This window comes from Oncorhynchus mykiss, chromosome 10, assembly GCF_057628025.1.
Source record: "Oncorhynchus mykiss isolate SJ-2025 chromosome 10, ASM5762802v1, whole genome shotgun sequence".
Classification (NCBI taxonomy): Eukaryota; Metazoa; Chordata; class Actinopteri; order Salmoniformes; family Salmonidae; genus Oncorhynchus; species Oncorhynchus mykiss.
This window is the reverse complement of record NC_143031.1, coordinates 64,512,200-64,656,378: the sequence shown is the minus strand read 5'-3', so window position 1 is coordinate 64,656,378 and position 144,179 is coordinate 64,512,200. Positions and strand designations below refer to the sequence as shown.

The 144,179-nt window shown below is 42.6% G+C and overlaps 7 protein-coding genes and 1 long non-coding RNA gene across 21 annotated transcripts in view; 7 read left to right on the top strand and 1 right to left on the bottom strand.

Annotated features, from left to right (window-relative positions):
* LOC110534669 (uncharacterized) overlaps positions 1–6,687 on the top strand; it is a 7,682-nt gene extending 995 nt beyond the window's left edge. The window contains 5 exon segments of the mRNA XM_090187452.1: positions 13–204; positions 4,664–4,819; positions 5,194–5,305; positions 5,520–6,444; positions 6,446–6,687. Of these exon segments, the coding sequence (XP_090043578.1) occupies positions 13–204; positions 4,664–4,819; positions 5,194–5,305; positions 5,520–6,444; positions 6,446–6,536 (1,476 nt within the window). The 3' untranslated portion in view covers positions 6,537–6,687.
* A 2,264-nt stretch (positions 6,688–8,951) lies between these two features.
* LOC149980160 (uncharacterized) lies at positions 8,952–19,115 on the top strand. Of its 4 annotated transcripts, XM_090187522.1 has the most exons (5): positions 8,952–11,462; positions 17,217–17,347; positions 17,536–17,700; positions 18,232–18,303; positions 18,407–19,115. In XM_090187522.1, the coding sequence occupies exons 1-5, from the start codon at positions 11,180–11,182 to the stop codon at positions 18,458–18,460; spliced, it is 705 nt and encodes a 234-aa protein (XP_090043648.1). In that variant the 5' UTR covers positions 8,952–11,179; the 3' UTR covers positions 18,461–19,115. The 4 variants fall into 4 exon arrangements, with proteins under 4 accessions (XP_090043648.1, XP_090043647.1, XP_090043646.1 ...); XM_090187521.1 differs by having other exon boundaries at positions 18,232–19,115; XM_090187520.1 differs by having other exon boundaries at positions 17,536–18,303; positions 18,407–18,599.
* A 14,121-nt stretch (positions 19,116–33,236) lies between these two features.
* LOC149980159 (uncharacterized) lies at positions 33,237–36,849 on the bottom strand. The gene is made up of 2 exons (XR_016483884.1): positions 36,519–36,849; positions 33,237–34,387 (listed from the first exon to the last, which is right to left on the bottom strand). It is a non-coding gene; the product is annotated as an uncharacterized LOC149980159 (long non-coding RNA).
* LOC110534627 (uncharacterized) lies at positions 36,378–45,226 on the top strand. 2 transcript variants are annotated; one of them, XM_090187423.1, is made up of 7 exons: positions 36,378–36,886; positions 37,392–37,522; positions 37,703–37,864; positions 40,290–40,451; positions 41,690–41,801; positions 42,039–42,166; positions 43,727–45,226. In XM_090187423.1, exons 1-7 carry the CDS (start codon positions 36,604–36,606, stop codon positions 44,741–44,743), a joined length of 1,995 nt encoding a protein of 664 aa, XP_090043549.1. In that variant the 5' UTR covers positions 36,378–36,603; the 3' UTR covers positions 44,744–45,226. The 2 variants fall into 2 exon arrangements, with proteins under 2 accessions (XP_090043549.1, XP_090043550.1); XM_090187424.1 differs by having other exon boundaries at positions 42,039–43,000.
* Positions 45,227–62,677: 17,451 nt separating this feature from the next.
* On the top strand, positions 62,678–100,463 carry LOC110534658 (uncharacterized). Of its 5 annotated transcripts, XM_021619583.3 has the most exons (8): positions 62,678–63,187; positions 64,685–64,809; positions 65,468–66,129; positions 77,532–77,554; positions 84,124–84,173; positions 89,445–89,609; positions 90,128–90,239; positions 98,202–100,463. In XM_021619583.3, the coding sequence occupies exons 1-8, from the start codon at positions 62,908–62,910 to the stop codon at positions 99,161–99,163; spliced, it is 2,379 nt and encodes a 792-aa protein (XP_021475258.3). In that variant the 5' UTR covers positions 62,678–62,907; the 3' UTR covers positions 99,164–100,463. The 5 variants fall into 5 exon arrangements, with proteins under 5 accessions (XP_021475258.3, XP_090043624.1, XP_090043625.1 ...); XM_090187498.1 differs by lacking the exons at positions 64,685–64,809; positions 65,468–66,129; positions 77,532–77,554; positions 84,124–84,173 and adding exons at positions 83,100–83,230; positions 83,379–83,552 and having other exon boundaries at positions 62,758–63,187; positions 89,448–89,609; XM_090187499.1 differs by lacking the exons at positions 64,685–64,809; positions 65,468–66,129; positions 77,532–77,554; positions 84,124–84,173 and adding exons at positions 83,100–83,230; positions 83,379–83,552 and having other exon boundaries at positions 62,758–63,187.
* A 2,161-nt stretch (positions 100,464–102,624) lies between these two features.
* Positions 102,625–123,443, top strand: LOC110534620 (uncharacterized). Of its 5 annotated transcripts, XM_090187475.1 has the most exons (7): positions 102,669–103,148; positions 108,132–108,262; positions 108,469–108,636; positions 115,725–115,889; positions 116,452–116,563; positions 116,696–116,817; positions 122,296–123,443. In XM_090187475.1, exons 1-7 carry the CDS (start codon positions 102,872–102,874, stop codon positions 122,731–122,733), a joined length of 1,413 nt encoding a protein of 470 aa, XP_090043601.1. In that variant the 5' UTR covers positions 102,669–102,871; the 3' UTR covers positions 122,734–123,443. The 5 variants fall into 5 exon arrangements, 4 of the variants coding, with proteins under 4 accessions (XP_090043603.1, XP_090043600.1, XP_090043601.1 ...); XM_090187474.1 differs by lacking the exon at positions 122,296–123,443 and having other exon boundaries at positions 102,652–103,148; positions 116,696–117,895; XR_016483868.1 differs by lacking the exons at positions 115,725–115,889; positions 116,452–116,563; positions 116,696–116,817; positions 122,296–123,443 and adding exons at positions 111,892–112,050; positions 112,253–114,997 and having other exon boundaries at positions 102,643–103,148.
* Positions 123,444–124,923: 1,480 nt separating this feature from the next.
* LOC149980158 (uncharacterized) lies at positions 124,924–139,496 on the top strand. Of its 2 annotated transcripts, XM_090187526.1 has the most exons (4): positions 124,934–125,404; positions 126,206–126,336; positions 127,514–127,671; positions 139,355–139,496. In XM_090187526.1, the coding sequence occupies exons 1-4, from the start codon at positions 125,143–125,145 to the stop codon at positions 139,383–139,385; spliced, it is 582 nt and encodes a 193-aa protein (XP_090043652.1). In that variant the 5' UTR covers positions 124,934–125,142; the 3' UTR covers positions 139,386–139,496. The 2 variants fall into 2 exon arrangements, with proteins under 2 accessions (XP_021475255.3, XP_090043652.1); XM_021619580.3 differs by lacking the exon at positions 139,355–139,496 and having other exon boundaries at positions 124,924–125,404; positions 127,514–129,000.
* On the top strand, positions 133,315–140,134 carry LOC110534666 (uncharacterized). Its single transcript, XM_021619592.3, has 3 exons — positions 133,315–133,807; positions 135,527–135,666; positions 135,872–140,134. Exons 1-3 carry the CDS (start codon positions 133,540–133,542, stop codon positions 136,949–136,951), a joined length of 1,488 nt encoding a protein of 495 aa, XP_021475267.3. The 5' UTR covers positions 133,315–133,539; the 3' UTR covers positions 136,952–140,134.
* The last annotated feature ends 4,045 nt before the right edge of the window (positions 140,135–144,179 follow it).

The window sequence follows — 144,179 nt, the reverse complement described above, 5'->3', positions numbered from 1 at the left end:
TTCTTGTGTCAGGATGCAGATGCAGAGGCTACATGTCCTGGAGGATTGTCTCTGGTCAAGCAGGAGAGGACTGAAGCAGACGACCCACAGCACAGCAGAGACATCCAGACTGGAGCAACGTCTGGAGTGGTGCCCACTGCAGCCACAGAGGACCTATCCACCGCCACTGCGCCTCAACCCAGGACCCGACGCAGCATTACGGAGGTCAGTGGAATGCCAAACGCCATCCTCAAGTCAGAGACTTTAACTGTAACACAAAGGCTTTTACACACAGTACCTGACTACAGGTCAGACCCAGAGAGACTGGGGTTGGGGAGACTGGGCTGCCCTCCTGCTCCCGGCTCAGAGTATTTACTTTACGGTAACCCGAGCCCGACGACTGTTCATTCCCATCAGGACTTAGACAGTAGTAGTGTATACTCTGAAGGGTGCCTAGATAAGAAAGATGAAGGTCTGGTCGTAGATGAAGTGACTGTGAAAGTGGAGGGTGACGTTTCTCCCACATGGAATGCAGATAATCACCTAGGAGACGGACACTCACAGGGCAGAGATTTCTTAGATTACAACGAAAGCTTAGAGGCAAATCCAAACGTTGCGACCCACTCCCCTTTACACATGTGCAGGGATCGCGACCCAGTGTGTACGTTGATGGGGCATTCCGATTCACACGGTCGCATCCTTTTCAATCAGGTATTGAACTCAAACAGCAGGGCTGGAGCCCAGGTTCAGGGAGGGGGGGCAACATCAGGCAATAGTAAAGAGAAACGGTTCCTCTGCATGTTCTGTAACAAAGGCTTCAGCTGCCCCCAGAAGGTGGAGATCCACCAGAGGGTCCACACAGGGGAAAAACCCTTCAGCTGTAACCAGTGTCACATGTGCTTTGCCCAGGCTAGTGACCTGAAGAGACACCAGAAGGTCCACACGGGGGAAAAACCATTTGGCTGCCATCTGTGCCAGGCCAGTTTCTCACACTCGTTCAACCTGAAGAGGCATCAGAGGGTCCACACAGGAGAGAACCCTACTGCTACCCCCAGTGTGAGAAGAGGTTCTCCCACCAGCACCAACTGAAGATGCACCTGAAGATCCACACGAGAGAGAGGCTGTTCGCCTGTATGCACTGGGGGAAGAGGTTCTCAGAGAGGAGCTACCTCAGGACACACCAGCATAATTATTGTTTTTGCCCTCAGAAGAGCCACAATTCTTCAGGGCGTGGACTCTACAATGTGTAAAAATGTTTCTTTGCAGGACAAGGATTGTCCTGACTTTCAGGAATGCCTGAATTGTTTCACCTTGCTTTTCTGGTTGGCTGCAAGTTTCACCATCCAATTATTTCAGGTCTACAGGAGTGCACGTTTCACCATGGCACGGACCGCGACGATACATTGGCACATGAGTGTTATTAGTAAATGGCAAATATGAGGCAATTATTGCATTCTATCCATGTGGGCTTTCGTAGACTACCTGAGACATGAAACAGATGGGTGTCGCCAATTTGTTAATGCACAATTTGCCTAAATGGGTAATGGAAACACTTCAACTAACTACATTTTTATTTGACACTAGGTTTTAGCGATTTAAAAAATAAAAATAAAAGTGACAGGTTTTTATTGACACAAGATAGTTATATGGAAACGCACCCTAGCAGGCAGTTGTCGCATCCATTTTCTATGCTAACATTCTAAGTGTCGACCAAAAAAATGACTGGACAAGTTAATGGAAACACTCTGTCACAGAAAGAACAGGTGTTCCTAATGTTTGTACACTGTGTATAAGCCTAAAAAGTCTGTTACATAGTGTTTGTACTGCATAGGCTATATGATGTTCACAAGTGCCTGTTTCATTACTTCCATTCAACTACTTAATTTTTTCTCAAGACACTTTTAATGAGGAAATTAATGCAGTTTACCAAGTTTATGCAAATCTTTAGTTGAGATGTGCATGTGTGGTTTTCATATGGTTTATTTAAAACTTGTTTGTTTAATAAACACAGTTGTACTTTTAATTTGAACTTTCATTGAGACTCTTTAGTATACATCACATTTGATCTCACCCTGTTCTGCATACACCTGACAGCGCTTTATAACCAATATACACTTACTAAATATACCTACACATACCCACACACTAACAAACACCTACTGTACACGTCAAAATAGTTAGTCAGGTTTGTCTGATGATGACTTTTGACTTATTTGAACCCACAACAACATTTATGTCCACCATGATGGATTTAACAATTAAGTCCTATTGTAACTACAGTATAGGACTCGAGTGTAGTGGGGATGGGTTAACACTCTGGGTCAATACTTGCAAACACAGGGGTTATAAAGTACTTAGGTAGTACTTAATTATTGTTACTTAAGTATTTTTTGGGGGTGTTATCTGTACTTTACTATTTACAGTTGACAACTTTTACTTCACTACATTCCTAAAGAAATTATGTACTTTTTACATTTTCAATGCTTAGCATGAGAAGAAAATTATTGAATTAACACACTTATCAAGAGAACATCCCCGGTCATCCCCACTGCCTCTGACCTGGCGGACTCACTAAACACAAATGCTTCATTTGTAAATTATGTCTGTGTTGGAGTGTTAATCTGTAGATTAAAAACCAATAACATCTAATATGGATTTCTTAATATAAGGAATTTGAAATGATGTATACTTTTATTTTTGGAGTTACATTTACTTTTGATACATAAGTATATTTAAAACCAAATACTTTTATACTTTTACTCAAGTAGACTTTTACTTTAGTCATTTTATATTAATGTATCTTTACTTCTACTCAAGAATGACAGTTGGGCCATTTTTACAACACTGTGCAAACATAACTTGTTTAAATTTACATGGTTGCTTATCTGGCACAAAATGTGTATCAGCCAATTAAAAGCTAAATTTACTTGCACGTGACAGAACGCTAAATTGGTCCCATAACATGGCACACGTTGGCCCTATGCTAACCTCAAGCCTGTCACAAATTCTTCATCAGCATATCAAAGACTTTATATCTACCAGCCAATATTATTTCTTAAAATAGGTCAACCCTGGCAACTAGATGGATCTTTTAAACCTTCAAATTCAAGGTTTACTTTTGTTCGGTTGGTCTGTAACAAAATGTTGTGTGCCAATATTGCATTGACGCATCCTTGACGAGGTTACTGGCTACTACTGATGTTAGACTACATTTTCACGGTTTTGGCATATATGACTAAATTCATGTTTCTGTTTCACACACACCCTTCCGCAAGAGGTCCTTACAACTTAAGTTTATCATACATCGTAAAAAAGACAGTAAAATAGAAGTCATGTAGGCTACCATTATCACCATCACTTCTAGGCAGCACACACTGCTAAAGCGGTCGACTCTAAATCAGTAGTGCACTTTCACCATGAGCCCCCCTCGCATCAAGCTTTTTTGTTAGGAAAAAATGTTCACTGCCGAACCTTGATGCTCGATTCAAGACGCACGTGACGAAGTGGATGATTATTATAATGCATAGCCTATAAAACGTTATAGGCCTGCATGTAAGTGTAACCTACATAAGAATATACTAATGACAGCGTAATGTCATCCTACATTAAGACTGTCGATTAAACATATTTAAAGGAACTGCAATACTGCCTCATCTGTAGGATGATAACGGGGATGCTACCTATAACCCTATTGTACACTAACGCTCATCCTCCTCGAGTCAAGTAATGCATATGTTACCACGTTTCCATCCACAGTTTGTGAGTAAAGTCATACTGTATAGAAAAAATGACAGCTGTGATGGAAACTGGAAGTTTCGGTAAAATGTTTTAATTGCAGACAGATCACGTGTTCTTTCGACATGGTGGGATCTTTTGTGGTGGGTAAAATGTATTATGCGAGAAATGGCGGTGGAAACGCCTTTGTGTAAATATTGATAACCATCATATCGAAGTAAACAACTTGGAGTCACGCAACAATATGGTTTATGGTCCTCCCACTACGACTCGGGAACCATGCAGTTTTAGGCTACATGTTAAATAAGTTATGATGACCATCACAGGGGAGTATAAGTGCACAGTGTTGAGTTTGACGCGCCTTTCCAATAAATATCGAGTCTTATTCTGGTGACTTGATGATCGATGCTTGACCGCTATTTGACAAATACAAATATTCTCGCTCTTATCGATAATAATATCATCATGTAGACTTGCCTACTAGCACAGCCTCCCCGAACTGTATCTGCCAGCTGTTGGCTAGAGCACACGTGCCAAGACCAGTAGGCACGTTTGCTATTTAACGTAACAGTTTGTGACAAAACTATCCGTAGAGTTGGAAACACATTGAACTTTAGATTTTTATTAGGTACATGAAAACTTAAGAGATAAAGTCAGTCAAATACATGTGATAGTTGTTTTGATGAACAGAACTTACGGTTTGGAAGAACTTGTGCCAGGATATAATCAGTGAGGTTATCATAGGGCTAATGTTTGCCATGTTGTCTGACGGGACCAGCTACAATTTAGCATTTGGTTACGAGTTTAATTGGCTAATACACATTTTGTATCAGGGACTTGTTTACATGTAAGTGGGTGCTTATGTTCGCAAGTATGGACCCTCCATGTTGAAAGTGTGTTTATTATCTGTGTGTCTGTACCTGTAATCTGTATCACCTGTCCCTTCCAGGAGGAGGGTCCAGAGGTGCTGCTGGTGAAGGATGAGGGGTGTGAGGAGGGTCTGGGGAACCCTGAGGGGACCATGGTCTTGGAGGACAACCAGACTACACCTCCTCCTGAACCCACAGAGGAGCCAGCTGAGCAGCACAGGACCACACACACTGAGGTGAGCCCACGATTAACTAACGTCTTAAAGGTACTAGGTCAGGGCCTGTCCACCAAGTAGGAGTGTTTGGCCTTTTAGATCATAATGAATACGACTATACAGACAGGTGGGGGACCTGATCCTCAATCAGCACTTCTACTCTGAGACAGTTTGTGGATACATGCCCAGGTCTTGGTTAATTTGGTATTAAGTTTGGGACCATGCCTTTCAATTATCAAACCATTAAATTAAAGAGTGTCAAGTAATCAAATCAACTAACATGTTTGCATAGTACTCATAGTAATCCCTCATTTCCCAATCAGAAGATGCTCCATAGCAGGGTGCTCATATCAGATTTCTTGATCCAACATCCTCTCACACTGTATCTCTTACAGCCAGTAGATATGCAGGATGGGAAGCCTGATCTGCTGCTGGTCAAAGAGGAGACAATAGAAGACGGACCAGAGAGCATTGATCTGCTGAGTGGACTAAAGATGGGGGAGCAAGGTAAGGGAGAAATACATATAGCCTACATACAGTAATAGTTATGCACCCGGCTATTGTTTTTTTCTCCATTCATAAAATGAAATGAATAGAACTTATGTTTACATAGATATACACACATTCTAATGTATGAACTTGACCAGGTAATTGACAAACTCAATATATAGAGTTTTCTCTGCCATGTTTATAAATTATATTTTGTAACCTCTTCCTACAGATGGTTGGCTGGAAGCTAACAGAGGAGACTGGGCGACCATCTTGGATTCCCAGACTGGTATAGCTAAGGGCCCAGGGGATGCCATCACCGAGCATGCCAGGACCAGAGGCGACCAAGTGGATGTCAGTGGATGGGACAGCATCCTCAACTCTGGGCTGGGGAACAACACTTTTAACCACAACCAGAAACAGAGAGTGGAACATAAAACAACATCTGAATTTAGTGACAACAGACTGGCTGAGACCAGGGCGAGGCGTAGATTAGGTCTGCGGGGACGAGGTGGTGTCCATCTGAGAACAGACTCGGCGAGCGATGCTCCGTCCTGCTCCTATAGTTGTGATTCAGAGAGACTGATTGCGCCTCAGGTTAACCCCGTAACAGGTGCTGCCCTCAGCCCTCCTTCTATAGGATCTATCAACTGGAAAATGGACCCTGTGACAACACAGACACTCCCTGACCTTCGTCCTCCTCACACTCTCCTTATGTTTAACCAGACCTCAGACAATGCCAGTGGCTCAACACTAAATGGCTACACAAGCCCATTGACAAATGACAGTAGTAGTAATGCTATCAGTAGATCTGGTAGCAAAGAGAAGCGCTTCCCGTGTTTGTTCTGTGGGAAAGTCTTTCGTTTCTCTAAACAGGTGGAGAGCCACCAGAGGATGCACACAGGAGAGAAACCTTTCGGCTGCCACCTGTGCCGGGCCAGTTTTTCACACTTGTCCAGCCTGAAGAGGCACCAGAGAGTTCACACAGGGGAGAAACTTTTCAGCTGCCTCCTGTGCAGGGCCAGTTTTTCACACTCCTCCAGCCTGAAAAGGCACCAGAGGGTCCACACAGGGGAGAAACCCTACACCTGCTCTCAGTGTGAAAAGAGGTTCTCCCACCAGCACCATCTGAAGATGCACCTGAAGGTCCACACGGGAGAGGCCATTCACCTGTACTCACTGCAGGAAGAGGTTCTTCGAGAGGAGCTACCTGCGAATACACGCACGCCCCATGAATAGTAAAATGTAATGAAGTACTAGTTTGTTTGTAGTTCATTCTTTTGGTTTTGCATATAGTGACAATCTTGTCCTGTTTGATGCTGGTGTTTTATGAGGAAATGATAGTGCCTTAATGAATTTTATCTTGACATTAAGTAGTAAAGATTAACCTTTTTCAAAGCATTCTAAATTTTATTTTAACAAAGCGAGGGTACCAGATGTACAGGAAAGTGTTACCATAGTGAGAAGTTATTCTACAATACATGTCACATGTATAATTTTGTGCAATAAAAGTATTGTACTTAAATACAAAATAGAATCTGTGATGACTGACTTGGTTATTATTTCAGTCGATCCAAAACTTAATTCTTGAATCAACACATTGATTTATAAAAATAATAAACTCCAATGGCTCTATATTGTTGGGTACTTGAATCACATTGTTAGAAATGTGATTGATTGTGGTTAACATTGTCACATGCGCCCAATACAATGCTTACTTACAAGCCCTTAATCATCAATGCAGTTAAAACGCCCCAAAAAAGTTTGTCACGTGCAATGCTTACTTACAGGCCCTAACCAACAGTTTGATTTTTAAGTAAAAAAAATAGGTATTAGGTGAACAATAGGTAAGTAAAGAAATAAAACCAGTGAAAAAAAAGAGTGAAATAACAGTAGCAAAGCAATATACAGACACCGGTTAGTAGGGCTAATTGAGATAGGATGTATATGTAGGTATGGTTAAAATGACTGCATAAAAACTCAGCAAAAAAATAAAAATCCTCTCACTGTCAACTGTTAATTTTCAGCAAACTTAACCTGTGTAAATATTTGTATGAACATAAGATTCAACAACTGAGACAAACTGAACAAGTTCCACAGACCTGTGACTAAGAGAAATGGAATAACATATCGCTGAACAAAGGGGGGGGGGGGGGGGGGTCAGGGGTCTTATGGCTTAGGGGGAAAAAACTGTTGAGAAGCATTTTGGTTCTAGACTTGGCAATCAGGTACAAGAACAACAAATAATAAAAGAGCAGCAGCAAATAACAATAGCGGGGGTACTGGTACAGAGTCAATGTGAGGGGGCACCGGTGTCGAGGTAATTGAGGTAATATGTAGGTAGAGTTATTAAAGTGACTATGCATAGATAAGAAGAGAGTAGAAGCAGTGTGTGTGGGGGGGGGGGGCGTGGCAATGCAAATACCCTGGGTAGCCATTTGATTAGATTTTCAGGAGTCTTACAGCTTGGGGGCAGAAGCTGTTCAGAAGCCTCTTAGACCCAGACATGGCGCCCCGGTACCGCTTGCCATGCGGTAGCAGAGAGAACAGTCTACGACCAGGGCGGCTGGAATCCTCAACAGTTTTCTCAATTTTTTGTTGATTGTCTCTGCAGAGCAGTGTTAGAAGTCCAATCAAAAACATGACTCCCCGGGGCTCCCGCCAGGATGATACTGGTGTCAGTGGTGGAAAAAGTACCCAAAGGTCATACTTGAGTAAAAGTAAAGATACATTAATAGAAAATGACTCAAGTGAAAGTCACCCAGTAAAATACTACTTGAGTAAAAGTATAAAAGTATTTGGTTTTAAATACACTTAAGTATCAAAAGTAAATGTACAATGCCTCCAGAGTGCTGCAGTGGTCTAAGGCACTGCATCGCAGTGTTAGAGGCGTCACTACAAACCCGGATTCAAACCTAGGCTGTATCACAACCGGCCGTGATCGGGAGTCCCATAGGACGGCGCACAATTGGCCCAGCGTTGTCCGGGTTCGAGGAGGGTTTGCCCAACTCCTTGTGGCGGGCCGGGCACCTGCAAGCTGACTCGGTCGCCTCCGACACATTGGTGCGGCTGGCTTCCGGGTTAAGCAGGCGGGTGTCAAGAAGCACAGTTTTGCGGGTCATGTTTCAGAGGACGCATGACTCGACCTTCACCTCCCGAACCCGTTGGGGAGTTGCAGCGATGACACCAGATCCAAATTGTGCATTTATGTTTAGTGTGTCCACCAGATCAGAGGCAGTAGGGATGACCAGGGATCTTCTCTTGATAAGTGCGTGAGGACCATTTTCCTGTCCTGCTAAGCATTTAAAATGTAACAAGTACTTTTGGGTAATAGGGAAAATGTATGGAGTGAAAAGTACATTATTTTCTTTAGGAATGTAGTGAAGTAAAAGTTGTCAAAAATATAAATAGTTATGTATAGATGCCCAAAAAAACTACTTCAAATACTTTAAAGTATTTTTACTTAAGTACTTTACACCACTGACTGGTGATTTATAGTGAGATAAGGATAGTGCTTTAATTAATGTTTACATGAAGTAGTGAGGCTGTGTGTAATGTTGAACCTTTTCCAAAGTATTCTAAAATTCACTGTATCAAAGCGAGGGTACCAGATTTACAGAAAAGTTGTATTATTCTTGTCACCTATAGTTTTTTGGGGGGGCTGTATCATTTGTTTCCCTTCTCTCAGTCAAATTAAAACATTATACCTAATTCTTGAATGAACACCTATGATAAAAATGTATAAATAATAAACTCCAATGGCTCCATATTTTTAAGTAATTGACTGAAAGGGTTAGAGATGTTTTTGACTGTGGTTAACATTTTATAATATCATGTCATGTTTCTGTGTGTACAGCAAAGAGTTTCTTATATAAACCTTTATGCTTTTCTGTTCAGTTTACAGAGGACCAGTTGATATCTGGTGTTGCTGGTAGGAGAGACTGGACCTCTGAAGCGGCTGGTCACAAACCCTGGCCCTTGGTCAGAACCAGTCACTCTTCCTTCCCGGGTCAGAACCAGGACCGCACCACGAGGGACAGTGCAGGGATGGAGCAGGGCCTGGGGCTAATAGAGATCGACAATCCTGTTCTTTTGATACATACACCACAGTATCCATGATCAGGATAGGCGTTCACCACTAGAGTTACCTAGCCTATAACACAGAACACAATCCCAACAACACCCAAACAATGGCTAGACGTCAAGGAGGGAGCTCAAAGACTAACCACCTGAGTGAGGGTGGTGGCTCCTGCTTCTGCCTCTGGTGTCATTGGGTCACAACGTGGGAGGCCGAGCTTTAGAATGGACGCTGACAAGCAGTAAGTACGCATGCCCAACATGTGGAAAGGGCTTCGCTTAGGCAAACTAAACTACATGACCAAAAGTATGTGGACACCTGCCAGTCGAACATCTCATTCCAAAATCATGGTTGCTATAACAGAAATACTCCTCAATTTCATCATTGAGAACAAGGTGCACCTTTAATGATCATGCTGTTTAATCAGCTTCTTGATATGTCACACCTGTCTGGTGGATGGATTATTTTGGGAAAGGATAAATGCTCACTAACAGGGACATAAAATCATTTGTAAACAACATTTGAGAGAAATACTATTTGAGCATATGCAACATTTCTGGAATATTTTATTTCAGCTCATGAAAAATGTGACCAACACTTTACATATTGCGTTTATATTTTTGTTCAGTGTAAATACATATTCCCATTAAACTGAGATTAATTCAATTGTCATGGTGATGCAGTTTGGACGTTTGGTATAACGTGACAAATTATCATACATGATTGACAGTGATGGCCTATTTTGAAATGAGGTAGCCTATTCCTAACTTCGTGTTCAAGGGGATTTAAAACTGCAAACGATAGATTGTGATCGTAAATTCAATCTGGAATGCCAAATTCAAAGGGTTTCGCTCTCGGAGTTTACACTCGACGCCCTGGCCGAGGAGAAGGGTTGATCCGAGCGTTCTGACTTCGACGGCAGTCATGCACCCAAGCTAACTGTCTGAAATTGTCTAGCTTGCTAACTACTTCCCGACACAAATGAGAGAAGACATCACTCTGACCATTTTACTCGCCCTAGCAGAGCTGGTTATGCTGTGTTCTTTTATCCTGAGCGTTGGTGACCAACTCTGCTGCTGGCAACAATTTAATTACGCTTTTTTGCCGACGTTGACTGACACCGGTCATATTCAACAGGTGTTGAGCGTTCGTAAATGCATCAGTTATTCTGCGCTCTGGCACACTCAGAGGAGAGTGCTCAGAAATCGAAGTCGATACCCAGAGTGAATTTACGAACGCATCCATAGTGTGGCCATAGGCAGACGTTGCAATTGAAGGATGCATTTTACGCTATTCAATTGGCTACATTTGTCAGTACAAACGTTGAAGAAAAAAATACACATTGTGTCCCCCACCTAAAAAAAAAAAAAAAGTGCACAACACCACTACTTGTAACCTTAACGTTTGTTCAACTGACTCTCGTATTTGTTGATTTAATCGGACTGTATTCATATAATGAGTAGTCCAGGAATGACACGAGAAAGTAGCAACTCTCCAGATCGCAATCACAAGCAGTACCGTATTTCAAAGAACAGCGCGCATACATTTTAAATTTAACCACGCCATTTGAGCTATAACGCCAACCAATACGATCCTTTCTCTTTAGTGTAAACGGAAGTGACCAAAAAGTATTTCCACGTTAGCATTGTTATTTGGACGTGTATTAACACCATGAAACTCAACATATCAGTACATTAACTGCATAGCGTCCCATACTTACCCAATGTAGTTTTACATTCGCATTGGTGCTAGGACTTCGTTAATATATATTATATAGGCAACGCTAACTAGGTAGCTGATCACGTTAGCTAACAATGGCTAACGGTATGGTTTTTCACACTCAAATTGCCTCCATTATGGAGGTGCTAGCGAATGCAGCTGTGGGAGAGATCTGTAAACTCGTAGACGACGACTATGCAGTGTTTCGTTTGGAAATGTCTCAAAGCCAGAAAGAAAACAGGACATTGCGGAGAAAACTAGAGCAACTGGAACTGAAGGTGGCACGGGAGCGCGCAGAGGGGACAATGCGAGAGCTCGTCGTCGCCAGTCGCCCCAGTAGTGTCAAGATCCTCGACCGGTACAGAGGAATGACAAGAGGTATATTTTTCAGAAGGCTGTCGACGTTCATAAAGTTAATTCCTTATAGCCCCGTTCCCCCCTGAACGTGTTTTCAGATGTTACACAGAATTGGGTCTTGGTCACTTTCTGGATGGTGTGCAATAATTCAAATACCCTGATTACGATATCTAGCGCAAATATTGAATATCATATAATAAACAAATGCGCACGACTTTTGGATGCTGAATAAAAGCAGGTCACCTTGCCAGAAGATACCGACCCTACCGTTACCATTGTTTACAATGAGCAGCACTGGGGCTCCAATCATGGTTAGTAAGTGTAAATAACATTTTATTTAACACGCTGGCCTGTAGAGACTATTGTTTATTTTTGGGGGGGCCACAGCAAAAAAGTATGTGGACACCCCTTCAAATTAGTAGATTTGGCTATTTCAGCCACACAAGCTCACAGAATGGGACCAGCGAGTGCTGAAACGCATTTAAAAAATCTGTACTTGGTAGCAACACTCACTTCCCAGTTCCAAACTGCCACTGGAAGCATTGTCAGCACAATAACTGTTTGTCGGGAGCTTCATGAAATGGGTTTCCATGGCCGAGCAGCCACACTCAAGCCTAAGATCATCATGCGCAATGTCAAGCGTCGGCTGGAGTGGTGTAAAGCTTGCCGATTGTGGAGTCTGGAGCAGTTGAAACCATTCTCTGTGATGAATTACACTTCACAATCTGGCAGTCCAACAGACAAATCTGGGTTTGGCGGGTGCCATGGGAATGCTACCTGCCAACTGCAGAGTGCCAACTGTAAAGTTTGGTGAAGGAGGAATAATGGTCTGGGGCTGTTTTTCATGGTTCGGGCTAGACCCCTTAGTTCCAGTGTAGGGAAATCTTAATGCTTCAGCATACAATGACATTCTAGATGATTCTGTTCTTCTGACTTTGGCAACAGTTTGGGGAAGGCCCTGTTTCAGCATGACAATGCCCCCGTGCACAACTCAAGGTCCATACAGAAATGGTTTGTCGAAATCAGTATAGAAGAACTTGACTGGCCTGCACAAAGCCCTGACCTCAACCCCATCAAACACATTTGGGATGAATTGGAACGCTGACTACGAGCCAGGCCTACTCGCCCAACTTTACTAATGCTCTTGTGGCTGAATGGAAGCAAGTCTCCGCAGCAATGTTCCAACATCTAGTGGAAAGCCTTCCCAGAAGAGTGGAGGCTGTTATAGCGGCAAAGGGGGACCAACTCCATATTAATGGCAATGCTTTTGGAATTAGATGTTCGACGAGCCATGTAGTGTATCACAGCCATTTAGGAATTGCAGGGTCAATCCCATAATGGCTGCTTTGGCTACTGCTAGCTAGCATGAGGATGAAAATGGCCGTTTTCCAGAAAAACTAGCAGTATTTAAATCTTCTCGATTGAGCAGTGTGGTGTCGTGTCTTTACTATCATTAACTGAAGACTGATAGTTTTTATCAAAGATTCTCTGTAATTATTAATCACGTAACTAATTAACTAGGAAGTCGGGGCACCAAGGAAAAATATTCAGATTACAAAGTTATCATTTCCTAAAATAACTTTTCAGATATTTTATCTTATCAATTAGTCTTTGAATTAATGAATTATTTACTTTACCTCACGTTAGTCTCATTCCAAACGTCGTAAATTGTTGGTTATCTGCACGAACCCAGTCTTCACTGAGTCATCCATACATCGTCTTGAATCATTTATTTATTACTAAGTAATTCACAGAAATGCATAAACAAACAAGGTAAATGTGGTTACATGAAATGATAGGAGAATGTGCCCTAGTTGGCTAAACCGGCATGGCGGCTTGTTAGACAAAAGGGGGGTCACTGCAGAGTGATAATTATAACAATTGAAATGCTAATCCTTTGCACATGAACGCTCACTCTTTCGGGAACAATTGCAATCACTATATATATTTACGCTCAGTGTGTCGTCTTGATCGCTGGTGAAAAGTTCATTTCTTTTGTAGAATTGTCCGTCTGTCTCCCTCTCGGTTTGTGGTTAGAGGGGATTGTTCAGAATGACATTCGTTATAGAATGGATGTTTCGGCGGTTGTCGTTCTTCACGTTCAATGATTCCGAATTCCTAGTGGTATGTTTAAAAGATTCAGCAATGGTCTACAACCTTTGTCCTCCTAATGGAGAAAAACATGGTCTGCAACCTTTAGCCATCTCGTAATTGAGGTAAACTCGGTCTCCTGATAATTTCTCAAAGTTGGGGTTTTATTCGGAATGGCAGAAAAGGGGCTGTCCCAGGAGGCTTGTGTAACAGTACTCGTCTTGCGTTGTGTACAATCAGTCATCGACACGGAACTCCAACATGTCGCACCAGTCATGTAGCTTTATTCGCTGGTTTGGTGCTTGTTCACTGGGATAGTTACCAAAATAATACAATTACAATATACAATATAATATCTTTAACAATGTACCTGATAAGAACGACACAAAATTGCACGTCATGCAATGCACGTCTCACCATCCAACTCACGCACTCACGCACTGTACAAAATATATGAACCCCCCCACCAGACACAGTAAGTTGCTAGCTAGTACTGGCGGGAATTCTCTACAACAAAATGCACAACAAATATTCTCCAAAAACCGCTGCATCTTATGTGTGATGTTCGAATAACATTTACAAACAATTTGATATAAATTGTACATTTAAATCATCACTTGAGAGTATAAAAATCACTTTTGATGTACAGTGCTTTGCAACCAACAACTTACCGCTGGTTTGGTGCTTGTTCACTGGGACGATTCTCGTAAGCAAGCTACGCAAACCAGCCAATAAGATGCCATGTTGAGTAGGTGAAGGCAAGACAAACTCACACCAAAAACCCATTGGCTTAACAATAAAGTGACAAGGGGAATCACCAATATAACCCTGTTACACTTGACCCTAACTGGGCTCAGGGGCGGTCCTCTGATTTAGTTCAAATCAAAAGGCATTTGTATTTTTCTTCATTAAACAGTCCAAAATCATATTATACAAACAGTATCATACTCACTCATTCATCTTATGCAATAATTAGATGTAAACCTCATATCTGAGGCTATTATATAAACAGTGTTATGGTAATGTGGCCACACCTTCTCCCATGAGCTTCCCCAAGTTGTGACAAACGGACCAGTTCGTAGCTGGATTCTTCACCGATCTTTTATACTTTCTCCGGAACATGAAATTTGTTCGTACCTCAAGTTCTGTGAGGTGGAAGGATTTCCTTTGTTCTCCATGAAAATCTACTCTCTCTGTACTGTGTGTCCATGAGGAGATTCTCAGGAATTTACGACGTCTCTCTGACCACAGCAACCTAGTTGAAGGAGGAAAGGGGGAGGCAGGGAGGGAGAGGGAGGGAGATGGGCTTTCTATACCCAAAGAGGCCAACGTCATGACAGTGGATAAAGGTCAAATCTGGAGTACAGTGGCGTTGTACCGACCCATATCTCGCGCTGGTTCCATGGTGTCTTAATGTAACCATGAAAAGATGCAGTAGTCTCTACAAGCCAGAATGTTGAATAACATTATATTACACTTGTATTATATTACACACATTACACTTTACCGGTTGTTCATGCTGTTGGTCCTTTTGGAGGTGGAGATCTCTTGACATGTACGTTGACCGAAGCACGTTTCCTTGCAGTCAGCTGGAAGCGTTTGCCGTTCGGTTATCCTCGGCCGTATTGTGCAAGTGTTTGTCAAGTGCGAATTGCATTTCTTTAATACAAACCAATATACAGACCAGCGTACTTAAGGTAGGGTTGATAACGCTTCCCTGTGGATATTTTGTATCAGATTACCTCCGACATAGGAACAAAATCGGTGGACAACAAGTAAAGTAAGTTGAAATGTTTGTTCAACATTCTGACTTGTACATGGGACTGTTCAGGAATGCTGAGCCTACATGATATAGACGAGTGTGTAAGTATTTCACTCTCAGATTCTAAAAGAGGCTATTGTAACTAGAGCCATATACACTGCTCAAAAAAATAAAGGGAACACTAAAATAACACATCCTAGATCTGAATGAATGAAATATTCTTAGTAAATACTTTTTTCTTTACATAGTTGAATGTGCTGACAACAAAATCACACAAAAATGATCAATGGAAATCAAATTTATCAACCCATGGAGGTCTGGATTTGGAGTCACACTCAAAATGAAAGTGGAAAACCACACTACAGGCTGATCCAACTTTGATGTAATGTCCTTAAAACAACTCAATGAGGCTCAGTAGTGTGTGTGGCCTCCACGTGCCTGTATGACCTCCCTACAATGCCTGGGCATGCTCCTGATGAGGTGGCGGATGGTCTCCTGAGAGATCTCCTCCCAGACCTGGACTAAAGCATCCGCCAACTCCTGGACAGTCTGTGGTGCAACGTGGCGTTGGTGGATGGAGCGAGACATGATGTCCCAGATGTGCTCAATTGGATTCAGGTCTGGGGAACGGGCGGGCCAGTCCATAGCATTAATGCCTTCCTCTTGCAGGAACTGCTGACACACTCCAGCCACATGAGGTCTAGCATTGTCTTGCATTAGGAGGAACCCAGGGCCAACCGCACCAGCATATGGTCTCACAAGGGGTCTGAGGATCTCAATTCGGTACCTAATGGCAGTCAGACTACCTCTGGTGAGCACATGGAGGGCTGTGCGGCCCCCCAAAGAAATGCCATCCCACACTATGACTGGCCCACCGCCAAACCGGTCATGCTGGAGGATGTTGCAGGCAGCAGAACGTTCTCCACAGCGTCTCCAGACTCTGTCACGTCTGTCACATGTGTTCAGTGTGAACCTGCTTTCATCTGTGAAGAGCACAGGGCACCAGTGGCGAATTTGCCAATCTTGGTGTTCTCTGGCAAATGCCAAACGTCCTGCACGGTGTTGGGCTGTAAGCACAACCCCCACCTGTGGACGTTGGGCCCTCATATCACCCTCATGGAGTTTCTGACCGTTTGAGCAGACACATGCACATTTGTGGCCTGCTGGAGGTCATTTTGCAGGGCTCTGGCAGTGCTCCTCCTTGCACAAAGGCGGAGATAGCGGCCCTGCTGCTGGGTTGTTGCCCTCCTACGGCCTCCTCCACGTCTCCTATGTACTGGCCTGTCTCCTGGTAGCGCCTCCATGCTCTGGACACTACGCTGACAGACACAGCGAACCTTCTTGCCACAGCTCGCATTGATGGGCCATCCTGAATGAACTGCACTACCTGAGCCACTTGTGTGGGTTGTAGACTCCGTCTCATGCTATCACTAGAGTGAAAGCACCGCCAGCATTCAAAAGTGACCAAAACATCAGCCAGGAAGCATAGGAACTGAGAAGTGGTCTGTGGTCCCCACCTGCAGAACCACTCCGTTATTGGGGGTGTCTTGCTAATTGCCTATAATTTCCACCTGTTGTCTATTCCATTTGCACAACAGCATGTGAAATGTATTGTCAATCAGTGTTGCTTCCTAAGTGGACAGTTTGATTTCACAGAAGTGTGATTGACTTGGAGTTACATTGTGTTGTTTAAGTGTTCCCTTTATTTTTTTGAGCAGTGTATTTGTGGGTTGTCATACACTTACAATGTTATATTGAGCAGGACTTTCATACAAGCCTTAAAATGAGAACTCCCCCATCTTCTGCAACCAAACGGCACTCTTCTCCCTCATGCGGCAGTGTTTGCTAAGACAGAAAAGGGTCTATACCATTGAGCAGACAGTAGCCAACATAACCTCTTTTTCCCCCAATCACTTTCTCAGGTGAAGGACATCTCACTGAAGGCCACAAGAGCTTTGTGAAGCCAATGAAGAACAATTCCTGGAGAGATGACCAATCAATTACTGTTGATGAGGGGAGTGGAACCTCAACCCAGCACGTTATCATGATGGAGGTTAGTGTAATAGTGTTGCATTAAAATGTGTTACTTTGTAAATCAAATGTGGCCCGTTTATTTCAGAAAGGCTCGTCTCAGCCATTCACATGTACATCTGCCATAGGAGAGCTTGTGAGACTTCCCTATGACATTGTAATCCAATTCTACTCATGTACCGGTAATAACCTCCTCTCTTTTTGTGTCAGTCTGCAGAAGCTGAAGCTGCAGGTCCTGGGGTCAAGATGGAGAGGTCTGAAGGAGATGAAGACCCACAGCACAGCAGAGACATCCAGACTGGAGCACCCTCTGTAGCCACAGAGGACCCCATCACCGCCCCAGTGCAGCCCAGGACCCGAAGCAGCATCACGGAGGTCAGTGGAACGACGAACACCGTCCTCAAGTCAAAGACAGACACAGAGACTTTAACACGAAGGCTCTTACACACAGGATCTGACCACCGATCAGACCCAATGAGACTGGGCTGTCCTCCTGCTCCCAGTTCAGAGTACTTACGGGTATTTCACCAGAGCCAAAGAAGGGTTCATTCCCGTGGAGATGGTGATGGTGACACGTTAGGCACTGGTGGTGGTGATGATCCGTCTTGTTCTTACGCTACAGAGATGGACCCTGGCAACATGCCCTTGGGTTTAGAGACACAGACTGATTTGTCTAGAGGGGACTGGAACCAGTACAGTAGTAGTGTATACTCTGAAGGATGCCTAGATAAGAAAGGGGAGGTTATAATCGTAGATGAGGTAACTGTGAAAGTGGAGGGTGACGCTTTTCCCACATTGAATGCAGATCGTCATCTAGGAGACGGACACTCACAGAGCAGAGATTTCTTAGATTACAGGGAAAGCTTGGAGACAAATTCAAACGTTGTGACCCACTCTCCTATACAGTTCAGGGATTGTGACCCAGTGTCCACGTCGATGGAGCCTTCCGATTCACACAGCCATGCCATTTTCGATCAGGTATTGAACTCAAATGACAGGGCTAGAGCCCAGGTTCAGGGAGGGGGAGCAACATCAGGCAATGGTAAAGAGAAACTGTTCCTCTGTATGTTCTGTAACAAAGGCTTCAGCTGCCCCCAGAAGGTGGAGATCCACCAGAGGGTCCACACAGGGGTGAAACCCTTCAGCTGTACCCAGTGTCACATGCGCTTCGCCCAGGCTCGTGACCTGAAGAGGCACCAGAGGGTCCACACAGGTGAGAAACCCTACAGCTGTACCCAGTGTGAGAAGAGGTTCTCCCGCCAGGACCATCTGAAGATGCACCTTAAGGTCCACACGGGAGAGAGGCCGTTCTCCTGTACGCACTGTGGGAAGACGTTTTCAGAGAGGAGCTACCTCAGGATACACCAGCAAAAAAACCATTCCACTCTATAACATAGAAAGTAACCATTCTACTCGACAGCTTAGATCGAACCCTGCATTAAAGACAAAGATTCATTTTCATATTTGTCAGCAGAATAGATCCGTAGATGCGTTTGGAATAACAAGAGGAACCGATATCGGTGTTGAATATTCCTGGGTAGAATATTGCATCCAGACATTGTGTGTTATATAAGCCTACAAAGTCTGATACATATTGTGTTTGTACTGTGTGCCTATTTAATTACTTGCATTCAACTACCTAATTATTTTCCCCAAGACACATTTCATGAGAAAATGAATGGAATTGATCAATTTTATGCAGATTGTTAGTTGATATGTGTATGTGTGGTTTTCATATGGTGTATTTAAAACGTGTTTTATGTTCAATAAACACAAAATGTGACTTTTCATTCTAAGACTCTCTCTTTAGTGTACATAACATCTGATCTCGCCCTATTCTGCATACACACAATATTATAACAAATATACACTTACATAATATACCTACTGTACATGTTAACATAGTTTAATCGGGTTTGTCTGACTTTCCATCATATTTATGTCCTATGATGGGTTTTAAAGCAAGTCATTCTGTAACTACAATATAGATCTCAAATTTAGTAGGAAACATAAGCAACAATTTAACTGTCAAATTTTTCTGCTGCTCAAAATGCTATCAGTCAATAAAAATGTTTGATTTACTTGCAGGTGACAAAACGCTTTTTTGTAGCTGGTCTCTTCAGATTATATCCTGGAACAAGTTCTGCATCAGCCAATTAAAATCGTACCTCAGTCCCAACTGCACGTTCTGATCATAAAAGCAACTATCACGTGTATTTGACTGACTGGTCAAATTGCTCTCTGTGTAAATTGCCTAGTCTGCGTAACAGACGCCGATTGTGGCAAGGCTTCAAATCTCAAATGAGCCCCACCCCTTTTTAAATGTAGATTTACATGTATTGTGTTAGTGTGTTGAAAAGGGACGTTGCCAACAGCTTGAAATGATGCGCTACCTCTTAAACGTCGCACACAAACACACGGCTATTTGTGCGTCTAACTTTCTTACGGTGTGTTTGTAAATTCAATCTGGAGTATGCTCTGAGCGTTCATAAATTCAGAGCGTTGTCGAGTTTCGCTCGCGGAGCGTTCAGAGCGCATACTGGACGCTCTGGCGGAGGAGTAGGGTTGATACAAGCGTTCTGACCTCACAACCGCAGTCAAGCACTAAAGCTAACCTTCATTTAACTAGGCAAATCGGTTAAGAACAAATTCTTATTTTACAATGACGATCTACACCGGCCAAACTTTCCCCTAACCCAGACTACACTGGGCCAATTGTGTGCCGCCCTATGGGACTCCCAATCACGGCCGGTTGTAATAAATACCGGGAGCGGGGTCTGTAGTGACGCCTCTAGCACTGAGATGCAGTGCCTTAAACCGCTGCGCCACTCGGGAGCCCGAAAATAAGAAAACACCTCACTCTGACCATTTTACTCGCCCTAGCATAGCTAGTTAGGCTGTTTTCATGTTATCCAGAGCATTGGTAACTCTAACTGTGCTGCTGGCAACAATTGAATTACGCCTTTTCGCTGAAGTTTACTGACACCGGCCATATTCAAGGGGTGTTGAGCTTTTGTAAATTCATCAGTTATTCAGCGCTCTGGCACACTCAGAGGAGAGTGCCCGGAAATCGGAGTAGATAGCCAGAGCGCACCCTTAGTCCTGAATGAATTGTGAATAATGAGTAAGAAAGTTACAGATGTAGAAATATCATACCCCCCAAGACATGCTAACCTCTTACCATTACAATAACAGGGGAGGTGAGCATATAAGTGAACTTGTCCCAATACTTTTGGCCCCCTAAAATGAAGGGACTATGTACAAAAGGTGCTTTCATTTCTAAACGGTTCACGCTATGGATAACCTTAAATAAAATCTGACAGTCTTCACTTTAACCTCAGTCGTGTGGTCAGGTGCCACAAAGGGAGACCTCGGGAAATTAGAATTGGCTCAGAACAGGGCAACACGGCTGGCCCTTAAATGTACACAGAGAGCTAAAATGAATAATGTGCATGTAAATCACAGGCTCAAAGTGGAGGAGAGATTGACTTCAGTGTTGAAGTGTTGACAGAAGTGTTGACATGCTGAATGCACCAAGGTGTCTGTTTAAACTACTAGCACACAGCTCGGACACCCAGACATGCCACCAGAGGTCTCTTCACAGGCCCCAGGTCCAGAACAGACTATGGGAGGCACAGTACTACATAGAGCCATGGCTACATGGATCTCTATTCCATATCAGGTAAATGATGCAAGCAGTAGAATCAGATTTAGAAAGCAGATAAAAATACACCTTATGGAACAGCGCGACTATGAAGAGACACAGACACACATACATGGATGTTGCACTGTAAATGTAGATCATAATGAATAAGATTATACGGAAAGATCCTAGATCAGCACTCCTACTCTGAGACTCTTTGTAGATAAGGGCCAAGGTCTTGATTCATTTTGTCTTAAGTGTGGGACCATGCCTTTTGAATGATCAAACCATTAAAGAGTGTCAAGTAATCAAATCAACTAACACGTTTGCATAGTATCAAATAAATTGACTTGTTTGCATAGTACTCATAGAAATCCCTCATTGCCCAATCAGATGATACTCCATAGCAGGGTGCTCATATCAGATTTCTTTATCCAACACCCTCTCACTCTATATCTCTTACAGTCAGTAGACATGGAGGATGGAAAGCCTGATCTGCTGCTGGTCAAAGAGGAGACAATAGAAGATGGACCAGATAGCATTGATCTGCTGAGTGGACTAAAGATGGGGAGCAGGGTAAGGGAGAAATACATAAAGCCTACATACAGTAATAGATTTTCAGTGGGAATAGTGACACGTGGGCAGCAGATAGCCTAGTGGTTAGAGCGTTGGGCCGGTAGCCGTTCTGCCCCTGAACAAGGCACTGTTCCTAAGCCGTCATTGTAAATAAGAATATATTCTTAACTGACTTGCCTAGTTAAATAAAGATTAAATAAATAAAAATACTCCTGGTAATTATTTGTCTTCTTACTTCTTAAAATAAAATTAATACAACTTATGTTCAAATACAAAAACACACATTATAATGTATGAACTTGATGGGAAAAAAACTCCATATGTAGAGTTCTCTGACATGTTTTTAGTCTATTTTGTAACCTCTTGCTGCAGGTTTTCAGTGGGAGGCTAACAGAGGAGACTGTGGCCATCTTGGATTCCCAGACCGGTGCAACCAAGAGCCCAGGGGAAACATAATTGATCAGGGCAGGACCAGAGGCAACATAGTGGATGGGACAGCGTCCTCAACTCTGGGCTGGGGAACAACACTGTTAACCACAGCCAGAAACAGACAGTGGAACACAAAACAACATCCACACTTAGTCTCCATGACAACAGACTGGATGAGAGCAGGGCGAGGTGTGGATTTGCTCTGCGGGGATGGGGAGGTGTCCGTATGCGGCTAGAGAGAACAGACACAGACTCGGCTAGCGATGCTCCGTCCTGCTCCTATAGTTATGATTCAGAGAGACTGATGGTGCCTCAGGTTAACCCCCTAACAGGTGTTGCCTTCAGCCTGCCTTCTATAGGATCTATCAACTGGAATATGGACCCTGCAACAACACAGACAGTCCCTGGCCTTCGTTCTCCTCACACTCTCCTTCTGTTAAACCAGACCTCAGACAATGCTGGTGTCTCAACACTAAATGGCAGCACCAGCCCATTGACAAATGACAGTAGTAGTAACGCTCTCAGTAGATCCGGTGGAAAAGAGAAGCGCTTCCCGTGTTCATTCTGTGGGAAAGTCTTCAGTTTCCCCAAACAGGTGGAGCTCCACCAGAGGATGCACATGGGGGAGAAATTGTTCGGCTGCCATCTGTGCCGGACCAGTTTCTCCCACTCATTCAACCTGAAGAGGCACCAGAAGGTAACACAGGTGAGATATCATACTGCTGCCACAAGTGTGAGAAGAGGTACTCCCACCAGCACCAGCTGAAGGTCCAAATGGGAGAGAGGCTGATTGCCTGTAAGCCCTGCGGGAAGAGGTTCTCAGAGGAACTACCTCAGGATACACCAGCAGAAAATGCACCTGGCCCATGTATAGTAATATGTATTGTAGTACTAGTTAGTTTGTACTTAATTCTGTTGGTTTAGGATGTAGTGGGGAACTGGATGAGGTGAACTGAGGAAAGAATGAGTATGATGAGGCAGAGTAGATGATATGGTGATGGTTGTTGTAATGCTGTCTGTAAAAATACTTCACTGATAAAGAGTGACAACTATGTCCGTTTAGGTTGATACTAGTGTGTTATAATGAGTAAATAGTGCCATAGTGTACTTGATATAAAGTAGTGTTGTAATGTAATGTTGAACATTTTCCAAAGTATTCCAAAATGTACTTAATCAAAGCGAGGGTACAAGATGTACAGAAAAGTTCAAGTGTTCCCATAGTGAGAAAAAAACATTCTACTTTTCACATGTATCATTTTGTGCAATAAAAGTAGTGTTTGACCATTCTGCTGAAATGAAATACAGTGCTGACTGACTTGGTTCTTTTTGTATCATTGCAGAGATTGAGTTTCAACACATATGGACATTTTAGTTAAATAATAAACTCTAATGGCTCCATATTGTTAGGTACTTGAATCACTGTGTTAGAGGTGGGCTTGACTGTGTTTAACATTTTATAACATCACGTCATGTTTCTGTGTGTACAGAGAAGAGTGTCTAATATAAACCTTTACGCTTTTCTGTACAATCTTAGTTTGCAGTCCATGAAGACCTGCTGATATCCAGTGTTACTGGTGGGAGAGAGTGGATCTCTGAGGCGGCTGGTCACAAACCATTGCCCAGGATCAGTATCCTGGGTCAGGAGCCGTCGTTCTTCCTTCCCGAGTCAGAACCAGGACACAAACGCAAAGGACAGAGACTCCACCACATGGAACACAACCGATGGACAGGTGGACTGAACAACCTCAGTCCTGGTGGTCATCGGAGAGACAGAGGCTCCAGTCAAGGATCCAGTCTCCAGCCCAGACCCTTCTCTTCACAGTCTCAGTGCAGGGATGAAGCAGGGCCTGGGGTTGATAGAGATAGACCCTCCTGTTCCTATGATACCAACACCACAGTATCCATGATGAACAGAGCAAGACACCCTGGGCTTCAGCCTTCACAGAGAGTGGTGGGAGACCCCCCTGATGGTAGTCTATCAGCAAGTCTGTCTTCTCCTTCAGGATCTTGTCTAATGCCTGGTGAATGGGTTCATAGAAAGCCTGGGCCTTAGCCTTCCTCAATTACCTCAGGGTTACCCCATCAATACAGACAGGGTCAGGATGGGCGTTCACCACGAGAAGTACCTAGCCTGTAACACATCACATAATCCCAACAACACCCAAACAATGGCTAGAGGTCAAGGAGGGAGCTCAAAGACTAACCACCTGAGGGTGGTTCTACCTGCTTCTACCTCTTCTGGTGTCATTGGGTCACAACGAGTATCCCTATCAGACATAGGAGTGTCCACAATGGGGAGAAATCGTAGCAGTGTAGCTTGAGATGTACACAGGGGATATCTGGGAACTATCCTTTAGCTGACATATTATAGTCATCATGTGAAGTGTCTTAGAGAGTTTTTTTGTTGTTGATTTCTAAGTCCCTCAGTTGAGCATCTGGGCATGCTGTCTTTCTCACATGATACAGACTTGTTGTTTGGTGTGCTGGCATAGACATAACTCTGTCATTTAAGTCTGACACTATATTCACCCTTTAAATGTGGTTTTTATTTTGTTCTATTCATAACAAATACAATGTCCCTCTTTTATATAACACCTTTATAACACCCCTTACCCCCAAATTTATTTGGCATAATCAGGTGGCACCTGTTCCTTTATGTACTAAAAATAGGTCATCAAATCTGTTGATGAGACATTGTGTTGTCTTTTAATTTGCTTGTTTATCATTTAGACTAAAATTTGCCTTAGTTTCCTTGACTTCTTTGGCTTCCTTCGAACATATTGTCACAGATCGAACAATGAGCCAGATATTTCACCGGATGTATAAATGTGAAGCATCTGTTTGCTGTAGCCACTCACTACTAAATATGGTGACGAGAGCAAGCCCAGTGGCCAGCAGTAGGAGAAAAAGGAGCAAGATGGACTTTGTCCGACATTCTGTTAATTTTCTCATCAATTAAACATTTGATCTCAATACAGTTTTCTGCTTTCCAACTACAATATGTTAGGAAGAGAGTGGACTAAGTTTGGCAGACTTTACCCTTTGCCAAAGTTGGAAAAAAAAGAGTGCAAGGGTGTTTTGAGTCATTGCACACGCGCACTTCAGAGTAGGCGTTCCCAAAGCAAAAGCTGCAAATAGTGTCTTCGGAACGTATTCAGACCCCTTGACTTTTTCCACATTTTGTTACGTCACAGCCTTGGATAAAACATCCCCCCCCCCATCATCAATCTACACACAATACCCCATAATGACAAAACCAAAAAAGGTTTTTAGAAATGTTTGCGAATTAAATAAAAATAAAAATTCATTCATCACATTTACGTCACTATTCAGACCTTTTACTCAATACATTGTTAAAGCACCTTTGGCAGCGACTACAGCCTCGAGTCTTCTCGGGTATGACGCTACAAGCTTGGCATACCTGTAGTTGGGGAGTTTTTCCCATTCTTCTTTGCAGATCCTCTCAAGCTCTGTCAGGTGGATGGAGTGCGTCGCTGCAGAGCTATTTTCAAGTCTCTCCAGAGATATTAGATTGCTTTCAAGTCCGGGCTCTGGCTGGTCCACTCAAGGACATTCAGACACTTGTCCAGAAGCCACTCCTGCGTTGTCTTGGCTGTGTGCTTAGGGTCGTTGTCTGGTTGGAAGGTGAACCTTCGCCCCAGTCTGAGGTCCTGAGGGCTCTGGAGCAGGTTATCATCAAGGAGCTCTGTACTTTGCTCTGTTCACCTTTCCCTCAGTCCCGATTAGTCTCCTAGTCCCTGCTGCTGAAAAACATCCCCACAGCATGATGCTGCCTCCACCGTGCTTCACCGTAGGGATGGTGACAGGTTTCATCCAGACATGATGCTTGGCATTCAGGTCAAAGAGTTCCATCTTGGATTCATCAGACCAGAGAATCTTGTTTCTCATGATCTGAGAGTCTTTTGGTGCCTTTTGGCAAACTCCAAGCTGGCTGTCATGTGTCATTTACTGAGGAGTCGCTTCCATCTGGTCACTCTACCATAAGGGCCTGATTGGTGGAGAGCTGCAGAGATGGTTGTCCTTCTGGAAGGTTCTCCCGTCTCCACAGAGGAACGCTGGAGTTCTATCAGAGTGACCATCGGGTTCTTGGTCACCTCCCCGGAATGCTCAGTTTGGCCGAGATGGCCAGCTCTAGGAAGAGTCTTGGTGATTCCATACTTCTTCCATTTAAGAATGATGGAGGTCTTGGGGACTTTCAATGCTGCAGAAATGTTATGGTACCCTTCCCTAGATCTGTGCCTCGACACAACCCTGTCTCAGAGCTCTAAGGACAATTCCTTTGACCTCATGGCTTGGTTGTTGCTCTGACATGCACTGTCAACTGTGGGACCTTATATATACTATATAGACAGGTCTGTGCCTTCCGAAATCATGTCCAATCAATTGAATATACCACAGGTGGACTCCAATCAAGTTGTAGAAACATCTCAAGGATGATCAATGGAAACAGGATGCACCTGATCTCAATTTCGAGTCTCATAGCAAAGGGTCTGAATACTTATGTAAATAAGGTATCAGTTGTTGTTTTTTAAATAAATGTGCAAAAAATATTATGGGTACTGTGTGTAGATTGATGAGGATTTTTAAAAAATGTAATCAATTTTAGAATAAGGCTGTAACTTTAACAAAATGTGGAAAAAGTCTAGGGGTCTAAATACTTTCCATAGACACTGCATACACAACAGTATTTGAAACCCCTTCAAATTAGTGGATTCGGCTATTTCAGCCACACCCGTTGCTAACAGGTGTATAGAATTGAGCACACAGCCATGCAATCTCTATAGACAAACATTGGCAGTAGGATGGCCTTACTGAAGAGCTCAATTACTTTCAATGTGGCACCGTCACAGGATACCACCTTTCCAACAAGTCAGTTCGTCAAATTTCTGCCCTGCTAGAGCTGCCCCGGTCAACTGTAAGTGCTGTTATTGTGAAGTGGAAACATCTAGGAGCAAGAACAGCTCAGATGCAAAATGGTAGGCCACACAGGCTCACAGAACGGGACCGCCGAGTGCTGAAGTGCGTAAAAATTGCCTGTCCTTGTTGCAACACTCACTACAGAGTTCCAAACGACCTCTGGAAGCAACGTCAGCACAATAACTGTTCTTTGGGAGCTTCATGAAATGTGTTTCCATGGCCGAGCAGCTGCATTCAAGCCTAAGATCACCATGTGCAAGGCCAGGCGTAGGCTGGAGTGGTGTAAAGCGCGCTGCCTTTGGACTTTGGAACAGTGGAATTGTAAAGTTTGGTGGAGGAGGAATAATGGTCTGGGGCTGTTTTTCATGGTTCTGGCTAGGCCCAGAAAACAATGATATTCTAATTGTATTTTTATCTAACCTTTATTTAACTAGGCAAGTCAGTTAAGAACAAATTCCTATTTACAATGATGGCCTACCCCGGCCAAACCCGGACGATGCTGGACCAATTGTGCACTGCCCTATGGGACTCCCAATCATGACCGGATGTGACACAGCCTGGATTCGAAACAGGGACTGTAGTGACGCCTCTTGCACTGATATGCAGTGCCTTAGACCACTGTGCCACTCAGGAGCCCATTCTAGAAGATTCTGTGCCTCCAACATTGTGGCAACAGTTTGGGGAAGACCCGTTCCTGTTTCATCATGACAATGCCTCCGTGCTCAAAGCGAGGTACAGAAAGCGTTTGTCAAGATCGGTGTGGAAGAACTTGGCTGGCCTGCACAGTACCCTGACCTCAACCCCATCGAACACCTTTGGGATGAATTGGAACGCTGACTGCGAGCCAGGCCTAATCGCCCAACATCAGTGCCCGACCTCACTAATGCTCTTGTGGCTGAATGGAAGGAAGTAAGTTCCCGCAGCAATGTTCCAACATCTAGTGGAAAGCCTTCCCAGAAGAGTGGAGGCTGTTATAGCAGCAAAGGGGGGACCAACTCCATATTAATGCCCATGATTTTGGAATAAAATGTTCCACGAGCATGTGTCCACATACTTTTGGTCATGTAGTGTACATGTGAATCTGAAATGGAATGAGGTTGATCTGAGTGCGATGCAAGTGCTGGCTGAGGCTGCTGAGCACCACACTGAAATTAGTGGGGGAGGGGCACAGTGCGTCCAAAATAAATTATTGAAGAGGACAAATCGACACATTCAGAATATTGTGGGTGACATATCCCCCGTGCCAATTTCTCCTATGTTCTAAACAGTTCTACATTAATGTCGATACTACCATGATGATGGATAATCATGAATGAATCGTGAATAATGATGAGTGAGAAAGTTACAGAGGCAGAAATATCATACACCCCCCCAAAAAATCATAATGCAAGTGCTGTTATTGTTAACAGTGAGAAGTTACCATGTCTCTGGGGTATTTGTTATAATCCCCATGACTCTTCCTGGGGTCCAAACAGGGTTAAAACAGTTACATCACAACAAAACACAACAACAGCCTACATCATAAACAAAACAATACATCATACAAAACATTATTACATTATATTAAAAATGTACAATATAAAATCCACAATACCACAACATTACAATGTGTGTTTGTAGAGTGCTTGTGTTAGTGGGTGTGTATGCGTGGGTCTCTTCACAGTCCACGTTGTGTCGTGAGGTGTTTTGTCGTCTTTTTCAAATCTGATTTTATTGCTCTTCTGGCATGAATTCTACAAGGTGTGGCGTTCAAACGTTGCTCAATTGATGTCAAGGGATCTAACGTGTACCAAGAAAACATTCCCCACACCATAACACCACTGCCACCAGCCTGTACTGTAGACACCAGGCAGGATGGGGCCATGGACTCACGCTGTTTACGCCAAATCCTGACTCTGCCATCAGCATGACACAACAGGAAACCAGGATTCTGCTGCAATAGCCCATCCGTGACAAGGACCGACAAGTAGTACGTTCCGAGATGCTGTTCTGCACATCACTGTTGTACTGCGCCGGTATTTGCCTGTTTGTGACCCACCTGTCCTTCGACCTCTCTCATCAATGAGCTGTTTTCGCCCACAGGACTGCCCCTGAATGGATGTTTTTTGTTTGTCGCACTATTCTCGGAAAACCCTAGACACTGCCATGTATTATAAGCCCAAGAGGCCGGCCATTTCTGAGATACTGGAAGCGGCACGCCTGGCACTGATGATAATGCCACGCTCAAAGTCGTTTTAGTGAATGCCTCAATGCCTGTCTGCCTGCTTTATATAGCAAACCACGGCCACGTTACTCACTGTCTGTAGAAGCAAACCATTTTTGTGAATGGAGTCGAGTACCTAATAAACTGTCCATTGTGTATTTAGGACTAGCTTATTGCTTGCCATCCATTCTAAAACCTACTGCAGCTCTTTGTTAAGTGTAGTAGGGATTTCACTTGCTGTGGTAGGTGCCGTATAGTAATGTTGAATCATTAGCATACATAAACACAGGCTTTACTCAATGCTAGTCGTAGGTCATTTGTAAAAATATAAAAAAGTATGGGGCCAAGACAGCTACCATGAGGAGTGCCAAGCTCTACCTGGTTTAAGTTTAGAGAGGCTTCCATTGTCTGTGTTCTGTTAGATAGGTAACTCTCGATCCACGATATTGCATAGGATGTAAAGCCATAACACATTTTTTCACCAGCACACTATGATCGATAAAGTCAAAGGCAGCACTGAATTCTAACAAAAAAAAGCTCCCACAATCTTTTTCACAATCTTTTTTCAATTTCTTTCAGCCAATCATCAGTAATTTGTATTAGCGCCTTACATGTTGAGAGCCCTTCCCTATAAGCGTGCTGTCAATTTGGTGTCAGGTGTCAATTTGTTTACTTTAACATAGCATTGTATCTGGTGGTCTATAGCAGGTGGCAACGGTGAGAGACTTGTTTTTAGAGAGGTGGATTTTTGAAAGTAGAAGTTAAAATTGTTTGGGTACAGACCTGGATAGTAGGACAGAACTCTGCAGGCTATCTTTGCAGTAGATTGCAACACCGCCCCCTTTGGCCGTTCTATCTTGTCTGAAAATGTTGTAGTTAGGGATGAAGATTTCAGAATTTTTGGTGGTCTTCCTAAGCCAGGATTCAGACACGGCTAGAACATCCGGGTTGGCAGAGTGTGCTAAAGCAGTGAATAAAACGAACTTAGGGAGGAGGCTTCTAATGTTAACATGTATGAAACCAAGGCTATTACGGTTACAGAAGTCATCAAAAGAGAGCGCTTGGGGAATAGGAGTGTAGCTAGTCACTGGAGGGCCTGGATTCACCTCTACATCACCAGAAAAACAGAGGAGGAGTAAGATAAGGGTATGGCTAAAAGTTATGAGAATTGGTCGTCTAGAACGTCCGGAACAGAGAGTAAAAGGAAGTTTCTGGGGGCGATAAAATAGCTTCAAGGTATAATGTACAGACAAAGGTATGGTAGGATGTGAATACAGTGGAGGTAAACCTAGGTATTGAGTGATGATGAGAGAGATATTGTCTCTAGAAACATAATTGAAACCAGGTGATGTCATCGCATGTGTGGGTGGTGGAACTGAAAGGTTGGATAAGGTGTAATGAGCAGGGCTAGAGGCTCTACAGTGAAATAAGCCAATAAACACTAACCAGAACAGCAATGGACAAGGCCTATTGACATTAAGGAGAGGCATGCTTAGTCGAGTGATCATAAGGGTCCAGTGAGTGGTGAGGTTGCTTGGGGTCAAGGCGATTCATACAGTTACCTGGGCCATCGGTAGCAAGCTAGCATAGGATGGAGGTCTGTTTTTAGCCACCTCGTGCGTTTCCGTAGGTAGATTAGTGGGGTTCCGTGTGGTAGAGGGGATCAATCCAATTGGCAAAATAGATATAGTTATAGTGACCCAAGAATAATTGTCCGATAGACCTATTCAGATAGCAGCTGATAAGACAGCTAACGATTAGCGGGCCGCAGATGGGCGTTCAGGTAACGTTGCGATGGAGGGGCCAGTTGGATAACTCCCTCGGGCAGATAACGTCGGTAGTCCAGTCGTGAAGGCCCGGTGGGGCTCCGCATCGGCAGTAAAGCGGGTCCGGATAGGTGATTGTAGCCCAGGAGTGGCTGATGGAACTCTTCAGCTGGCTAGCTCCGGAATAATTGGTATTTGCTCCGGGATCAACGTAAGCCAAAAATCACACGGATAGCAGCTAGTTAGCTGCGAGATCCAGGTGTAAATGCCCAGAGCTTGCGGTTGAAATCCGGGGATATGGAGAGAAAAATAGGTCCGGTATGTTCTGGTCTGAGTCGCGTTGTACAAAACTGGAGATAGCTTTTCCAGCTAAAGGATAGCTGATGACCACAAACCGTGGTTAGCTGAATACTAACGTTAGCCAGTAAACTGGTTAGCTTCTGGTGAGCTAATTCCTCATCAATCCACAGGGAATTAGACATTTTTTACAGTCAGTTTCTTAATAATGGGCGTGTGCTTATTGGTAACTGGAAAAAGCAATTTCATAAATGTGTCAAGTGAGGCATCTGGTTTCTCCTCATTACAGACAACAGACCAGCAAATAGGACTCCCTACACAACCTCTTGTATGATCTCTCATACACAATTTTAACTTTGGAACATTGGTTTCTCTAGATATAGCCACTATATTATGATCACAAAATCTGATAGGTTGGATAGTTATTCAGAGCAGATTTCTGCAGCATTAGTAAAAATGTGATCAATACATGTGGATGATTTATTTCCTGTGCTGTTTGTATGTAGGTTGAATGATTACCTGAACCAGATTGCAAGCACTGGTTACAGTTTGAAGATTTTTTGTGAGTGGACAGCTTGATGAAAACCAGTCAATATTTAGGTCACTCAGAAAACATATCTCTCTGTTAATATTATATACAGCATTGAGCATTTCACACATGATCTAGATACTTACTGTTAGCACTCGGTGGTCTACAGCAACATCTCTTTGTGTCTCTGTAGCTTTCTCCCTCATGATATTCCACAATTCATTCATAATTATCCATAATCATGGAAGCATTTGAAGTCCAAAAGCAATGGGACTCCCTAAATCTTTCTCAGATTATTGCCAATCCCACAAGGAATGACTCCAAACACCCAGAAAAGGCTACTCTCCTTGATGTTATCCTCACAAATAATCCTTATAGGTATCAGTCTGGTGTTTTCTGTAATGACCTTAGTGATCACTGTTTTACAGCCTGTGTTTGTAATGGCTGCTCAGTGAAATGACCTGTCCTGATTTCTCATAGACGCTTGCTAAAAAACTTTCATGAGCAAGCCTTCCTTCATGACCTGGCCTCTGTAAATTGGTTTAGAATCAGCTTGATCCCTTCTGTCGAAGACAATTGGACATTCTTTTTTTATATTTTTAGTGGTATTGATAACAAACACGCCCCCATAAAAAAAGATAATTAAAAACAGGCTCAGCCCCTGGTTTGACCGTTATCTGGCAGAGTTACTCCACCTCAAGAATTCCATTTGGCGAAAGGCTCGGCACACGCATACTCAGGCTGACTGGCTCCCAATCAGGCAAATGAGAAATAAGTGCACCCAGGCTATCCGGAAGGCCAAAGTAAGTTACTTTAAGGAGCAGTTCTCTTTCTGTGGGTCTAACCCCAAGAAGTTTTGGAAAACGATTAATGACCTGGAGAAGAAACTCTCCTCCTCACAGCTGCCCATGTCCCTTGAGGTTGATGATGTGTTTGTTACTGCCAATGAGCGCATGGCTGAGCTCTTTAATCACCACTTCATTACATCAGGATTCCTATTTGACTCAGCCATGCCTCCTTGCCCATCCAACATTTCCTCATCTCCCACCCCTTCTAATGCGACTAGCCTTGATGCTCCTCCCTCTTTATCCCCTGTCTCGCTACAAAGTTTCTCCCTGCAGGCGGTCACTGAGTCTGAGGTGCTAAAGGACCTCCTTAAACTTGACCCACAAAAAACATCTGGGTCAGATGGTTTAGACCCTTTCTTTTTTAATGTTGCAGCCCCTATCATCGCCAAGCCTGTCTCTGACCTTTTTAACCTGTCTGTCCTCTCTGGGGAGGTTCCCATTGCTTGGAAGGCAGCCACTGTGCGTCCTTTATTTAAAGGGGGAGATCAAGCTGATCTTAACTGTTATAGGCCAATTTCTATTTCGCCCTGTTTATCAAGTGTTCAACTATCAACTTGTCAATTATCAACTGACTGGATTTCTTGATGTCTATAGTATTCTCTCTGGTATGCAATCTGGTTTCCACTCGGGTTATGGATGTGTTACTGCAACCTTAAAGGTCCTCAATGATGTCACCATTGCCTTTGATTCTAAGCAATGTTGTGCTGCTAGTTTTATTGACTTGGCCAAAGCTTTTGATACGGTAGACCATTCCATTCTTGTGGGCCGGCTAAGGAGTGTTGGTGTCTCTGAGGGGGTCTTTTACCTGGTTTGCTAACAACCTCTCTCAAAGAGTGCAGTGTACAAAGTCAGAACATCTGCTGTCTCAGCCAACAAGCTTTCTCTGCACTTAACCTTGTTCTGAACACCTCCAAAACAAAGGTAATTTGGTTTGGTAAGAAGAATGCCCCTCTCCCCACAGGTGTGATTACTACCTCTGAGGGTTTAGAGCTTGAGGTAGTCACCTCAAACAAGTACTTGGGAGTATGGCTGGACGGTACACTGTCCTTCTCTCAGCACATATCAAAGCTGCAGGCTAAAATTAAATCTAGACTTGGTTTCCTATATCATAATCGCTTCTCTTTCACACCAGCTGACACACTAACCCTGATTGTCCCTTGTTATCTCTACCTTCTTGCCCTTTGTGTTGTTGTCTGTGCCCAATAATGTTTGTACCATGTTTTGTGCTGCTGCCATGTTTTTGCAAACATGTTGTTGTCATGTTGTGTTGCTACCATGCTGTGTTGTCATGTGTTGCTGCCTTGCTATGTTGTTGTCTTAGGTCTCTCTTTATGTAGTGTTGTGTCCTATATCTTTATGTTTAATCCCCGTCCCCGCAGGAGGCCTTTTGCCTTTTGGTAGGCCGTCATAGTAAATAAGAATTTGTTCTTAACTGACATGCCTAGTTAAATAAAGGTTAAATAAAAAAATAAAGCACCGTTGAATATTTACCTTAATGAGGTGCTGTAGATGGAATAAAATAATTATATTCCATTCTATTCTACTATGTTCTTGCTAACACACTGTTCTTTATAAACAAATATGCTCTGAGCTTGAAAGACACTTGAATTGGAGACTTGACGTGTAACGTAATAATCAGTACCGTATTTAAAAAAACAGAGCGAATACACTTTTCATTTAGCTACACCCTTTGAGCTATGACACCACCATTCATATCCTTTCTCTTCAGTGTAAACGGAAGTGTGCCATTCCATCAAGTGATCTTCCCCTGGTCGAGTATGCGATTGGCTGACGACATGCTGATGTTGGTTAGAGGTGGTGGAAAGGGAGTCCCTAGAGAAAGCAAGAACAAGATGGTTGTCAGGAGTAGTACCGTGTTATCATAAGGAGACGTATACTTGGAAAACGGACGAGGAATGGAGGGGAAAAAGAGAGGGAGAGGAGGTCTAAGAGAGAGAGCGAAGAGGAGGATGAGCTTGAGTCGAATAAAAATGGTGGAAAAAAGGGAGATGGTTTGTTAAAGAATGGTAGAAAGTGTAAGCAGAGTGAGCTGAAGACAGGAGGAGAAATGGAAGTGAATGAGGTCAAAGTATCAGAGGTGGTAGGTGTGAGGAAGTTATCGGAGACCGAGGTATGCACCGAGGGTCAGGAAAAAGATGAGTCTGTGACAGTAGGACTGAAGTTTAAGGAAAAAGTGGACTCTTGCCTTTTGGCTGATCCATTTGTGGTCTCACGGTGGGTGAAAAAAGAGTTGGGTAACATGGAATCGGTGAGGGTAACCAGAAGTGGTCTAGTGATAATTGTTTGTGTTTCTGTTGGTCAGAAGGAGAAGGCGCTCGGAGTAAAACAAATAGGGGAAGGAGAGTAAATTGTTTCGCTCTCAAGAAAAGGCAACCAATGAAATTAGTGATAACTGGGGTAGCAGTAAATATAAAAGTTGACCAGCTGAGGGGAAAGATTCCCCATGTTTGTGATGCTCGTCGTTTGATACGACGCAGGCAGGGTGGTGAGAGTGGGGAAACAGAAGAGTCATTGTCTGTTTTTTTTAGTTTTGAAGTTGAGTCTTTGCCCGACAAAGTGAAGTTTGGATATATAAGTTATCCTGTATGAGTGTATGAGCCGAATACATTACGATGCTACAGGTGCCAAGTTTATGGGCATGTGGCAGCAGTGTGTAGGAGGGAGGTTCCTAGGTGTGAGAAGTGTGCAGAAGGGCATGAGACAAAGGAATGTGTAGCATTGGGGAAAGTAATGGTATGTGTTAATTGTAGGGGTGCCCATGGGACTGGGGATCAGAAATGTCCTGTGTGAGACGCAGGTTAAGGTTTCCAGGGTTAGAGTAGTGCAGAAGTTGTCATATACTGAGGCAGTGAAGAAAGTAGAGGAACATGGGTCAAGGGGGAGGGATCCTGAGAGGAGTGGTGTGAGTAGTAGATCTGTACCAGGGAGGGATAGGCTAAAAAGTGATATAAGTTTCAGTAAGATTGGATTTTTAGCATTTATAGCAATGGTTATAAACTGTACTGCAGGGATGGAACGGAAGTTGCAGAAAATTGAGGTTGTGGTGGCAGCTGCAAAAAGGTATTTTGGTGTGCGAGACTTGACAGAAGAGTTACAGGGTGTGTTAAGTGGTGATGTCCTGCGCCTCCTGGGTGGCTGTACTGCAGCGCCAGCTGTGCCACCAGAAACTCTGGGTTCGCGCCCAGGCTCTGTCGTAACCGGCCGCGACCGGGAGGTCCGTGGGGCGACGCACAATTGGCCTAGCGTCGTCCGGGTTAGGGAGGGTTTGGCCGGTAGGGAAATCCTTGTTCCATCGCTCACCAGCGACTCCTGTGGTGGGCCGGGCGCAGTGCGCGCTAACCAAGGTTGCCAGGTGTACGGTGTTTCCTCTGACAGATTGGTGCGGCTGGCTTCCGGGTTGGATGGCGCTGTGTTAAGACGCAGTGCGGCTTGGTTGGGTTGTGTATCGAAGGACGCATGACTTTCAACCTTCGTCTCTCCCAAGCCCGTACGGGAGTTGTAGCGATGAGACAAGATAGTAGCTACTAAACAATTGGATACCACGAAATTGGGGAGAAAAAGGTGTACAATTCAAAAAAAAAGTGCTGATGTACCATCCTTTCAGGATGATGGCTTGAGGTAGGAATAAATAAGGTTAATTAGTGAAGTAGGGTGGTGCTAATTATATACAATTTTGAAATTATAAAGTTAGATGGTAGGGTATTTATTTCTTACATTTTTATTTTTCAAGCAAAGTAGAAGTACTGCAGTCTAGTAGGTGGCGGTAATGTAACAAATTGGATGTCAACCGCCGTTAAACTTCAGAGAAGAAGAAGTAAACGGAAGTGAACAGTGACCAGGAATAATTTCCACGTTAGCGTTTTTATTGTCGTTAATTATACGTTTATTAACACCATGGAACTCAAAATATGACTAATTGAACTTAACAGCATTACATACTCACCCCATGTAGTCTTTAATTCGCGTTGGAAAAGGGACTTGTTCGATATACGTTATTTGGTAACGCTAGCTGCTAACGTTAGCTAACAATGGCTAACTGTATGGTTTTTCACACTCAAATTGCCTCCATTATGGAGGTGCTAGCGAATGCAGCCGTGGCAGATATATGTAAACTCGTAGACGACGACTATGCAGTGTTTCGTTTGGAAATAACTCAAAGCCAGAAAGAAAACAGGGTATTGCGGAGGAAACTACAGCTACTGGAACTGAAGACGGCACGGGAGCGCGCCGAGAGGACAATGCGAGAGCGCGTCCTCGCCAGTCGTCCCAGTAGTGTCAAGATCCTCGACCGATACAGAGGAATCGCAAGAGGTAAATCAGGGGAGGATGGCTCATTATAATGTCTGGAACGGTGCAAATGAATGACATCAAACACATTGATACCGTTCTGCTAATTCTGCTCCAGCCATTACCACGAGCGCGTCCTCCCCAATTAAGCTGCAACCAACCTCCTGTGATGTTCATATATAGCTCAGTACAGTAGCCCCATTCCCCTCTGTACATGTGTTCAGATGTGTTACCCAGAATTTGGTCTTGGTCAGTTTCTGGACAGTATGCAATAATTCCCCTGATTACTTATCCATCATATTCTAACCAGATTCTTGATTTACTACATTTCCTATTATTTACTCAACAATGTGATACATGGAACATAATACTTACATCAATAAATAGTATATCAATAAGTTATGAGAAGTGTTACCTTACATCCTTGCCAATTCTAGATCTTGTTAAAACTGTCAATAGTCTACAACATAGAGGTAAGCATTGACAGTACCCAATTTAACCACCTCTTTTCCCCCAATCACTCTATCAGGTGAAGGAAATCTCACTGGAGGCCACAGGAGCTTTGTGAAGCCAGCAGGACACAATACATGGAGAGATGACCAACCAATCACTGTTGATGAGGGGAGTGGAACCTCAACCCAGCATGTTATCATGATAGAGGTTAGTGTAATAGTATTACATCAAAATTACAGTACATCAAATGTGGCCAGTTTATTTCAGCAAGGCTCCCCTCAGTTATTCACTTGCTCATATGTTCATCCTCATTTATATGCCATAGAGGAGCTTGTGAGACTTCCATATGACATTGTTATCCAATAGCCTCCTCTCTTCTTGTGTCAGTCTGCAGAGGCTGAAAGTCCTGGGGTCAAGCTGGATAGGTCTGAAGTAGAAGAAGACCCACGGCACAGCAGAGACATCAAGACTGGAGGGACTGGAGCGCTCCCTGTAGCCACGGAGGACCCCGCCCCAGCGCAGCCCAGGACCCGACACAGCATCACGGAGGTCAGTGGAACGCTGAACACCGTCCTCAAGTCAGAGACCAACACAGAGACTTTAACAGTAACACACACAGGATCTGACCACAGGTCAGACTCGGAGAGACTGGGGCTTGGGGGACTGGGGTGTCCTCCTGCTCCAAGCTCAGAATATTTACTTTACAGTAACCCGAGCCCGAGGACGGTTCATTCCAATCCAGATTCAGGTGATGTGTTAAATGCTGGCGATGATCCGTGTTGTTCTTACACTACAGAGATGGACCCTGGCAACATGCCCCTGGGTTTAGAGACACAGACTGATCTATCTAGAGGAGACTGGAATCGGTACAGTAGTAGTGTGTACTCTGAAGGATGCCTAGATAAGAAAAGGAAGGGTCTAGTTGTAGATGAAGTGACAGTGAAAGTGGAGGGCGACACTCCTCCCACATGGAATGCAGATAGTCACCTAGGCGATGGACACTCACAGGGCAGAGATTTCTTAGATTACAGGGAAAGCTTAGTGTCCACGTCGATGGGGCCTTCTGATTCACACGGGCGTATCCTTTTCGATCAGGTATTGAACTCAAACGACAGGACTGGAGCCCAGACTCAGGGAGGGGGAGCCACATCAGGCAATAGTAAAGAGAAACGGTTCCTCTGCATGTTCTGTAACAAAGGCTTCAGCTGCGCCCAGAAGGTGGAGATCCACCAGAGGGTCCACACAGGAGAGAAACCATACAGCTGCCCCCAGTGTCACATGCGCTTCGCCCAGTCTGGCAGCCTGAAGAGGCACCAGAAGGTCCACACAGGGGAGAAACCCTTCAGCTGCCCTCAGTGTGATAAGAGGTTCTCCCGTCAGCACCTGCTGAAGACGCACCTGAAGGTCCACACAGGAGAGAGGCCGTTCGCCTGTACACAATGTGGGAAGAGGTTCTCAGAGAGGAGCTACCTCAAGATACACCAGAAGAAAAACCATTCCACTCTATAGCTTCTGAAGTGTTGATCACCTCCTGCATTAAAAACGACCATTAATTGTCATTGTTGTCTGCAGAAAAGATCCACAGATGCATTTGGATTAACAAGAGTAACAGATTTCAGTGTTGAATATTCCTGGGTTGAATATTCAACACTACGTAAAGGTAGACTCAGCGAGATGATGTAGATCCGGGTTCACCAACTGGCGGCTCGCGCTTCAGTTATCTAAGCAATTTAAAACGAATACATTCGTATTTGTTTTTATTGTTGGAAATAAAACACCAGCAAATCAGTTCCAATTGATTTTAATTTTGGAAATCTGTTCCTGAGTTTTCCCATGTTTAATAGAAAGATATGTGATCGTATTCAAATTTAAGCAAGTTTTGAAATGATTATATTTTTGTCAAATATTATATCTGTTTGGGCTTCTTGCGGTCAATTTTCAGTCTACAAATTATAATTATGTTCCGGCCCCTTGACCATCTGCAAGAAAGATATCGGCCCACAGCTGAATCTAGTTGATGATCTCTGACTTCGATGCACAAAGTAAACAGCAGTAGTGGGTCAATTTCTGCAATAACTAAGTGTTGAAGCATGAGGCTGAACAAGGAATAATGAGAGTAACAGATTTCAGTGTTGAATATTCCTTGGTAGAATATAGTATCCAGACATTGTGTGATATATAAGGCATATATATATAAGCCTAATGAGTCAGTTTCATATTGTGTTTGTACTGTACATTTGATGTTAAATCATTACTTCCTTTCAACTACCCCAAAAATTCCCAAGACACTTTTAATGAGAAAAGAAATGCAGTTTATCGAGTAAATACAGATTTGTTACTGTGACATGTGTATGTGTGGTTTTCATATGGTGTATTTAGAACTCGTTTATGTTTAATAAACACAAAATGTGACTTTTCATTCCAAGACTGTCATTGAGACTCTTTAGTATACATCACTTCTGATCTCAACATATTCTGCATAAACATGACGTTTTACCCAATATACATTTTGCACTTACTAAATATACCTACACATACCTACCACAGCAGACTGCTGAGAGGAGAATGGCAAATGGAATGACGTCAAACACCTGGAAACCATGTGTTTGATGTATTTTATACCATTCCACCTATTCCGCTCCAGTCATTAACACAAGCCCGTTCTCCCCAATTAAGGTGCCACCAAACTTCTGTGATACCCACACACCAACAAACACCTACTGTACACATCAGAATAGTTTTGTCAGGTTTGTCTGATGACTTTTGACTTATCATAGCTGACTTATTTTTACCCACATCATATTTATGTCCACCATGATGGGTTTAAAAACAATGAAGTCATTCTGTAACTACAGTATAGGACTCAAACGTAGTGGGGATGGGTAAACACTCCATGTTGAAAGTGTGTTTATTATCTGTGTGTACATATCTGAGGGAGTGTATGTCTGTGTAATCTGTATCACCTCTCATCCAGGAGGAGGAGGGTCCAGAGGTGCTGCTGGTGAAGGAGGAGGGGTGGGAGGAGGGTCTGGGGAACCCTGAGGGGACCATGGTCGTGGAGGACAACCAGACTACACCTCCTGAACCCACAGAGGAACCAGCTGAGCAGCACAGGACCACACACAGTCTCACTGAGGTGAGCCCACTGAACTACTGTCTGAATGGTTTTAGGTCAGCGGCATAGCCACAAAGCCACTCAGAGTATGAGTGCTGATCTAGGATCAGTTTAGTATTTTAGAGCATAGTGAATAAGATTTATATGGAAGGATCCTAGATCAGCAATCCTACTCTGAGACTTTGTGGATACAGGCCCAGGTTTTAATAATTGTGTCTTACGTGTGGCACCATGCCTTTGAATTGTCAAACCATTAAAGTGTGTGTCATGGAAATTCTACACATGGGACACTCAAAGTCAATCTTAAATGAATCATTGTTTATTACCAGCATGCTGAGAGGTCAGTCAAACTTAGATGCATAAGGTATCAGTCTGAAGTGAGCTCTACCGGGGCAGTCCCGTTAGTTGTCTTAAATATTTACGCAGTCAAGTTATATTAGCATGATTTAGCTTATTCATCATTCATAATTAATTCCTCATTAACGTTTGGTTCATGCATGTGACAGACGAATACCTCACCAGGCTTCTTCTGTACAAGCTGAGACCTTGAAACTGAGATATCCTTTCGTTCTCAAAACAAAGTTCTGAGTGTACTGCCAAATTGCAGATACTGATATTGAGGATTTGTTCAGTCAGTCACTTGTATGAACACAGAAATTAGTTATTGGAAATGCACAAACATCTCTTCCGGGTTAGGGGAGGGTTTGGCCGACAGGGATGTCCTTGTCCTAGCGACTCCTGTGGCGGGCCAGGCAAAGTGCACGCTGACACGGTTGTCAGGTGCACAGTGTTTCCTCCGACACATTGGTGCGGCTGGCTTCCGGGTTAAGTGGGCATTGTGTCAAGAAGCAGTGCAGCTTGGTTGGGTTGTGTTTCGGAGGACACACGGCTCTCGACCTTCACCTCTCCCGTGTCCATAAGGGAGTTGCAGCAATGAGACAAGACTGTAACTACCAATTGGATACCACGAAATTTGGGTAAAAAAAATAAATCCATCACAACTGTCAAGTAATCAAATTAACTAATGAGGTCTTGGTGAATTTTGTCTTAAGTGTGGGACCATGCCTTTTAAATAATCAAACTGTTAAAGAGTGTCAAGTAATCAAATCAACTAACACGTTTGCATAGTATCAAATCAATTGACCTGTTTGCATAGTACTCACAGCAATCCCTAATTGCTCAATCAGAAAATGCTCCATAGCAGGGTGCTCATATCAGATTTCTTGATCCAACATCCTCTCACTCTGTATCTCTTACAGTCAGTAGACATGGATGATTGGAAGCCTGATCTGCTGCTGGTCAAAGAGGAGACAATAGAAGACGGACCAGATAGTATTGACCTGCCGAGTGGACTAAAGATGGGGGAGCAAGGTAAGGGAGAAATACATATAGCCTACATACAGTAATAGATCTACAATGGGAATAGTGATGCACCTGGCTATTCTATTTTTTCTTCATTCATAAATACAATTTATGTTTACATATAAAAACACACATTATAATGTATGATGTATATAATGTATAACCAGGTGATTGACCAGGTAAAAAAACAACATACGTAAAGTTTTCTATGCCATGTAAAGTCTATTTTGTTACCTCTTCCTGCAGGTGGTTGGCTGGAGGCTAACACAGGAGACTGGGCTCCCATCTTGGATTCCCAGACCCAGATCAGTGCAGTCAAGCGCCCAGGGAACAACATCACTGAGCAGGCCAGGACCAGAGGTGACATAGTGGAGGTCAGTGGATGGGACAGCGTCCTCAACTCTGGGCTGGGGAACAACACTGTTAACCAGAAACAGATAGTGGGACACAAAACAACAACCAATCTTAGTCTCCATGACAACAGACTGGCTGTGACCAGGGAGAGGCGTAGATTTGGTCTGCGGGGACGGGGAGGTGTCCATATGAGGCGGGAGAGAACAGACACAGACTCGGGTAGGGATGCTCCGTCCTGCTCCAATAGTTGTGATTCAGAGAGACTGATGCCTCAGGTTAACCCCCTAACAGGTGCTGCCTTCAGCCTGCCTTCTATAGGATCTATCAACTGGAACATGGACCCTGCGACAACACAGACACTCCCTGGCCTTCATCCTTCTCACACTTTCCTAATGTTAAACCAGACCTCAGACAATGCCAGTGACTCAAAACTAAATGGCAGCACCAGCCCATTGACAAATGACAGTAGTAGTGACGTTATCAGTAGATCCGGTGGCAAAGAGAAGCGCTTCCCGTGTTCATTCTGTGGGAAAGCCTTCAGTTTCCCCAAACAGGTGGAGATCCACCAGAGGATGCACACGGGGGAGAAACCATTCGGCTGCCAACTGTGTGAGAAGAGGTTCTCCCATCAGCACCACCTGAAGAGACACCAGAGGGTCCACACAGGGGAGAAACCTTTCAGCTGCCCCCAGTGTGAGAAGAGGTTCTCCCACCAGCACCAACTGAAGATGCACCTGAAGGTCCACACGGGAGAGAGGCCGTTTGCCTGTATGCACTGCGGGAAGAGGTTCTCCGAGAGGAGCTACCTTAGGATACATCAGCAGAAAATGCACATGGCCCATGTATAGAGTATAGTAAGTAACATGTTATGTAGTACTAGCTAGTATGTTTGTAGTTAATTCTGTTGGTTTTGGATGTAGGAGGGAACTGGATGAGGTGAACTGAAGAAAGAATGAGTATGATGAGGCAGAGTAGATGATATGGTGATGGTTGTTGTGATGGTGTCTGTACAAATACTTCACTGATGAAGAGTGACACATTTTCCCCCTTTAGGTTAATACTGGTGTTTTATAGTGAGATAATTATGGTGCCTTAATTAATGTTTACTTTATGTGAAGTTGTGTGTTATGTAATGTTGAGCCTTTTCCAATGTGGAAAAGGGGGTACCAGATTTACAGAAAAGGTCAAGTGTTACCATAGTGAAAAAGTTATTATATTTGTCACGTATCGTTTTGTGCAATAAAAGTACTATACTTCAAGTTGTCTTAGTGTATGATCATTTTGTGAAATTAAATACAAAATTTACTCTGTGCTGACTGACTTGGTTATTTTTGTATCATTGCAGGGACTGAGTTTCCCTTGTCTCAGTCTAACCAGAACATTATATTTCATTCTTGATTCAACACATATGGAATTGTTTTATAATAAACCCCAAAGGTTCCATATTGTTAGGTACTTCAATCACAGTGTTAGAGATGGGCTTGACTGTGGTTAACATTTTATAATATCATGTTTCTGTGTTGTACAGCAGAGTTTCTTATATAAACTTGTATGCTTTTCTGTACAATTTGTGTTTACAGTCTGCTGTCCATGAGGACCTGCTGATATCCGGTGTTGCTGGCTGGAGACACTGGGCCTCTGAGGCGGCTGGGCACACACCCTGGCCCCGGATCAGTACCCTGGATCAGGAGCCGTCGCTCTTCCTTCCCGAGTTGGAACCAAGACCCAACCATGAGGGACAGAAACTCTACCACCACACAGAGCACAACCAGTGGACAGGTGGATTGAATAACCTCAACCCTGGTGGTCATCAGAGAGACAGAGGCTCCAGTCAGGGATCCAGTCTGCAGCCCAGACCCTTCTCTTCACAGTCTCAGTGCAGGGATGAAGCAGGGCCTGGGGCTGATAGAGATAGACCTTCCTGTTCCTATGATACAAACACCACAGTGTCCATGATGAACAGAGAAGGTCACCCTGGGCTTCAGCCTTCACAAACAGTGGTGAGTGAACCCCTTGGGGGTAGTCTAACAGGAAGTCTGTCTTCTCCTTCAGGGTCTCATCTAATGCCTAATGACTGGGTTCATAGGAGGCCTGGGTCTAGCCTTCCTCAGTTACCTCATGGTTACCCCACCAATACAGACCGGGTCAGGATGGGTGTTCACCACAAGAGGTACCTAGCCTATAACACGGCACCCAATCTCAACAACACCCAAACAATGGCTAGAGGTCAAGGAGGGAGCTCAAAGACTAACGACCTGAGGGTGGTGGCTCCTGCTTCTACCTCATCTGGGTCACAACGTGGGAAGCAACGCATTAGGACGGACGCCGACAAACCGTATGCCTGCCCCACGTGTGGGAAGCGCTTCTCTGAGGCAAACTATGTGAAGCAACACCAGACCGTTCACACCAAGGAGAGGCCCTTCAAGTGTAAGCTGTGTTACAAGAGCTTCTCCTTCCTGAGTAACCTTATCAGGCATAGGGGTGTCCACAATGAGGAGGAACCCTTCAGCTGTACCCAGTGTCACATGCACTTTGCCCATGCTGGCAACCTGAAGAGGCACCAGAGAGTCCACACAAGGGAGAAATCCTCCAGCTGACCCCATTGTGAGAAGAGATTCTCCAGCCAGCACCAGCTGAAGATGCACCTCAAGGTCCACACGGGAGAGTGACTGTTCGCCTGTACACACTGTGGGAAGAGATTCTCAGAGAGGAGCTACCTCAGGACACACCAATAGAAAACCATTCCACTCTATAACATAGAAAGTAACCATACCACTCAAACCCTGAATTAAAGACAAACATGAATTGTCATTTTTGGAATAATGAGAGTAATAGTGTTGAATATTCCTGGGTAGAATATTGCATCCAGACATTTATAAGCCTAAAAAGTCTGTTACATATTGTGTTTGTACTGCGTACATATGATGTTCACAAATGCCATTCAACTACTTAATTTCTTTCCAAAGACACTTAATGAGAAAATAAATGTAGTTTATCATACAGATTTGTAGTTGAGACAGGTGTATGTTGGTGTATTTAACACTTGTTTATGTTTAATAAACACGAAATGGGACTTTTCATTCAAAGACTTTCATTGAGACTAGTATATATCACATCTGACCTCATCACACCAGTGGAGGTTCCTCAGAGGAGGAAGGGGAGGACTTGAATTTCTTTTTTTTAAAATAGTAAAACATTGAAAAAAGTTATCCTTTTTAGATAAGACTACTAATATAGTTACGCCATCAAATCATTGATTAAAACACACTGTTTTCTAATGGAATACAACTTGGCCGCTATTAAAGTGAACTGTGATTACTGGTGATACTTTCTGACCATTCTGTTGAAAAACGTTTCTTAACCGGAACGAAACGGGGATAAACATACCTGAATTTGTCCAATGGAAACTCTCGTTTGCAACTGTTGGACGAATGATTACACATTAGATCAGCTAGATGCAGGGAAGAGTGTGCAAGGCGGTATTGAATGTGTCATTCACTGTCTGTCCATGTGTAACTCTGTCACCTCAAATAATTCTGTCGACCTGTGTACACCTACTTTGTAAACTTTCATTCATAGGCTAGGTGGTAGCAACCTCATAATGGGTATAGGGAAAATTTGACTATCATGTAGTAGCCTAAACCTATCAATGTTACATTGAACTGGGTGAATGGAATATGAATGAAAGTCATCCAATATGCCGTAATAGAAATAAGGCCATGCTCATGAAGAAAAAAAAGACATTCTGAAGCCCACCCTAACCCTATAGTTCATATAGAAAATGCGCTATTGGCTACAGTCAAAGACTGCAGAACGATTTTTTTGACAAGGGGGTGCAGGGTTTTATTTTTTGTTGCCTGATATAGATATGTTTCAACTTATAACGTCCGACGTTTTGGTATGCTATTAATCAACTTGTTTATAACTAGATACACTGTAGCTTCTCTTTTGCCATTATGTTGCCCTAGAATACTAACTATACCCTAGCTCAGTAGAATAACGTAATAGATCGATAGAATGAATGCTTCGATTTAGTTGACATTGGTGAAGACGTTTAGGTACTTGGGAAAAAAATACAATAAATAAATAACGGGACAGATTTTCTGTATAAAATCTTCAAATGACATCAGTTTGACAGGTTGTCAGGAAAAATAAACCTGTGAAAACGGCCCAACGTGTTTCTGATAAGATTTCAGTTCGACTTCGATGCATATTTGATGTGGTTAAAATACTATCCGTTTTTCTGAGGCTTTTATGATGATGGTATCTAATTGAGCATTGCATTATCTCAAGATGCAGAAAGAAATTGCCTACGTTTGATGTATCATTTTAGTGCAATACATACTAATTCTGCAGGAGTTATTATGAAGTCTATAGCCCTATTCTCACGGGACTAGTATTACTAGAGAACCGCGGTTATGTATTTATTATTTATTTATTTATGTCCGTTATCCCGGTGAACGATTCAGACGGGATTCGTTTTTTTGCCCCCGTGATGCTTTCTTTTTTTTCTTCTATAAATTGACAGTTATGACGGAAGCCTATAGGTTTTTTTTCTAGGCGTGAAGATTATTCAAGAAATCCAGGCGATGACAGACTAGGCTGATAATTTGAGTTTGGTTCCCAAGTTTCTAAACCATACCAAACCATATTTGGTAAAGTGTCGCCCTAATATTTGAATTGAGGAAGTGTGATCATAATCATTCGGATATTTTAGCTATCCGCAGTAGAATACGTCCTAAATGCCCCCAGCCTTCAGGTGTGAGCTAAACAGATAACTTGCGCTTGACATGCGTTTTTAGGCTATGGATGAGAAAGTGAACTTGTTCCAAAAGTTTAGCTCAGATGTATGCTACTTTGCGATCTATTAACAGCAAGTGTGGCATTAAATAGTCGCCATATTTTCCAATGATGGATTTGGTGAATTCATTCGCACAAAACGTACTTTGCTCAATTTATCGAATCAGTTATTGTTTTCTTGCTCAAATCGCGAGAAACAACTGTCAAACTCAAGACATTAATCTAAAAACACGGGGATGTTGATTCGCACGGGACGACCATTATTGGAGTTAGCAAAAAAAACAGGTTGTTCTGGTTAGTCAATGTCCAGATTTTAGTTTCCATTTACAATTGAAGTCGGAAGTTTACATACACCTTAGCCAAATACATTTAAACTTTGTTTTTCACAATTCCTGACATTTAATCCTAGTAAAAATTCCCTGTTTTAGGTCAGTTAGGATCACAACTTTATTTTAGGAATGTGAAATGTCCAAATAATAGTAGAGAGAAGGATTTATTTCAGTTGGCCGTGGAGAACGTTCTGCTGCCTGCAACATCCTCAAGCATGACCGGTTTGACGGTGGGTCAGTCATGGTGTGGGGTGGCATTTATTTGGGGGGCCGCACAGCACTCCATGTGCTCTCCATAGGTAGCCTGACTGCCATTAGGTTGGGTTGTGCCGTGGGGGAGATCTTTGTGGGCTATACTCGGCCTTGTCTCAGGATGGTAAGTTTGTGGTTGAAGATATCCCTCTAGTGGTGTGGGGGCTGTGCTTTGGCAAATTGGGTGGGGTTATATCCTTCCTGTTTGGCCCTGTCCGGGGGTGTCCTCGGATGGGGCCACAGTGTCTCCTGACCCCTCCTGTCTCAGCCTCCAGTATTTATGCTGCAGTAGTTTATGTGTCGGGGGGCTAGGGTCAGTTTGTTATATCTGGAGTACTTCTCCTGTCCTATTCGGTGTCCTGTGTGAATTTAAGCGTGCTCTCTCTAATTCTCTTTCTCTCTTTCTTTCTCTCTCTCGGAGGACCTGAGCCCTAGGACCATGCCTCAGGACTACCTGACATGATGACTCCTTGCTGTCCCCAGTCCACCTGGCCGTGCTGCTGCTCCAGTTTCAACTGTTCTGCCTTATTATTATTTGACCATGCTGGTCATTTATGAACATTTTAACATCTTGGCCATGTTCTGTTATAATCTCCACCCGGCACAGCCAGAAGAGGACTGGCCACCCCACATAGCCTGGTTCCTCTCTAGGTTTCTTCCTAGGTTTTGGCCTTTCTAGGGAGTTTTTCCTAGCCACCGTGCTTCTACACCTGCATTGCTTGCTGTTTGGGGTTTTAGGCTGGGTTTCTGTACAGCACTTTGAGATATCAGCTGATGTACGAAGGGCTATATAAATACATTTGATTTGATTTGATTCATTAGGTACCGAGATGAGATCCTCAGTCCCCTTGTGAGACCATATGCTGGTGCGGTTGACCCTGGGTTCCTCCTAATGCAAGACAATGCTAAACCTCATGTGGCTGGAGTGTGTCAGCAGTTCCTGCAAGAGGAAGGCATTGATGCTATGGAAGGCATTGCTGCTAAGCATGAGGGTGGCAGCATCCTGTTGTGGGGGTGCTTTGCAGCTGGAGGGACTGGTGCACGTCACAAAATAGATGGCTTCATGAGAAAGGACAATTGCATGGATATATTGAAGCAACATCTCAAGACATCAGTCAGGAAGTTAAAGCTTGGTTGCAAATGTGTCTTCCAAATGGACAATGACCCCAAGCATACTTCCAAAGTGTGGCAAAATGGCTTAAGGACAATAAAGTCAAGGTATTGGAGTGGCCATCACAAAGCTGGCATCATTAAACTGAAGACTTATTTAGTTTATCAAATCAATTCTCTGTAATTATTATTATGTGATTAACTAATCAAGTAGATGTAATTAACTAGGAAGTCGGGGCACCAAGGAAAATATTCAGATTACAAAGTTATAATTTTCCTAATATAACTTTCAGATATTTTAATATCTGATCAATTAGTCTTCTAATTGGGGGACAAAATGGCGCCGTAGAGAGAGCACTGTGTTTCAGCGAGCTCCCGTGGCATTCGTAAATGTATATTTTACATTAATCTCCTAGCTTGAAAAAGTGGTAGAATTGGCTAAATAAGTTAGATCCTACAATGAGTCTTGACGACTATTTCTCAAACATTTCTGACAACATGCCCAACAGAACTACTAAGAACTCAACCAAATCCACCACCCCTGTAGATGTGCAGGAGGAGTTAGCTAACGTTAGTAAAGCTAACACCATTGCGGATCCAGGCACAATGGACCTGGTGATTCAAAAGATGACTGATAACATTACTAATGATGTTAAGAGAAGAACGTTAAGATAAGAACGGTCTTGGAATCAATAGCAGGCCAATCAGCTGAACTACAGAGGGTTGTGAAACGTTTTGATGAGGCGGAAGGAAGAATTGCTACAGTGGAAACTTCAACTTCATCTATGGACACTAAGATAAAAACACTTGAGAAACCGGTGCGCGAAATGAAGGAGCACATTGACATTGGATAATCGAGGACGCAGATGTAATATTCGTGTTGTGGGACTCCCGGAAAATTCTGAAGGGACACATTCAGTAAAATTCTTTGAGGAATGGATCCCTGGCTAACTACAAATGGACACTAAGGCTGGTCGTGTGAAGCTGGACAGAGCCCATCACTCTCAAGCACCGATACCCGGTCCCAACCAGCTCCCACGACCAGTGGTAATAAAGTTCCACAACTTCACCGACAAGCAGCGCGTCATGGACGCGGCTAGAAACATCGGCTCTGATGGTAGTCAACGTAAAGGTCCAAAGGTCTAATTCTTCAATGATTATTCCACAGCGGTTGTACGAAGACGCAAAGCGTTTGATGAGGCGAAGGCTCGACTCAGGAGAATGAAGATGGACTACGCACTGCTGTACCCGGCCACATTGAAGATTATGGTCAACGGATTGCCTAAAAAGCTCTACACACCTGAAGAGGCTGCTGCGTTTGTTGACTTTCTCTGGTAAATAACTTTAAGCTGCACCTCCGCAGCATTGGATAACGTTTTTATTTTTGGTTGAATCTGATCATGAAACAGTGGTGTGAGTTCTCACGTACTCCGGTTCAGTAATATTCGTATCTTTCTTATTTTTCTTGCTAAAGTAACTGCCACTATAGCTCAGGCTGAGATATGTGTGAATCCATATTGGTGCCCAGAATTGGTTTTAGGTGGAAGAGCCTCAATCTTCTTCTATTGATTTTCATTTCCATATATATAAAGGATGAGGCTATTGAGTGGCAATGCGGACATAAGAGTCTACATTGGAAAGTTGAAATCCCCTGCATGTTAGCTAGTGGGAAACCCCCTTTTGGATCTTTACATGTTTATTTTGGGGTTTAGTATAGTTCGAGTTCAGGGTTCATATCGTTTGTTTATGCTCGGTGAGATAGAAGAGAGTTCAACACATGGAAAAAGGTACCACCCCACTTTTACAGTAGGATTCAGTCTGGATATTGAATGGTCAAGGGGCAATGGCAGGTAACAGACTGTGTGTATGTACATGGAACATTAGAGGGAGCCATAACCCCATTAAAAGGAAAAAGGTACTGTCTTTTTTGAATAAAAAAATATTTTGATATTGCCCTGTTGCAAGAAACTCATTTGGATGATAAGGATCACCTGAAATTACAACAAGGGGGGTTTGGTCAAGTGTTTTTCTCATCATTTTAGAAGTAGAGGTGTAGCAATTCTTGTGAAAAAGAACTTACCACTTAAGGTCTTGAATTGTGTGAAAGATCAATTTGGTCGCTTTGTTATAATTAATGGTACTTTACAAGGGCAGAACATTTCCATAATTAATATTTACTTCCCCCCTGCCCACCCCTCTGATTTCCGCACTAAGGTATTTCTAGACTTTTCAGAATTAAACTCAGACACTGCAGTGGTTGGAGGCAATTTTAATTGTTTGTTGAACCCCCTTATTGATAAGTTTCCCAGCGGTATAGCTTCACTCTCTCCTCAAGCTAAGTCACTTAAAGCTTAAAGCTATTTGTGATGATCTGGGGTATGCGGATGTCTGGAGAAATTTTCATCCCTCCAACAGAGAGTTCACTTTTTTCTCTGCACCTCATGGATGTTAGACTAGAATAGATAACTTTTTTATGCCCAGGACGTCTTTGCAGTCTGTTTTATCCGCTGGGATAGGAAGCATAGTCATATCTGATCATGCTGAGGTGATCCTGGACATAAAACTCAACGGTGCATTCAATCGGTCAAGACATTGGAGGTTGAATACAACCATTCTTAAAGACCATACATTCACATCATATTTTATTACAGAGTTTAAAGCATTTTTATCTATTAACTCTCAATCAACAGATAACCCCTTGCTCCTTTGGGAAACCTGTAAAGCGTATGCCAGGGGTCTGATTATGTCGTACACAGCCACTAAGAGACGGAAAAAGCGTGGAAAGCAAAAAACGTTCGAGGGTGAATTTGAGAACTACAGAGAAGGACTACATTAAAACTCCCACTCCTGCCCTATTAAAGGAAATATCAGTCCTTAGATCAACGTTGGACTCTCTCCTAACACAGGACGCTGAAAAGAAAATTAGATTTTTCAGGCAAAAGCTATATGAACATGGCGATAAGCCAGGAAAGTACTTGGCATACCTAGCTAAAAAGAGAGCTGTCTCTCAGTCAATTGCTACTATTACTGATTCTGATGGCAATCATTTATATACAAATAAATTGATAAATGACTAATTTAAGAAATTTTATACAAACCTTTATGCCTCAGAACTGCCAAAGGATGCACCCAAATTAATGGAGAACTTATTTTCTAAGAATGAGCTCCCTACTATCTCCGAAGAACAGAGGTCTCTCCTTAATGCCCCTATTACCGAGGAAGAGATAATGTTCGCAATTAAGAATCTGCAAAATGGTAAGGCCCCAGGACCAGATGGGTTTTGTAGTGAGTTCTATAAAGAGTTCCATGGACTGATCCTTGAGCCATTGCGTGATATGTTTAACCACTCATTTTCAAATGACCAGCTCCCTCAAACGCTGAGAGAAGCCAACATATCACTTATTCTCAAAAAGGGAAATGTCCAGAGTCTTGTTCCTCGTACAGACCAATTTCCCTTCTGAATGTGGATATAAAATTGCTTTCTAAAATTCTAGCCACAAGATTAGAGGACTCACTGCCACTAATTGTGAAAGGAGACCAAACTGGCTTCATTAAGGGCCGTAAGTCATGCAACAATGTCAGGCGGCTTCTTAATGTAATTCAAGCCTACCGACAAAGTGCTATGGATGGTCTTGTGCTCTCCCTAGATGCTGAGAAAGCATTTGATCGTGTGGAGTGGTCTTACCTATTCTTTGCTCTAAATAAATTTGGTCTCGGGGACAACTTTATAAAATGGGTGAAAGTTTTATATGATGATCTGCTGCTGTCCTTACTAATGGGCTAAGGTCAAATGGTTTCTCTATATGCAGAGGTACCAGACAGGGCTGTCCTTTGTCCCCTCTCTTATTTGCACTCGTTATGGAACCACTGGCCGAGGCCATCAGGGTACCTCCTGCTATACAGGGGCTGCTCATTGGTGATGTTCACCATAAAATAAGCTTGTATGCTGATGATGTCCTGATATTCATCTCTAGTCCCGAGACTTCAATTACATCTCTTATTAATATTATTGAATTATTCAGCGAATTCTCAGGCTACAAGATTAACTTAACTAAATCAGAGGCTATGCCACTTGGTAACCTACACTCTGTACCTAATACTTCTCCCCCCTTCCCTTTTAAATGGTCTCCCTCAGGTTTCATGTATCTGGGTATATTTGTAACTCCTAAATTCCAGCAAATGTACAAAGCCAATTCTGTTCCCTTGTTTGATACAATAAGACAGGATCTGGAGCGCTGGAACTCTCTCCCGATTTCTTGTTTGGGTAGAATATCCCTCTTGAAAATGAACATTTTACCTAGACTACTTTACCCAATCCAAATTATCCCAGTATTACTCTCCAATAAGGTAATAAAGGATGTAAATGGATGGCTAAGTTCCTTTATATGGAGCAAGCCAAGACTTAAGATGGCAATATTGCAGCTGCCAAGTTCTATGGGAGGCTTGGACCTGCCCAATATCAGGTTCTATCAATGGTGTGCCCACCTATGTTATATTTCTGACTGGATCACAAATGATGACTTCTCTATTTGGTTAGACATTGAGACTTCTCTTTCAAAATACCCCTTACAGGATATTTAATTTTTCAGAAGTTTCAAGTCTGTAGAAGATCACTGCAAAAATCCCATTACACTTAACACACTCAAAGTATGGAGGTCAGTTCCATGCTTCCTGGGAAGGTCCAAACTAACCTCTGCCCTCTCCCCAATTCTTAACAACCCAGATTTTAGTCCAGGATTGCTGGATGCTGGATTGAACTTTTGGCTTAATAAGGGCATACGCAAACTAAATGACTTATTTTCTGATAAGATTTGATTGTCATTTGAGCAGATGGTCGAGAAATATCGACTCCCAAAGCAGGACTTTTTCCGCTTCCTACAAGTAAGACATTATATTCTGAAGAGCACCACCTTAATTGGTAACCCTGATATGCCTGTCATTGAAATAATGCTTTTTTTTCCCACAAAGGAAAATGTCTGTAAGTCTGTTTTATGATGCTTTAAGGTCCTTTTCTGCTGTCAACACCCAGAGGGTGAAACAAGTGTTGGAGAAAGAATTGTCTGTTACTATTGATGAAGAGTTGTGGGAGGACATTTGAAGATATGCAAAAACAATATCTATATGTAATCGTACTAGAGCAATCCAATTAAGAATAATACACAGATTGCATATATCCCCAAATCGCAGACATGCTTTTAGCCCCACTTCCTCTTCTCCTCAGTGTCTTAAATGCAAAACGGATACAGGCACCCTAACACATTGTTTATGGTCATGTACCAAAATACAAAGATACTGGTCTGGTGTTCTGCAAGAAATTGAAAAGATCCTAGGGGTTGATCTAGAATTGGACCCAGTTTATTTACTGTTGGGTCTCCCGAGTAGGCATGTTACTTTTGAGGGTAAGAGGAGGCTTTACAACATCCTTACCTTTGCAGCGAGGAAAAACATAATTTTACAGTGGATTAGTGATAAGGTTCCTTCTATTAAAGATTGGCATAAGATACTATTTGGATGGCTGCCTCTGGAATATCTGACATGTACATTGCATTCTAAAACAGACCAGTTCTACAAAGAGCCTTATCTAAATGACCTAGAACCTGAGGTATCAGCTATTATGCTGCAAGGATTCTCTTAGAATGGTGGGGATCTATGTATTTCAGAATTACACTGTACGTTCCATGTGTGGAACCTAACTTATTGGTTTAAACTGAGCTTTTTTGTTTAATTTCTGTTTGTAAATTTGTTTAAAATGTATGTATTGAGAGACACAATGATGGGGATGGGGTGAGAGAAGCACCGAGCGGGAAGAGGAAAATGGTGTACGTATGTACGTGTGTGTGTATGTGTGTATGTATATATATATATATACGCAGGTATGTGTAAGTGAGTGCTATTTTTATTTTATTTTTTTATATATTTTTTTGTCTCTGTTGTTGTATCTCTTAATATGGGTGAAAATTGTGAAATTCCAATAAAAAAATTAAAATTATCTGCATGAACTCAGTCTTCACTATGAGTCATCCATACATAAATTGTCTTAAATCATTTATTTATTTATTAACTAACTAAATAATCACAGAAATGCACACATATAGTTACAAGGAAATGATAGCGAATGTGCCCTAGTGGGCTAAACCGGCATCGCAGCTTGGTGAACAAAAGAGAAGTGGGGGTCGACTGAGATAAAAGACACTACAAAGTTGATAATTATAACATTTGAAATGCTAATCCTTTGCACATGAACGCACACTCATTCGGGAATAATTGCAATCAATATATATATTTATGCTCAGTATGTCGTCGTGGTCTCTGTTGGAAAGTTTGCTTCTGTTGGAGAGTTTGTCCTCCCTCTCTCTCTCTGCCGTGGTTAGAATGGTTAGTTCAGAGTAACATTCAGCATTGTTGTAATAGTATAGAGGTTTCGACGGTTGTCGGTCTTCGCGTTCACTGGTACCGAATTCCTAGCTGCAGACTAGTAATTAGTATCAAAGATTTGTTCTCATTCTGTCGGTTCGATAGTCTGAGTTTAACCACGTGGTATGGTTAAGAATTCAGCAATCGTCTGAAACCTTAGCCCTCTCGTGGTTATCGAGGTAAGCTGGTGTTACTGTAATTTATATATACCAATGTGTTTTCATTAATTGAATTCCCTTAATCTAATTTATGAGAATTTGTAAGATTCTTGTTTGCATAAAATAGACTGAGAGCAGTCTTATCAATAATAGGTAATGCTGCCACGTTACCACGAGCAACAGTTTATATACAATAACATGACGTAATTTCATTGCTTAAAAAATGAATCTCCTCCTCTCGACCGAGACAAAGGGAACTTTAAAAGTTCATTCTGAGTTCATTCTGACCCACTAGCACATACACAGGACACACAACACAGCTGAATTAACTTTTGACTCCTCACCATTATCGATCACCACTTAACTGACAGTTTTAATTAACAGAAAACCTCGGAATGCACTCACAGCCTTATCTAAAACACCCCAGAGCTCAGTTTCGTCGGTTCAACCATAGGTTAACTACCTTATCTGTTTACTTAATCCACAAGCCATTCCTTTCTTCCTAGTTGGAATGGTGTTCATGAACTTCAATTACTCCTTGTCCGTGTCACACAATCCCTTATTATGAACTCATATTGTTAATCAGATATAATAAAACAGAGTATAAGTTTAATTAGTTACAGTTTCATTTAAAATAAGACAATTTGTTCAGTCATTTAATCATAATTTTCCTAACAGCTGGTCTCTACTCAAACCTTAGCCGTCTCGTAATTGAGAGAAGCATGGTCTAAAGATAAATTCCAAAGGTGGGGGTTATATTCGGAAGAGCAGAAAGGGGATGCCCCACCACGCCAGATCAATGTCTGTGCTCATGGGGTGGGCCTATGATTTAGTTAAACTCCAAAGGGAATTGGAGTTTCCTTCATTAAACAGTTTTATAATCACATTACATAATTTCACAAATAGTTTCATCTTTACTCATTCAATTTATACAACAATTAGATGCAAGCCTCACAACTGAGACTCTTGTATAAACAGGGTTATGGTAATGTGGCTGTATTGTCTCTCATGAGTTTCACAAAATTGTACCAAACGGACCAGTTTGTAGCTGGCTACTTCACCGAGCGTTTATACATTCTCCAGAACATGAATATTGTTCAGTTCTCAAGTTCTGTTAGGTGGAAGAAGTTCCTTTGTTCATTCTATGAAAACTCACTCTCTCTCTCTCTATACTGTCTGGCCATGAGCAAGAATCTCCTTCAGGAATTTATGACCTGCCTAACAGAGCCTGGTGTAGGGGGAAGAGAGAGAGGGGGATGGTGCAGAGAGAGGTGGATGGTGCAGAGAGAGGTGGATGGTGCTCGCTGTACCCAAAGAGGCAACATCATGACAATCCTATAGAAAATTTGTGGGCAGAACTGAAAAAGCGTGTGCGAGCAAGAAGGCCTACAAACCTGACTCAGTTACACCAGCTAGGTGACTTTACTGGGTGACATTCACTTTTACTTGAGTCCTTTTCTATTAATGTATCTCTAATTTTACTAAAGTATGGCAATTAGGTACTTTTTCCATTACTGACAATGACGGCCTACCAACAGGCAAAATGCCTCCTGTGGGAAAGGGAGCTGGGATTAAAAATAAAATATAGGACAAAGCACACATCACGACACGAGAGACACCATAACACTACACAAAGAGAGACCTAAGACAACAACATAGCATGGCAGCAACACCACATAGCAGCAGCACATTGTACAAACTTTATTGGGCACAGACAACAGCACAAAGGCAGGAAGGTAGAGACAACAATACATCTCACAAAACAGCCACAACTGTCAGTAAGAGTGTCCATGATTGAGTCTTTGAATGAAGAGATGGAGATAAAACTGTCCAGTTTGAGTGTTTTTTTGCAGCTCATTCCAGTCGCTAGCTGCAGGGATGTGTGTGCTTTGAGAACCTTCGCTCTAATGAAGAATGTTCCTGGAAAACAATGCACAAAGGATGAATGATACTGGGTTGTGGGATGATTTTTGTAATGTTTTGTTTTTTTCATTAGTATTGTGTGTGGATGTACTTTTTGTATTTTTTTACCCACCCCATCCAGTCGTTGGAGGCAATATTGCATTAGTTGTGGTATCCCATAAAACTTCAAAGGAGAAGAAGTAAACGGAAGCGCTCTAGGACTTCACGGCTGAATCGTTACAGGGAATATTGAATGAAGATGTTACCCCCACCCAGGCTCCAGAGTCTGTGTAGGGATCTGAGAAAACATTTGAATCTGACTGAAGGAGTACATTTATTTTGTTGTAAATCCCTGCGAACCACCAAAATGCGTTTTTTTTTCTCCAACTGGTTATCCAATTAAAAGTTTTGATTTGTATTTTATTAGGGATCCCCATTAGCTGCTGCCACTCTTCCGGTCTCATTGCTGCAACTCCCCAACGGGCTCAGGAGAGGCGAAGGTTGAGAAATGCATCCTCCGAAACGTGATCCGCCAAGCCATGCTGTTTAACCCGGAAGTCAGCAGAACCAATGTGTCGGAGCAAACATTGTTCAACTGACGACCGAAGACAGCAGGCAGGTGCCTGGCCCGCCACAAGGAGTTGCTAGAGTGGAATGAGTCAAGGAAAACCCACCCGGCAAAACCATCTCCTAACCTGGACGGCACTGGGCCAATTGTGGGGCGCCGGATGGGGCTCCCGGTAACGGGTGTAGTGGCGCCTCAGCTTAGACCACTGCGCCACTCGGGAGGAGGTTGCGGCTTGCAGAGCAGCTTTGCTAACATCAGTTCAGCTGTTTCCACTCATGAAAACTTACGATGCTAATATGGTTGTAGCCATATATAGATTTAGCATGAACTATCCCTTTAAAGTCTCCCAGTTTTCACCTCACCCAGTAGATGGCGGCAATACATCTTTTTGGTGTAGTCTGCCAATAAAAACTCAAAGAAGAAGAAGTAAACGGAATTCCCTGTCTCTATTGAATAGTTTTATCATCTGGCAAATCTAATAGGAGCAACTATTGGAGACATAAATATTGCTATGGAAAATCAGGAGACTGGGTGTAGTAGTGTGATTTTGCTGGGTCTCTGCCTACTTAAAAAATAATCACCTATATTTAACCAGGTAGGCCAGTTGAGAACAAGTTCTCATTTACAACTGTGACCTGGCCAAGATAAAGCAAAGCAATGCGACAAAAAAACAACACAGAGTTACATGTGGGATAAACAAAAGTACAGTCAATAACACAATAGAAAAATATATATACAGTGTGTGCAAATGGAGTAAGGAGATAAGGCAATAAATCAGCCACAGCAGCGAAGCAATTACAATTAAGCAAATTAACACTGGAGTGATAGATGTGCAGATGATGATGTGCCAGTATAAATACTGCTGTGAAAAAGAGAAAAAAAGTCAACATAAACAATATAGGTAGAGATAGGTAGTTGGATGGGCTATTTACAGATGGGCTGTGTACAGGTGCAGCGATCGGAAGCTGCTCAGATAGCTGATGCCTAAAGTTAGTGAGGGAGATATAAGTCTCCTACTTCAGCGATTTTTGTAATTCGTTTCAGTCATTGGCAGCAGAGAACTGGAAGGAAAGGCGGCCAAAGTAGGTGTTGGCACTGGGGATGACCAGTGAGATATACCTGCTGGAGCGCGTGCTACGGGTGGGTGTTGCTATGGTGACCAGTGAGCTGAGATAAGGTGGAGCTTACCAAGCAAAGCCTTATAGATGACCTAGAGCCAGTGGGTTTGGCGACAAATATGTAGCGAGGGCCAGCCGACGAGAGCATACAGGTTGCAGTGGTGGGTGGTATATGGGGCTTTGGTGACAAAACAGATGGCACTGTGATAGACTGCATCCAGTTTGCTGAGTAGAGTATTGGACACTATTTTGTAAATGACATCGAGGATCGGTAGGATAGTCAGTTTTACGAGGGTATGTTTGGCAGCGTGAGTGAAGGAGGCTTTGTTTTGCGAAATAGGAAGCTGATTCTAGATTTAATTTTGGATTGGAGATGCTTAATATGAGTCTGGAAGGAGAGTTTACAGTCTAGCCAGACACCTAGGTATTTGTAGTTGTCCACATATTCTAAGTCAGAACCGTCCAGAGTAGTGATGCTAGTCGGGCGGGTGGGTACGAGCAGCAATCGGTTGAAGAGCATGCATTTAGTTTTACTAGCATTTAAGAGCAGTTGGAGGCCACAGAATGAGTGTTGTATGGCATTGAAGCTCGTTTGGAGGTTTGTTAACACAGTGTCCAAAGAAGGGCCAGAAGTATACAGAATGGTGTCGTATGCGTAGAGGTGGATCAAGGAATCACCGCAGCAAGAGCGACATTGTTGATATATACAGAGAAAAGCCCGAGAATTTAACCCTGTAGAGACCATAGAGACTGCCATAGATCCGGACAACAGGCCCTCTGATTTGACATACTGAACTCTATCTGAGAAGTAGTTGGTGAACCAGGCGAGGCCATCATTTGAGAAACCAAGGCTGTTGAGTCTGCCGATAACAATATGGTGATTGACAGAGTCAAAAGCCTTGGCCAGGTCGATGAAGACGGCTGCACAATACTTTTATCGATGTCGGTTATGAAATTGTTTAGTACCTTGAGCGTGTCTGAGGTGCACCCGTGACCAGCTCGAAAACCGGATTACACAGCGGAGAAGGTACGTTGGGATTCGAAATGGTCAGTGATCTGTTTGTTAACTTGGCTTTCGAAGACTTTAGAAAGGCAGGGCAGGATGGATATAGGTCAGTAACAGTTTGGATCTAGAGTGTCACCCCCTTTGAAGAGGGGGGTGACCGCGGCAGCTTTCCAATCTTTAGGAGTAATAGGGGATGCAACAATGGCGGCGGATAATTTTAGAAAGAGAGGGTCCAGATTGTCTAGCCCAGCTGATTTGTACTGGTCCAGGTTTTGCAGCTCTTTCAGAACATCTATCTGGATTTGGGTGAAGGAGAAGCTGGAAGGCTTGGGAAAGTAGCTGTGGGGGGTGCAGAGCTGTTGGCCGGGGTTGGGGTAGCCAGGTGGAAAACATGGCCAGCCGTAGAGAAATGCTTATTGACATTCTCCAATATCGTGGATTAAGACAGTGTTTCCTATCCTCAGTGCAGTGGGTAGCTGGGAGGAGGTGCTCTTATTCTCCATGGACTTTACAGTGTCCCAAAACTTTTTGGAGTTAGAGCTACAGGATGCAAATTTCTATTTGAAAAAGCTAGCCTTTGCTTTCCTAACTCACTGTGTGTATTGGTTCCTGACTTCCCGAGAAAAGTTGCATATCACGGGGACTATTCAATGCTAGTGCAGTATGCCACATGATGTTTTTGTGCTGGTCGAGGGCAGTCAGGTCTGGAGTGAACCAAGGGCTACAGTTCTACATTTAGTTCTACATTTTCTGAAAGGGGCATGCTTATTTAAGATGGTGAGGAAATTACTTTTAAAGAACTACCAGGCATCCTCTACTGACGGGATGAGGTCAATATCCTTCCAGGATATCCAGGCCAGGTCGATTAGAAAGGCAGTGGACCCATAACGGATGCAGGCAATGAGGTAGTGAACGCTGAGATCCTGATTGAAAACAGCAGAGGTGTATTTGGAGGTCAAGTTGGTCAGGATAATATCTATGAGGGTGCCCATGTTTACAGATGTAGGGTTGTACCTGGTGGGTTCCTGGTGGGTTCCTTAATAATTTGTGTGAGATTGAGGGCATCTAGCTTAGATTGTCAGACGGCCGAGGTAATAAGCATATCCCAGTTTAGTTCACCTAACAGAACGAACTCTGAAGATAGATGGGGTGCAATCAATTCACATATGGTGTCCAGGGCACAGCTGGGAGCTAAGGGGGGTCTATAACAGGTGATGTAAGATGTAAGAGACTTATTTCTGGAGAGATTCATTTTTAAATTAGAAGCTCGAACTGTTTGGGCATAGACCTGGAAAGTATGACAGTACTTTGCAGGCTATCTATGTAGCTAAGTGGTCATAGGGTCCAGTGAACCGCAATAGATAAAACAGGGAAGTCGTTACGTAGTCGTTTCTACGCTAGGCGAGCGGGAGACACAGTATTCATAAAGTTAGCAGGCCGGGGCTAGCAGAAGCGTCTTCACCGACGTCCGGCAAAGGCCGGTTGAGGGCACATCAGACAGAATTACGTCGGCAGACCAGACGGCGGGGCTCCGTGTCGACAAAGGGTCCAGGCCAATTGGCAAAATAGTTATTGTAGCTGGAGTAATTTCGTTTGCTAGCAGGGAGATGTGCTTCGCTCGAGGCTAACTAGTGTTAGCTTCGGGACAAGGGCGTTAGCCACTATAGCCACTCAGTAGCAGCTAGCTATCTGCGATGATCCGGTGCAAAGGTCCAGACCTTACGGCAGGAATCCGGTGATGTAGTGGCTTCTAGTCGTGTTAGTGAAGAGTCCGGGAGGCATCAGCTGTGTAGCCGAGTGATCATAGGGTCCACTGAGCAGTCCGGGAGATGGGCCTGGCTCAAGGCTTGCTTCAGGGTTGGGCCACTCGGTAGCAGCTAGTTAGCTGCGATGATCCGGTGTAATGGTCCAGAGCTTACGGCAGGAATCTGGTGATGTAGTGGAGAAAAGCAGTCCGATATGCTTAGGGTTGATATTGCGCTGTGAAGACTGACAGGTATTATCCAGGCTAAAAGCGGCTGGTGTCTGAGCTAAAGGTAAAGGCCGCTAGCAGTGGCTAACAATGACTAAATATCTAGTAGCTAATTAGCTGGTTAGCTTCTGATGGCTATCTTCTGATGGAGGTTCTAGCTATAAGGTCTAAAAATAGCAGATCCGTATCACATTGCGTGATGCAGGTTGCCGGAAGGTATATTTAATTTAAAAATGAAAAAAAGTGATTGAAATACATTGAAATAAATACAAAAAAGATGGAGAGAAAACATAACATTTACACAATTTACAACAACAAACACGTCCTCACTGCCACGCCATCTTGGAACATACGGGAATGGACAGGAATGTAATAGCAGACCACGTAGCCAAAAGGGCTTTAAAACTATATATAATTGATGTTCCCACTCCACTGGGTAGAGGTGCAGCCGCATGCAGTGGAGGCTGGTGGGAGGAGCTATTTGAGATCAAGCTCATTGTAATGGCTGGAATGGAATAAATGGAACGGAGTCAAACATGTGGTTTCCATTTGTTTGATACCCTCAATTCATTACATTCCAACCATTACAATGTGCCCGTCCTTCTATTGCTCCCCCCACCAGCCTCCACTGGCCAAATGTAAGATTAGAGGCATTGTGATATATGTGTGGCAGAACAGGTGGGACACCGAGTCCAAGGCCGTCTAAAAGTGGGTGGACCAAGACTCAAAGATCATGTATGGCTATTTTTTATTTTCTTAGTAGTACAGGGTAAGGTAGGACGATTTAGTTTTTTCTTAATGTTTGTTTATTTATTATTTTAGTTTGTAAACTGTGAATGACTACACACTCCAGTACAGTAGGTGGCGGCATGCACCTCTAAGGGTTGATTGTGGACCGCCATAACACCATAAACGAAGAAACCGTAGTAAAAAAAAAAGTGTCGTCACCAAGAGCAATTTCCATGTTAGCTTTTTTAATTGTTGTTAGATGTTTAACACCCTGGAACTCAAAATAAGATTAATTTAACCGCATAGCATCACATGCTTACTCCAGCTATTATTTAAATTTCATTGGAGACAGGACTTGGATGTGAACTAGGTAACGCTAGCTAGCTGCTAACGTTAGCTAAAAATGGCTAACTGTATGGCTTTTCACAGTCAAATGGCATCCATCATGGAGGTGCTAGCGAATGCAGCCGTGGCAGAGATCTGTAAACTCGTAGATGACGACTACGCAGTGTTTCGTTTGGAAATAACTCAAAGCCAGAAAGAAAACAAGGCATTGCGGAGGAAACTACAGCAACTGGAAATTAAGGTGGCACGGGACCGGGCAGAGAGGACAATGCGAGATCGCGTCCTCGCCAGTCCCAGTAGTGTCAAGATCCTCGACCGATACAGAGGAAAGGCAAAAGGTACATTTTGGCGGAGGCTGCGCGGGGTGTCTACTTTTATATAGAGCCCAGTGCCTGTCGTCCCGTTCCCCTGTGCATATTTGTTGGGTCTTGGTCAGTTTTTGGATAGTATGCAACAATTCACCTGATTTAAAAAATCAAATCAAATGTATTTGTCACATACATATGGTTAGCAGATGTTAATGCGAGTGTAGCGAAATGCCTGCGCTTCTAGTTCCGACAATGCAGTAATAACCAACGAGTAATCTAATTTAACAATTCCAAAACTACTACCTTATACACACACACAAGTATAAAGGGATAAAGACTATGTACATACAGATATATGAATGAGTGATGGTACAGAACGCCATAGGTAAGATGCAGTAGATGGTATCGAGTACAGTATATACATATGAGATGAGTAATGTAGGGTATGTAAACAAAGTGGCATAGTTTAAAGTGGCTAGTGATACATGTATTACATAAAGATGCAGTAGATGATATAGAGTACAGTATATACATATACATATGAGATGAGTAATGTAGGGCATGTAAACATTATATTAAGTAGCATTGTTTAAAGTGGTTAGTGATATTTTACATCAATTTCCATCAATTCCCATTATTAAAGTGGCTGGAGTTGAGTCAGTGTGTTGGCAGCAGCCACTCAACGTTAGTAGTGGCTGTTTAACAGTCTGATGGCCTTGAGATAGAAGCTGTTTTTTCAGTCTCTCTGTCCCTGCTTTGATGCACCTGTACTGACCTCGCCTTCTGGATGATAGCGGGGTGAACAGGCAGTGGCTCGGGTGGTTGTTGTCCTTGATGATCTTTATGGCCTTCCTGTGACATCGGGTGGTGTAGGTGTTCTGGAGGGCAGGTAGTTTGCCCCCGGTGATGAGTTGTGCAGACCTCACTACCCTCTGGAGAGCCTTACGGTTGTGGGCGGAGCAGTTGCCGTACCAGGCGGTGATACAGCCCGACAGGATGCTCTCAATTGTGCATCTGTAGAAGTTTGTGAGTGCTTTTGGTGACAAGCTGAATTTCTTCAGCCTCCTGAGGTTGAAGAGGCGCTGCTGCGCCTTCTTCACGATGCTGTCTGTGTGGGTGGACCAATTCAGTTTGTCTGTGATGTGTACGCCAAGGAACTTAACTTACTACCCTCTCCACTACTGTCCCATCGATGTGGATAGGGGGGTGCTCCCTCTGCTGTTTCCTGAAGTCCACAATCATCTCCTTTGTTTTGTTGACGTTGAGTGTGAGGTTATTTTCCTGACACCACACTCCGAGGGCTATCTTGCGCATTGACACAATATCATATTCTAACCAGATTATTGATTTACTGCATTTCCGGTTATTTACTAAATGAAAACAATGTGATGCATGGAACACAATCCATCTATCTATCTATAAATAGTATATTAAGAAGTTGTGAAGTGTACATCCTTGCCAATTCTAGACAGTGTCAATAGTATACAGTATACCTAACCACCTCTTTTCCCCCAATCACTCTCTCAGGTGAAGGACATCACACTGGAGGCCACAGGAACTTTGTGAAGCCAGCAGGACACAATACATGGAGAGATGACCAACCAATCACTGTTGATGAGGGGATAGGAAACACAACCCATCATGTTATAGAGGTTATAATAATAGTGTTACATCAAGATTAGTTACTTTGCCGGCCTCCCGGGTGGCGCAGTGGTTAAGGGCGCTGTACTGCAGCGCCAGCTGTGCCATCAGAGTCCCTGGGTTCGCGCCCAGGCTCTGTCGTAACCGGCCGCGACCGGGAGGTCCGTGGGGCGACGCACAATTGGCCTAGCGTCGTCCGGGTTAGGGAGGGATTGGTCGGTAGGGATCTCCTTGTCTCATCGCGCACCAGCGACTCCTGTGGCGGCCGGGCGCAGTGCGCGCTAGCCAAGGTTGCCAGGTGCACGGTGTAGCCTCCGACACATTGGTGCGGCTGGCTTCCGGGGTGGATGCGTGCTGTGTTAAGAAGCAGTACGGCTGGTTGGGTTGTGTATCGCATGACATTCAACCTTCGTCTCTCCCGAGCCCGTACGGGAGTTGTAGCAATGAGAAAAGATAGTAGCTACTACAACAATTGGATACCACGAAATTGGGGAGAAAAGGGGGTAATTAAAAAAAGAAAAAAGATTAGTTACTTTGTAAATCAAATGTGGACAGTTTATTTCAGAAAAGCTCCCCTCAGCTATACATCCTTATTTATCTGCCATAGGGAGCTTGTGAGACGACATTCAACCTATGTACCGGTAATAACCTCCTTTCTTCTTTTGTCAGTCTGCAGAGGCTGAAGGTCCTGGGGTCAAGCAGGAAAAGTCTGAAGGAGAGGTGGACCCACGGCACAGTAGAAACATCCAGACTGGAGCGGCTGGAGCGCCCCCTGTAGCCACGGAGAACCCCACCACTGCCCAAGAGCAGTCCAGGACCCGACGCAGCATCATGGTCAGTGGAACGCTGAACGCCATCCTCAAGTCAGAGACAGACACCAAGACCTTAACGGGGCTGAACCGACTGGGCTGTCCTCCTGCTCCACGCTCAGAGTATTTACTTTATGGCAATACAAGCCCGAGAACTGTTCTGTCCCATCGGGACTCAGGTGACACTTTACAGACTGTCAATGACCCATCCTGTTCATACACTACAGAGATGATACCTGGTGACATGCCTGTGGTATTAGATGCACAGACTAATCCAATGAAAGTGGACTGGAACCAGTACAGTAGTAGTGGATACTCTGAAGGGTGCCTAGATAAGAAAGGTGAGAGCCTGGTCGTAGATGAGGTGACTGTGAAAGTGGAGGGCGATGCTCCTCTGACATGGAATGCATACGAAACTCACTTAGGAGAAGGACACTCACAAGGCAACACCATTGACTTCTTAGACTACAAGGAAAGCTTAGAGACAAATCTAAATGTCATGACCCACTCCCCTTTACACACGTTTACACACGATCAATTATCCATGTCGATGGGGCCCTCCGATTCACACAGGGAACAAATGGCCAAGGCGCGAGGAGAGGGAGCCACATCGGGCAATGGTAAAGAGAAACGGTTCCTTTGCATGTTCTGTAACAAAGGCTTCAGCTGCCCCCAGAAGGTGGACATCCACCAGAGGGTCCACACAGGGGTGAAACCCTTCAGTTGTACCCAGTGTCACATGCGCTTCGCCCAGGCATGCACCCTGAAGAGGCACCAGAGGGTCCACACAGGGGAGAAACCCTTCAGCTGTACCCAGTGCCACATGCGCTTTGCCCAGGCTGGTGACCTGAAGAGGCACCAGAGGGTCCACACGGGAGAGAGGCCTTTTGCCTGTGCACACTGTGGGAAGAGGTTCTCAGAGAAGAGCTACCTCAGGTTACACCAGCAGAAAAAACACTCCACTCTAACAAACACTTTTATATCAAAAGACAAAGATTCATTTTAGTTGTCATCATAAAATATCCACAGATGCATTTGGATATTCCTGGGTATAATATTACATCCAGCTATTGTGTGATATATAAGGCATAGTGCCTACAGTGCATTTGGAAGGTATTCAGACCCCTTGACTTTTTCCACATTTTGTTACGTTACAGCCTTATTCAAAATTGATTAAATTGTTGTTTTCCCTCAATCTACACACAATACCCCACAATGACAAGGCAAAGACAGGTTTATAAATGTTTGTATATGTATTAAAAATCCACTGAAATTTCACATTTTTACATAAGTATTCAGACCCTTTTTACTCAGTACTTTGTTGAACACCTTTGGCAGAAATGACAGCCTCAAGTCTTCTTGGGTATGATTCTACAAGCTTGGCACACCTGTATTTGGGGAGTTTCTCAGATTCTTCTCTGCAGATCCACTCAAGCTGTCAGGTTGGATGGGGAGCGTCGCTGCACAGCTATTTTCAGGTCTCCAGAGATGTTCAATCGGGTTCAAGTCCGGGCAACTTAATGACATTCAGAGACTTGTCCCGAAGCCACTCCTGCGTTGTCTTGGCTGTGTGCTTAGGGTCATTGTCCTGTTGGAAGGTGAACCTTAGCCCGAGTCTGAGGTCCTGAGCACTCTGGAGCAGGTTATCATCCCTGTACTTTTCTCTTTTCATCATTCCCCTGATCCTGACTAGTCTCCCAGTCCCTGATGCTGAAAAATGGTGCCAGGTTTCCTCCAGATGTGACACTTGGCATTCAGGACAAAGAGTTCAATCTTGGTTTCATCAGACCAGAAAATCTTGTTTCTCATGGTGTGAGAGTCCATTAGATGCTTTTTGGAAACTCCAAGTGGGCTGTCATGTGCCTTTTACTAAGGAGTGGCTTCCTTCTGGTCACTCTACCATAAAAGGCCTGATTGGTGGAGTTCTGCAGAGATGGTTGTCCTTTTGGAAGGTTATCCCATCTCCACAGAGGAACTCTGTCAGAGTGACCATCAGGTTCTTGGTCACCTCCCTGATGAAGGCCCTTCTCCACCGAGATTGCTCAGTTTGGCCGGGCGGCCAACTCTAGGAAGAGTCTTGGTGGTTCCAAACTTCTTCTATTTAAGAATGATGGAGGCCATCTGTGCCTCGACACAATCCTGTCTCGGTACTCTACGGCCAATTCCTTCGACCTCATGGCTTGGTTTTCGCTCTGACATGCACTGTCATAACTGATGGAGACAGTAATATTTCTGTAGTGAAATGAGGTTTATTGGATTAACAGAAAATGGGCAATATGCATCAAAACAAAATTAGACGGGTGCATAAATTTGGGCACCCCAATAGAAAAATCACATCACTATTTAGTAGAGCCTCCTTTTGCTAAAATAACAGCCTCTAGATGCTTCCCATAGCCTCTAATGAGTGTCTGGATTCTGGATGAAGGTATTTTGGACCATTCCTCCTTACAAAACATCTCCAGTTCAGTTAGGTTTGATGGTTGCCGAGCATGGACAGCCCGCTTCAAATCATCCCACAGATTCTCAATGATATTCAGGTCTGGGGACTGGGATGGCCATTCCAGAACATTATACTTGTTCCTCTGCATAAATGCCCGGGTAGATTTTGAGCAGTGTTTTGGGTCATTGTCTTGTTGAAATATCCAGCTCTGGCGTAACTTCAACTTTGACTGATTCTTCAACATTATTCCCAAGAATTTGCTGAAATTGAGTAGGATCCATGCGACCCTCAACTTTAACAAGATTCCCAGTACCGGCACTGGCCACACAGCCCCACAGCGTGATTGAACCCCCACCAAATTCTACTGTGGGTAGCAAGTGTTTTTCTTGGAACGCTGTGTTCTTTTGCCGCCATGCATAACATCCCTTGTTATGACCAAATAACTCAGTCTTTGTTTCATCAATCCACAGCACCTTGTTTCAAAATGAAGCTGGCTTGTCCAAATGTGCGTTTGCATACATCAAGCGACTCTGTTTGTGGCGTGTGTGCAGAAAAGGCTTCTTCCACATCACTCTCCCATACAGCTTCTCCTTGTGCAAAGTGTGCTGAATTGTTGAACGATGCACAGTGACACCATCTGCAGCAAGATGAGTCTTTGGAGGTGGTCTGTGGGCTGATTTTGACCGTTCTCACCATCCTTCGCCTTTGCCTCTCCGATATTTTAATTGGCCTGCCACTTCTGGCCTTAACAAGAACTGTGCCTGTGGTCTTCCATTTCCTCACTATGTTCCTCACAGTGGACACTGACAGCCTAAATCTCTGCGATAGCTTTTTGTAGCCATCCTCTAAACTATAATGTTGAACAATCTTTGTTTTCAGGTCATTTGAGAGTTGTTTTGAGGCCCCCATGTTGTCACTCTTCAGAGGAGAGTCAAAGAGAACAACAACTTGCAATTGGCCACCTTAAATACATTTTCTCATGATTGGATGCACTTGTCTATGAAGTTCAAGGCTTAATGAGCTCACCAAACCAATTGTGTGTTCCAATTAATCAGTGCTAAGTAGTTACAGGTATTCAAATCAACAGAATGATAAGGGTGCCCACATTTTTGCATAGCCTATTTTTCACATCTGATTTAATATCATAACTTAATATTGCTACACTAAAAATCTTTGTCCGGACAATACCCCAGTACTCAGCTTTTATTAGAAAATTAATGGCATGCCACTGTGATCATTTTTTGTGACGACAGAGTAAATTATTAGGCAGCCTCAGAGGGGTGCCCAAACTTTTTCATACGACTGTATATAGACAGGCGTGTGCCTTTCCAAATCATGCCCAATCAATTGAATTTACCACAGGTCGACTCCAAGTTGTAGAAACATCTCAAGGATGGAAACAGGATGCAACTGAGCTCAATTTCGAGTCTCATAGCAAAGGGTCTGAATAAGGTATTTTTTTTTATTTTAATACATTTGCAATCATTTAAAAAAACGGTTTTCGCTTCATCATTATGGAGTATTGAGGATTTTCTTTTTTCTTTAATCCATTTTAGAATAAAGCTGTGAGGTATCGATGTGTAAAGTCAAGGGGTCTGAATACTTTCCAAAGGCACTGTAGCTCCTTTCATATTTGTTTTGATCCTGACCAGTGGTGGAAAAAGTACTCAAGTCATACTTGAGTAAAAGTAAAGATACTTTCATAGAAAAAGACTCACCCAGTAAAATAATACTTGAGTAAAAGTCTACAAGTATTTGGGTTTTAAATGTACTTAAGTATCAAAAGTAAAAGTGTTAATTTCTAATTCACACATTCTTGTTTATTTATTTATTTAAAGGGAGACAGGGGCTTACTACAAACAAAGCATTTGTGTTTAGTGAGTCCGCCAGATCAGAGGCAGTAGGGATGACCAGGGATGTTCTCTTGATAAGTGTGTGAATTGGACCATTTTCCTGTCAAAATGTAACAAGTACTTTTGGGTGTTAAGGAAAATGTATGGAGTAAAAAGTACATTATTTTCTTTACTATTGTACTAAAAGTTGTCAAATATAAATACTAAAGTACAGATACCCAAAAAAACTACTTAAGTAGTACTTTAAAGTATTTTTACTTAAGTACTTTACACCACTGATCCTGACAAACTCCCCAGTCCCTACCAATGACAAGCATACCCATAACATGATGCTGCCACCACAATACTTAAATAGAGAGGGCTTCACTCTGTTGTATTTGATTTGAGACAACCCTCTTTTTTAAATTCAGGCCAAAAATGTAATGTAAGTGCAATGTTGTTGATCTCTTTGTATTCAAGTATTGTGATGGCAGCATCATGTTATGGTTATGCCACCGGCAGGGACTAGGGAATTTATGATAAAAAATAAATATGAAACGAGCAAAGAAACTCACCTCAGTCTTCTGAAAACCCTGGGATAGGGTTTTATTTTTCTGTGGGACAATTACACAGAGGTGTTGAGAGTTTCTGAGTGATCTAGTCTCAGTAGTGACTTAAATCAGCTTTAAAAAAAATCGGAGACAAGGTTTGAATATGGCTGTCCAATGATTCCCAATTTTGACAACAATGGATATAGTGTTGTGCGAAGTCGGTAGAATCTTATTCCAAGTTATTCACAGCTATAATTGCAGCCTTGTGCTTCCACTAAGTATTAACTGATTGGTGGAGACTTGTCCATTTTTTTTCTTAATTTGGTAAACGTTCTATAACTTTTTTTTACTTGAAAATTTGGAGAAGGTTGTGTAGATCTGCAGGAAAATGTAATTTAATTCCTTTTTATATTTAATTTTGAGGATGCAAAATGTGAAAAAAAGTTAAAGGTGGTGTAAACTTTCGATATGCACTGTACGCCTAAAAAGTCTGTTACATATTGTGTTTGTACTGTGTAGGCTATAATGATGTTCACAAATGCCTTTTTTATTACTTCCGTTCAACTACTTGTTTTTTTCCCCCAGGACACCTTTTATTGAAAACATTTAGGCAGTTTATCATGCAGATTTGTAGTAAAGACATATGTATGTGTCGTTTTCATATGGTCTGTTTAAAACTTGTTTATGTTTAATAAACACAAAATGGGACTTAATTCAAATACTTTTCTCATTGAGACTCTTTAGTGTACATCACATCTGATCTCATCCTATTCTGCATAAACATGAGTTATAATCAAAACATATTGAACAAAAATATTAACACAACATGTAAAGTGTTGGTTTCATGAGCTGAAATAAAAGACCCCAGAAATGTAACATATGCACAAAAAGCTTATTTCTCTGGAATATTGTGCACAAATTTCTTTACATCCCTGTTATTGAGCATTTCTCCTTTGCCAAGATAATCCAACTGGCAGGTGTGGCATATCAAGAAGCTGATTAAACAACAATCATTCCACAGGTGCACCTTGTGCTTGGGGACAAAAGGCCACTAAAATGTGCGATTTTGTCACAACACAATGCCACAGATGTCTCAAGTTGAGGGAGCGTGCAATTGGCATGCTGACTGCAGGAATGTCCTCGAGCGCTGTTGCCAGTGAATTGAATGTTAATTTCTCTACCATAAGCCGTCTCCAAAGTCGTTTTTAGAGAATTTGGCAGTTCGTCCAAACGGTTCACAACCACAGACCACGTGTATGGCGTCGTGTTGGCGAACGGTTTGCTGATGTCAACGTTGTGAATAGAGTGCACCATGGTGGCGGTGGGGTTGTGGTATTGCCAGTCATAAGTTAGGAACACAATTGCATTTTATCGATGGCAATTTGAATGCACAGAGATACTTTGACAAGCTCCTGAGACAAGCTCCATAGTCGTGCCATTCGTCAGCCACCATCATCTCATGTTTCAGCATGATAATGCACTGTCCCATGTCGCAAGGATCTGTACACAATTCCTGGAAGCTGAAAATGTCCCAGTTCTTCCATGGCCTGCATACGCACCAGACACGTCACCCATTGAGCATGTTTGGGATGCTCTGGATTGATGTGTATGATAGCGTGTTCCAGTTCCCGGCAATATCCTGCAACTTCGGACAGTATTTGAAGAGGAGTGGAACAACCTTCCACAGGCCACAATAAACAGTCTGATCAACTCTATGCGAAGGAGATGTATAAACTGCATGAGGCAAATGGTGGTCACACCAGATACGGACTGGTTTTCTGATCCATGCCCTTACCTTTTTTTTTCATTGCCCAATGAGAAGATGCTCCATAGCAGGGTGCTCATATCAGATTTCTTGATCCAACATCCTCTCACTCTGTACCTCTTAGACTTGGAGGATGGGAAGCCTGATCTGCTGCTAGTCAAAGAGGAGACAATGGACAACAGACCAGAGAGCATTGATCTGCTGAGTGGACTAAAGATGGAGGAGCTAGGTAAGGGAGACATACAGTGCCTTGCGAAAGTATTCGGCCCCCTTGAACTTTGCAACCTTTTGCCATATTTCAGGCTTCAAACATAAAGATATAAAACTGTATTTTTTTGTGAAGAATCAACAACAAGTGGGACACAATCATGAAGTGGAACGACATTTATTGGATATTTCAAACTTTTTTAACAAATCAAAAACTGAAAAATTGGGCGTGCAAAATTATTCAGCCCCTTTACTTTCAGTGCAGCAAACTCTCTCCAGAAGTTCAGTGAGGATCTCTGAATGATCCAATGTTGACCTAAATGACTAATGATGATAAATACAATCCACCTGTGTGTAATCAAGTCTCCGTATAAATGCACCTGCACTGTGATAGTCTCAGAGGTACGTCAAAAGCGCAGAGAGCATCATGAAGAACAAGGAACACACCAGGCAGGTCCGAGATACTGTTGTGAAGAAGTTTAAAGCCGGATTTGGATACAAAAAGATTTCCCAAGCTTTAAACATCCCAAGGAGCACTGTGCAAGCGATAATATTGAAATGGAAGGAGTATCAGACCACTGCAAATCTACCAAGACCTGGCCGTCCCTCTAAACTTTCAGCTCATACAAGGAGAAGACTGATCAGAGATGCAGCCAAGAGGCCCATGATCACTCTGGATGAACTGCAGAGATCTACAGCTGAGGTGGGAGACTCTGTCCATAGGACAACAATCAGTCGTATATTGCACAAATCTGGCCTTTATGGAAGAGTGGCAAGAAGAAAGCCATTTCTTAAAGATATCCATAAAAAGTGTTGTTTAAAGTTTGTCACAAGCCACCTGGGAGACACACCAAACATGTGGAAGAAGGTGCTCTGGTCAGATGAAACCAAAATTGAACTTTTTGGCAACAATGCAAAATGTTATGTTTGGCGTAAAAGCAACACAGCTGAACACACCATCCCCACTGGTGGTGGCAGCATCATGGTTTGGGCCTGCTTTTCTTCAGCAGGGACAGGGAAGATGGTTAAAATTGATGGGAAGATGGATGGAGCCAAATACAGGACCATTCTGGAAGAAAACCTGATGGAGTCTGCAAAAGACCTGAGACTGGGACGGAGATTTGTCTTCCAACAAGACAATGATCCAAAACATAAAGCAAAATCTACAATGGAATGGTTCAAAAATAAACATATCCAGGTGTTAGAATGGCCAAGTCAAAGTCCAGACCTGAATCCAATCGAGAATCTGTGGAAAGAACTGAAAACTGCTGTTCACAAATGCTCTCCATCCAACCTCACTGAGCTCGAGCTGTTTTGCAAGGAGGAATGGGAAAAAAATGTCAGTCTCTCGATGTGCAAAACTGATAGAGACATACCCCAAGCGACTTACAGCTGTAATCGCAGCAAAAGGTGGCGCTACAAAGTATTAACTTAAGGGGGCTGAATAATTTTGCACGTCCAATTTTTCAGTTTTTGATTTGTTAAAAAAGTTTGAAATATCCAATAAATGTCGTTCCACTTCATGATTGTGTCCCACTTGTTGTTGATTCTTCACAAAAAAATACAATTTTATATCTTTATGTTTGAAGCCTGAAATGTGGCAAAAGGTCGCAAAGTTCAAGGGGGCCGAATACTTTCGCAAGGCACTGTATCTTACCAAATTAAGAAAGATAAGCACCGTAATTTAAAATTCCGTAAAGTTAGTGTGGAAGAGGTAAAAAAATGTATTGTTGTCTATCAACAATGACAAGTCACCGGGTCTGACAACTTGGATGGAAAATTACTGAGGATAATAGCGGACGATATTGCCACTCCTATTTGCCATATTTTAAATTTAAGCCTACTAGAATGTGTGTGTCCCCAGGCTTGGAGGGAAGCTAAAGTCATTCCCTCATTCTAAGAATAGTAAAGCCCCCTTTACTGGCTCAAATAGCCAACCAATCAGCCTGTTGCCAACCCTTAGTAAACTTTAGGAAAAAATGGTGTTTGACCAGATACAATGCTATTTTATAGTAAACAAATTTACAACAGACTTTCAGCACACATATAGGGAAGGACACTCAACAAGCACGGCACTTACACAAATGACCGATGATTGGCTGAGAGAAATTGATGATACAAATATTGGGGGGTGGGGGCTGTTTTGTTAGACTTCACTTCGGTTTTTGACAGTATCGATCAGTCTGCTGTTGGAAAAACTTGTGTTATGGTTTTACACCCCCTGCTATATTGTGGATAAAGAGTTACTTGTCTAACATAATACAGAGGGTGCTCTTAAATGGAAGCCTCTTCATATTTCAGGTAGAATCAGGAATTCCCCAAGGCAGCTGTCTAGGCCCATTACCTTTTTCAATCTTTACTAATGAATTGCCATTGGCTTTGAGGAAAGCCAGAGTGTCTATGTATGCGGATGACTCAAAACTATACACGTCAGCTACTACAGCGACTGATATTACTGCAACACTTAATAAAGAGTTGCAGTTAGTTTCAGAGTGGGTGGCAAGGAATAAGTTAGTCCTAAATATTTCTAAATCTAAAAGCATTGTATTTGGGACAAATCACTCACTAAACCCTAATCCTCAACTAAATCATGTGAAAATTGAGCAAGTTGAGGTGACTAAACTGCTTGGAGTTACCCTGGATTGTAAACTGTCATGGTCAAAACATATTGATACAACATTAGCTAAGATGGGGAGAAGTATGTCCATAATAAAGTGCTGCTCTACCTTCTTAACAGCACTATCAACAAGGAAGATCCTAGGCCATAGTTGTAGCACCTGGACTACTGTTCAGTCGTGCCACAAAAAAGGACTTAGGAAAATTGCAATTGGTTCAGAACAGGGCAGCACGGCTGGCTCTTGGATGTACACAGAGAGCTAATATTAGTAATATGCATGTCAATCTCTCCTGGCTCAAAGTGGAGGAGAGATCGACTTCGGACATCCATGCATATGCCACAAAATGTATCTTCACAATCCCCCATGTCCAGAACAGACTATGGAAGGAGCACAGTACTACATAGAGCCATGACTACATGGAACTCTATTCCACATCAAGTAAATGATGCAAGCAGTAAAATTAGAGTTAAAAAACGGATTTAAAAAATCACCTCATGGAACAGCGGGGACTGTGAAGCAACAAACATAGGCACAGACATATGCATACACACACACGATAACGTACGCACACATGGATTTTGTACTGTAGATATGTGGTAGTTGTGGAGTAGGGGCCTGAGGGCACAAAGTGTGTTGTGAAATCTGTAAATGTATTGTAATGTTTTTAAAATTGTATGAACTGCCTTAATTTTGCTGGACTCCAGCTAATGGGGATCCATAATAAATAAAAATACAAACCACGAGGGATAAAAACTCCATCACCACCACACAAAACAATGGACAGGTGGACTGAACAACCTCAGTCCTGGTGGTCATCAGAGAGACAGAGGCTCCAGTCAGGGATCCAGTCTGCAGCCCAGAACCTTCTCTTCACAGTCTCAGTGCAGGGATGAAGCAGGGCCTGGGGCTGATAGAGATAGACCCTCCTGTTCCTATGATGCAAACACCACAGTATCCATGATGAACAGAGCAGGTCACCCCGGGCTTCAGCCTTCACAGAGAGTGGTGGGAGACCCCCTGGTGGTAGGCTTTCAGGAAGTGCCTAGTGTCTCAGTTCATAGAAAGCCTGGGCTTGGACCTGGGTCTAGCTTTCCTCAGCTACCTCATGGTTACCGCACCGATACAGACCAGGTCAGGATGGGAGTTCACCAGGAGAGGTACCTAGCCTAGAACGCAACACACAATCCCAACAACATCCAAACAATGGCAAGAGGTCAAGGAGGGAGCTGAAAGACTAACCACCTGAGGGTGGTGACTCCTGCTTCTACCTCTGGTGTAATTGGGTCTCAACGTTGGAGTCGAGCATTAGGATGGACGCAGACAAGCCGTACATCTGCCCCACGTGTGGGAAGAGCTTTACTTAGGCGACCTATGTGAAGAAGCAACAGACCGTTCACACCCAGGACAGGCCCTTCAAGTGCAAACTATGTTACAAGAGCTTCTCCTACCTGACTAAGCTTACCAGACATAAGTGTCCACAATGGGGAGAAATCGTAGCATTGTGGCTTTAGCTGACATATTATAGTCATCATGTGAAGTGTCTTGAAGTAAGAGAGTTTTTTGGATTACTAAATCCCTCAGTTGAGCCTCTGAGCATGCCGTCTTTCTCACATTATACATACTTGTTTGGTGTGCTGGCATAGCCAAAACCCTATCATTGAAGTGGAACACTATATTTCCCCTCTAAATTTGGTTTTGCCTATGTTCTTTTCATAACAAATATAATGTCCCTCTTTTTAAAATTATTTTTAGGTAATTTATGGTAATCTTTCTAAACAACTCTGCTCTGAGTTGAAAAGATACCAGAGAGGACGAGGCTAAATCTGTTCACGAAAATAAGCCCACAAAGTGAGACATTTTTGTATGGAGGTAAATTATTTTTATTCCTCGTGTTACTATTTTATTTTTAAACTCTGCATCATTGGGAAGGGCTCATAAGCAAGCATTTCACAGTAAAGTATACACCAGTTGTATTCGGCGAATGCCACAAATAATATTTGATTTTTAGATTTTATGAGTGTTGAATTCAGTTAACAAAAAATGTAATTGCTCATTTGCTACGTGAGGCTTATTTGACTGAATCTGAATCAGTTTCGTAATTGTTAGGTTATGAATGCACTGATGGGAGGACCCACGTGGAATTTTGTCAACTTATCCAAAAAACTATGTTAAATTAGAGTTGTGCCTGTTGTCAGAGATAGAGGACTCATCATGGATATAATCCGTTTTAGCATGGACATTGCCATTGAAGGCTTCCACCATTTTTAAAGTAGTCAACTGGGTAGGGATTCCTATGGGTGGGGATTCCTAGGAGTTGGGAGCAATCAGCCATTTAAGAAGAAAATGTACTACTTTAAAATGGAGATAGCCTCAATGGCGCTGCCATAGACTAAAAACATGCCCATACTGTCACATACGCTATAATAGCACAGATACCAAGATGACGCCACGTTCAACTGGGAACTGGGAACTGGGAAATCTCAGACTTCACACTTCAGAGCGTTCAAGAAGACTGAGAACTCAGAATAAAATGAGCTCAGACTGGGAAAAATCGTTTTGAGCGGTCATCCAACTTGGAATTCCAAGTCTGGGAACTCGTGCCTCTTCTAGTGCTCTGACTTTTCAACCTTTAGATCACTAACATCAGGATTTGAGTTTTTTCCCTAGTTGTCTTGAAAGCACCACCAGTCCTCTATTTAGCTTTTTATTTTATTATTTGTGTACTTGTTTGACATTTTATTGCATTGTTAGGAGCTAATAACATAAGCATTTCGATGCGCTCGCTATATCATTTGCTAAATTGTGTACACAAACCAATAAACTTTGATCTCCTGTCGTTCGCACTTGCATCTGCCTTCACATTAGCTAGAATGTTCCCACCTGATCTCGCCTCCTCCAATCTATGGACAAGTCTTTCCATTTTTAGTAAGACTTGAATATCTTGTCAATATAATACACAATCGTTGAAGAGGTTGGATGTGTAATGTAATAAGCAGTACCCATTTTCCAGTGCTGTAAAGTAAGTAAACAAGTTTTAAAAAATACTATAAAGTACTACTTGAGTCGTTCTTCTCTGTACTTTACAATTTATATTTGACAACTTTTACTCCACTACATTACTAAAGAAAATATGTACTGTTTTACTCCCATACATATTTCATGACGTCAAAAAGTACTCCTTAAATTTAGAATGCTCAGACAGGACAGCAATATCGTCCAATTCATGCACATATCAATACAAGGGGTTGACATCCCTACTGCCTCTGACCTGGCGGAATCACTAAACACAAATACTGCATTTGTAAATTATGGCTGAGTGTTGGAGTACTGTCTGGTTTGCTTAATATAAGGAATTTGATATATAGCATTTACTTTTACTAAAGTATGGCAATTGAGTACTTTTTCCATCACTGTATATTTTAAAGAACAGCGCAAATACCGATTTTATTTAGCCACACCCTTTGACCTATGACGCCAACCAATAACAACTTATATTCCGTGTAAACAATGACCAAGAACTATTTCCACGTTAGCGGTTTTCTTTAGACGTTTATGAACAAAATGGAAGTCAAAATATGACTCATTTAACTGCACAGCATTGCATATTTACCCCAAGTCGTGTTTAATTCGCGCTGGAGACTGGACTTAGTTGATAGATGTTATCTAGTTAGGGCTAGCTGCTATGGTTTTTCACACTCAAATAGCCTCCATCATGGAGGTGCTAGCGAATGCAGCCGTGGCGGAGGTCTGTAAACTCGTCGACGACGACTATGCAGTGTTTCGTTTGGAAATAACTAAAAGCCAGAAAGAAAACAGGGCATTGCGGAGGAAACTACAGCTACTGGAACTGAAGGTGGTACGGGAGCGCGTACTCGTCAGCCGTCCCAGTAGTGTCAAGACACTCGACCGATACAGAGGAATGGCAAGAGGTACATTTTGTAGAAGGTCGAGGCTGCGGGGCCTGTCGCCCCATTCCCCTCTGCACATGTGTGACTTTAGATGTATTAACCGAGAGAGGAAGAGGCGAAACGATAATTTTTCTCAACCCCAAATCTGTCCACGAAAATAAGCCCAGGAAAGCTTATTTTTGTATGGAGGTAAATGAGTGTCGAATTTGGTCAACAACATTTTTTATGGCTAATTTGCTACTTGAGGCATATTTGATCAATATAAGTTTCATAATGGTTAGGTTGTTACCAAAGCACTGATAGTGGCATTTCTGCAAATTTGGAAAAAAACGCCTTTATATCAGAGTTTTGCCTGGTGTCATTGAGATAGAGGACTCCTCATGGATATAAACTGTTTTTATCATGGACATTGCCATGAGGATTTCCACCATTTTAAAGTAGTCAACGGGGTGGCGATTCCTATGAGTTGGGAGCAATCAGCCAAAGAGGAAGAAAAAAAATGGATTACTTTCAAATGAAAGGAAAGGGGGATACCTAGTAGAGGTCGACCGATTATGATTTTTCAACGCCGATACCAATTCCCGATTATTGGAGGACCAAAAAAGCCGATACCGATTAATCGGACAATTTAAAAAAAAATTGTATTTATTTGTAATAATGACAATTACAACGATACTGAATGAACACTTATTTGAACTTAATATAATACATAAATAAAAATCAATTTAGCCTCAAATAAATAATGAAACATGTTAAATTTGGTTTAAATAATGCAAAAACAAAGTGTTGGAGAAGTAAAAGTACAATATGTGCCATGTAAAAAAGTTAACGTTTGAGTTCCTTGCTCAGAACATGAGAACATATGAAAGTTGGTGGTTCCTTTTAACATGAGACTTCAATATTCCAAGTTAAGAGGTTTTAGGTTGTAGTTAATATAGTATTTATAGGACTATTTATCTCTATACCATTTGTATTTCATATACCTTTGACTATTGGATGTTCTTATAGGCACTATAGTATTGCCAGTGTAACAGTATAGCTTCCGTCTCTCTCCTTGCCCCTACCTTGGCTCGAACCAGGAACACATCGACAACAGCCACACTCGAAGCAGCATTACCCATCGCTCCACAAAAGCCGCGGCCCTTGCAGAGCAAGGGGAATAACTACTCCAAGTCTCAGAGCGAGTGACGTTTCAAACGCTATTAGCACACACCCAGCTAACTAGCTAGCCATTTCACATCGGTTACACCAGCCATTAGGCTGATAGGCTTGAAGTCATAAACAGTGCTGTGCTTGCGAAGAGCAGCTGGCAAAACGCACGAAAATGCTGTTTGAATGAATGCTTACGAGCATGCTGCTGCCTACCATCGCTCAGTCAGACTTCTCTATCAAATCATAGACTTAATTATTACATAATAACACACAGAAATACGAGCCTTTGGTCATTAATATGGTCGAATCCGGAAATTATCATTTCGAAAACAAAATGTTTATTATTTCAGTGAAATACGGAACCGTTCGGTATTTTATCTAACGGGTGGCATCCCTAAGTCTAAATATTCTTGTTACATTGCACAACCTTCAATGTTATGTCATAATTATTTAAAATTCTGGCAAATGAGTTCGTAATGAGCCAGGCTGCCCAAACTGTTGCATATACCCTGACTCTGCATGCAATGAACGCAAGAGAAATTACACAATTTCACCTGGTTAATATTGCCTGCTAACCTGGATTTCTTTTAGCTAAATATGCAGTTTTAAAAATATATACTTCTGTGTATTGATTTTAAGAAAGGCATTGGTGTTTATGGTTAGGTACAGTCGTCCAACGATTGTGCTTTTTTTCGCAAATGCGCTTTTGTTAAATCATGCCCCAGTGTTGCATCGATTATATGCAACGCAGGACACGCTAGATAAATGAGTAATATCATCAACCATGTGTAGTTGTAACTAGTGATTATGATTGATTGATTGTTTTTTATAAGATAAGTTTAATGCTAGCTAGCAACTTACCTTGGCTTCTACTGAATTCGTGTAACAGGCAGGCTCCTCGTGGAGTGCAATGAGAGGCAGGTGGTTAGAGCGTTGGACTCGTTAACTGTAAGGTTGCAAGATTGGGTCCCCCGAGCTGACAAGGTGAAAATCTGTCGTTCTGCTCCTGAACAAGGCAGTTAACCCACCGTTCCTAGGCCGTCATTGAAAATAAGAATGTGTTCTTAATTAACTGACTTGCCTAGTTAAATAAAGGCATATTTTATTTTTTATTTTTTTATCTGCAAAATCGCCGCCCAAAAATACAGATTTCCGATTGTTATGAAAACTTAATCTGCCATTCCGATTAATTGGTCGACCTCTAATACCTAGTCAGTAGTACAACTGAATGCCTTCAACTGAAATGTGTCTCTGCATATAACCCAACCCCTCTGAATCAGAGATAGCCTCAATGGCCCTGCCCATGCTGTCACAGACTCTATAATGGCACAGATACAAAGATGAGTCGTCTATACAATGGGGAGAACAAGTATTTGATACACTGCCGATTTTGCAGGTTTTCTTACTTACAAAGCATGTAGAGGTCTGTAATTTTTATCATAGGTACACTTCAACTGTGAGAGACAGAATCTAAAACAAAATCCAGTAAATCACATTGTATGATTTTTAAGTAATTAATTAGCATTTTATTGCATGACATAAGTATTTGATCACCTACCAACCAGTAAGAATTCCGGCTCTCACAGACCTGTTAGTTTTTCTTTAAGAAGCCCTCCTGTACTCCACTATACCTGTTTGAACTCGTTACCTGTATAAAAGACACCTGTCCACACACTCAATCAAACAGACTCCAACCTTCCACAATGGCCAAGACCAGAGAGCTGTGTAAGGACATCAGGGTTCAATTGTAGAACTGCACAAGGCTGGGATGGGCTACAGGACAATAGGCAAGCAACTTGGTGAGAAGGCAACAACTGTTGGCGCAATTATTAGAAAATGGAAGAAGTTCAAGATGACGGTTAATTACCCTCTGTCTGGGGCTCCATGCATGATCTCGCTTCGTGGGGCATCAATGATCATGAGGGATCAGACCAGAACTACACGGCAGGACCTGGTCAATGACCTGAAGAGAGCTTGGACCACAGTCTCAAAGAAAACCATTAGTAACACACTACGCCGTCATGGATTAAAATCCTGCAGCGCATGCAAGGTCCCCCTGCTCAAGCCAGCGCATGTCCAGGCCCGTCTGAAGTTTGCCAATGACCATCTGGATGATCCAGAGGAGAAATGGGAGAAGGTCATGTGGTCGGATGAGACTAAAATAGAGCTTTTTCTAAACTCCACTCGCCGTGTTTGGAGGAAGAAGAAGGATGAGTACAACCCCAAGAACACCATCCCAACCGTGAAGCATGGAGGTGGAAACATCATTCTTTGGGGATGCTTTTCTGCAAAGGGGACAGGACGACTGCACCGTATTGAGGGGAGGATGGATGGGGCCAGGTATCTCGAGATCTTGGCCAATAGCCTCCTTCCCTCAGTAAGAGCATTGAAGATGGGTCGTGGCTGGGTCTTCCAGCATGACAACAACCTGAAACACACAGCCAGGGCAACTAAGGAGTGGCTCCGTAAGAAGCATCTCAAGGTCCTGGAGTGGCCTAGCCAGTCTCCAGACCTGAACCCAATAGAACATCTTTGAAGGGAGCCTGCAAAATCGGCAGTGTATCAAATACTTGTTCTCCCCACTGTATATCTCTATTGACTAGAATGGTCCCACCTGATCTTGCCTCCTCCCGCATACCTTCCGTCTTCGAGGACATGTATTTATATTATCAAAGCTGTCACTCTAATATTTTGTCAATATAATAGACAATCTTTGTTTAACCAGAATTGGGTCTTGGTCAGTTTTTGGATTGTATGCAATAATTCCCCTGATTACTTAGCTATCTTGCACAAAGACACAATATCATATTCTAACCAGATTCTTGATTTACTGCATTTCCTAGTATTTAATCATTGAAAACAATAAGATGCATGGAACATAATCAATCTATGAATAGTATATCAAGCAGTTATGCAAAGTCTTACCTTATCTAGAATTCTAAAACTGTCAACAGGGTGTAGCGTTGAGCATTGACCGTAGCTAAACTAACCACCTCTTTTCCCCCAATCACTCTCTCAGGTGAAGGACATCTCACTGGAGGCCACAGGAGCTTTGTGAAGCCAGCGGGACACAATACATGGAGAGATGACCAACCAATCAGTTTTGATGAGGGGAGTGGAACCTCAACCCAGCACATTATCGTGATAGAGGTTAGTGTAATAGTATTACATCAAATGTACAGTACATCAAATGTGGCCAGTTTATTTCAGAAAGGCTCTGCCATTGGGGAGCTTGCAAGACTTCCCTATGACATTGTTATCCAATTCAACGCATGAATCTCTTCCCTTCTTGTGTCAGTCTGCAGATACAGAGGCTGCAGGTCCTGGTGTCAAGCAGGAGAAGTCTGAAGGAGAGGAGGACCAGCGGCACAGCAGAAACATCCAGACTGAAGTGGCTGGAGTGCCCCCTGTAGCCACGGAGGTCCCCACCTCAGTCCAAGTGCCGCCCAGGACCCGAGGTAACATCACGGAGGTCAGTGGAACGCCGAACGCCATCCTCAAGCCAGAGACAGACACCGAGACGTTAACTGTAACACACAGGCTCTTACACACAGGATCTGACCACAGATCAGATCCAGAGAGACTGGGGCTGGGGAGACTTAGCCGTCTTCCTGCTCCTGGCTCAGAGTATTTAGCAGTATTTCACCAGAGCCAGAGGATGGTTCATTCCCATGGAGAAAGTGATGGTGACGCGTTAAACACTGGCGGTGAGGATCCGTCTTGTTCTTACGCTACAGAGATGGACCCTGGCAACATATCCTTGGGTTTAGAGACACTGACTGATCTGTCTACAGGGGACTGGAACCGGTACAGTAGTAGGGTACCTGAAGGGTGCCTAGATAAGAAAGGGGAGGTTATAATCGTAGATGAGGTGACTGTGAAAGTGGAGGGCAACGCTTCTCCCACATGGAATGCAGATAGCCACCTAGGAGACGGACACTCACAGGACAGAGATTTCTTAGATAACAGGGAAAGCTTAGAGACAAATCTAAATGTCACAACCCAGTCCCCTTTACACGCGTTTAGGGAAAGCGACTTAGAAGGCCCCACCGATGTTGACACTAATTCACACGGCCGCATCCTTTTCGATCAGGTATTGAACTCAAACGATAGGGCTAGAGCCCAGGCTCGGGGAGGAGGAGCCACATCAGGCAATAGTAAAGAGAAGCGGTTCCTCTGCATGTTCTGTAACAAAAGCTTCAGCTGCTCCCAGAATGTGGAGATACACCAGAGGGTCCACACAGGGGAGAAACCCTTCAGCTGTACCCAGTGTCATATGCGCTTTGCCCAGGCTGGCCACCTGAAGAGGCACCAAATGGTCCACACAGGGGAGAAACCCTACAGCTGTCCCCAGTGTGAGAAGAGGTTCTCCCGGCAGGACCAGCTGAAGAGCCACCTGAATGTCCACACAGGAGAAAGGCTGTTTGCATACAAACGCATTGCAGGAAGAGGTTCTCAGAGAGGCTCTACCTCAGGATACACCAGCAGAAAAAACAATCCACTCTAGAACATAGAAAGTAACCATTCCACTCAATAGCTTCTGACCTTTAGATCAAACCCTGCATTAACAACAAATAGGAATTTTCAGTAGAAAAAAATCCACAGATGTATTTGGAATAACAAGAGTAACAGATTTCAGTGTTGGATATTCCTGGGTAGAATATTGTGTGATATACAGTGGGGTCAGAAATGATTAACACACTTGATAAAGATGAGCAATAGTGACTTTGTAAAATAAAAAATTCATACCGAGCTATATTGTATGCAATTTAAAAAAATCTAAATATAATTTATATATTATTGTATACTAATAAAATTGCTCAGAGAAAAATACTTTTGTTGAACAAGTAATACTTTTTTTCCCAAAAGGTAGGGTTCAAAATGATTATCACAGCTAAAGATTCTTATAGATAAAGTAGTCAAAGGTTTGATATTTGGTCCCATATTCCTAGCACTCAATGTCTAAATGAAACTTGTTGGATGCATTTGCAGTTTTGGTTGTGTTTCAGATTATTTTGTGCCCACTAGAAATGAAAGGTAAATAACCTTTTACTGCAGTGGGCTAAATCAGGGTCACACAGTGTTTGTAGGTATTCTTAAACAAATCTACTTTGAAACAAAAGTATTCTCCTCACTCACATGGTTATGGGCTTTAAAAAAAGAAGACACTTGTACCATGTCTGATATAGAGTTGAAATGTATAAATGTTTGGCTTTGCATAACAATATTATACTTTATATACATCAAAGAGGACTGAAATATAACAAAACCGTTTGAAATAGAAACATCGGATTTGACTTTTTTTTTTTTTAAGAATGTCTATTAATAATATTCCACGCATGAGGTTACTAGAGGGCGATTTCGTCAGTTGACTTCAGAAATGAAGCAGTTTGTCCCATATTCATAGCATGCCATGACTACATCAAGCTTGTGACTACAAATTTGTTGGATGCATTCGCTGTTTGTTTTGGTTGTGTTTCAGATTTTGTGCCGACGATAAATGAATAGTAAATCATGTATTGTGTCATTTTGGAGTCACTTTTATTGTAAATCACAATAGAATATGTTTCTAAACACTTATACATTCATCTGGATGCTACCACGATTACGGATAATCCAAAATTAATCGTGAATGATGATGAGTGAGAAAGATACAGAGGGTCAAAGACCCCCAAGATATGCTCACCTCCTCTATTATTGGTAATGGTAAGAGGTTAGCATGAATGGGGGTATGATCTTTGACCCTCTATATCTTTCTCACTCATCATCATTCACGATTCATTTAGGATTATCCGTAATCGTGGTAGCATCCACATTAATGTTGAAGTGTTTAGAAACATATTCTATTGTTATTTACAATATAAGTGAATCCAAAATGACACAATACATTATTTACCATTTATTTCTATTGGGCACAAACAAAATATTTTCCCCAAAACACTTTTAATGGGAAAATTAATATCAAGTTCATGCAGATTTTTAGTTGAGACGTGTATGTGTGGTTTTCATATGGTGTGTTGAGATTTAAAAACATGTTTAATAAACACAAAATGGGATTTTTCATTCTAAGATTTTAATTGAGACTCTTTAATATACATCACATCTGGACCCCTATCCACAAAGCATCTCAGAGTAGAAAATTGGTCATAAATGCTGAGAAGAGAGACATTTTACTCCTACTCTAATGGGTAAAAATAAAAGCTATGCATGAAGCACTTTAAGTTATTAGAGTCCCACCTAGTCGACCGATATTTAGAAAACCTAATTGTCCTAATTGTCCTAATCAGTTAACAGCAGGTGTCTTGATAATAGAAAAAGGTAAAGAATCCGTGGTTTCTTTGACGTGGTTCTTTGGCGTGGTTTCTTTGGCATGTAATGGCTGTGCTCAAAGCAATGGCACTTATAAATGTAGATCCTTCAAACACCCACAAACAGGGAAATCGATCCCAATCAAAGGTGTTATTACGTGCTCCACTAAAGGCAGTTCTTTATCTTATAACTTGTTCTTGTGGTAAACAATATGTGGGTAAAACAAAGCACGAATTAAAAATACGTATCTCAGAGCATCGTAGCACCATTAGGTGTAAAAACTTTACTTACCCAATTGCGGCCCACTTCTTGGAGGCAGGCCACTCGATTTCGTTTCTGCGTTATATTGGCATCGAACATGTCACCCTCCCTAGGAGAGGGGGTGACCTTGATAATTTATTGTTAATATGAGAGGCTGCCTGGATCTTTAACTTAAAGACCCTTGTTCCCTTCGGTCTCAACGTAGACTTTGATCTGAAGCCATTCTTGTGATTATTGTGACTTTGCCATTGTAATTGTTTGTAAGCTTGTGTAGTCTAAAAGGAATTTATGATCGTATTTTGTTGTTTGTATGCTGTTCTTTGTATGCCATTTTAATATTTGATAATTAACCAATGATATTAGGCCACTCTTGGCCATGATTACAGACACCTGTGTCTTTTGACACTACATAAACGAGTAATCTCGTAGTGTTTGTGATTATACCCTGATGAAGACAGCTTGGCTGTCGAAACGTTGGTAATTACATTTTTGCATCTGAGCTCCTAGAGTGTGCGGCTCACTTTTATTTTCAAGTTTTCTACTCCGCTAGCCAGCACCTCGCCTAAATAGGTGTGCGTTTCTTTTTCTTCTAGATTCTTTGGCGTGGTTAAAATAATGTTTTTATATTTCCAAATGATCAATTCATAAATAATCTAGACCTACAGTACCATTCAAAAGTTTCGACACACCTACCCATTCAAGGGTTTTTCTTTATTTGTACTATTTTCTACATTGTAGAATAATAGTGAAGACTTCAAAACTATGAAATACACATATGTAGTAACCAAAAAAGTGTTAAACAAATCAAAATATAAAGTAAGTAGCCACCCTTTGCCTTGACAGCTTTGCACACTCTTGGCATTCTCTCAACCAGCTTCATGAGGTATTCACCTGGAATGCTTGAAGGAGTTCCCACATATGCTGAGCACTTGTTGGCTGCTTTTCCTTCACTCTGCGGTCCAATTCATCCCAAACCATCTCAATTGGGTTGAGGTCTGGTGATTGTGGAGGTCAGGTCATCTGATGCGGCACTTCACCACTCTCCTTCTTGGTCACACAGCTTAGAGGTGTGTTTTGGGTCATTGTCCTGTTGAAAAACAAATGATAGTCCCACAAGCGCAAACCAGATGGGATAGAGTATCACTGCAGAATGTTTTGGTAGCCATGCTGGTTAAGTGTGCCTTGAAGTCTAAATAAGTCACCATCACACCTCCTCCTCCATGCTTCATGGTGGGAACCACACATGTGCAGATCATCCGTTCACCTACTCTGCATCTCACAAAGACACAGCGGTTGGAACCAAAAATCTCAAATTTGGACATCAGACCAAAGGACAGATTTCCACCGGTCTAATGTCCATTGCTTGTGTTTCTTGGCCCAAGCAAGTCTCTTCTTCTTATCGGTGTCCTTTAGTCGTGGTTTCTTTGCAGCAGTTAGACCATGAAGGCCTGATTCACGCAGTCTTCTCTGAACAGTTGATGTTGAGATGTGTCTGTTACTTGAACTCTGTGAATAATTTATCTGGGCTGCAATCTGAGGTGCAGATAATTACTGATTTCTGACTCTAATGAACTTATCCTCTGCAGCAGAGGTAAAACTCTGGGTCTTCCTTTCCTGTGGCGGTCCTCATGAGAGCCAGTTTCATCATAGCACTTGATGGTTTTTGCGACTGCACTTGAAGAAACTTTAAAAGTTCCTGAAATGATCCATATTGACTGACCTTCATGTCTTAAAGTAATGATGGACTGTTGTTTCTCTTTGCTTATTTGAGCTGTTCTTGCCATAATATGGACTTGGTCTTTTACCAAATAGGGCTATCTTCTGTATACCACCCCTACCTTACCAAAACACATCTGATTGGCTCAAATGCATTAAGAAGGAAATACATTCCACATATTAACATTAAACGAGGCACACCTGTTAATTTAAATGCATTTCAGGTGACTACCTCATGAAGCTGGTTGAGAGAATGCCAAGAGTGTGCAAAGCTGCCATCAAGGCAAAGGGTGGCTACTTTGAAGAATCTCAATTATAAAATCTATTCTAAGACGCTATTATCCGGTTGAAATATTATCGATTATTTAGACAGTAGACAACCAGAGGATTAATTATAAACATTGTTTGACATGTTTCAACGAACTTTACCGGTACTATTTGGATGTATTCGTCTGCACGTCGTAACCGCCTTTGAGCCAGTGGATTGCTGAACAAAACAGTCACATTCACCGTAACCTCTTCCCCAGGCTATTGCTCACAGCACATAAGAGGAAGTATCTGGGGACGAGATTACATCACGGTAGTTGTCTGAGTCAGAGAGGAAGAGGTGACATGAGAGGATTTACTCCGCCCAAAATCTGTACACGTTTGAGTTTGAACTGGTTCAGGGAACAGTACCGAAAAAGGGAAAATGACAACATTTTTTGAGGAACAGAATAAGCATACACCTGACAGTGCTTTATAACCAATATACACTTTCTTAATAAATATACCTACACACTAATAAATATCTACTGTACATGTCAAAATAGTTTAGTCAGGTTTGTCTGATGATGACTTTTGACTTATCATAGCTGACTTATTTGTACCCACAACAACATATTTATGTCCACCATGATGTGTTTAACAACAATGAAGTCATTCTGTAACAACAATGAAGTCATTCTGTAACTACAGTATAGGACTCAAACATAGTGGGGATGGGTAAACACTCCATGTTGAAAGTCTGTTTATTATCTGTGTGTACATACCTGAGGGAGTGTATGTCTGTGTAATCTGTATCACCTGTCTCTTCCAGGAGGAGGAGGGTCCAGAGGTGCTGCTGGTGAAGGAGGAGGGGTGTGAGGAGGGTCTGGGGAACCCTGAGGGGACCATGGTCATGGAGGACAACCAGACTACACCTCCTCCTGAACCCACAGAGGAACCAGCTGAGCAGCACAGGACTACACACAGTCTCACTGAGGTGAGCCCACTGTAAACGACTGTCTGTATCCACAAAGTGTCTTAGAGTAGGAGTACTGATCAACACTCCTTCTCTGAGACTCTTTGTGGATACGGGCCCAGGTCTTGATTAATTTTGTCTTAAGTGTGGGACCATAGCTTTGAATTATCAAACCGTTAAATGGGTAGTTGGGGATTTTGGCAATGAAGACTGGAACACTTCCATTCTTTGCGCTAAGCTAGTTAGCATTACTGGATGCAGATACATAATAATGGTATCCACGAGTTCATTGGACTCTGGGGAAGTATAAGAGTGTCTGCTAGATGACTAAAATGTAAATGTAGATAAAAGGCATTGCCAAAATCCTGAACTATCCCTTTAAAGAGTGTCAAGTAATCAAATCAACTAACACTTTTGCGTAGTATGAAATCAACATGTTTGCATTGTACTCATAGCAATGCCTCATTGCCCAATTAGAAGATGCTCCATAGCGGGGTGCTGATATCAGATTTCTTGATCTCACTCTGCATCTCTCACAGTCAGTAGACATGGAGGATGGGAAGCCTGATCTGCTGCTGGTCAAACAAGAGACAATAGAAGACAGACCAGAGAGCATTGATCTGCTGAGTGGACTACAGATGGAAGAGCAAGGTAAGGGAGACATACATATACAGAACATAATATAAAGAGATATTCTAGAGAGATGGCGCCGACAGAGATGGTCGCCTCGCTTCATGTTCTTAGGAAACTATGCAGTATTTCGTTTTTTTATGTATTATTTCTTACATTGTTACCCTAGGAAATCTTAAGTCTTATTACGAACAGCCGGGAAGAACTATTGGATATAAGAGCAACATCAACTTACCAACATTTCGACCAGGAATACGACTTTCCCGAACCGGATCCTCTGTTTGGATCACCACCCAGGACAATGGATTTAATCCCAGTAGCCGAACCAAAATAATGGCGCCGCAGATGGAGCGGCCTCCTGGTCAGGCTCCGTAGTTGTGTACATCGCTCACCGCTCGCGAGTATACTACTCGCCAATGTCCAGTCTCTTGACAACAAGGTATATGAAATTCGAGCAAGGGTTGCCTTCCAGAGAGACATTAGAGATTGTAACATTCTCTGTTTCACGGAAACCTGGCTCACTCAGGATATGTTATCAGAGTCGGTACAGCCATCCGGTTTCTTCACGCATCGCACCGACAGAAACAAACATCTCTCTGGTAAGAAGAATGGTTTGGGTATATGCCTTATGATTAACGATTTGTGGTGTAATCATAACAACATACAGGAACTCAAGTCCTTTTGTTCACCTGACCTAGAATTCCTTACAATCAATGCCGACCGCATTATCTACCAAGAGAATTCTCTTCGATTATAATCACAGCCGTGTATATCCCCCCTAAGCAGACACCTCGACGGCCCTGAAAGAACTTCATTGGACTCTATGTAAACTGGAAAACATATATCCTGAGGCTGCATTTATTGTAGCTGGGGATTTTAACAAAGCTAATCTGAAAACAAGGCTCCCTAAAATTTTATCAGCATATCGATTGCGCGACTCGAGCTGGCAACATACTGGATCATTGCTACTCCAACTTCCGCGACGCATACAAAGCCCTCCCCTGCCCTCCTTTCGGCAAATCTGACCACAACTCCATTTTGATGCTCCCTGCCTATAGACAGAAACTAAAACAGGAAACACCCGTGCTCAGATCTGTTCAACGCTGGTCTGACCAATCTGATTCCACGCTTCAAGATTGCTTCGATCACGTGGACGGGGATATTTTACGGATAATCGGACAGACAACAACATTGATGTATACGCTGACTCGGTTAGCGAGTTTATTAGCAAGTGCATAAAATGCAAATTAATTACTTAAAAATCATACAATGTGATTTTCTGGATTTTTGTTTTAGATTCCCTCTCTCACAGTTGAAGTGTACCTATGATAAACATTACAGACCTCTACATGCTTTGTAAGTAGGAAAACCTGCAAAATCAGCAGTGTATCAAATACTTGTTCTCCCCACTGTATGTACAGTGCCTTGCGAAAGTATTCGGCCCCCTTGAACTTTGCGACCTTTTGCCACATTTCAGGCTTCAAACATAAAGATATAAAACTGTATTTTTTTGTGAAGAATCAACAACAAGTGGGACACAATCATGAAGTGGAACGACATTTATTGGATATTTCAAACTTTTTTAACAAATCAAAAACTAAAAAATTGGGCGTGCAAAATTATTCAGCCCCTTTACTTTCAGTGCAGCAAACTCTCCAGAAGTTCAGTGAGGATCTCTGAATGATCCAATGTTGCCCTAAATGACTAATGATGATAAATACAATCCACCTGTGTGTAATCAAGTCTCCGTATAAATGCACCTGCACTGTGATAGTCTCAGAGGTCCGTCAAAAGCGCAGAGCGCATCATGAAGAACAAGGAACACGCCAGGCAGGTCCGAAGAAGTTTAAAGCCGGATTTGGATACAAAAAGATTTCCCAAGCTTTAAACATCCCAAGGAGCACTGTGCAAGCGATAATATTGAAATGGAAGGAGTATCAGACCACTGCAAATCTACCAAGACCTGGCCGTCCCTCTAAACTTTCAGCTCATACAAGGAGAAGACTGATCAGAGATGCAGCCAAGAGGCCCATGATCACTCTGGATGAACTGCAGAGATCTACAGCTGAGGTGGGAGACTCTGTCCATAGGACAACAATCAGTCGTATATTGCACAAATCTGGCCTTTATGGAAGAGTGGCAAGAAGAAAGCCATTTCTTAAAGATATCCATAAAAAGTGTCATTTAAAGTTTGCCACAAGCCACCTGGGAGACACACCAAACATGTGGAAGAAGGTGCTCTGGTCAGATGAAACCAAAATTGAACTTTTTGGCAACAATGCAAAACATTATGTTTGGCGTAAAAGCAACACAGCTGAACACACCATCCCCACTGTCAAACATGGTGGTGGCAGCATCATGGTTTGGGCCTGCTTTTCTTCAGCAGGGACAGGGAAGATGGTTAAAATTGATGGGAAGATGGATGGAGCCAAATACAGGACCATTCTGGAAGAAAACCTGATGGAGTCTGCAAAAGACCTGAGACTGGGACGGAGATTTGTCTTCCAAGAAGACAATGATCCAAAACATAAAGCAAAATCTACAATGGAATGGTTCAAAAATAAACATATCCAGGTGTTAGAATGGCCAAGTCAAAGTCCAGACCTGAATCCAATCGAGAATCTGTGGAAAGAACTGAAAACTGCTGTTCACAAATGCTCTCCATCCAACCTCACTGAGCTCGAGATGTTTTGCAAGGAGGAATGGGAAAACATTTCAGTCTCTCGATGTGCAAAACTGATAGAGACATACCCCAAGGGACTTACAGCTGTAATCGCAGAAAAAGGTGGCGCTACAAAGTATTAACTTAAGGGGGCTGAATAATTTTGCACGCCCAATTTTTCAGTTTTTGATTTGTTAAAAAAGTTTGAAATATCCAATAAATGTCGTTCCACTTCATGATTGTGTCCCACTTGTTGTTGATTCTTCACAAAAAAATACAGTTTTATATCTTTATGTTGGAAGCCTGAAATGTGGCAAAAGGTCGCAAAGTTCAAGGGGGCCGAATACTTTCGCAAGGCACTGTATATACTGTACTCTACTGCATCTTGCCTATGCCACACGGCCATCACTCATCCATATATTTATATGTACATATTCTTATTCATCCCTTTACACTTGTGTGTATAAGGTAGTTGTTGTGAAATTGTTGGATTACTTGTTAGATATTACTGCACTGTCGGAACTAGAAGCACAAGCATTTCACTACACTCGTATTAACATCTGCTAACCATGTGTATGTGACCAATACATTTGATTTTATTTTATATATATACTTCAATGGGAATAGTGATGCACCTGGCTATTATTTTCTCTTAATTCATAAAATGAAATCAATACAACTTACACTCAGTGACAAGTTTATCTAGTACTGGGTCGGACCGCCCTTTGCCTCCAGAACAGCCAAAATTCTTTGAGGAGTGGATTCTACAAGATGTGGTATTCAAACGTTGCTCCATTGGTATCAAGGGACCTAACGTGGGCCAAGAAAACATTCCCCACACCATTACACCACCGCCACCAGCCTGTACTGTTGATTCAGGCAGGATGGGGACATGGACTCATGCTGCTTACACCAAATCCTGACTCTGCCGTCAGCATGACGCAACAGGACCCGGGATTTGTCGGACCAGGCAATGTTTATCCACTCCTCAATTGTCCAGTGTTGGTAATCGCATGCCCCACTGGAGCCACTTCTTCTTGTTTTTAGCTGATATGAGTGAAACCAAGTGGGGTCGGCTGCTGCAATAGCCCATCCGTGACAAGGACTGACGAGTTGTGAGTTGCACGTTTCTTGCCATTCTCCTTCGACCGCTCTTATCAACGTGCTGTTTTCGGCCACAGGACTTCCACTGACTGGATGTTTTTTGTTTGTTGGACCATTCTTGGTAAACCCTAGATGCTGTCTTGCGTGAAAAGCCCAAGAGGCTGGCTATTTCTGTGATACTGGAACCGACACTCTTACCACGCTCAAAGTTGCTTAGGTCACTCGTTTTGCCCATTTTTTTTTTTCCTCCCCCTTTTCGTGATGTCCAATTGGTAGTTACAGTCTTGTCCCATCTCCCCTACGGACTCGGGAGAGGCGAAGGTTGAGAGCCATGCATCCTCCGAAACACGACCGCTTAACCCGGAAGCCAGCCAAACCAATACGTCGGAGGAAACACCGTACAACTTGAGACCGAAGTCAGCGTGCATGTGCCCAGCCCGCCACAAGGAGTCGCTAGAGCGGGCGGGACTGAGACGGGTAATGGCAGGACTGAACGTAGTTATGTAGAGCACCTCAAGATAAAAACGTAATATTCAATATCGGCAAGTTAGACCAAATATTAGCACTAAACCATCTGGTGGGTGATAACCTTCAAACAGGATAATAACACAAAACAAATCTTAAGACTAGAGACATTTATCGACATATTACAAAAACAAGCTATACCCAAACATGACGGAGAGTAAGAAGGGAACCGATTTCAAAACGAAAACGTGACTCTTCTACAGACAGATGATTTAATATTTTCACCACCGGGAATGGTAATGGTCGAAACCGATCTGTTAAGATCAATAAATGACAAACTGGGTATACTTGAATTAGTCAGTAAGGATATTAAAGAGTTGAAGGCAAGCCTCGAGATGAGTGATGAAAAAGCTGCGACATTGGAGAAGGAAACAAACAAGCTAAAAGTGACAGTCAATAAGATTGGAACCGAAGTGAATTAACTTAAAAAGGAGAACACCGTTCTGAGAGAAGCCTTACTTGAATTACATGTCTTATTTATTTATTGTCCTATCATGGTGGAACGGTTTTAAAATAAATAATAAATAAATAATACATTTAATTTATTGTCCTATCATGGGGAACTACATTTTAAAAATAAATTATATATCAAATGTATTTATTTATGATCTTATATTGATGGAATGGTCCACAACCCTATACCCTGGACACCCACCTGAATGACCCAGATACTAAGGAGAAGTCCCTAATTGTTTGATGGGCCTGCTGTAAGCGGTCTGTATGCAGCCAAAATGTGGTCTGAGACCTAGAGCAGCACTGCCCCCTCAAGATTCTGAGCCTGCTTGGCAGGGTTGGTCCTGCAAAGCCAAAGCCCCCTAAAGGGAGAGGAAGGATACAAGGAAATTCTCAAAGCTGCTAATGAAAACCTAACGACCTTGTACCTAGCCGGTGGGGATTCCGGTGGGGTGCCCCCACCCAGGCAGTGGCAGTGCTGGCAACACTAGCTGCAGTAATGGCAACACCCATGGGGAGGGGGTCATACTCGGACATTCAGAGGGGGGGTATATTATTGTGGCCCCGGTGGCACAAAATCAAAAGTCTGATTACATGGAGATGTTTGGGAATATCGTCAATACGGGGGACCGTGTTGTGGGTGTTTCAGGGAAAAGGTGTACATTTGACCTCAATCATCTAGGACGGGACAATAGTTAATAAACTATCTCAATTTCTGCCCATTTTTTTGCACAATCTTGCAGGCCTTCTCATACAGCTGCAACTGTATATGCATTCGTAAAACAAGACCTTTCTTGAGTTGGCTCTGGGATGGTGCAACTGTTGAGAATGTGAGCCTATGGTTGTGTGTGTGGGGGGGGGAGTTTGAGTGTGTATGAGTGTGTGAGTGTATGTGCATATCCCTCAACTGTTGCGAATGAGAAAAAGATGTTAGGGACAATATAGGATGATTCACAATAATTGTTTGCTAATATAATAATTTCTTGTAATAATGTAATTTTGGTAATGGCGAGACTGGTGAGAGGTAAAATTCTTTGCATTCGGATGACAGGCATTGGGATGACAACCCAACTCGGGATGAGGAGGGCAATAGCGGGTGGAATAGTGGGGACCAATTGGAGGTTTACTTAATAGCAATGCAAATATCATGGTGCAGCTATATAGACACTCAATCATCATGTTACTTTTTAATGGTACATTTACAAACATATATTTTGATAAATAGAATTGAAAGTTGTCTCATTATAGTAAGTGGTGAAATAAGTATAGCCAGTTACAGTTGTAATGGCCTAGCAGTTAATAAGAAAAGACGATCAGTATTTACCTGTCTAAAAGAGAAGGAATATAATATCTATTGTTTACAGGAAACTCATTCAACAATTTTAGATTACGTTTTGTGGAAAAAGGACTGGGGGGGTGAGATATATTTCTCCCATGGGCAAAGAAATTCAAAAGGGGCGATGGTTTTAATTAACAGTAATTTTGATATAAATGTGCAAATTGTCCAAACAGATCATCAAGGTAGATGGATTATTTTAAATATGTCATTGGACAATAAACAGATATGACTTAATAACCTATACGGTCCAAGTAATGATGATCCAAGCGTCTTTGAAAATATATATAAGAATTTATCAACTCTACGAGCAGCACTAGACTCTATTATTATGGTGGGAGATTTTAATACGGTCTTATTTCTCTATGGACCGGAAAGGATGTATGTGGGCCCTGTATTAAAGAACATACATGGTTAAAGAAAAGTGTGATAAATAAAAACATATACCAATGTTTATAAAAACAAACATTGACAGCTGTGCCATATAAATTGCAAAATAGTAGGGAAGAGATTTTCGATGTACCCATTCCATGGCACATGGTTTATGAATTCATACGCAAAACAACGCCGGATTCAAAATTTTTCAATTTAAAATACAATACAAAATTCTTGCAACCAATAGAATGTTATATATATGGGGGGATACAATCTTCCCAGCTCTGCAGATTTTACTGTGAGGAGGCAGAGTCATTAGATCATTTATTTTGGTATTGTCCATATGTAGCTCATTTTTGGTCACAGGTCCAGGAATGGCTGAAGAATTACAACATTTGCCTAGAACTAACGCTGCAGATAGCAATACTGGGTGATTTGAAAAGCCATAGTCAATCAATCAATAATATAATTATTTTAGCAAAAATATATTTTTTTAATTTACAATCTGTAGAAGCTATGAGAATAGAAAGGTTCAATAATTTTGTGAAGCATCACAGCACAGTTGAAAAATATATGGCAAATAGAAATCCAAAATGGATGATATTGAGAGATCGATGGGAGGGGTTGAATGAAGCTGAAGGGTGGGACTAATAACAAGATAACCAATAGGGGTCTGTAAAATGTATATAGGCTCAGAAATGTTGTGAAATAGCACAGTTACAAATAAAAATCAAACTGGATGGACATCTGAAATAGAGGAAGGATTAAAAACAAACAAAATATAACTATTGTAAAATAGATTGTGTCTGTAAAATGTGTATAAGATGTAGAAACTGAAGGTAGAAGCGTAAGTGTTTCTTAGTTTACTCCAATTGGGGGAAGGGTGGTAGGGTTTGCGGGGAATAATAAAGGTATTTTCTTTCAAAAAGTATGTATATCTATATAGGTATGTGTGTGTATGTATTTATGTGTATATGTATGCATACGTGTATGTATATGGATATATATTTACCCCAAAAATATGGGGGAATGGAAATGATGCAGACAATTACATTGATGGAAGCAGCAATCTTTCCGCAATATTAAGCTGATCCACCCCTTAAAAAGTCGCTAGAGCGCGATGGGACAAGGGTGGCCAAACCCTCCCCTAACCCGGACAACGCTGAGCCAATTGTGCGCTGCCTTGTGCGCCACCTACTGACCCGGGATTGAACCCGGGTCTGTAGTGATGCCTCAAGCACTGCGATGCAATGTCTTACACCGCTGCCCCACTAGGGAGGCCCCCGTTTTGCCCATTCTAACGTTCAATCAAACAGTAACTGAATGCATCTATGCCTGTTTGCCTGCTTTATATAGCAAGCCACATCCATGTAAATCACTCTCTGTAGGAGCAAACCATTTTCGGGGGTGTACCTAATAAACACACATTATAATGTATGACCTTGACCAGGTAATTGACAAAAAAATTATAAGTAATAAGTTCTCTCTGCCATGTTTGTAAAATCTATGTTGTAACCTCTTCCTGCAGGTGGTTGGCTGGAGGCTAACAGAGGAGACTGGGCGAACATCTTGGATGCCCAGACCCAGATGAGTGCAGCCAAGGGCCCAGGGTACGACATCACCGAGCAGGCCAGGACCAGAGGCGACATAGTGAAGGTCAATGGATGGGACAGCGTCCTCAACTATGGGCTGGGGAACAACACTGTTAACCACAACCAGAAACAGATAGTGGAACACAAAATAACATCCGAACTTAGTCTCCATAAAAGACTGGCTGAGACCAGGGCGAGACGTAGATTTGGTCTGCAGGGACAGGGCGGTGTCCATATGCAGCTGGAGAGAACAGACACATACTCGGCTAGCAATGCTCCCTCCTGCTCCTATAGTTGTGATTCAGAGAGACAGGTGGCGCCTCAGGTTGACCCCCTAACAGATTCTGCCTTTAGCCTGCCTTCTATAGGATCTATCAACTGGAACATGGACCCTGCGATAACACAGACACTACCTGGCCTTCATCCTCCTCACACTCTCCTAATGTTAAACCAGACCTCAGACAATGCCAGTGCATCAACCCTAAATGGCAACACAAGCCCATTGACAAATGACAGTAGTAGTGACGCTATCAGCATATCTGGTGGCAAAGAGAAGCGCTTCCCTTGTTCATTCTGTGGGAAAGTCTTCCGTTTGCCTAAACAGGTGGAGATCCACCAGAGGATGCACACCGGGGAAAAACCTTTTGGCTGCCACCTGTGCCGGGCCAAATTCTCCCACTCGTCCAGCCTGAAGAGGCACCAGAGGGTCCACACAGGGGTGAAACCCTTCAGCTGTACCCAGTGTCAGACGCGCTTTGCTCAGGCTGGTCATCTGAAGAGGCACCAGAGGGTCCACACGGGAGAGAGGCCGTTCACCTGTACGCACTGCGGGAAGAGGTTCTCAGAGAAGAGCTACCTTAGGATACACCAGCAGAAAATGCACAGGGGCCATGTATAGAGTATTGTGACATGTTGTTAGTTTGTTTGTAGTTAATTCTGTTGGTTTTGGATATAGTGGTGAACTGAGGAAAGAGTATGATTAAATAGATGATATGTTACGCCTGCTCCCGCTTCTCCTTTCTGGCGTTTGAGGGCACCAGGCTGCCCATCATTACGCACACTTGTCACCATCATTACGCACATCAGCACTCGCTGGACTCACCTGGACTCTGTTACCTTGTTGATTGCCCCTCCTATATCTGTCTGTTCCTCGGTTAGATCCCTATGTCAGCATTACTGTCCGTGTTTCATTAAATGTTCACTCCTTGTACTTGCTTCTCGTCTCCAGTGTCTGTCCTCACAGAATGCTGACACCCATATTTGAAACATCAGGGAGGTTTTTGTTTTACTGATAACATCGGGTCCGGGTGACGCTGCTGTAGGAACCAGGGGTGCCTCAGCTGGCTCGTTGGGCTTCCACACCTTAGCTGGCTCGAGAGGTTTCCTTGCCTCGGTTGGTTCGGCTGGCGCCCATCCCACATCATGCCTCAGTCAGCTCGTTGGGCTCCCACGCCTCAGTCGGCTCATCAGGCTCACATCCCCCTTCATGCCTCAGCCGGCTCGTCGGGCTCCCACGCCTCAGTCGACTCATCAGGCTCACATCCCCCTTCATGCCTCAGTCGGCTCATCAGGCTCACATCCCCCTTCATGCCTCAGCCGGCTCGTCGGGCTCCCTCGCCTCAGCCGGCTCGTCCGGCGCCCATTTCTCGGACGGCCCGTCAGGACTCATCTGGACTCCATTACTTTGTTGATTGCCCCTCCTAAATCTGTCTGTTCCTCTGTTAGATCCCTGTGTCAGCATAATTGTCATTTTTGTTTTCCCCTGTCCAGACGCTGTCTGTATTCTGTTCCTGTCCGTGTTTCATTAAATGTTCACTCCTTGTACTTGCTTCTCATCTCCAGCGTCTGTCCTCACGATATGGTGATGGTTGGTGTGATGGAGTCTGTAAAAATGCTTCACTGATGAAGAGTGACAACCTTTAGGTTGATACGGGTGTTTTATAGTGAGATACGGATGGTGCCTTAATTCATACATGAAGTGGTGAAGATGTGTGTAATGTAATGTTGAACCTTTTCCAAAGTATTTTTAAATAGATTTTAATCAAAGCAAGGGTACAAGATTTACAGAAAATGTAAAGTGTTACCATAGTGAGAAAAGTTGTTATACATGTCACGTATCGTTTTGTGCAATAAAAGTACTGTACTTAAGTTATGAGTACTTTACCATTTTGTTGAAATTAAATACAAAATTGACTGTGCTGACTGACCCGGTTATTTTTGTTTTTTAGAAGTTGTGTAGAGTATGCCCAATATTACCATTACAAGGTTCCATACTTTTCTTATTTGCTGTGAAGTCCTTTTTTATGAAAAAAAAGTGAATCTATAGCATTATTTAGGATAGAAGCTTATACTCAACAAAAATAAGAAACTGTATTCTGAAGCCAAGATCAATGATATAAAGAATGATGGATAAAAACTGGAGTACTTTAATTGAATGAAATTATGGGCAGAAAGACATAGAATCAGATGGTTTATTCATCACAAAAATATTTGAATGATTACTTCATTAGCAAAGTGGGCAAACCTAGGCAGGAAATGGCAACAACGAAAAGTGAGCCATCATATTCATGCATAAAAAATAATAATAATGAAAGAAGCTTTGTAAAGTTATTGTGGGAGAAATGGAAAAAATATTGTTACCAGGGCAGGGCAATGCCATCGGGGGTATGCCAAATAAAAATGTGTTTCACTTTTTCAAACAGCCCATTTAAATTTTGCAACGGGGCAATACATTTGGGTGATGTTTTTTTCTCGTCTGAGTAGCGAAGTTTCATTGCCCAAAATAAAATTAAACCATATCGTGTTCAGCGAAATAGCAACACAATGTCAAATCACATTAGCCCTTACTCTCTTGCGGGAATTCCACTAACAGTCCGTATGTAGTGTTGCCAATTTAGCGACCTCGTCGCTATATTTAGTGAGTATTCAGCCCCCTCTAGCGACACATTTTCAAAAGAGCGACTAGCGACAAATATAGCGGCTTTTTCTGGTGCTATTTGAGACTTTTGGAGACTATGACGTGAGCACGTATCGTTCTTACACTTCTCAACGAGCAGCGGGTGCTTCCGTGGGCCCCACCCCGTCCCAAAGCACTCACTGGCGGCCCAGTCCTCGCGCTGCAGTCAGAGCAGGAGATGTTCACCCCTCCGCGTCCAGACTCCAAATGAATTGCGCATACGGGAAGCCGCCGCAGGCTGATCCCGCCCTGGTTTACATTAAAACATTAGAGAGTTTAGAGACTGTAAAGCATGTCCTGTTATATTGCAAGAGGTATGTTGAGGGTAGCAGGATATTTTTCTGTGAGCTGGCCGAGTTGGGTGTAACCACATTTTCGCTTGTAACTACACTACATGACTAAAATTATGTGGACACCTGCTCGTCGAACATCTGACTCCAAAATCATGGGCATAATATAGTTTTGGTCCCCCCATAACAGCCTCCTCTCTTCTGGGGAGACTTTCCACGAGATGTTGGAACATTGTTGCGGGGACTTGCTTCCATTCAGCCACAAGAGCATTAGTCAGGTTGGGAACTGATGTTGGATTAGGCCTCAGTGTTCCAATTCACCCCAAATGTGTTTGATGGGGTTGAGGTCAGGGCTAAGTGCAAGCCAGTCAAGTTATTCCACACCGATCTCGACAAACAGTTTCTGTATGGATCTCGCTTTATGCACAGGGGGCATTGTCATGCTGAAACTGTTGCAACAAAGTTGGAAGCTCTGAACCGTCTAGAATGTCATTCTATGCTGTAGCGTTAAGATTTCCCTTCACCGGAACTAACGGACCTAGCCTGAACAATGAAAAACAGCCCCAGACGATTATTCCTCCTCCACCAAACTTTACAGTTGGCACTACGCATTGGGGCAGGTAGAGTTCTCCTGGCATCCACCAAACCCATATTTGTACGTCAGACTGCAAGATGGTGAAGCGTGATTCATCACTCTCCACATACGCGCTTCAGCACTCAGCGGTCCCGTTCTGTGAGCTTGTGTGGCCTACCACTTCGCGGCTGACGCTCCTAGATGTTTTCACTTCACAATAAAAGCACTTACAGTTGACTTGGGAAGCTCTAGTAGGGCAGAAATTTGACAAACTGACTTGTTGGAAAGGTGGAATCCCAGGACGGTGCCACGTTGAAAGTTACTGAGCTCTTCAGTAAGGGCATTCTACTGCCAATGTTTGTCTATGGAGATTGCATGGCAGTGTGCTCGATTTTATACACCTATCAGCAATGGGTATGGCTGAAATAGCAGAATCCACTCATTTGAAGGGGTGTCCACATACTATTGTATATATAGTGTATATTGACTTATCTAGTCCACCGGGCCTGCACCAATGGGTGTGAGGCTATTAGATATTTAACTGTGTGTTTCACACTCCGGCCAGAGAATGGCAATAATACGCAATACAGCGTGTTGTCTGAAGGAAACGGACAAGTAAACGGAAGAGAAGAACAACTTTCACGTTAGCGTTTTTATTTAGACGTTTTAACGTCCTGGAACTCAAAATATTATTAATTTAACTGCACATCCCATGTTGTGTTTAGTTCGAGATGGAGACAGGATTTGTTTGATAGCTAACTAGCTAGCTGCTAAAGTTAGCCAACAATGGCTAACTGTATGATTTTTCACACTCAAATAGCCTCCATCATGGAGGTTCTAGCGAATGCAGCCGTGGCAGAGATCTGTAAACTCGTAGATGACGACTATGCAGTGTTTCGTTTGGAAATAACTCAAAGCCAGAAAGAAAACAGGGCATTGCGGAGAAAACTGCTGGAATCGAAGGTGGCACGGGAGCGCGCAGAAAGGACAGCCCGAGAGCGCGTCCTCGCCAGTCGTCCCAGTAGTGTCAAGATCCTCGACCGATACAGAGGAATGGCAAGAGGTACATTTAGACGACCGTCGAGGATGCACGGCCTTAAGCCGTTCATAGCGTAACGTTAGTGCCTGTCAACCCGTTCACCACTGCACATATGTTCAGATGTGTTACCCAGAATTAGGTCTGTATATATCTGTATATGTCGCTTTTAATTACAAGTAGAATCGCACAGTCGCTTTAAAAACAAAAAACAATTGAACAAAACAAATTTAGGGATCTGGCAGTTCTTGGGCGATGGTCTTCCACAGCTTTGATTATAGGACAAAGGGAAGTCAGGTTTTTCAGATTTTTTGCTAATGTGTAAAAATAAAAACAGATATCTTATTTACATAAGTATTCAGACCGTTTGCTATGAGACTCGACATTGAGCTCAGGTGTTTCCTGTTTCCAATGGTCATCCTTGAGATGTTTCTACAATTTGATTGGAGTCTACCTGTGGTAAATTCAATGGATTTGGAAAGGCACACACTTGTATATAAGGTACCACATTTGACAGTGCATGTCAGAGCAAAAACAAAGCCATGAGGTCAAAGGAATTGTCCGTAGAGCCCCAAGACAGGATTGTGTTGCGATACAGATCTGAGGAAGGGTGCCCAAAATAATTCTGCAATGTTGAAGGTCCCAGGAACACAGTGGCCTTCATCATTCTTAAATGGAAGAAGTTTGGAACCACCAAGACTCTTCCTAGAGCTCACCACCCGGCCAAACTGAGCAATCGGGGGAGAAAGGCCTTGGTCACGGAGGTGACCAAGAACCCAATAGTCACTCTGACAAAGCTCCAGAGTTCCTCTGTGGAGATGGGAGAACCTCCCTGAAGGACAACCATTTCTGCAGCACTCCACCAATCAGGCCTTTATGGTAGTGTGGCCAGACGGAAGCCACTCCTCAGTAACAGCACATGACAGCCCGCTTGGTGTTTTCCAAAAGGTACCTAAAGTCTCTCAGATCATGAGAAACAAGATTCTCTGGTCTGATGAAACCAAGAAAGAACTCTTTGGCCTGAATGCCAAGCGTCACTTCTGGAGGAAACCTGGCACACTCCCTACGGTGAAGCGTGGTGGTGGCAGCATCATGCAGTGGGGATGTTTTTCAGCGGCAGGGACTGGGAGACTCGTCAGGATCGAGGGAAAGATGAACAGAGTAAAGTACAGAGAGATCCTTGATAACTTGCTACAGAGCGTTCAGGACCTCAGACTGGGGCGAAGGTTCACCTTCCAACAGGACAACGACCCTAAACACTCAAGACACTCACCCTAAACACGCCAAGACAACGCAGGAGTTGCTTCGGGACAAGTCTGAATGTCCTTGAGTGGCCCAGCCAGAGCCCGGATTTAAACCTGATCGAATAACTCTGGAGAGACCTGAAAATAGCTGTGCAGGGATGGTCCGCATCCAACATGACAGATATTGAGGATCTGCGGAGACGAATGGGAGAAACTCCCCAAATACAGGTGTGCCAAGGTTGTAGCGTCATACCCAAGAAGACCTTAGGCTCTAATCACTGCCAAAGGTGCTTCTGTAACAGTATAATTTTAGACCGTCCCCTCGCCCATACCCGGGCGCGAACTAGGGACCTTCTGCACACATCAACAACTGACGCCTACGAAGCGTCGTTACCCATCGCTCCACAAAAGCCGCGGCCCTTGCAGAGCAAGGGGAACTACTACTTCAAGGTCTCAGAGCAAGTGACGTCACTGATTGAAACGCTATTTAGCGCCCACGCTAACTAAGCTAGCCGTTTCACATCCGTTACACTTCAAAGAACTGAGTAAAGGGTCTGAATACTTATGTTGTAATATTTCAGTTATTTATTTTGAATATATTTGCTAAAATTTCCCTAAAACTATTTTTGCTTTGCCATTATGGGGTATTGTGTGTAGATTGATGTGGGGGAAAAAAACGATTTAATCAATTTTAGAATGTCTGTAAAGTAACAGAATGTGGAAAAAGTCATGGGGTCTGAATACTTTCTGAATTTACTGTACTGTAGGTAGTACAGCCAGGCTTGGCAGCGAGGTAGAGACATTGACAGACAGGCCACGGAGCTCTTCATCTTGCACCTCGTCTTCAATTGTCACAGCTTCTCCTTAGTAGGTAGGCTGGATCATCCACCACTGAAATGTAGCACCCACCTGGGTGATGGTTCGGTGACTGTAAAAGCGACAGTAGGACCACCACACCCCCTACAAAAGGGAGCCTCTGCATCCCCTCACACGGCTAGGAATTGGGGCAGGGGGGCAAAAAGCGATGCTGTTGATCTGGCGTTGCTGCATCATTGAAATCACATCAACGAGCTAGCTAGCCAAGTCAAATATAAACTGACTTGCCATAATCAGTTCTGCAATTCCGTGGGTTACCACCAGATATTTCAGTTCATTTATCAACACATTATCAAAACCAAAAGTTGATGAAAAAAATGCTATAAAAAAACACTTAAACAATACAATATTTACAGAGATCTCTGCCTAGGATGGTCTCAGTTGAAATGGTTACCTACAGTGCCTTCAAAAAGTATTCAAACACTTTGACTTATTCCACAATTTGTTGTGTTACAGGTTGGATTCAAATTGGTTTTAATTACTCTCAACCATCTCCACACAATACCCAGTAATGATAAAGTGAAAACATGTTGTTTGAAATGTTTTGCTAATTTATTGATAATGAAATAGACATTTCTAATTTACATAAGTATTCACACCTCTGAGTCACCTTTGGTCGCGATTACAGCTGTGGGTCTTTCTAGGTACACTACAGTTAAAAATGTTGGGGTCACTTAGAAATGTCCTTATTTTTGAAAGAAAAGCACAATTTTTGTCCATTAAAATAACATCAAATTGATCAGAAATACAATGTAGACATTGTTAATGTTGTAAATGACTATTGTAGCTGGAAACGGCTGATTTTTAATGGAATATCTACATAGGTGTACAGAGGCCCATTATCAGCAACCATCACTCCTATTTTCCAATGGCACGTTGTGTTAGCTAATCCAAGTTGATCATTTAAAAAGGCTAATTGATCATTAGAAAACCCTTTAGCTATTTTGTTAGCACAGCTGACAACTGTTGTTCTGATTAAAGAAGCAATAAAACTGGCCATCTTTAGACTAGTTGTGTATCTGGAGCATCAGCATGTGGGTTCGATTACAGGCTCAAAATGTCCAGAAACAAATCATTTTATTCTGAAACGCATCAGTCTATTCTTGTTCTGAGAATTGAAGGCTATTCCATGCGAGAAATTGCCAAGAAACTGAAGATCTTGTAAAACGCTGTGTACTACTCCCTTCACAGAATAGCGCAAACTGGCCCTAACCAGAATAGAAAGGGGAGTGGGAGGCCCCTGTGCACCATTGATCAAGAGAGATATTCAATGTCTGCTTTTTAAATGTTTTACCTATCTCCCAATAGGTGCTCTTAGCGAGGCATTGGAAAACCTCCCTGGTCTTTGTGGTTGAAATTCACTGCTCGACCTTACAGATAATGTTATGGGTACAAAGGTGAGGTAGTCATTCAAAAATCATGTTAAATACTATTATGGCACACAAAGTGAGTCCTTGCAACTCATTGTGACTTGTTAAGCAAATCTTTACTCCTGAACTTATTTAGGCTTGCCATAAAAAGGGGTTGAATACATTGACTCAAGACATTTCAGCTTTTCATTTGAATTATTATTATTTATTTTTTAATGACAAACATATTTCCAATTTAACATTATGGGACCAAAAAAAACCTCAATTTTATCAATTTTAAATACAGGCTGTAACACAATGTGAAAAAAAGTCAAGGGGTGTGAATGCTTTGTAGGTTACCCCATTGACTCACAGCAAAAACCTGACCCTTTTCACTAGTAATGTTGTATGTAGGGCTTTCCTCATGACACTTTTCATGACGTCGCTTGCAGACACGTGAGTGGAGTGAGTGCTAGCTAGTTACCGACTGGAACATTAAGCTAGCCAAGACCAACAACACAAAAATGTATTTTACAGCTACAAGTAGTGAGTGGAGTTACAAATGGACTATACTAAACAAGCTAAATGTCTTACATGTGATGAAATGTTTTCCACACACATAGCTACTACGTGTAACCTACTTGAACACCGGGTCCCCACATTTCCCAAGCCGAATAGCCTGAAGCCACAGGGCTCTTTTCGCAGGCTATTTTCCTAAGTGGTGATCAGTAGGTCAGGATTTTTGACCTGTTTACATGTGCATTGAACAACACCGCAGCTTTTCGGCATGTTTTGTTATTTCTGTATACAAAAAAATCGACTACGAAGTTGTCTCTTTTACAGTAAAGGTAAATGGGAAACAATGTTTGTTTTCTCAAATTTGTGGGCGTGGTAAAGGGGAATTCCTTATTACGTGAATATCGACTTTGAGTATACCTCACAGTAGCAGTAACTCAACTGATTAGATTACTTACTTAGCTAGCTAGCTATCTTGTAGCCTGGTTGCTGTCTCTGTTCAGCTACTTAATTCCACTCCTTGTGCTCCATAGATGTGACAAGGAGTGTAATGTTAGCTAAAACAACTGGTACGAAGACTAACTCTCTTGCACAAAGAAACAATATATTCTAACCCGATTCTTGATTTACTGCATTTTCTGTCATTTACTAAATGAAAACAATGATACATGGAACATAATATAGAAATCAATAAATAGTATATCAAGAAGTTATGAGAAGTGTTACCTTACATCCTTGCTAATTGTAGACAGTGTCAATAGTGTATGTTGACAGTGCTTGACTTAAATAGGTACCAGTACTCATTTTGGGTGCAGGTACTGTTTATTATATATATATATATATATATTTGTATGTGTGTGTGTGCAGGATTTCCACAATACTTTTGAGCTAATATTCTATAAGAGGAACAGGAGTTCAAGCAGTAGAAAATTTGATGTGCCGGTTCTCAGCTCTGGTCAACCACTGATGCTGAGCATTGACAGTAGCTAACCTAACCACTGCTTTTCCCCCAATCTCTCTCTCAGGTGAAGGACATCTCACTGGAGGCTACAGGACCTTTGTGAAGTCAGCGGGACACAATGAATGGAGAGATGACCAACCAATCACTGTTGATGAGGGGAGTGGAACCTCAACCCAGCACGTTATCGTGATAGAAGTTAGTGGAATAGTGTTGCATAAAAAATTAGGTACTTTGTAAATCAAATGTGGCCCATTTATTTCAGAACGCTCCCCTCAGCTATTCACTTGCTTACATGTACAGTATATCCTCATTTATCTGCCATAGGTGAGCTTTGTGAGACTTCACATTGTTATCCAATTCAACTAATGTACCGGTAATAACGTCCTCTCTTCTTGTGTCAGTCTGCAGAGGCTGAAGGTCCTGGTGTCAAGCTAGAGAGGTCTGAAGGAGAGGAGGACCCACGGCACAGCAGAGACATCCAGACTGGAACGGCTGACACGCCCTCTGTAGACAGAGAGGACCCCACCACCGCCCAAGCACAGCCAAGGACCTGTCGCAGCATCACGGAGGTCAGTGGAATGCCGAACACCGTCCTCAAGTCAGAGACAGACACCAAGACTTTAACTGTAACACACAGTCTCTTACAAACAGGATCTGATCACAGATCAGACCCAAAGAGACTGGGGCCGAGGATACTGGGCTGTCTTCCTGCTCCCGGCTCAGAGTACTTACCAGTATTTCACCAGAGCCAGAGAAAGTTTAATTCCCGTGGGGATGGTGATGGTAACGCTTTAGACACTGGCGGTGATGATTCATCTTGTTCTTACGCTACAGAGATGGGCCCTGGCAACATATCCTTGGGTTTAGTGACACAAACTGATCTGTCTAGAGGGGACTGGAACCGGTACAGTAGTAGTGTATACTCTGAAGGGTGCCTAGATAAGAAAGGGGAGAGTCTGGTCGTAGATGAGGTGACTGTGAAAGTGGAGGATGACGTTCCTCCCACATGGAATGCAAAAAGTCACCTAGGGGACGGAAACTCACAGGGCAGAGATGTCTTAGATTACAGGGAAAGCTTAGAGACAAATTTAAATGTCACGACCCACTCCCCGTTACACACGTTCAGGGATTGTGACCCAGTGTCCACATTGATGGGGCCTTCCGAATTACACAGCCATGTCCTTTTCGATCAGGTATTGAACTCAAACGACAGGGCTAGAGCCCAGACTCAGGGAGGGGGAGCCACATCAGGCAATGGTAAAGAGAAACGGTTCCTCTGCATGTTCTGTAACAAAGGCTTCAGCTGCCTCCAGAAGGTGGAGGTTCACCAGAGGATCCACACAGGGGTGAAACCCTTCAGCTGTACCCAGTGTCACATGCGCTTTGCCCAGGCTGGCACTCTGAAGAGGCACCAGAGGGTTCACACAGGGGTGAAACCCTTCAGCTGTACCCAGTGTCACATGCACTTCGCCCAAGCTGGTGACCTGAAGAGGCACCATAGGGTCCACACGGGTGAGAGACCCTACAGTTGCCCCCAGTGTGAGAAGAGATTCACCCGCCAGCATCAGCTAAAGATGCACATGAAGGTCCACACGTGAGAGAGGCCATTTGCCTGTACGGGAAGACATTCTCAGAGATGAGCTATCTCAGGATACACCAGCAGAAAAATGTCGTTCCACTTCATGATTGTGTCCCACTTGTTGTTGATTCTTCACAAAAAAATACAGTTTTATATCTTTATGTTTGAAGCCTGAAATGTGGCAAAAGGTCGCAAAGTTCAAGGGGGCCGAATACTTTCGCAAGGCACTGTATGTATATATATATATATATATATATATATATGTATGTATGTATGTATGTATGTATGTATGTATGTATGTATGTATGTATGTATGTATGTATGTATGTATGTATGTATGTATGTATGTATGTATGTATGTATGTATGTATGTATGTATGTATGTATGTGTGTGTGTGTGTGTGTGTGTGTGTGTGTGTGTGTGTGTGTGTGTATATATATATATGTGTGTGTGTATGTTTGTGCCTAAAAAGGTTATTACATATTGTGTTTGTACTGTGCAGGCCAGGGATGGGCAACTTTGATGGGGGCGGGGGCCACAAAATATCAGAACTCAGTCAGAGCTGGCTCTAGCCTTTTGGGGGCCCTAAGCTACATTTAGCAAGTAAAGCATTTTAGCAGCCCCCTTCTTGACAGCAAAGATAAATACAAAAAAATAGTTTTAGAGTTAATTTCCTGCAGTTCTACACATTTTGCCATGGGTTGAAGAGACGGGGTTAATCCACAGACAAAGGGGGCGCTGTCAGTTGCCCATCCCTGGTGTAGGCTATATGTGGCGCGCTCTATCATAATCAGTCGGTAGTCGCAATGACTAATTTGCATATAAATTGTGTTTTTGTCAAAATGTTGACTTTTTGCTATTTGGGGGTTTCATTTGGTTTTAACAAAACAATGTCTTTGCTTTCATTATCTGTATGTATTATTGCCAAATTCAGTATAAATATAGTTTTAGTCGTATAAATGTAGGCTGAAACGTAGCACTTTCCCATCCGTTTGGTGGATGCTAGCTTGTAACACACCAGGCTTTCGCGGCACTAGTTTATCTGCACTATCAAAACCCTCCTCTATTCCGAAATCATGAATGAATTACAAAATAGTTAGCTCGCTATCTATTTTGAATCAAGCTACAATAGGCTATTCAATCGAATGATTTTCATGTTTTCCCAATCAAAGCTACTGTATTGTATCATCCTCGGGAAAAGAAAGTGTACCTCAGGCTACACTCTCTTGCACTTCAAAACCCATCATACATAGTTACACTGTCACTACTGCCTACACACCTTAGCTAGCTAGCGTAGCTTTCTACTGCGTTGATGGATTCCCGGGAGAGAGAAATCGCTTGATTAAAAAAATGAAAGTAATGTTGTGCTGGGGGCTGGTTCAGACGATCAGTGGCATCAACTTATTGCCGACTACTTTTTGACCCTGCGCCACAGAGCAACGTCATAAGCGACCCTGACAAGCTCACTGAAGTCGAGTCCGAGCACCTTGAGGAGGCAACCCATTAATGGTGGATCCGTCAATTAAGGTGCTTCAGTCGGTTGAGGGGAAATATGGTGCTGGGCAAGAAATTGAAAAGGCTTGCGAGTTCAATAAAGGGAAGCCGTGATATTTTATTTTTACCCCTGAGGAGATGGTCAAGAGACGTGACCAGATGAATTGGCTAACTCAACAATGGTAAGTGCTTGCCATTCAACTATTAGTCAAGTTTATATGACTGAGTGTGTAATGTGTGCGTGTTTTCTGTGTCTGTATCTGTCAGTGTCTGGGTGTGATGAGGCACACGTAGACTGACTAGCTAACTGTTAGTGTATTAAATCCAACTGTGAGTGAATGTGTGGCTTGGAATGGAGAGCTGAAGTGGGGGATGGTTAGCCCATGCAACCTACATATCTAGATAGTAACTTATGGGACCTGTGTGTGGTGTGGGCGAGAGAGAGAATGTGTAACCCATAAAACATTTGCAGTAACTTATGGGACCTGTGTGTGGTGTTGATATTTGTCCTAAAGACAGGTTACATAAATGCATGAAATGGCCATCTACAAAGTTATGACATTTCTTTATATCAAACCTGACCCATTTACACTACTAGTAAAAGTGTGTGTGATTCACACATACATTTCAAGATGTGCAGGTTGCGTAGTGTGTTTTATTGAACATGTTTATATTACTTTAAAAATGTATTGTCTAGAATAGATGATGACTGAATGTTAAAGAATTATATATTGTTGTCTTATTTTTCAGATGAAAAACATCTAGTGCTCATTGGCGAGATCTCTGGTTCCATGAACCTCTGCAAGGAAACGGTCACTTCGAACAGGAACTAACAAAAAGGAAACATCAGAGGACATATTTCTTTGAGAGCCAGCAAATCTGCAGAGAAACCTTCAAGTTCCGACACGTGTAAGTTTTCATTAGAGTAATACAACTTAATGTTTTCTGTTCTTATTGGGGTTGCAACAATATTAAGTTCCATGAGGTATTTAAGAAAAATTGTGGTAGGCTATGAATAGAAATAAAACAATGGAGAAAACATTGTACCTTTCAGCACATAAAGGCATGTTTAAAAATAATTATTTTCTGATTTCATAATTTCTACAAAAAGCTGACTGCAGTGATAAAGTTCTACAAGGAACATGGTGAGGCTCCAAGGAAGAAGAGGTGTGGTGGTCTCGCCAGAAAACAGGTGCTGTCCTACGAGGACACTCGGCGAATCGTCAACAACTTCGCCGATGTCCATGCGATGCCGCTCCCAGGACAGAGCCCTGGATTTAAGAGGGCAGACATCCTGGTGCTTCTGACATTTGAGACCAAGTCCTGTGTGTGTTACAAAAACGTTAATGTGTTTTCCTAAATCTTGATACTTATGTTTGTACCAAACGTTTGTCAGCTCAAGCCAGCGGCAAAGACTCTAACCAAAGCCCACATGAACCGGATCCAAAGAGACTGTCAGACCTTACTCTCTGGTGACGTGTGTATGCTGTCAGATTTTCTTTAACATTTCTCATTTTAGTTGTTGCTTAGAGACCAGAGCTTACATTGACCAATTTTAGCTCATTCTGTTGCTTGTATACTACATGAACAAAAGTATGTGGACACCTGCTTGTCGAACATCTTATTCCACAACCATGGGCATTAGTATGGAGTTGGTCCCCCCCCTTTTGCTGCTATAAAAGCCTCCACTCTTCTGTGAAGGCTTTCCACTAGATCAGTGTTCGCCAACCGGTCGATCTTCAAGGCATTCCTAGTCGATCACCATATATTTCTGTAGAAAAGCAAACGAATAATAAAGGCTTGCTCTCCTTTTTAAAAAATCGTGTTGAGCTGTTGCCGGTAGGTGCACTTGATTCAAAAGTCCTGCTCCGGGTAAACAAAGTGTTCCCACGAGACAAACTCCGCCTACCCGGCTGACCGGCAAATCTGTGACAAAATCGGGTGGACCTACTGCGCTGCTCAATCGGATAGCTCAAAACACCGTGGCTACAGAGCTTCCATGACCCTGGCCACAGCCAAGTGTAATAAGCTCCTAACCTACGTAAGATTTAATAATTTTTAAAACCATGACCACAGAGAGACTGTCACCGAATACAGCAAAGAGCTGCATTTTTTATGAGTGAGTTTAAGTTTATATTCAGCACTGTCACTGTTTTTATTCAACACTATTACAAAACATGCTTCTCCGTACTTCCGCTCGGGCTGCAGCTGCAATGAATGAGTAGCCAAGTATCGATAGCCCTGCATTTGATTATATTTATTAGCAGCTCGTCGTGTTGATTTTAGTATTAAGGAATATTTAACTTTCTCTGGTCATAGGAACAACATGAATTTGTGCATGAGGCAGATGCGGTGCAACTCGAGTTTCGCCATCAGGTGGAAGACGGTGTCCCCTCTCTCTGGTCATCCAACTCGGAATTCCAAGTCGGAAACTCTGGCATCTTTCTAGATTCTTTCTAAACGAATTATTTAAATTCATGCCTCACAAGTGCTAAACCAACTGATCTATTTTGACATATAATATGGTCTGATTAACAATATTGGCAGGCCAATCATATAGCCAATATGCTGTAATAATGTATTAGGCCTACTGCCCAAACCTCATTCCTACAAAACTGTGTGAGGTTAATGTAAGGTTAATTCCATTCAGCCACAAGCATTAGTGAGGTCAGGCACCGATGTTAAACGATTAGGCCTGGCTCGCAGTTTAATTATTCCCAAAGGTGTTTTGATGGGGTTGAGGTCAGGGCTCTGTGCAAGCCAGTCAAGTTCTTCCACACCAATCTCAAAAAAAAAATTCTGTATGGACCTCACACGGGGGCATTGTCATGCTGAAACAGGAAAGGGTCTTCCCTGATCTGTTGCCACAAATTTGGAAGCACAGAATCATGTAGAATGTCATTGAATGCTGCAGCGTTAAGATTTCCCTTCACTGGAACTAAGGGGCCTAGCCCAAACCATAAAATACAGCCCCAGACCATTATTCCTCCTCCACCAAACTTTACAGTTGGCACTATGCATTGGGGCAGGTAGCATTCTCCTGGTGTCCGCCAAACCCAGATTCGTCCGTTGGACTGCCAGATGGTGAAGTGTTTCCACTGCTCCAGAGTCCAATGGTGCCGCGCTTTACACCACTCCAGACGACGCTTGGCGTTGCGCATGGTGATCTTAGGCTTGTGTGCGGCTGCTCGGCCATGGAAACCCATTTCATGAAGCTCCCAACAAACAGTTATTGTGCTGATGTGGCTTCCAGAGGCAGTTTGGAACTCAGTAGTGAGTTCTGTAACTAAGGACAGACGATTTTGAGCTTCTCGTTCTTTGAGCTTGTGTGGCCTACCACGGTGAGCCGCTGTTGCTCCTAGACGTTTCCACTTCACAATAACAGCACTTACAGTTGACCGGGGCAGCTCTAGCAGGGCAGAAATTTGACGAACTGACTTGTTGGAAGTGTGGCATCCTATGACTGTGCTGTATTGAAAGTCACTGAGCTCTTCAGTAAGGCCATTCTACTGCCAATGTTTGTCTATGGAGATTGCCTGGTTGTGTGCTCTTTTATATACCTGTCAGTAATGGGTGTGGCTGAAATAGCCAAATCCATTCATTTGAAGGGGTGTCCAGATACTTTTGTATATGAAGTTTGTGTACAATTGTGTGCACATGTGCATCCATATGTGTGTGCGCAACGACAATGTAGACAGACACTATATCTGTATAGTTGGAGCAAGATGTAATTTAAATAATGTGTGTGTGAGTATAAGAGAAAAAGAACATGGGTACTCATGCAAAAGGATTTCATGTATTGTTTGTATTAAGTAAATAGTTATTCATTATTTTAATAAATGTCTTTTAAAAGTAACTGCAAACTTTGACTGCGTTTTTTTCCAACATGGACTTGGTGATACTCCGCATGCAATGGCCTGTCATTTTCATGTAATTTGGAGTAGAGTTGGCCATGATGGTCTCATTAGAAAGCATTCTCCCTTTTCAGCGCTGTATAACACTCAGAATGTGTTTTGGGGTCAATTGGACTGATTATGATAAAGCAAGTCACACATAATTTTCACAAATACCTACTTCATTATTTCCGTTCAACTACTGAATTATTTTCCCAAAACACTTAATGAGAGAATTAATGCGGTTCATGACGATAAAAAAAATTCATATGGTGTATTTGTTTTAATGAAACAATTGGACGTTTTATAAGACTATAAGACTTTTATTGAGACTCTCTTTAGTATACATCACATCTGATCTCACCCTGTTCTACATACACCCAACAGCGCTTTATAACTAATACACTTCCTAAATATACCCACACACTAACAAACACCTACTGTACACGTCAAAATACTTTAGTCAGGTTTGTCTGATGATGATTTGACTTATCATAGCTGACTCATATTTACCCACATCATATTTATGTCCACCATGATGGGTTTAACAATGAAGTCATTCTGTAACTACAGTACAGGACTCAAACGTAGTGGGGATGGGTAAACACTCCATGTTGAAAGTATGTTATTTGTGTGTACGTACCTGAGGGAGTTTATGTCTGTGTAATCTGTATCACTTGTCTCTTCCAGGATGAGGAGGGTCCAGAGGTACTGCTGGTGAAGGAGGAGGGTTATGAGGAGGATCTGGGGAATCCTGAGGGGATCATGGTCATGGAGGACAACCAGACTACACCTCCTCTTGAACCCACAGAGGAACCAACTAAGCAGCACAGGACCACACACAGTCTCACTGAGGTGAGCCCACTGTGAACTACTGTCTGAATGGTATTAGGTCTCCCGAGTGGTGCGGTGGTCTCAGTACAAGAGTCGTCACTGCAGTTCCGGGTTCGAATCCAGGCTGCATCACATCTGGCTGTGATTGGGAGTCCCATAGGGCGGCGCACAATTGGCCCAGTGTCGTCCGGATTTGGCCGGGGTAGGCCATCATTGTAAATAAGAATTTGTTCTTAACTGACTTGTCTAGTTAAATAAAGGTTCAATAAAAAATGTCAGAGCCTATATCCACGAAGTATCTTAGAGTAGGAGTGCTGATCAGTTTCACCTTTTAAAGACTATGTAGGCAGGTGGGGACCTGATCCTAGATCAGCACTCTTACTATGATACAGGCCCAGGTGTTGATTAATTTTGTTTTGAGTGTCGGACCATGCCTTTTGAATAATAAAACCAGTAAAGTGTCAAGTAATCAAATCGACTAACACGTTTGCATAATACTCAAAGCAATCCCTCATTGTCCAATCATAGGGTGCTCGTATAAGATTTCTTGATCCAACATCCTCTCACTCTGTATCTCTTACAGTCAGTAGACATGGAGAATGGGAAGCCTGATCTGCTGCTGGTCAAAAAGGAGACAATAGAAGACGGACCAGATAGCATTGATCTGCTGAGTGGACTAAAGATGGGGGAGCAAGGTAAGGGAGAAATACATATAACCTACATACAGTAATAGATCTTCAATAGATACGCCTGGCTATTATTTTTTCCATTAAACTCCATATGTAGATTTCTCTGACATGTTTCTGAAGTGTAACCTCTTCCCGCAGGTGGTTGGCTGGAGGCTAACAAAGGACACTGGGCGGCCATCTTGGATTCAAAGACTGGTGCAGCCAAGATCCCAGGGGACAACATCACTGAGCAGGCCAGGGCCAGAGACAACATAGTAGAGGTCAGTGGATGGGACAGCGTCCTATACTCTGGGCTGGCGAACAACCCTGATAACCACAACCAGAAACAGACAGTGGAACACAAAACAACATCCGAATTTAGTCTCCTTGACAACAGACTGGCTGAGACCAGGGCGAGGTGTAGATTAGGTCTGCAGGGAGGTGTCTGTATTCAGCTGGAGAGAACAGACAAAGACTCAGCTAGCGATGCTCCTTCCTGCTCCTATAGTTGTGATTCAGAGAGACTGATGGCACCTCAGGTTAACCCCCTAACAGATGCTGCCTTCAGCGTGCCTTCTATAGGATCTATCAACTGGAACATGGACCCTGCGACAACACAGACACTCCCTGACCTTCATCCTTCTCACACTCTCCTCCTGTTAAACCAGACCTCAGACAATGCTTGTGCACTAAATGTCTACACAAGCCCATTGACAAATGACAGTAGTAGTAACGCTATCATCAGATCTGGTGGCAAAGAGAAGCGCTTCCCATGTTCATTCTGTGGGAAAGCCTTCAGTTTCCCCAAACAGGTGGAGGTCCACCAGAGAATACACACGGGGGAGAAACCATTCAGCTGCCATCTGTGCCGGGCCAGTTTCTCACACTCATCCAGCCTGAAGAGGCACCAGATGGTCCACACAGGGGTGAAACCCTTCAGCTGTACCCAGTGTCACATGTGCTTTGCCCAGGCTGGTGACCTGAAGAGGCACCAGAGGGTCCACACAGGGGAGAGACCCTTCAGCTGCCCCCAGTGTGAGAAGAAGTTCACCCGCCAGAACCAGCTGAAGAATCACCTGAAGGTCCACACGGGAGAGAGGCCACTTACCAAAACGCACTGCAGGAAGAGATTCTCAGAGAGGAGCTACCTCAGGATACACCAGCAGAAAAATCATTCCCCTCTATAACATAGAAAGTAATCATTCTTCTGGATAGCTTCTGATGTTTTGATCAAACTGTGCAATAAAGACATATTAATTTGTTGTCAGCAGAAAAGACCCACAGATGCATTTGGAATAACGACTAACAGATTTCATTGTTGATTATTGCATTCAGACATAAAACATTTGTTACATTGTTGTGTAGGCTGTATTATTTTCATTACATCCAATCAACTATCCGCCCCACCCAATACACTTTTAATGAGAAAGTGAATGCAGTTTCAAGTTCATGCAGAGTTTTAGTTGAAACGTATGTGTGATTTTTACATGGTGTATTTTAAACTTGTTTGTTTAATGCAAAATTTAACTTTTCAGTCTGACTTTCATTGAGACTTTCATCCCTTAATAGACAGTGTACAAAACATTAGGAACTTCTCTTTCCATGACAGACTGACCATGTGTAAGATATGATCCCTTATTGATTTCACCTGTTAAATCCACTTCAATCTCTATAGATGAAGAGACAGATTAAATAATTTTTAAGCCTTGAAAAAATGTAGACATGGATTGTGTATGTGTGCCATTCAGAGGGTGAATGTGCAAGACAAAAGATCTAAGTGTGTTTGAACGGGGTATGGTAGTAGATAGTGATGGGGTAACAGGTTTTTGAAGCACTGAGTATTTCCAGCCAATTATGTTCAAAATCGGTTCATTACTTGAGGCTTTGATCAACACAGTGTACACTAGTGGCACCTGCTGATCAAAAGAAATTAGAACAGCCAAATTATTATAGATGACGTCACACACGCTGTAGCATATGATAGCCTTTTTGTCTTCTACAGAAACCAATACCAAACCAATCAGGTGGCTAATTGACAAAACAAAGTTTCGGACGTCATTGATCACGTGCTTCTGATAAAATTATACAAGCATCGGCAAACTGCTTCGAAGTAAACTGCTTAGAGATTTCAACGCATGCCTCGGCGCTCTGGTATCAAACGCAGCATCACTAGTAGTAGGTGCCTTCCAGCCAACCTGACAACTCTTTCGAAGCATTGGAGTCAACATGGGCCAACATCCCTGTGGAACACTTCCGATGCCTTGTAGAGTCCATGTCCCGATGAATTGAGGCTGTCCTGAGGGCAAAAGGGGGTGCAACTCAATATTCTGAAGGTGTTCATAATGTTTTGTACACTGTGTACATCACATCTTTCACCCTATTCTGCATACACACAACAGCGCTTTATAACCAATATACACTTACTAAATATACCTACACATACCCACACTAACAAACAACTACTCTATGTAAAGGGAGTCCATATGCTGCTAACAGCTTAGCTTCCTCCAATGTTTGACTGCCCCATACTGGGCTTGAACCAGTGATCATCTGCAACACTCATGACTGCCCTCCTTGACAACGTGCAAAACTCCTTCACCATACAACAGGTACCTCTAGAATGGCTTCATCTGCAACTTTTCAAGGTAGCTGTGGAGTGAGCTCTTAACTTGGTTACATGTACACTTCAAAATAGTTTAGTCAGGTTTGTCTGATGATGACTTAACAAATTTACCCACAACATATTTATGTCCACCATGATGGGTTTAACAACAATTAAGTAATTCTGTAATTACAGCATAGGACTCAAACGTAGTGGGGATGGGTAAATACTACATGTTAGAAAAGTGTTTGTCTGTGTGTACGTACCTATGTCTGTAATCTGTATCACCTGGCTATTTAAAAAAATATATTATTACCTTTATTTAACTAGACATGTCAGTTAGGAACAAATTCTTATTTTGAATGATGGCCTAGGAACAGTGGGTTAACTGCCTTGTTCAGGGACAGAACGACAGATTTTTACCTAGTCAGCTTGGGGATTCAATCTTGCAACCTTTCGGTTACTGGCCCAACGCTCCAACCACTAGACTACCTGCCGCTCCTCTTCCAGGAGGAGGAGGGTCCAGACGTGCTGCTGGTGAAGGGGGAGGGGTGCGAGGAGGGTCTGGGGAACCCTGAGGGGACCATGGTCGTGGAGGACAACCAGACTACACCTCCTCCTGAATCCACAGAGTAGCCATCTGAGCAGCACAGGACCACACACAGTCTCACTGAGGTGAGCCCACTGTTAACTACTGTCTCAATGGCATTGGGTCAGAGCCAATACAGGTCAATACAGTAAAGACAGGTGGGGATCCTAGATCAGCGCTCTTACTCTGAGACTGGATACGGGCCCAGGTCTTGATTCATTTGTTTTTAAGTGTGGGATAATGCCTTTGAATTATCAAACCATTAAATAGTATCAAGTAATCAAATCAACTAGCATGTTTGCATAAAACTCATAGCAATCCCTCATTGCCCAATCAGAAGATGCTCCATAGCAGGGTCCTCATATCATATTTATTGATCCAACATCCTCTCACTCTGTATCTCTTACAGTCAGTAGACATGGACTGTGCAAAGCTGTCATCAAGGCAAAGGGTCGCTACTTTGAAGAATCTCAAATATAACATATTTTGATTTGTTTAACACATGATACATGATTCCAAATGTATTATTTCATAGTTTTGATGTCTTCACTATTATTCTACAATGTAGAGAAATTAAGAAAAACCCTTTAATGAGTAGGTGTGGCCAAACTTGTGACTGGTACTGTATAGTATAATGAGGCAGAGTAGATGATATGGTGGTGGTTGGTGTGATGGTGTCTGTATAAATGGTTCACTGATGAAAAGTGACAACCCTGTCCTGTTGTTTGATGCAGGTATTTTATGAGGAAATTATAGTGCCTTAAAAAACCTTAGGGATAAGTGTCCCGTTGACGGGACAGTTGTAAATCATGCAGCTCCTTGTGTCACGTCACGATCGCAGATTTTAGAGAAACAACAAAACTCGATACAAGTGTCTTATATCGGCTGAAAGCTTAAATTCTTGTTAATATAACTGCACTGTCCAATTTACAGTAGCTATTACTGCGGAAAAATGGCATGCTATTGTTTGAGGAGAGCTCCAAACAACAAAACATTTTTTTCACCGCGATAGGTTTGATAAATTCACCTCTGAAGGTGAAATGTGAACTTACATTCTGAAATCTTGTTCTGATTTATTATCCAAAGGATCCCAGAGATAACATGAAGTGTTGTTTTGTTAGATAAAATCCTTTTTCATATCCTAAAAAGGTCCATATAGCATGCACGATCGATTTTGTATTTCCACTTGTTCAATTTGCAAAGACAGGAATCTGTGAAAATCTAACCCTAAACGTTGTTTCAAACGGTCAAATCACGTTCGTATGTATTCCTCAGAGAACCTAGAACGTAACTAGACTTCACTATATCATTAGGGGTATAGTATATCCTATAGGACACCAAATTAGGGTCAGAGAGCTACACCTTCATGGCTTGCAGATGACGGTCTTCATTTGGTCTTCATTTGTCTTCATTTGATTGACTGTATCTTTGTCAAATAAGCACCAATCGGGGTCAAACACAGCTAGCTAGATTGCCAATGAGCTGGGCTTTACGGGAGTATCTGGAAACCCTGTATGTTGCAAAATGTAGGTGCTAACCTTTTGCGACAGCATGCCTTTTCCTTTCGGACAAAAATTATAAGAATATTCAGAGTTATGAAGTTATGAAAACTGGTTGATGATATTTTTGATGATATTTGATGATATTCTTGCATAAAAAAGTAATATGAATGCAAATGTCTCCTTTACGATTTGCCCAAATGTACCTGGGTAACTTCACACTAAATCTCTTGTAGTTAACTCATACTTCAAGTTATCCGTTTGCACATACACTGCTTCCATCTTGTGGACACCATCGGAATTGCAACCAGAGTGATAGCTGGATTTCAAAGATGGTGGTTTTTTTTCTTTATTTTCTTCTACCAGATCTATTGTGTTATATTCTCCTACATTCAATTCACATTTCCACAAACTTCAAAGTGTTATCTTTCAAATGGTACCAAGAATATGCATATCCTTGCTTCTTCAGGGCCTGAGCTACAGGCAGTTAGATTTGGTATGTCATTTTAGGCAAACATTTTAAAAAGGGGGGCTATCCCTAAGAAGTTATTAATTAATGTTTACTTGACATGCAGTAGTGAAGCTGTGTGTAATTTAATGTTGAATGTTTCCAGTGTATTCTAACATTCATTTTATCAAAGTGAGTGTACCAGATTTACAAAAGATAGTGTTACCATAGTGAGAAAATGTATACTTCTTGTCACATATCATTTTGTGAAATAAAAGTACTGCACTTCAAGTCCCTTATGTTAGAGTATGACCATTTTGTTGAAATTAAATACAAAATCAAATCTGTGCTGATAATACATTATTTTTTGGGGAAAATAATATGAGGGACTGAGTTTCCCTTAGCTCAGGCCAACCAAAACATTATACTTCATTCATGAATTAACACATAAGGAATTTTTTATAATAAACTACAATGGCTCCATATTATTAGGTACTTGAATCACAGTGTTAGCGATGGGCTTGACTGTGGTTAACATTTTATAATATGTCATGTTTGTGTGTACAGCAAAGAGTTTCTTATATAAACTGTCATGCTTTTCTGTTCAATGTGTGTTTACAGTCTACAGTCCATGAGGACCTGCTGATATCCGGTATTGATGACGGGAGAGACTGGACCTCTGAGGTGGATGATCATAAACCCTGGCCCCGGATCAGAACCCTGGATCAGGAGCCGTTGCTCTTCCTTCCTGAGTCGGAACCAGGACCAAACCAAGAGGGACAGAGACTCCACCACCACACAGAACACAACCAGTGGACAGGTGGACTGAACAACAGTCCTGGTGGTCATCAGAGAGACAGAGGCTGCAGTCAGGGATCCAGTCTGCAGCTCAGACCCTTCTCTTCACAGTCTCAGTGCAGGGATGAAGCAGGGCCTGGGGCTGATAGAGAAAGACCCTCCTGTTCCTATGATACAAACACCACAGTATCCATGATGAACAGAGCAGGTCACCCTGGGCTTCAGCCTTCAGAGTTTGGTGGGAGACCCCCCTGGTGGTAGTCTGTCTTTTCTTTCATGGTCTCGTCTAATGCCTGATAACTGGGTTCATAGAAAGCCTGGACCTGGGTCTAACCTTTCTCAGCTACCTCATAGTTACCCCACTAATACAGACAGGGTCAAGATGGGTGTTCACCACGAGATGTACCTAGCCTATAACACAGCACACAATCCCAACAACACCCAAACAATGGCTAGAGGTCAAGGAGGTAGCTCAAATTCTACACCTGAGGGTGGTGGCTCCTGCTTCTACCTCCTCATGTAATCACTGGATCACAACGTGTGAGGCCGAGCATTAGGACGGAGACAAGTGGCTTCACTCGAGCCCTTCTCTATTTGAAAGAGCACCCGACCGTTCACCCCAAGGAGAGGCCCTTCTCGTTCCAACTATGTTACAAGAGCTTCTCCTTCCTGACTAACCTTACCAGACATAGTAGTGTCCACAACGGTGAGAAATGATAGCAGTGTGGTTTGAGATGTACACAGGGGATGTCTGGGCACTATTCATTAGCTGACATATAGTTATCATGTGAAGTGTCTTAGGGTAATAAGGTAATTAACCACATAACCCTCGTTGACCCTTTATTAACTTGTCATTTGAAACAGGGTTGTGTAAATAACTTTTTAGAGCGACAGTACACCTAGGCTAGAACAAGGAGAGTTGAATATGTATCTTACTGAGGTGATGTAGATGGAATAAATTAATTCTAATATTTTCTACTCTATTCTTGCTAACACACAGTTCTTTCTAAACAATTCTGCTCTCAGCTTGAATGATAGCAATCATAGGAGATTTTGTGTAAAAACCCTCTGAATTTGGCATTCCAGATTGTGTTCGTAATTTCAATCAATTGTTTATATTTTTAAATTAGGAATAGGCTACCTCATTTCAAAATAGGCCATCACTGTCAACCATGTATGATAATTTGTCACATTATACCAAACATCCAAATAACATCTCCATGACAATAATTGAATTAATCTCAATCAGTTTAATGGGAATATGCATTTACACTGAACAAAAATATAACCGCAACATGTAAAGTGTTGGTCCCATGTTTCATGAGTTGATAAATATTCCAGAAATGTTACAATACGCACAAAAAGCTTATTTCTTTAAAATGATGTGCACAAATTTGTTTACATCCCTGTTAGTGAGCATGTCTACTTAGCCAAGATAATCCAGCCACCTGTCCAGTGTGGCATATCAAGAAGCCGATTAAACAGCATGATCATCACACAGGTGGCCATACATGAGTGGCAGGTTGGCTGCACAGCCAAAGTCTCTAAAACAACATTGGAGGTGGCTTATGGTAGAGAAATTAACATTCAATTCCCTGGCAGACATTCCTGCAGTCAGAATGACAATTGCACGCCCCCTCAACTTGAGACATCTGTGGCATTGTGTTGTGTGACAAAACTGCACATTTTAGAGTGCCATTTTATTGTCTCCACAGACCACGTAACATGCCACTCTAAAATGTGCAGTTTTGTCACACAACACAATGCCACATATGCCTCAAATTTAAGGGAGTTGCGTGGGCCCCTGGTTTGCTGATTGTGAACAGAGTGCCCCATGGTGGCAGTGGGGTTATGGTATGAGAAGGCATATGCTATGGACAAGGAACACAATTGCATTTTATCATGATTTGAATGCACTGAGATACCGTAGGATCTGTACACAATTCCTGGAAGCTGAAAATGTCCCAGTTCTTCCATGGTCTGCATATTCACCAGACATGTCACCCATTGAGCATGCACTGAATCGACATGTATGACAGCGTGTTCCAGTTCCCGCCAATATCCATCAACTTCGCACAGCCATTGAAGAGTGGGACAACATTCCACAGGCCCCAATCAACATTTGATCAACTCTATGCAAAGGAGATGTCGCGCTGCAGTAGGCAAATGGTAGTCACACCAGATACCGACTGGTTTTCTGATCCACGCCCCTACCTTTTTTTTTATTTGACCAACAGATCTGTATTCCGAGTCATGCGAAATCCATAGATTAGGGTCTAATGAATTCATTTCAATTGACTGATGTCCTTATATGAACTGTAACTCAGTCAAATCTTTGAAATTGTTTCATGTTGCGTTTATATTTTTGTTCAGTATATAGAGCAGTACCGTGTTTCAAAGAACAGTGCGCGTACCTTTTTCATTTAACCACACCCTTTGAGCCATGACGCCAACCAATAAGATAATTTCATTTCAAGTGTAAACGGAAGTGAACAGTGACCAACAATTTCCCCGTTAGCGTTTTTATTTCGACGTTTATTAACACGCTGAACTCAAAATATGACAAATGTAACTGCACAGCATCAAATTTACCACAGGTAGTGTGTAATTCGCGTTGGAGACAGGATTTTGTTCATATGTTATCTAGCTTGCTAGTTGCTGACGTTAACAATGGCAAACTGTGACGGTGTGGTTTTTCACACTCAAATAGCCTCCATCATGGAGGTGCTAGCGAATGCAGCCGTTGCAGAGATCTGTAAACTCGTAGACGACGAATATGCAGTGTTTCGTTTGGAAATAACTCAAAGTCAGAAAGAAAACAGGGCATTGCAGAGGAAACTACAGCTACTTGAACTGAAGGTGGCACGGGAGCGCGTCCTCGCCAGTCCCAGTAGTGTCAAGATCCTCGACCGATACAGAGGAATGGCAAGAGGTATATTTGCAGTGCCTGTCGCCCCCATCCTCTGTACGCATGTTCAGATGTGTTACCCAGGATTGTGTCTTAGTTAGCCCATTCAAATAGACGATAAAAGTTATTTAAGCAATAAGGCCCGAAGAGGTGTGGTATATGGCCAATATACAATAGAGTGCCTGGATACAGCCCTTAGCCGTGGTATATTGGCCATGTATATCACAAACCCCCGAGGAGCCTATTGCTATTATACATTGGTTACCAACGTAATTAGGGCAGTACAACTAAATGTTTCATATAAGCAATACATTATTTTTCAAATATAAAATGTACACTTGCAAAGTTGCACCCGGATGTATTTTGAGAAACACAGGACATGTGGAATGGTCCAATGGAAATGCGAGCGCAAGGTGAGAGGATATGTCGTAGCCGAGGCAGTGTTTGAAAACAGCCAGGTGCAACTTGCTAAACTGTGCACAGTAAGTGTATAATTTTTATTTGAAATATTATTTCTCGCATAAATGTAAGTTAAATGTTTCCAAAAATCGGGCAAAGTGAGGCGCATTTGCGTTTAGAGAGTGTCTGGATTAAACAGCGTCGAGATTATAGTTCACGAGGGAGCAAACTGGGGTCAGTACCATCAACTGAAAACCCGGGGTTGCTGTAAACTGGGTATACTCCACTTGGGATCCATGAGAGCTTGTTCTTGAATAGTAGGCAATAATTCACGTAGGCAATAATTCACCAGATTAATTTACTTAGTTATCTTGCGCATATCGGTCGGGCTCTACTAAGCACCTCTTTTCCCACAATAACTCTCAGGGGAAGGACATCTCACTGGAGGCCACAGGAGCTTTGTGAAGCGAGCGGGACACAACACATGGATAGATGACCAACCAATCACTGTTGATGAGGGGAGTGGAACTTCAACCCAGCACGTTATCTTGATAGAGGTTAGTGTGGCCACAACACACAAGTTTCTCTAACTAGCCCGAGTTGGTTTGGCTACTTTCTCTTTCTCCCACACACCGGCCCCTGCTCTTCTCTCACCCCTCCCCCACCCTTAGCATAGCGCACCTTCTCTCAAATCTCCATTGAAGTAAACCAATAAAAATACATTCTTTAAAACGCATGAATACGGATATCCTAAAAATATAATATTATTACAATTGTGAAATCATTTCAAATGCCCATCACTACCCTAAGCTATTCACTTAAAATATATATATTTAACCTTTATTTAACTAGGCAAGTTAAGAACAAATTCTTATTTACAATGACGGCCTACCAAAAGCCTCCTGCAAGGAAGGGGGCTGGGATATAAAATAAATATAGGACAAAATACACATCACGACAAGAGACAACACTACATAAAGAGACAACATAGCATGGCAGCAACACAACATGACAACAACATGGTACAAGCATTATTGGGCACAGACAACAGCACAAAGGTCAGGAAGGTACAGACAACAATACATCACACAAAGCAGCCACAATTGTCAGAGTGTCCATGATGTTATCTTTGAATGAAGAATTCAGTTAACTGTCCAGTTCAAATATTTGTTGCCGCTCGTTCCAGTCATTAGCTGCAGTGAACTGAAATGTACATCCACATTTATCTGCCATAGCCCCCAGAGATCCATAAAGTTTGGACATAAAAAATACAAAAAATGCATTTGGGGTGCAAAAACAAAGAAAAAAAGTTATATTCATATTTTTTTATTGTATGTGATCTGTAGTGGCCATTTATGACTCAATTGATAGTAAATATGAACAGACAATATTTATTAACAAGCTCTTATTTAGATCTTATTTCATGTGAAAATTATTCCACTGCTCTGAGAACTTTCACTATTCCTGACCTGTTAGAAACAATTTGAATATCAAACTCAAATTATAATTACACAATTACACACAAGAAAGAAATAATTATGAAGGTGGCACCTCTCATAGGTACAACAGGACCTGACACAGTGGCATGTATGGCCTTAGCGATACGATCAAAAACTAATGTCTATTATAGAACATAAAAATGAATTGCTGGGTCTCAGGAGGGTATGGGAGCTTGTGAGACTTTCCTACGATGTTGTTATCCAATTAGACTCCTGTACCACCTCTTCTTGTCAGTCTGCAGATGCAGAGGCTACAGGTCCTGGAGGATCGTCTCTGGTCAAGCAGGAGAAGACTGAAAGAGAGGACCCACCACACAGCAGAGAGACCCAGACTAGAGCGGCCCCTGTAGCCACGGAGGACCCAGCGCTGCCCAGGATCCGATGCAGCATCGGGTCAGTGGAACACCGAACACCGTCAGAGATCAACACTGAGACTTTAACTGAAACACACAGGCTCTTACACAGAGGATATGACCACAGATCAGACCCAGAGAGACTGGGCTGTCCTCCTGCTCCCGGCTCAGAGTACTTACCGGTATTTCACCAGAGCCAGAGGACAGTTTATTCCCATGGAGATGTTGGTGACGCTCTAGACACTGGCGGTGATGATCTGTCTTGTTCTTACACTACAGAGATGGACCCTAGCAACATATCCTTGGGCTTAGAGAGACAGACCGATCTGTCTAGAGGGGACTGGAACCGGTACAGTAGTAGTGTATACTCTGAAGGGTGCCAGGACAAGAAAGTGGAGGTTATGGTGGTAGATGAGGTGACTGTGAAAGTGGAGGGCGACGTTCCTCCCACGTGGAATGCAGATGGTCACCTAGGAGACGGACAGTCCCAGGGTAGAGATTTCTTAGATTACAGGGAACGCTTAGAGGCCAATCCAAATGTTGCAATCCAATCCCCTTTACATTCGCTCAGGGATCGCGACCCAGTGTCCACGTCGATGGAGCCTTCCGATTCACAAGGCCGAGTCCTTTTCGATCAGGTATTGAACTCAAACGACAGAGCTAGAGCCCAGGCTCAGGGAGGGGGAGCCACATCAGGTAATGGTAAAGAGAAACGGTTCCTCTGCATGTTCTGTAATAAAGGATTCAGCTGCCTCCAGAAGGTGGAGATGCACCAGAGGGTCCACACAGGGGTAAAACCCTACAGCTGTACCCAATGTCATATGCGCTTCGCCCAGGCTCGTGACCTCAAGAGGCACCAGAGGGTCCACACAGGGGAGAAACCCTACAGCTGCCCCCAGTGTGAAAAGAGGTTCTCCCGCCAGGACAATCTGAAGATACACCTGAAGGTCCACACAGGAGAGAGGCAGTTTGCTTGTACGCAATGCGGGAAGAAGTTCACAGAGAGGAGCTACCTCAGGATACACCAGCAGAAAAACCATCCCAATCTATTAACATAGAAAGTAATCATTCCACTAGATAGCTTCTGAAGTTTAGATCAAAACCTGCATTAAAGGGTAGGTAGCATAAACATAACTGAATGTAACATGGATTTGCATTAGTATACACATCAAAAGTCCCAATGCAAAGTTACCTCACTTTTCAATTTTTCGAGTTATTACATAAAACCCATAAAAATGCCGAAGTCATCCTGGAAGATGTTTTCGCGGGGTGTGACGTAAGATGGAAGCCCCAGGAAAGCCAGCCTATTCCCCATAAATGTAAACTCCAACAGAAATAACTTTATATTAAACAATATTGTTTACACTCATTACTACTGGTTTCAATTACATTTACTTTATGAATGTATTATTACAAATCAGCTTGCAAGGTTGCTAGCCAACTAGCCTGCTAACGTCAGTGGTGTAAAGTACTACTTAGGTAGTTTTCGGGGTATCTGTACTTTACATTTTGGACAATTTATAATGTACTTTTTACTCCAAACATTTTCACTGAAACCAAAAGGTATGTTACATTTTGAATGCTTAGCAGGAGAGGAAAATGGTCCAATTCACACACTTATCAAGAGAACATCCCTGGTCATCCCTACTGCCTTTGATCTTGTGGACTCACTAAACACGAATGCTTTGTTTGTGAATGATGTCTTATGAAGAGTGCCCCGGGCTACCTGTAAAAACAATCAAATCAAATGCAGTCTGGTTTGCTTAATACTTTGATACTTAGGTATATTTCAGCAATTACATTTACTTTTGATACTTAAGTATATTTAATACCAAATATTTTTGAACTTTTACTCCGTAGTATTTTACTGGGTGACCTTCACTTTTACTTGAGTCATTTTCTATTAAGGTATCTTTACTTTTACTCAAGTGTGACAATTGGTTACTTATTCCACTACTAGCTAACGTTAGCACTGCATGAGTCAGCCAGTTGCTATCAACACCTAACTTCCAGCTACATTAATGTAGACCAAAGTTTTGGGAAAGCATAACGCCATCTAACCAGTTATCAAATAATGTTACCAGTTTATGCAGCAGTGGAGGCTCGTTTGAGGAGGAAATGGAGGACCATCCTCAGTGAAATTTCATAAAAATCCAAATGGTGAAACATTAAGTAATTTTTTTAGATACAACTATACTAAATATATTGAAATAACTTGCACTAACTGGACAAAAATATAGTTCTAATACCAAGAAAACTATTTATAAATCTACCTCCTCCTGTAATTTGAAGGCCAGCATCCCGGAGTCGCCTCTTCACTGTTGATGTTGAGACTGGCTTCTGTTTCTTGACACTCTAATGTACTTGTACTCTTGCTCAGTTGTGCACCGGGGCCTCCCACTCTTCTTTCTATTCTATTTAAAGCCAGTTTGTGCTGTTCTGTGAAGGGAGTAGTACACAGCGTTGTACGAGATCTTCAATTTCTTGGCAATTTCTCGCATGGAATAGCCTTAATTTCTCAGAACAAGAATAGACTGACGAGTTTCAGAAGAAAGTTCTTTGTTTCTGGCCGTTTTGAGCCTGTAATCGAACCCACATGCTGATGCTCCAGATACTCAACTAGTCTAAAGAAGGCCAGTTTTATTGCTTCTTTAATCAGAACAACAGTTTTAAGCTGTGCTAACATAATTGCAAAAGGGTTTTCTAATGATCAATTGCCTTTTTAAAATGATAAACTTGGATTAGCTAACACAACGTGCCATTGGACACCTATGTAGATATTCCATTAAAAATCACCTGTTTCCAGCAACAAAAGTAATTTACAACATTAACAATGTCTACACTGTATTTCTGATCAATTTGATGTTATTTTAATGGACAAAAATGTGCTTTTCTTTCAAAAACAAGGACATTTCTAAGTGACCCCAAACATGAACAGTAGTGTACTTTCTTCCTCCTACCTCCATAATGTCAAGCTTGATTAACAACCCCTCCTTCCACATAACATACGCTTTCTCCACATCAAAAACGACCGCTACTACAGTCTCCTTGTTCCCTGAGACTTCCTGACCTCTGCTTCTAAGTAGAGCACTGGGTCCATAGTTCCCCTTCCTGAACCCACTCTGATGTGGCGATAGTAGCCCCCTGCTCTCCCGGAAGTAAGTTAGCCTCTCTGTAATCATATGTTCCATAATCTTCCATACAAATGATGTTAAAGCTATTGGCCGATAGCTTGTTGGGTCCTTCCCCGGCTTCCGGATTGGTACCACTACTGCCTCCTTCCAACTGCCTGGTAGTTTCCCCTCCTCCCACACTGTGGAGAAGGCACAAAAAAAAACTATTCCCCTCAGGAGACTGAAAAGATTTGGCATGGGTCCTCAGATCCTCCAAAGGTTTTACAGCTGCACCATCGAGAGCATCCTGACGGGTTGCATCACTGCCTGGTATGGCAACTGCTTAGCCTCCGACCACAAGGCACTACAGAGGGTAGCGCGTACAGCCCGGTACATCACCGGGGCCAAGCTTCCGGCCAACCAGGACCTCTATACCAGGCGGTGTCAGATGAAGGCCCTAAGAATTGTCAGACTCCAGCCAACCTAGTCATAGACTCTCTGCTACCGCACGGCAAGCGGTACCGGAGTGCCAAGTCTATGTCCAAGAGGCTCCTCAATAGCTTCTACCCCCAAGCCATAAGACTCATGAACAGCTAATCAAATGGCTGCCCAGACTATTGGCATTGCCCCCCCGGAACGCTTCTGCTACTCTGTTATTCTCTATGCATAGTAACTTTAATAACTGTACCTACATGTACATGTTACCTCGACACCAGTGTCCCTGCACATTGACTCTGTACCGGTAACCCCTGTATATAGCCCCGCTATTGTTATTTACCGCTGCTCTTTAATCATTTGTTATTCTTCTCTTTTTGGGGGGTATTTTCTTAACTGCATTGTTGGTTAAGGGCTTGTAAGGTCTACCTACACCTGTTGTATTCAGCGCATGTGACAAATTACATTTGATTTGATTTTGTTGTACAACACCAAAACCTTACCCAGTGCCTCATCACTAAGATGGGACAACATAACCTAGCACACCCCATCTTTCCCAGTTGAAGTTAACCCAGACTTACCTATTGTCCTTTTCATCTCTGCCATTGTAAATGGTGCATTCAATGCATCCTTTACATCCTCCCTCATATCCAGCACTCCAGGATATTCCTCTCTTGTTCTCCCTCTCCCCCTCTGCCCATCCTCTGACAAATTTGCCAAGCTAAATGAAAACTCCTCTGGAAAGCATGGAGTTTATTAGGCTACAGATTAAATAAATTATGAACTTCACATGGTGGTGAATGTGCAAGATACTCCTTTCCAATAAATATCGAGGATCTTATTCTGGTGACATGATTGATGCTTGGCTGCCGTTTGACAAATAATATCGCTCTTATCCATAATAATCTCATAATGTAGATAGCCAACCTCCACTGTATGTGCGAGCTGTTAGCTAGAGCGCATGTGCCAAGACCAGAGTGGGCACATTTGCTATTTTAACAGTTGTGACAAAACCATCAGTAGAGTTGAAAATGTGATGGAATCTCATTTAACTTGTATTTATTTGTATTCGGTACATGGGAATTTAACAGCAAAAGTTATTTTTTCATCGGCAAAAAGACTGATGGAAACGTGTCGGTGGGAAAATGCGCATATTGTTTCATGCAGATTGTATATTCGTAATGAAAATCTGTCTCAAATTGAATGGAAACCTACCTAATGTCTAGGAGTGCAGTGATGCGTACGTAACATATTTTGGAATGCCGTTCCTTTCATTCAAGGTTTACAAATGCTATCATCTAATTTCCCCATCAATCTTCATAGGCCGATCCACTATTTAAACTTACAGGCTGCAAGTAAATGAAGGACTTTCTGGTCTCAGTGAAGCTTGGTCGGGAATGTCTTCCTGCCTAGCTGGTAGACTGGCAGACGTCTTAAAGCGATGTCACCTTGTGTATCTGGAGAGAATAATGTTTAGTGAATAACTTGATTGTTTCAGGCAAAACAAATGAATGAGCATCCAACGCACCTCCAGCTGGGTATTTTCAAACTAGATTTGCACTTCGAAGAGAAGATCTTGGGCCTGCTTCTCTCGGTTGGCGAAGCAACGTTTTTTTTTTTTTGTCCTTGAAGATCGCTACTACTTATGAATGGACGGAATAGCCTCAATTAGCCTACTGTAGCTAGATGGCTAGCTTCTTTACAATGATTTAGTCAAGACATGCACTACAGGATGCCAAATCTTTCCAGCGGATGAGTATTAGTTACGTAAGATTTAATGTGTTTTTTTTGGTATGGTTATTAATTATACTGCACTGATAGAGCGTAAATCCCAGAAAACAGATTTGATAGTGGCAGCAGCAGAGATATTTGAGTGTAAGAGATTTTAAAGCAGAAGATCTAAAGGGTTTTTTAAGAAAAGGGGTCTGTCCCCTCCTCCCAGTTGTCCTGGAATAAGATCTGGGAGGACTAGAGTACAGGGATAGGGGTGGTGAGTTTTTTGGGATATAGTGGTGTATAAAATGTGTGGGTTAGATGGTGGTGCAATTTATTTTCTCAATTTCCCCTTATTTTTTTGTGACAATGTGCAATTCACACTCCGACCTGTGAAAGGAAACAATAACCAACACAGCGTCCAGTCTACCGGAAACTCACACGAAGAAGTAAACAGAAAGTGAACAGTGACTAAGAACAATTTCCACTTTAGCGTTCATTGTTATTTAGACGTGTATTAACACCCCGGAACTCAAAATATGACTGATTTAACTGGACAGCATCACATACTTACAGCGTGTAGTGTTTAATAAGCGTTGGAGATGGGACTTGATTGATAGACGTGATCTCGGTAACGCTAGTGAACAATGGATAACTGTATGGTTTTTCACACTCAAATAGCCTCCGTCATGGAGGTGCTAGCGAATGCAGCGGTAGCTGAGCTCTGTAAACTCGTAGACGACGACTATGCAGTGTTTCGTTTGGAAATAACGCAAAGCCAGAAAGAAAACAGGGTTTTGCGAAGGAAACTACTGGAACTGAAGGTGGCAAGGGAGCGCGCAGAGAGGACAACGCGGGAGCGCGTCCTCGCCAGTCGTGTCAAGATCCCCGACCGAAACAGAGAAATGTCAAGAGGTACAGTTTGCGTACCAGTGTGTGGTGGACAACATTAGCGTGCAAAACAATAGTGGAATCGGCGGATCGCATTCAAATAAAAGTAACCTATTGAAACTGACTCAAACGGATAAAAATAGTGGAATCATGCCACAATAGACAATGCTATACCAGGTTGTAATGTTATGATAATTTGACAAAGTACAAATCTGTTGAAATCGCACTGTGGATGTATAGACTACAGAATTGAATTGGAGCGTTATTATATTGCAGTGTACATACAGCCTTACTTCTGGATTTAGGGTCCATGAAATGGGGTACCAGCCTACTCAGTGATACCCACAGATTACAATTGTGAAGAGTTTGCAGAAATATTAGAGTTGTAGATCTTATTGTTGAACTGTGGAAAATCACTTCACTATTCAGCCTCTCCCAGAAGGTGGTGCACAATTGGCCCAGCATCATCCGGCTTAGGGTTTGGCTGTCATTGTAAATAAGAATTTGTTCTTAACTGACTTGTTTAGTTAAATAAAGGTTAAATAAATATTGTGCATAATTAACATTAATATTGCAATGTACAATCAAATTTTCAATAATTTATTTATAAAGCCCTTACATCAGCTGATGTCAGTGCTGTACAGAAACCCTGCCTAAAACCCCAAACAGCAAGCAATGCAGGTGTAGAAGCACGGTGGTTAGGAAAAACTCCCTAGAAAGGCCGGAACCCCGGAAGAACCATAGAGAGGAACCAGACTACATACACCCTTACCTCTGGATCTTGAGTCCATAAAATGGGGTATTAGCCTACTCAGTGACACACACAGAACACAACTGTAAATAGTTTAAACAAATATTAGCATTATAGCTCATATTGTGGAACTTTAACTGTGGGAAATCACCTCATTATACAGCCTATTCCTTCCCAAGATCATAGGCATAAGGGTGTACATTGCAAAATGAATGTTCAATACAATAGGCTGAATAGTGAGGTGATTTTTCCACAGTTAAAGTAACACAATAAGAGCTACGCCGCTAATATGTGTAAACTCTTCAGAATTGTAATCTGTGGGTGTCACTGAATAGGCTGATAGTCCATTTCATGGACCCACGATCCATAGGTAAGGCTGTACAGTGCATATAAGTATGCCTCCAATGTAATTCTGAAGTCTACATCCCTGTGCTTTTAACAGTTGTTGTTTTTTTTTGCTTTAAACAACATTTTTGTATTTTGTTGAATTTGTATAACAACATGTTTAGAAGTATCGTCCAATTGTGGCATGATTCCACAATTATTATCCGTTTGCATTAATGGGGGACTTTTAGTTTGAAGGCAAACCATTCAGCTATTGTTGTTCATGGCACACACATATTTTACAGAGGCTGAGCAGCCTGTCATATATAGCGGCACTGCCTCTCCCCTGTTCCATTCTGCATGTGTTCAGATGTGTTACCTAGAATTGGGTCTTGCTGGTCACTTTTTGGATAGTATGCAATAATGGCCCTGATTACTTATCTATCTTGCACAAAGACACTATCATATTCTAACCAGATTGTTCATGTTCTGCATTTCCTATTATTTACTCAATGAAAACAATGTGATGCATGGAACATAATACATTGATCAATAAATAGTATATCAGGAAGCTATGAAAGTGTTACCTTACATCCCTGCCAATTCTAGACAGTATCAATAGTGTACAAAATACTGTTGACAGTACCTAACCACCTCTTTTCCCCCAGTCACTGTCTCAGGTGAAGGACGTCTCACTGGAGGGAACAGGAGCTTTGTGAAGCCAGCGAGACACAATACATGGAGAGATGACCAACCAATCACTGTTGAGGGGAGTGGAACCTCAACCCAGCACGTTATCGTAATAGAGGTTAGTGTAATAGTGTTGCATTAAAAATTACAATCACTTTGTAAATCAAATGTGGCCGTTTACTACCGGAAGGCTCTCCTCAGCTATTCACTTGCTTACATGTACATCCTTATTTATCTGCCATAGGGGAGCTTTTGAGACTTCCCTACGACATTGTTATCCAATTCAACTCATGTACCGGTAATAACCTCTCTTCTTGTGTCAGGCTGCAGGTCCTAGGGTCAAGCAGGAGAGGTCTGAAGGAGAGAAGGACCCACAGCACAGCAGAGCCATCCAGACTGGAGCGCCCCCTGTAAGCATAGAGGACCCCACCAGTGCCCCAACGTCTCCCAGGAACCGACCCAGCGTCAGGGAGGTCAGCGGAACGCAGAATGCCGTCCTCAAGTCAGAGACCGACACCAAGACTTTAAATTTAACACACAGGCTCTTACACACAGGTTCTGACCACAGATCAGACCCAGGGAGACTGGGCTGTCCTCCTGCTCCTGGTTCAGAGTCCTTACCGGTATTTCACCAGAGCCAGAGGATGGTTCATTGCCGTGGAGATGACGCGATAGACACTAGTGTTGATGATCCGTCTTGTTCTTACACTACAGAGATGGACCCTGGCAACATGACCTTGGTTTCAGAGACACAGACTGATCTGTCTAGAGGGGACTGGAACCGGTATAGTAGTAGTGTATACTCTGAAGGGTGCCTAGCTAAGAAAGGGGAGGTTATAGTGAAAGATGAGGTGACTGTGAAAGTGGAGGGTGTCGTTCCTCCCACATGGATTGCAGATAGTCACCTAGGAAACAGACACTCACAAGGCAGAGATTTCTTATATTACAGGGAAAGCTTAGAGACACATCCAAATGTTGAGACCCACTCCCCTACACACACATTCAGGGAATGCGACTCAGTGTCCACGTCGATGGGTCCTTCCGATTCACACGGCCGCGTCCTTTTTGATCAGGTATTGAACTCAAAGGACCAAAGGGCCAAGGCTCGGGGAGGGGGAGCAACATTAGGCAATAGTAAAGAGAAACGGTTCCTCTGCATGTTCTGTAACAAAGGCTTCAGCTGCTCCCAGAATGTGGAAATCCACCAGAGGATCCACACAGGAGAGAAACCCTACAGCTGCCCCCAGTGTCACATGTGCTTCGCTCAGTCTGGCAGCCTGAACAGGCACCAGAAGGTCCACACAGGGGAGAAACCCTTCAGCTGCCCTCAGTGTGATAAGAGGTTCTCCCGTCAGCACCTGCTGAAGACGCACCTGAAGATCCACACAGGAGAGAGGCCATAGCGCCTGTACGCACTGCAGGAAGAGATTCTCAGAGAAGAGCTACCTCAGGATACACCAGCAGACAAAACATTCCACTCTATAACATAGAAAGTTTGTTTAGATCAAACCCTGCAATGAAGGTAAACTCAGCGAGATGACTTAGATGCACAAAGTAAACAGCAGTAGTGGGTCTATTTCTACAACAACTAAGAGCGTTGAAGCACGATGCTAAATTTCTGATGTTTTGGTCCTGCGGCTACCACGTTGTAGCAGCGTGAAGCGAACTCATGTACATGCGCAGATACTGTGTGACTGTGTGAAAGCAAAGTCTAGCATCACGCTCATCACAATATCTGGGGTTCTGCTCGTGACAACCTCATAACGCTGAGTCTTCCTTTAAAGACAAAGGTTAATTTTCATTGTTGTCAGAATAATATTTCAGTGTTGCATATTCCTGGGTAGAATATTGCATTTAGGCATTGTGTGATACACATAATTACATTGCCTTCAGAAAGTATTCACACCAGTTGACGTTTTCCTCATTTTGTTGTGTTATTGGCCAACACACAATATCCCATGATGTCAAAGTGGAATTATGTTTTTAGACATTTTTACAAATTAATAAAAAATGAAAAGCTGAAATGTCTTGAGTCAGTAAGTATTCAACCCCTTTATTATGGCAAGCCTAAATAAGTTCAGGAGTAAAAACGTCACTTAAGTTGCATAGTTAACATGCTTTTTGAATGACTATCTCATCTCTGTACCCCACACCTACACCTACAGCTACACTGCTCAGTCGAGCAGTGAATTTCAAACACAGATTCAAGACCAGGTAGATTTCCAATGCCTCTGAATGATTGCACCTATTGGTAGATGGGTAAAATAAAAAAGCAGGCATTGAATATCCCTTTTGAGAATGGTGTAGTTATTACACTTTGGATGGTATATCAATACACCCAGTTACTACAAAGATACAGATGCCCTTCCTAACTCTGTTGCCAGAAAGGAAGGAAACCACTCAGGGATTTCACCATGAGGCCAATGGTGACTTTAAAACAGTTACAGAGTTTAATGGCTGTGATAGGAGAAAACTCAGGATGAATCAAGAACTTTGTAGTTACTCTACAACACTAACCTAATTGACAGAGTGAAAAGAAGGAAGCCTGTACAGAAGAAAAATATTCAAAAACATGCATCCTGTTTGCAAAAAGGCACTAAAGTAAAACTGCAAAAAATTAACTTTATGTCCTAAATACAAAGCCTTGTTTGGGGCAAAACAAACACATCAGTGAGTATGACTCTTCATATTTTCAAGCATGGTGGTGGCTGCATCAAGTTATGGGTGTGCTTGTCATCGGCAAGGACTAGGGAGTTTTTTTTTTTATCATAAAAATAAACGAAAGAGCTAAGCACAGGCAAAATCCAAGAGGAAAACCTGGGTCAGTCTGCTTTCCAATAGACACTGGGAGATTAATTCACCTTTCAGCAGGACAATTACCTAAAACACAAGGCCAAATATACACTGGCGTTGCATACCAAGACAACATTGAATGTTCCTGAGTGGCTTAGTATCAGATTTGACTTTCTTTTTTTTTTAAGTAAGAATAATGTGCAAATATTGTACAATCCAGGTGTGCAAAGCTCTTAATAAGGACTTACCCAGAAAGACTCACAGCTGTAAATCGCTGTCAAAGGTGATTCTAACATGTTTTGAATCTGGTTGAATACTTATAATCAAGATGTATTTTTTTTTTTTTTTTTACAAATGTAGAATTTTTCTTCCACTTTCACTGAGTATTTTGTGTAGATTGTTGACCAAAAAAAATACAATTAAATCAATTTTAATCCCACTTTGTAACACAACAAATTGTGGAAAAAGGGGTGTGAAGGCCGGACTTAATGTTTATATTGTGCTTGCACTGTGTAGACTGATGTTCAAATGCCATTGAAATACCCCAAAAATTCCTAAGACACTTTTAATGAGAAAATTAATGCAGATTTGTTGTTGAGACGTGTGGTTTTCATATGGTGTATTTAAAACTAGTTTCTGTTTAATAAACACAAAATTGGACTTTACATTCTAAGACATTCATTGAGACTCTCTTTAGTATAAATCTGATCTCACCCTATTCTGCATGCACCCAACATCGCTTTATTGCCAATATACACTTACACACCTACTGTACACGTCAAAATAGTTTAGTCAGGTTTGTCTGATGATGACTTTACTTATCATAGCTGACTTGATTATACCCACATATTTATGTCCACTATGATGGGTTGAAATGAAATTCTGTAACTACAGTATAGGACTCAAACATAGTGGGGATGGGTAAACACTCCATGTTGAAGGTGTGTTTATTATCTGTGTGTACATACCTGAGGGAGTGTAAGTCTGTGTAATCTGTATCACCTCTCATCCAGGAGGAGGAGGGTCCAGAGGTGCTGCTGGTGAAGGAGGAGGGGTATGAGGAGGGTCTGGGGGACCCTGAGGGGACCATGGTCATGGAGGACAACCATACTACACCTCCTGAACCCGCAGAGGAACCAGCTGAGCAACACAGGACCACACACAGTCTCACTGAGGTGAGCCCACTGTGAACTACTGTCTATATGACAGTTGTAGTGATGTTATTAGTAGATCCGGTGGCAAAGAGAAGCGCTTCCCGTGTTCATTCTGTGGGAAAGCCTTCAGTTTCCCCAAACAGGTGGATATCCACCAGAGGATGCACACAGGGGGAAAATAATAAGGCTGCCAACTGTGCCGGGCTAGTTTGTCAGACTCGTCCAACCTGAAGAGGCACCTGAGGGCCCACACAGGAGATAAATCATACAGCTGCCCCCAGTGTGATAAGAGGTTCTCCCATCAGCACCACCTGAAGAGACACCAGAGGGTCCACAGGGGAGAAAGGCCGTTCACCTGTATGCACTGCAGGAAGAGGTTCTCAGAAGAGCTACCTCAGTATACACCAGCTGAAAATGCACACATGTAATGTAGTACTAGTTATTTTGTAGTTAATTCTGTTGGTTTTGGATGTAGTAGGGAACTGGATGAGGTGACTTGAGGGAAGAATGCGTATGATAAGGCAGAGTATGGTGATGTAGGGCTGGGGGATATGGCCAAAATCTCATATCCTGATAACGATACATATCACGATATACACATTTTCTGTAAATTCAATGAATAAATAGTTTATATAAAATGACCACATGTAAAGGCCTATTTCTTATTACATTTTGAATTATACTCAACAAATAAAAGGTATTTACTCATATTTGATTTTCGCCTTTATAACCTTTGTGCAAATTTTCAAATAAGCATGAAACAAAATATAAAATGTATAAAATCTAAAAAAAAAAAGGTAAATAGAAAACACTTAAATATAGGCCTAAAATGTATTTTTTTTTGGGGGGGGGGGCTTGCCTGTTTTGCATGTTATTTTGGCATTAATACGTGTCACATATCAATTTTCATTTGGTTCCTTGGTCGAGTGTAAGCACATTATACTTAATTCTTCATTTTTTTAAATCATAAACTTAAATGGCTCCATATTGTTAGGTACTTGAATCACGTTGTTAGAGATGGGCTTCACTGTGGTTAACATTTGATAGTAATATTTCTGTACAGCAAAGAGTTTCGAACATACGTACCCCAACCAAAAAATGTGTACAGATGGCATCATTTGCACAAAACAGAAAGCTCAAACCACCACATCTAGCAGGGACTTCAGACAATCACGGATTACAAAGGGACCAGCTACGTAGCGGACACTGGTGCCTCACTTCCAGACAGGCTAAACAACTTTTTTGCCCGCTGTTCCCACATGTTTCAAGATCTCCCCCATTGTTCCTGTACCCAAGTATGCTACGGTAACTGTACTGAATGACTATCGCCCCATAGCACTCACTTCTGTCATCATGAAGTGGTTTGAGAGGCTAATAATGGACCATATCACCTCCACCTTACCCGATCCCACTTTAATTTGCATACCGCCCCAACAGATCCATGGACGAAGCCATCGCAGTACACACAGCCTTATCTCACTTAGACGAGAGGAATACCTATGTGAGAATGTGTGGCCATGCACAACTTCTACTTAATCATTAAGTTTGCTAACGACCCGACAGCGATAGGCCTGATTACAAACAATGATAAGACAGCCTACAGGGAGGAGGTTGGAGCCCCGGCAGAGTGGTGCCAGGACAATAACCTCTCTCTCAACGCCAACCAAACCAAGGAGCTGATTGTGCACTACAGGAGAGGGTCAAAGGGTAGCTGCACCGCCCTAAACCAGATGGCTCTTCAGAGGTTGGTGCGGTCAGCCCAATGCACCATCGGGAGTACGCTGCCTGCCCTCCAGGTCATTTATACCACTCTGTGTCGATGGAAGACCAAGAAGATCATTAGGGTCCTCAGCCAACCAAGCCACAGACTTTTCACTCTACTACCGTCTGGCAGACAATACAGGAGCATCAGAGTCCAACAGCCTCCGTGATGGCTTCTAACACCAGACCATCAGACTGTTGAACAGCCATTACTAGCTGTCTGCCTGTCCTGAACCTTAGACACTTTTTTGGCACACATTATCCCACTGACTCACACAAAAACACACACCCATACTTACAAATATAAACATACACACACAGTCAACTCTGCTGTCCTATGTACAGTATATGGAGACACTGGACACTTCCTGTTTTTTATACTGTTTATACACACTATTTACATAGTGTATTCTTGACACAGCTCACTCTAATACATCTGCTGCTGTACATATCATTCTTAGTATATCCTTTGGGTGCATTCATCCTGTGTATATAAGCACAGATTGCTATTTGGATTATTGATATAGTATTATTTGGATTGTAAATTGGATTCGTACTGTTATTTCTTGGTTTACATTTTGGATGATTTAAGGATTTGTTTGACATTATGTTAGTAACACAAGCATTTCACTGCACCCACTACGAAACTAGGCAGAGTTGCAAAGAAAAATCCATATCTCAGACTGGCCAATGAAAATAAAAGATTAAGATGGGCAAAAGAACACAGACACTGGACAGAGGAGTTCTGCCTAGAAGGCCAGCATCCCGTTATCGCCTCTTCACGGTTGAAGTTGAGGACTTGTGAGGTGTCTGTTTCTCAAACTAGACAATTTAATGGACTTGTCCTCTTTCTAGTTTGTGCACCGGGGCCTCCCACTCCTCATTCTATTTAGAGCCAGTTTGCGTTGTTCTGGAAAGGGAGTAGTACAGTCGTGGCCAAAAGTTTTGAGAATGACACAAGTATTAATTTATACAAAGTTTGCTGCTTCAGTGTCTTTAGATATTTCTGTCAGATGTTACTATGGAATACTGAAGTATAATTACAAGCATTTCATAAGTGTCAAAGGCTTTTATTGACACTTACATGAAGTTTATGCAAAGAGTCAATATTTGCAGTGTTGACCTTTCTATTTCAAGACCTCTGCAATCCGCCCTGGCCTGGTGTCAATTAACTTCTGGGCCTCATCTGGACTGATGGCAGCCCATTCTTGCATAATCAATGCTTGGAGTTTGTCAGAACTGGTGGGTTTTTGTTTGTCCACCCGCCTCTTGAGAATTGACCACAAGTTCTCAATGGGATTAAGGTCTGGGGAGTTTCCTGGTCATGGACCCAAAATATCGATGTTTTGTTCCCTGAGCCACTTAGTTGTCCCTTTTGCCTTATGCCAAGGTGCTCCATCATGCTGGAAAAGGAATTGTTCTTCACCAAACTGTTCCTGGATGGTTGGGAGAAGTTGCTCTCGGAGGATCTGTTGGTACTATTCTTTATTCATGGCTGTGTTCTTAGTCAAAATTGTGAGTGAGCCCACTCCCTTGGCTGAGAAGCAACCCCACACATGAATGGTCTCAGGATGCTTTACTGTTGGCATGACACAGGACTGATGGTAGCGCTCACCTTGTCTTCTCCGGACAAGCTTTTTTCCAGATGCCCCAAACAATCGGAAAGGGGATTCATCAGAGAAAATGACTTTACCCCAGTCCTCAGTAGTCCAATCCCTGTACCTTTTGCAGAATATCAGTCTGTCCCTGATGTTTTCCCTGGAGAGAAGTGGCTTCTTTGCTGCCCTTCTTGACACCAGGCCATCCTCCAAAAGTCTTTGCCTCACTGTGCGTGCAGATGCGCTCACACCTGCCTGCTGCCATTCCTGAGCAAGCTCTGTACTGGTGGTGCCCCGATCCCGCAGATAAATCAACTTTAGGAGATGGTCCTGGCGCTTGCTGGACTTTCTTGGGCGCCCTGAAGCCTTCTTCACAACAATTGAACCGCTCTCCTTGAAGTTCTTGATGATCTGATCGATGGTTGATTTAGGTGCAATCTTACTGGCAGCAATATCCTTGTCTTTGAATACCTTTTTGTGCAAAGCAATGATGACGGCATGTGTTTCCTTGCAGGTAACCATGATTGACAGAGGAAGAACAATGATTCCAAGCACCATCCTCCTTTTGAAGCTTCCAGTCTGTTATTTGAACTCAATCAGCATGACAGAGTGATCTCCAGCCTTGTCCTCATCAACACTCACACCTGTGTTAACGAGAGAATCACTGACATGATGTCAGCTGGTCCTTTTGTGGCAGGGCTGAAATGCAGTGGAAATGTTTTTGGGGGATTCAGTTAATTTGCATGGCAAAGAGGGACTTTGCAATTAATTGCAATTCATCAGATCACTCTTCATAACATTCTAGAGTATATGCAAATTGCCATCATACAAACTGAGGCAGCAGACTTTGAAAATTTATATTTGCGTCATTCTCAACTTTTGGCCACGATTGTACACAGTGTTGTACGAGATCTTCCGTTTCTTGGCAATTTATCGCATGGAATAGCCTTCATTTCTCAGAACAAGAATAGACAGAATAAAGTGCTTTGTTTCTGGACATTTTGAGACTGTAATCGAACCCACAAATGCTGATGCTGCAGATAGATACTCAACTAGTCTAAAGAAGGCTACTTTAATCAGCACAACAGATTTCAGCTGTGCTAACATAATTGCAAAAGGGTTTTGTAATGATCAATTAGCCTTTTAAATGATAAACTTGGATTAGCTAACACAACGTGCCACTGGAACACAGGAGTGATGGTAGCTGATAATGGGCCTCTGTCCACCTATGTAGATATTATTATCCATTAAAAATCGGCCGTTTCCAGCTACAATAGTCATTTACAACATTAACACTGTCTACACTGTATTTCTGATGAATTTGA

What these genes read in the sequence shown, in the direction of transcription:
- LOC149980160 (XM_021619571.3), top strand. Translation starts at nt 11,180, where the DNA reads ATGGCTAACGGTATGGTTTTTCACACTCAAATTGCCTCCATTATGGAG. An exon ending in GTACAGAGGAATGACAAGAG is followed by an intron (nt 11,463 to 17,216) that starts GTATATTTTTCA and finishes TCACTTTCTCAG; the next exon opens with GTGAAGGACATCTCACTGAA. An exon ending in AGCACGTTATCATGATGGAG is followed by an intron (nt 17,348 to 17,535) that starts GTTAGTGTAATA and finishes TTTTTGTGTCAG; the next exon opens with TCTGCAGAAGCTGAAGCTGC.
- LOC110534627 (XM_090187423.1), top strand. Translation starts at nt 36,604, where the DNA reads ATGGCTAACTGTATGGTTTTTCACACTCAAATTGCCTCCATTATGGAG. An exon ending in CCACACACAGTCTCACTGAG is followed by an intron (nt 40,452 to 41,689) that starts GTGAGCCCACTG and finishes TATCTCTTACAG; the next exon opens with TCAGTAGACATGGATGATTG. An exon ending in CCAGAGGTGACATAGTGGAG is followed by an intron (nt 42,167 to 43,726) that starts GTCAGTGGATGG and finishes TTGTGTTTACAG; the next exon opens with TCTGCTGTCCATGAGGACCT.
- LOC110534658 (XM_021619583.3), top strand. Translation starts at nt 62,908, where the DNA reads ATGGCTAACTGTATGGCTTTTCACAGTCAAATGGCATCCATCATGGAG. An exon ending in GAGAACTCAGAATAAAATGA is followed by an intron (nt 77,555 to 84,123) that starts GCTCAGACTGGG and finishes GCGACTTAGAAG; the next exon opens with GCCCCACCGATGTTGACACT. An exon ending in CTACACACAGTCTCACTGAG is followed by an intron (nt 89,610 to 90,127) that starts GTGAGCCCACTG and finishes CATCTCTCACAG; the next exon opens with TCAGTAGACATGGAGGATGG.
- LOC110534620 (XM_090187474.1), top strand. Translation starts at nt 102,872, where the DNA reads ATGGCTAACTGTATGATTTTTCACACTCAAATAGCCTCCATCATGGAG. An exon ending in AGCACGTTATCGTGATAGAA is followed by an intron (nt 108,263 to 108,468) that starts GTTAGTGGAATA and finishes TTCTTGTGTCAG; the next exon opens with TCTGCAGAGGCTGAAGGTCC. An exon ending in CCACACACAGTCTCACTGAG is followed by an intron (nt 115,890 to 116,451) that starts GTGAGCCCACTG and finishes TATCTCTTACAG; the next exon opens with TCAGTAGACATGGAGAATGG.
- LOC149980158 (XM_021619580.3), top strand. Translation starts at nt 125,143, where the DNA reads ATGGCAAACTGTGACGGTGTGGTTTTTCACACTCAAATAGCCTCCATC. An exon ending in ATACAGAGGAATGGCAAGAG is followed by an intron (nt 125,405 to 126,205) that starts GTATATTTGCAG and finishes AATAACTCTCAG; the next exon opens with GGGAAGGACATCTCACTGGA. An exon ending in AGCACGTTATCTTGATAGAG is followed by an intron (nt 126,337 to 127,513) that starts GTTAGTGTGGCC and finishes TCTTCTTGTCAG; the next exon opens with TCTGCAGATGCAGAGGCTAC.
- LOC110534666 (XM_021619592.3), top strand. Translation starts at nt 133,540, where the DNA reads ATGGATAACTGTATGGTTTTTCACACTCAAATAGCCTCCGTCATGGAG. An exon ending in AAACAGAGAAATGTCAAGAG is followed by an intron (nt 133,808 to 135,526) that starts GTACAGTTTGCG and finishes CTTTTCCCCCAG; the next exon opens with TCACTGTCTCAGGTGAAGGA. An exon ending in AGCACGTTATCGTAATAGAG is followed by an intron (nt 135,667 to 135,871) that starts GTTAGTGTAATA and finishes TTCTTGTGTCAG; the next exon opens with GCTGCAGGTCCTAGGGTCAA.